At 30.9% G+C, this 142,524-nt stretch overlaps 16 protein-coding genes, 1 long non-coding RNA gene and 1 other non-coding gene across 19 annotated transcripts in view; 6 read left to right on the top strand and 12 right to left on the bottom strand.

Annotated features, from left to right (window-relative positions):
- The window catches only part of LOC124827507 (auxin-induced protein 22A), a 3,340-nt gene extending 609 nt beyond the window's left edge, over positions 1–2,731 (bottom strand). Inside the window, exons 1-2 of the mRNA XM_047300577.2 lie at positions 2,231–2,731; positions 1,152–1,245 (exon numbers count right to left, since the gene is read on the bottom strand). Coding sequence (XP_047156533.1) covers positions 1,152–1,245; positions 2,231–2,606 — 470 coding nt within the window. The 5' untranslated portion in view covers positions 2,607–2,731. The remainder of the gene's footprint in view (positions 1–1,151; positions 1,246–2,230) is intronic.
- A 7,247-nt stretch (positions 2,732–9,978) lies between these two features.
- Positions 9,979–25,360, bottom strand: LOC124827509 (N-terminal acetyltransferase A complex auxiliary subunit NAA15-like). The gene is made up of 26 exons (XM_088101858.1): positions 25,126–25,360; positions 24,004–24,082; positions 23,726–23,808; positions 23,485–23,634; positions 21,681–21,796; positions 20,595–20,700; positions 19,818–19,889; positions 19,614–19,729; positions 17,712–17,844; positions 17,166–17,243; positions 17,027–17,080; positions 16,817–16,887; positions 16,536–16,590; positions 16,370–16,465; positions 15,554–15,682; positions 15,369–15,451; positions 15,050–15,280; positions 14,568–14,700; positions 14,380–14,487; positions 13,584–13,715; positions 13,442–13,498; positions 12,898–12,995; positions 12,724–12,782; positions 12,527–12,638; positions 11,122–11,222; positions 9,979–10,714 (listed from the first exon to the last, which is right to left on the bottom strand). Exons 1-26 carry the CDS (start codon positions 25,174–25,176, stop codon positions 10,539–10,541), a joined length of 2,679 nt encoding a protein of 892 aa, XP_087957984.1. The 5' UTR covers positions 25,177–25,360; the 3' UTR covers positions 9,979–10,538.
- Positions 25,361–48,170: 22,810 nt separating this feature from the next.
- LOC124824085 (F-box/kelch-repeat protein At1g80440-like) lies at positions 48,171–49,648 on the top strand. The gene has a single exon (XM_047296452.2). The coding sequence runs from the start codon at positions 48,381–48,383 to the stop codon at positions 49,443–49,445; it is 1,065 nt and encodes a 354-aa protein (XP_047152408.2). The 5' UTR covers positions 48,171–48,380; the 3' UTR covers positions 49,446–49,648.
- Positions 49,649–51,945: 2,297 nt separating this feature from the next.
- Positions 51,946–55,617, bottom strand: LOC124824084 (uncharacterized). The gene is made up of 5 exons (XM_088101661.1): positions 54,264–55,617; positions 53,428–53,971; positions 53,126–53,345; positions 52,963–53,019; positions 51,946–52,318 (listed from the first exon to the last, which is right to left on the bottom strand). Exons 1-5 carry the CDS (start codon positions 55,231–55,233, stop codon positions 52,073–52,075), a joined length of 2,037 nt encoding a protein of 678 aa, XP_087957787.1. The 5' UTR covers positions 55,234–55,617; the 3' UTR covers positions 51,946–52,072.
- Positions 55,618–56,563: 946 nt separating this feature from the next.
- LOC124824083 (protein MLN51 homolog) lies at positions 56,564–61,542 on the bottom strand. The gene is made up of 12 exons (XM_047296449.2): positions 60,550–61,542; positions 59,985–60,087; positions 59,686–59,891; positions 58,755–59,593; positions 58,322–58,430; positions 57,915–58,028; positions 57,725–57,780; positions 57,591–57,636; positions 57,325–57,387; positions 57,158–57,236; positions 56,990–57,045; positions 56,564–56,834 (listed from the first exon to the last, which is right to left on the bottom strand). The coding sequence occupies exons 1-9, from the start codon at positions 61,038–61,040 to the stop codon at positions 57,360–57,362; spliced, it is 1,992 nt and encodes a 663-aa protein (XP_047152405.1). The 5' UTR covers positions 61,041–61,542; the 3' UTR covers positions 56,564–56,834; positions 56,990–57,045; positions 57,158–57,236; positions 57,325–57,359.
- Positions 61,543–63,155: 1,613 nt separating this feature from the next.
- On the bottom strand, positions 63,156–72,857 carry LOC124824078 (coatomer subunit beta'-2). Its single transcript, XM_047296444.2, has 24 exons — positions 72,673–72,857; positions 72,404–72,424; positions 72,178–72,239; positions 71,815–71,869; positions 70,584–70,620; positions 70,146–70,471; positions 69,902–70,033; positions 69,647–69,795; positions 69,131–69,199; positions 68,716–68,866; positions 68,558–68,623; positions 67,841–68,029; positions 67,343–67,483; positions 67,185–67,259; positions 66,859–67,035; positions 66,605–66,696; positions 66,405–66,521; positions 65,770–65,884; positions 65,564–65,635; positions 64,662–64,858; positions 64,463–64,556; positions 64,174–64,280; positions 63,918–64,050; positions 63,156–63,758 (listed from the first exon to the last, which is right to left on the bottom strand). The coding sequence occupies exons 1-24, from the start codon at positions 72,673–72,675 to the stop codon at positions 63,609–63,611; spliced, it is 2,730 nt and encodes a 909-aa protein (XP_047152400.1). The 5' UTR covers positions 72,676–72,857; the 3' UTR covers positions 63,156–63,608.
- Positions 72,858–74,697: 1,840 nt separating this feature from the next.
- Positions 74,698–76,825, bottom strand: LOC124824080 (protein TIC 20, chloroplastic-like). Its single transcript, XM_047296446.2, has 3 exons — positions 76,677–76,825; positions 76,324–76,517; positions 74,698–75,538 (listed from the first exon to the last, which is right to left on the bottom strand). The coding sequence occupies exons 2-3, from the start codon at positions 76,505–76,507 to the stop codon at positions 74,901–74,903; spliced, it is 822 nt and encodes a 273-aa protein (XP_047152402.1). The 5' UTR covers positions 76,508–76,517; positions 76,677–76,825; the 3' UTR covers positions 74,698–74,900.
- Positions 76,826–85,613: 8,788 nt separating this feature from the next.
- LOC124824079 (putative sulfate transporter 3.4) lies at positions 85,614–90,929 on the top strand. Its single transcript, XM_047296445.2, has 13 exons — positions 85,614–85,984; positions 86,320–86,368; positions 86,477–86,684; positions 86,829–87,000; positions 87,934–87,999; positions 88,105–88,218; positions 88,311–88,427; positions 88,570–88,696; positions 88,812–89,098; positions 89,203–89,393; positions 90,136–90,221; positions 90,311–90,387; positions 90,477–90,929. Exons 1-13 carry the CDS (start codon positions 85,637–85,639, stop codon positions 90,618–90,620), a joined length of 1,986 nt encoding a protein of 661 aa, XP_047152401.1. The 5' UTR covers positions 85,614–85,636; the 3' UTR covers positions 90,621–90,929.
- Positions 90,930–91,320: 391 nt separating this feature from the next.
- On the bottom strand, positions 91,321–95,773 carry LOC124824081 (structural molecules protein). Its single transcript, XM_047296448.2, has 4 exons — positions 95,613–95,773; positions 94,959–95,471; positions 94,107–94,333; positions 91,321–91,642 (listed from the first exon to the last, which is right to left on the bottom strand). The coding sequence occupies exons 2-4, from the start codon at positions 95,180–95,182 to the stop codon at positions 91,635–91,637; spliced, it is 459 nt and encodes a 152-aa protein (XP_047152404.1). The 5' UTR covers positions 95,183–95,471; positions 95,613–95,773; the 3' UTR covers positions 91,321–91,634.
- A 555-nt stretch (positions 95,774–96,328) lies between these two features.
- TRNAR-UCG (transfer RNA arginine (anticodon UCG)) lies at positions 96,329–96,402 on the top strand. The gene has a single exon. It is a non-coding gene; the product is annotated as a tRNA-Arg (tRNA).
- A 3,674-nt stretch (positions 96,403–100,076) lies between these two features.
- On the top strand, positions 100,077–103,249 carry LOC124824077 (putative inactive nicotinamidase At3g16190). The gene is made up of 6 exons (XM_047296443.2): positions 100,077–100,188; positions 100,271–100,415; positions 100,496–100,609; positions 102,045–102,279; positions 102,352–102,468; positions 103,035–103,249. Exons 1-6 carry the CDS (start codon positions 100,079–100,081, stop codon positions 103,106–103,108), a joined length of 795 nt encoding a protein of 264 aa, XP_047152399.2. The 5' UTR covers positions 100,077–100,078; the 3' UTR covers positions 103,109–103,249.
- A 1,663-nt stretch (positions 103,250–104,912) lies between these two features.
- Positions 104,913–110,277, bottom strand: LOC124824076 (heat shock 70 kDa protein 14-like). The gene is made up of 10 exons (XM_047296442.2): positions 110,177–110,277; positions 108,661–109,873; positions 108,103–108,330; positions 107,931–108,026; positions 107,582–107,806; positions 106,685–106,873; positions 106,448–106,594; positions 106,124–106,273; positions 105,907–106,037; positions 104,913–105,500 (listed from the first exon to the last, which is right to left on the bottom strand). The coding sequence occupies exons 2-10, from the start codon at positions 109,828–109,830 to the stop codon at positions 105,284–105,286; spliced, it is 2,553 nt and encodes an 850-aa protein (XP_047152398.2). The 5' UTR covers positions 109,831–109,873; positions 110,177–110,277; the 3' UTR covers positions 104,913–105,283.
- Positions 110,278–113,298: 3,021 nt separating this feature from the next.
- LOC124824086 (transcription repressor OFP14-like) lies at positions 113,299–114,436 on the bottom strand. Its single transcript, XM_047296453.2, has 2 exons — positions 113,871–114,436; positions 113,299–113,710 (listed from the first exon to the last, which is right to left on the bottom strand). Exons 1-2 carry the CDS (start codon positions 114,419–114,421, stop codon positions 113,458–113,460), a joined length of 804 nt encoding a protein of 267 aa, XP_047152409.2. The 5' UTR covers positions 114,422–114,436; the 3' UTR covers positions 113,299–113,457.
- A 4,752-nt stretch (positions 114,437–119,188) lies between these two features.
- Positions 119,189–121,216, top strand: LOC124824054 (uncharacterized). The gene is made up of 2 exons (XM_047296419.2): positions 119,189–119,541; positions 120,442–121,216. Exons 1-2 carry the CDS (start codon positions 119,268–119,270, stop codon positions 121,074–121,076), a joined length of 909 nt encoding a protein of 302 aa, XP_047152375.1. The 5' UTR covers positions 119,189–119,267; the 3' UTR covers positions 121,077–121,216.
- Positions 121,217–126,570: 5,354 nt separating this feature from the next.
- On the bottom strand, positions 126,571–126,939 carry LOC124824055 (uncharacterized). The gene has a single exon (XM_047296420.1). The coding sequence runs from the start codon at positions 126,937–126,939 to the stop codon at positions 126,571–126,573; it is 369 nt and encodes a 122-aa protein (XP_047152376.1).
- Positions 126,940–129,700: 2,761 nt separating this feature from the next.
- On the bottom strand, positions 129,701–131,686 carry LOC124824075 (uncharacterized). Its single transcript, XM_047296441.2, has 3 exons — positions 130,912–131,686; positions 130,029–130,100; positions 129,701–129,923 (listed from the first exon to the last, which is right to left on the bottom strand). The coding sequence occupies exons 1-3, from the start codon at positions 131,398–131,400 to the stop codon at positions 129,918–129,920; spliced, it is 567 nt and encodes a 188-aa protein (XP_047152397.1). The 5' UTR covers positions 131,401–131,686; the 3' UTR covers positions 129,701–129,917.
- A 141-nt stretch (positions 131,687–131,827) lies between these two features.
- On the bottom strand, positions 131,828–135,280 carry LOC124824074 (uncharacterized). Of its 2 annotated transcripts, XM_047296438.2 has the most exons (6): positions 134,315–135,280; positions 134,090–134,222; positions 133,828–133,931; positions 133,271–133,415; positions 133,004–133,144; positions 131,828–132,608 (listed from the first exon to the last, which is right to left on the bottom strand). In XM_047296438.2, the coding sequence occupies exons 1-6, from the start codon at positions 134,353–134,355 to the stop codon at positions 132,033–132,035; spliced, it is 1,140 nt and encodes a 379-aa protein (XP_047152394.1). In that variant the 5' UTR covers positions 134,356–135,280; the 3' UTR covers positions 131,828–132,032. The 2 variants fall into 2 exon arrangements, with proteins under 2 accessions (XP_047152394.1, XP_087958751.1); XM_088102625.1 differs by lacking the exon at positions 133,004–133,144.
- Positions 132,328–135,830, top strand: LOC148191546 (uncharacterized). Its single transcript, XR_015783116.1, has 2 exons — positions 132,328–132,465; positions 135,322–135,830. It is a non-coding gene; the product is annotated as an uncharacterized LOC148191546 (long non-coding RNA).
- Positions 135,831–142,524: the final 6,694 nt, after the last annotated feature.

The raw sequence follows: 142,524 nt of genomic DNA, 5'->3' as shown, positions 1-142,524 counted from the left end.
GACTTAAAATTCAGTTTTTAATATGATATTAAATAATCATAGTTTAAAATCTATTTTAACGATATTTGTGTTTGTTAACGTATAATTAACTTGTTATAAGATGTTATCGAATCACTCGTTAACGTGTAATTCTATTATATTTAAAGTTAACATCTTAATTGTTATCACCGTCATCACGAGACATTTAGATCATTCTTGGAAATGTTGCAAACCAAGAACCCTTTTTTTTTTCCTACCCTTTATTTTGATGTATCCCATAGCAATAATGGCTTTGCTCTTTTGAGGTAGGTCACATCTTTTCCCCTTCCTAATTTGATGCTCAACATTATAAGGAGGGGATTCACGCATGTCGGCTACATGGGGTCCAACATACATCATCAATATCACAGCAAAATAAAATTGTCGAATTTTTCACTTTCCTACATTAACTTTTACGAAATGCTGGTCTCACCGAAAATTACAACTTGTTCATGTGGAGTTTTCAATTTTAATAGCTCCTACAACACCTTGATTAAACGAATTTCACAAGCTTAGGTTTCAATCTTCTGGGGCAACTTGGTTTTCTGTATTGTTTAAATCTGTCTGTGGGACAACTTACACAGTAGTTTGAATTCATTTGGATTGTACACCGTTTATATTGCATGTATATATCTCTGGTAATTAGATCTCAGATTTATTCACAGTATATTGATAAACGAAATTTCCTTAGCATGCATAATTTTCAAAGATCGAATGATGGTTGGCTCAGAAAACACGCAAAAGCTGACTCCATGACAGTGTATAAAAGTATTTCTGGTTTTTCTTCTGGTTTACTTCAATAGTATGTTATACCATTACATGTTGTTGAACCTATTTTATGTACACGAATCATTTTTCTTCTCACTTTTTTCTCATAAAACATAATACATCGATGTTTTAGCACACAGAAAACCAAAACACAGTTGTTATGTGTTCTTTAAGTTAACCTACGTTTGATTAAAAAGTTGTATTCAGTGAAATCATACATATATAGATTTGTTAGATCTGATCATACCATTTTTATTCAAAATCAACACATAAAAATTCAATCAACTTAAAAAAAATAATTTTTCTCTGAAAAAAAGATATAAAAATGATAAAATAAAAGGTGGGTAAAGGCCAAAAGTACTTACTCCCATGGGACATCTCCAACAAGCATCCAGTCGCCATCTTTGTCCTCGTAAATGGGAACGTGTTCACCATTCTCCGCATTCTTCAATGCTTCCACTGTCAACACATTCCAGTAAATAAATATTAATTTTTTTTTGCTAATTGAGTGCTAATCATGATTAATTTATACATATTAAGTTTATTCTTCTTGATCAATTTTTGTTACATGAAAAGATCAGTTCAACTTTATGTATACACTAGCTGCACGCCATCACATAATAAGGCAGAATGTCTAATTATTATACACTGCTTGGTCTCCCACTTTGTCCTTCTGTCTCTTTGTTCCAAATTATTTTACTCTTGCCCATTCTTTCTAGGACAATTATTAAACTAAAAGATTCCTCATAATCCTTACGTTGTACACCATAATATTCACTGCTTAATTAAGTTGTTTAATTTTCAAAATAAGCATAATCTAATTATCATTAGATTCACCAAGATCCTATGCTGCTGCCGGTTAAACCTATCTCATCTATTACATGTTGGTAGTGACAAATAGTACTTGCAGAAGATCAAGATCGATGCCATGTTCAAACATCAAGATCAACAAAGAAACTCTAAGGATATGTTATGTTGGGGACTTTTAAAAAGTTCATTAGTTTAATAGTGAGTCTTTTTTTTCTATGTTTCAGCATGAAAAACCTTTTCATGATGGGATATAAAAAAAGCTTGTTTCTTTGGAGAAGGGGTGATTGGGATCTGAATTCATCTTCTCTTAAAAATTAGAACACCAACATTTAAAGCAGTATATACAATTCAATGAGTTATTTTTTTATTTTTTTGCAGAAAGTGAAGTTCAATGAAAACTACGACACTCTTTCTTTGTCAGTAAAATTTTCATAATCGTGTGTTAGGTTTTATGATGTTTTCCTACAGCATTGTACACAGTTTTATGCTTTTTGACAAAGTTCAAAAGACTGGTGTGTTAATATTTCCGTTTTGGTCTATATCATGTGTTATTCCTATGGTTTGAACCTTGATATATATATATAGGAAAAAATATGAAGAAAAGATTGAAATATGGTGTGCAAGAGAAACTGACCTATTCCATAGCAACCAAAGAGCTTCTCCAAAGCGAAGGCTAAATCGGAGTATCCTTTGTGCATACCCAGATCCATTTTACGCAAGAAAGGAGCACCATCCATGCTAACCTTAACGTACATTTTCGAAGCTTCGTTCACACTGTTCTTCTTCCTGTAGGAGCACACCGGAGGCCACCCCACCACTTGATTCTTGTTCTCCATTTTCCGGTCACCACGGCCGCCGGAGGAGCTGTTTTCATCTCCAACATCATCAATCTCCGAGAACATCCTCTTATTCTTCTTTTCACCGTTATTGTTAGCCACACTCACATGGTCAGCATCGGGTAGACCCAATCTCAGCTCGGTGATTTCAAGTCCAAGACCTTCTTTGGCCATATTAGGGTACAAAGTATGATAAGGTTGATTAGTTTCTCTCAGGGTGGGATGAGAATATTAGTGTATAATTCGATACAGTGAAGGGTTATGTATGTGTGAATGGTTTTTGGAATATGGGAGAAAAGGTTTAGTTAGAATGTGTATATATAGAAAGTGAATGAAAAAGGACGTATAGTGGGAGATAGCAATGACAGACAGGTCAAGTAAGAGAAGTGGTCGGTCACATGAGAAACAATTGTGGGGACAAGGTTGTCCCCTCGCTAATGAGGGCAACACCATAATTAGTTAGATATGGGACACATCCTACGACTCTTGCTGCTTTCTCATATTTGATCATGGCCGTTTGATTAGATGACTGCCGGGAACATGCCATGTGACCTGCTTCATTGAGCTGTACATGCAGCTAGCTATAGCTCTTTGCATTAAATTATATGTTCAGTGAAGGTTCATTTCATGAAGAAACTATCTGCATGATTATGCAGATTTACCATCCCATGTTTGCTGATATACCTAGGTTTAAATTTTCTCTTGTGTGTTTATGTGTGTGTTGTATGCAAGATTCCACATCCCAATGGAGACATATATATAATGCAAAATCAAAAGGGTATATAAATTCAATCTTGAAAATGAGCATGATTCATTCCATTTTCTCTGTCGGCAGGAATTACCGGTGCTATTATATGTATATGTATTATGTATATGTATGAGCATCATGTGATATGTATATTGATGATGATGCAAAGAGCAAGGGAGTGAAATGGTGAAGAAGGTGGGACCCTCTATGTAGACAATGTTACTGAAAGAACAAAGTTGATAATGCATTTTTAGAAGAAAGAAGAGAGAAAGAGAGAAAAAGATGTGTGGAATGTATAGTTACTTATTGTCTGTGGAATGAGAAGGATCTGAGAAATGATATCAGTCAAAGTGTAGTTAGGAACAAAAACACTTGGGACCTCTTCATCAAAGTAACAAACACCAGATTTACTACTTCATGTTTTCGTGAAATTCTAGTATTGCTGTTCTATATCTGTGTTCAAATTTGATCAAACCACATATTATAACAAAAACAATCTTACTTTTATATATTTTATAAATGAAGTGAATTTCAATTAGAGATATCAAATTTGATCTGATTTTGACCTATTATATTAATGCACGACTTCATATATGTGATATAATTTAGACTTGAAAATTTGTTGACTGTGATTAGTCCAAATTTTTATTGTTTCATTTTATATTTTTTATAGTTTACTTTTTTATAATTAGTAAAATTATAAATGATTATACTTAACACTATTTATTGTTAATGTCAATTTAAAATTAATGTATTGAGTTTTATTTTAAATTTTAGAATTTGTTACTACTGATAACCTTATTTTATCTACTTATTACTCTATATTACAAATCACAAATTTTTTTTTCTTTTATTTTAGTTTATAGAGAGCCAGGAAAAAATGGAACTAAACCTAAAGAAAGAAAAACAAAGAAAATGGAAATAGAAATATGAAGAAAACAAATGAACTTAAAAGGAAAATTATGGGTGACGAGGTTTAACTCTTAAATCCTTAATAATTATAATATATATGATTCTAATATTATTTATAGTATTTACTTATTTTGGTTATTAAAAAGAATGATGTAGGGTCACTTGAACTAATGTCTTCCTTAAAAATGTTGCTTAAAATATGGATGATCCTATGGATGAACTTTGTCTCATTAGGTAAGCATTTTACTTTATAGAGAATATATTTTAGGGTATTTTAATAAGATTATTAAAGATATGATGCATGATAAAATAAAATCTCTATATAATTAATTTATGCTATTTGAATCATGATCCATTAAATAGCTTGTAATGTATTTGTCAGCCATTTGGGAGCAGTGAGTATAAGAATTGGGATTCCATGTAGCTGAAGGAGTAGACAGAAAAGTATACAAAAAGATAAGTATACATGTATGAAAATTTTAATCTCATAAATATCATGTTTTCTTCAATTTTCAAACCTATAACCATAATTCAAACAAAAAACAAAGATCTTTAATGATTATAAACTTTTCTATTGAGCCCTATTGAAAGATTATATATGTGGGCAATTATGGATTCCAATACCATTTTTTATATATATGCAAAGAAGAATTATTATAAAAATTTTGGATTAGGTTATTTTAATAGATGAATAAGTGCTTGCTAACGGCTCCATTATCATGGAAGACAAATCTAACTTGTTTGTTTGGAACAAACAATGATATATTCCTTGCATTGCAAATCCCTACTTAATCAATTAATTAGCCATAATTTTTATTTCAAACATAATAATTTATGGATGATGTTACATGATTGATGTTTCCCCTATACAAACAATAAATCAAGCATATACTAATATAAATATGCCCACATGACATAATACCTCCATGAGGCAAGTGGATATAAATATAGATCTTAATTAATTAATTACCCCATATGCTTAACTGAGCAAATGTGTAAAATATTCATACATGGAATATTTAGTGTTTCATGAACAGAGGATAAATATTAGTTTTTATTTTTTATTTTTTGAAATGCATGTTTCAATGGTTAATTAATCCGTTTAAAAGAAATGTAATTTTTTGGGGAGCTCAACCACCCTTTCATGTTTTGGTTGAAGTGTTTGATAACTTCATTGTGTTAATAATCATAAAGGAAGACCCACTTTCCAAAGAAAAAATGCACATTTCCAACAAGTTTAATATATATAGTATATATGTGTATAGTTATTAGTCAACCTACATGATTTGCATAATCAAACAATGGGATTTGAGAAATTATAGCTTCTTCTTTAGTCAAGTTCACATGGCAATTTGAGTAAAAGTAATTATAATAGTCATCAATTGCATGACATTAAAAAATTAAGATAATTGAAAAAAAATCAATTTTAAGAATAAACAAGAAAATGATATTGAAAAGAAGTTTAATTAAGTTTGGGTATTTTTAAATAAGTTTCTATTAAGTTTTTTTTTATTTGTTAGATACTCTATTTTTAAATTTTTAATTTGAGTTACTAATGTTTGAGTTTTCCATTGATTAGGTGGTGTAATTGTTATTTTTGTTTTATTATTTTATTATATATATTTGTTTTCATGTATTGAGAAATCTGATATTATGTGGTTAGTATGAAAAAGATATTGTTGTTAATCTAAAATGATAAATGATTTTTACCTTTTTCATTGCAAACATATTACATAAAAATAATGATTTCATTAAAGGGAGTCATCTAAATAATCTATTAGTCTATGTAAAGAACTTTGTATAAGTTATTGAAAATATGACTATATTAACTATAATATAAATCATAATCATTTTATATTATCTATAATATCATTTTTATATTAACAATCTTATATTTCTTAATATACGGAGATATATAGAAAAAATGACAACATAAGATAAAATTCAAGTTATCCAGGCAAAGAGTCAATTAACAAATACAAATGATGTTACACTTTTTTGATAATTAAAATTTTATATATAATTTTGTTTCAAACAATACTTTAATTATATTTTATTTTATTTATCAATAAAGGTAAACTATTTTTGTCTAAAGTTAAAACAAATAGCATATTATTAAAATCATCATGACATAAAAAAAAAACTAATTTAGTCGTAAAAAATATATAAAAATTAAAAATTGAGAGAAAAAGACACTCATGGGTCTTGAAACATTAGAATATATACTATACTACTTAGAATAACGTTTCAAAAACACTAAAACAAATATTTGAGCTGATAAAATAACAAGGTTATAATTTCTTAATGAAAAGTATTGTAAGTAACTTGTATGTAATACAATCTGTTCAAAAGTTTGAATGTGAATCTGTAATTAATTTTAGAAATGTTTAGATCTTGTTCAGTGTTCATGGGACAAGTTGGAAAAAAAATTATCTTACTTATACTTTATTGAAAAACTCAATATAATTATTTATTTTTACTTGCAGTTGACTCAATAATCAACTGGTCCAACTTGTGGATATAATATATATAAATTCAAACTTGATTAATATAGATAAATTATAAATTTGAATATGTATAAATTAAAATTATATATACTGTATAATTTGTATTCTAAAATAAATAGTATAATATAATATCATATAAAAAATTATCTATTAAATAAAAGATTCTGATCATTAATTATAATACTGTTCAAAGAGATAACGTTTGCTTTGAAACATAAAACCTAGTACATTCAGAAAATAGAAGATTAATTCTTTTTCTTCCTTCTTTATCCAATTTCAGAAAAACCTTTCTTTTCCACTTTTCTAATCTTACAATTCTATTGTTTTCTAATTTCATAAGAGACATGATATCATGATGTAAATGTATTTATACATTGAAAAGTTATCATTGTTAAAAGGGAATTAATTATAAAAGTTTAATATAAATTAAATATGAGTTAAATTCATATAATATTGTTGTAAGTGACATCAATTGTTTAAGTAGATCGAATCATAGTCAAATAATATTTAAAATGTTATGTTTTAAAATAAAAAAGTTGTATTCTGATTAATAGTTATAGCTTTTGTCCACATCCAAACAATTGATATAAAACTCAAAATCATAATTTTGAAATAATAATGAATTTATAGTTTTTTGATATAAATCATTTAATTTTATTTATTTATTAACACGAGACCTAAACTCAGACTTCAAATTTTAATAGATATTAAATATAAAATTAATTTATTTTTGACTAAATTTAAACACATATTGTTTTCACCACTTTTATTGTTAATTTATATCTAAAACAAAAAAAAAAAACCTAATTTGAACAGTAAATTGTTACATTTGATTGTGCTAAAACTTGATAGAAATGTATGTAGCAAAAACATGTGTTGACGGAAGTTGTTTGGTGAACATGAGAAGACATATACATAACAAAAGAGCTTACAACTAAACTATGTAAATCCCACAGTTGTAAACTGTCTCTTCCCAACCGAGCATATGTTTCCCATTCATTCAACATTGCCATGAGATTCACACCATAGCCCCCACACGTCATGCCACGTATGCCCTACCATATCACATTACTTCATCTTCTTCTTACACCTTCTTTCTTAATTCAAAAATAATTAACATCTAATTCAATCAAAAATATTCTATCTAAACCTAAGAAAATCTCTAGGAACATTATGCTAAAACTTATTTTAACCTAAAATTTAAAGAAACCTATATAATATGTTAACTTCTTATATTTGTAATGAAGATAAAAAAAAAGATTAATGTTTTTTTAATTTGCACATGTGCTCATGCAAATAAAGAGTTACTTTTCATAGATCATCGTCAAAATCATAGTTATGAACAAATAAAATCAATTATCAAGAATCAACTCAATCTATATAGATTGATCTACCACAGGTTAAGTTAACATTGAATCGGTTGAATTCGATTTACCTTTTTTATGAGCAAAAATTTTGTAACCTGACTCCATTTATCATGAATTGATAGATTAGTAGGTTAGCTAATTTAAAAATATTTTGTTTTTTTAATTTATTTTATATATTTATTGTAGTACAGTCAAAAGGGATTATTCTCTACCATTTAATCAAAGTAATTATCAATTTCATAAAACAATATTATAAAAATAATATTTGAAAATTAAAGTCTCAACCCACGTAGCATGACAAAAAAAACTAAACATTTAGATTATTCAAATATTATTTAACATATTTTAAAAAATAAAATTTAAAGTAATGAATAATTTTAATAAAAAAATTTGAAAAATAGTAAAAAATTAATAAATAGTTGGTGGAGGTTAATCCACGTTCATTTTGACTGAATCCATTTAACCCATAGATTAAATGAAATGGACTCAATTGAACTAATATTTAAAAAAAATTGATTTTTGTTTTCAATCTAGGTTAAACCTTTACTAAGCCGAATTTAATCAGGATTCGTAACCATTTTGACATTTTTTTTTTCAATAATTCAGCTTATTAAATGATTTAACCGATATAATTTATTTTTAATCAACAAAGTAATCACCCACACTACACAACAAGGTAAAGAAAAATCCTTCTTTACACACCAAAAGAAATTCTTTAAAAAATAAAGTTTTCTCCTTTTTAATTGAGTTTAAACATTGACTTGGAAAAAGTGCAAATGGATGATAATTATCTGTTTCCTTCTTGTCTTACATAAGGACTTTAGTCACGGATATGATAAATAAATACTCTTACTGAAAATTGATTAAGGTGAGGGTGTTGATAACACTCTTAAAAAAAAGCACTTTTGACTTTCTTAATCAGTACTGTAATAATAACTGTTAGTATTCTCTCTCTTTTTCATAATGATAATTTTGCTTTTGTTAAAGTTTTTATGATTATAAATAAAAAGGCATTAGTAAATTCAAAATTAATGAAGGAATTCTTTTTTTTAAGGTTAGAGGTATAGATGCATACGTGTAGCAACATATTGACTAGCAATTAATTCAAATCAATGATTGAAGTAAAGTGGGAAGTGCATTTATATTTTCTTTTGTGATCTGCTTTGAAAATAAACAGAAGGGAAAACTGACTTAGCTACTATATGTTAAGCAATTTAAACTTCAAAATGACAGGTGTATGATTTTCACTTCATTGACACCAAATATTAGAAGTTATTATATTTATAATTAGAATTTGTCTAATTTAAATATCGTATTTGTAAATTAATTATTTACTGTGTTTATTTTTAACAATGGTAGGAACTTTTAGTTAATTTTAGGTGAAAGGATATTATCAATGAAAATATGATATTTTTGTCAAAAATCGAAATATAAAAATTGATAGATTGTTCAGTTAGAAACAACCAGTATGATATCATAGGTATGTAAAATTTAATGTGGACACTACAATTGATATATTCAAAGTTAGATTAATAGATTACACGCAAATATATAAATTATAGTTGTTATGAAATCTTAATGAATATATTTTTTTTATAATTATTTGACATTTATATAATTGATATTTGATACCCTATTTCATGGTTCATGCCATTATAATTTCTTCCTTGAAATTTGACACAATAAAAAAAGAAAAAAAAATGTTTCCTTTTCAGATTAAAATTTTAAAATTTTATAACTTCAGATTAAAAATTGCGTTTGGATGCGCTCGGTTACTAATGGACAATTGACATGAGATGTGTACAAAGTACCATACAAAATAAAGAGGTTCTTCGAATTCATCATGAGTTTGCATAATAAGATTCGATTATCGCAATAAAAAATTAGATATGATTTGAACACCAAAACACAGTATGTTTCCTTCTACATAGTCAAAACTTAATTCCTATATAGCAGTTTCTACGAACTCGAGTACTATAATAGGTACGGCAAATGCTGTTCACATACAACAGTTCTACCAACCGAAATTCTTTTACTGAATTCATCATCCAAAATTACGTCATTTTGGCATCCAGTTGCAAAACTTTGACATAATTTAATGGTTATACATGAATAGACCAATTAAATAGGAAAGATACAACATGCTCTCCCTATATGTATGTTGGCTGGATGCAGGACCGAAACCTAAATCATTCTGTAGCTCTCCCAACGACCAAAATGAAAATCCAAGACGATGGTAAAGGCCTATGGAGCCCCGTGTACCAGCTCTCAGAAGAAAAAAAGAAAAAAAAAAGTGAACAAATTGAAAAAGGCAATCCTAAGACATAATAATTGAGGTGAAATTATACACATTTGCAAACCAAATAAATATCACAGATGGGAGGGAGAAATCATGCAAAGAAAATACATGGAGTGTAGAGTTTGCCATAACCCGCACCAAAACTGTGACCTTTGTTGCTGCAAACTGCAACGCGGTCGTTTCTGGGAGTGTCAAATGCCGTTTGGTTCTAAGCATCCAAACTGGGTAACACGCATGTCTCTTAGCCTCATCTTATGGATGCATTCGACTTTATCAGATAGTGAGATCTTTAAATGCCTCTAGTTTCCCGTTTGATGTGATGTGGTTAACACTCTCATTTTCAGAGTTCTTACGTAACTGGTTGAAGGCCGAGTTGGGAGAGGCAGAGCTGTGCTTTCCCTCAAAGTACGTAGAATATGGAAAGTAATCCGCACATCGCACCTTCCATCCTGCAAGAGTACATAGAGTTAATCTTAATCTCTCCATGCTTTATTGCACTGTTAGAAATATAAATAAGAAAATGGAATTAAATATAAACCGAAACAACATTAAATGTGAGTAGAAAAAAGATTAAAATCACTAAATGTTTTAGCAAACAATCCTCGTCTCCTTTTGCCCCTTTTTCCTTAAGAATAGAAAACCATGCCAGCTTCAAAGCAATTAGTAATTTTAATCTTCAAGAGGGAAAAATCTCAGTGCAGGAAAAGGAATTCGGAACAGATTATTTTTGTAGAAATAATAAATATCATCTGCAGCGAATATCACGTGCTAAAATTACCATACGCACTGCTCCTTACGTCCAAGCCAACCGACAGAAAAATTAGTCAGGCGATCTAAAAGTTCAGGTTTTACTTACTCAATGCAGCATCCTGATCAGCAAGAACTGTTTCTAGAAGATTGTGAACTGCAATACAGTCTTTAAGTTTCCATTCCCTGATTGGTCCAAGTGCTCCATTTCTAGCATAAGATATGTATTGAAAGATTCATTAGTTTGATACCATTACTAAGATTTGATAGCTAAAAATGAATCTAGAAAGAAACAGAGAATAAGCTCATAAATCATATACAGAAACAAGAATGAACATCGACACGTCAGAGGCCATAAATCATAGGACAAAACACATACATAAGCACCTATTCATGCAATATATTTTAAAAGACAAACCAATGTCACTTTATTTTAAAATCCTCATTTTAAAAAATCCAGTATTTCTTTGTTCGTAATCTGCTATCACTTGGGCACCTCTTGACCTTTTTTCCATCCCTGGAATAAAGAAAAGGACTTGACCGCTTTTCAAAAACTAAATTAGAAACAAGACACGGGACTGTTTTATACAGAAATACCGTTTGGCATTTCGAAAAGAAACCCATTCATCTTCATCCAAAAAAAGCAGGATGGTTGTACTTGAATGTTAACCACTCACAATCTCAACTCTACGTGTGGGTGGCTTGTCCCCAACTCTTAATATCCTTTTCCTCTTCTCACTATGCCATTGATTACTCTCAAAACCAATCAGCTTAAGTCCTCTCAATTAATCAGCTCAGCAGGACCACAAGCAACCCCCCACCGCGAAAAACAGTGGGGGTGAGATTATGAATTCCAATAAGTTTTCACAGATCAAAGTATGTGCGCTGCGTGATATGATAAAGAAAATGATGTCTAACCCAACACACGACAGCAAATGCACGTGTCAGAAACACATTAGTTTTGGCAAAGCCTCATGGGGTTTCTCTCCTTAAAAGGAAATAATGTTTTAAACAAGTTTTATTAAAATTCTTAAAAAAATGAAGGCATAAATATGATTTTGGTTCTTGATAAATTTCCAAATTTTGTTTTTGGTCTCTAATAAAAAAAATGAAATTTTCCTGTCCCTAATAAATCGTATATTTTGTTTTTCATCCTAAATTTGTTTAGATAACACTTTGAACAGTAAAATAAAACGATTTAGACTTTTAACTATATTATGGACAAAAAAGTTGAAAAACATATTAGAAACCAGAACAAAATTTGAATTTAATAGGAAAATAAACAACTATATTTTATTTACAAATAAAAGGAAAAAGGGAACTATAAAAGACTAGGTCGAGGTTTTGGGGAAAAAAAAGAAAGAAAATACTAATTTCACTCAGTTTCCAAATCTATCTGTCTCCCTCCCAACCCACTATTTTTAAAATTCTTTATTTATTTATTTTACTTTAACTCCAAAAAGAATGTGTTGAATGAGCATGATAGCATCACTGAAAATGTTGTAAAGCGTTACCTGGGCACAGTGTTATTTGTTGTTTCTTCAATGAACTTAACAGCCTCGGATTTTCTGTTTGAATCCAAAATGTGCAAGATTTCTACAAAAGCTGCTCTATGCATCAAAGAATCTGCAAACAGAAACAAATTAAGAAACCTTCGTAAAGAAGCTTGATAGATATGAACTGCCGTGTTGATGATAAAGTTCACTATAACCTTTATGTTTTTCAAGGACAGAGTTGTTTGCCTCAAACAGGGATTTCTCATGCACCTGGCTGCAAAAAAGAAAATAGATAAAGTTATAATCAAATGCTAATCATAAAATGAATAAAAGAATTGTAGATACGAGTACTAAAGAAAACAAAAGAAGGAAAATTTTCAACTAAGAACCTAATATTTGGTCGCTCAGCCTCTAAGACTCTCCAAATCAGTTTCTCACTGTCAGTCACGGGAGCATTCATGGATCCCACTTTATGGAAGAATTTAATCTGCAACATATGGACCAAATAAATCCAAGTAGAAAGATTTATCCTCCTTTTGTGTGTTTGATGGAGAAAATAACAAAGAGGAAAATGAGAAAAAAGAAACTGAAAAACAGACTAGGATTAGCCAGTACCAAATCCTATGCTACATTTTTTTTTCTTTCGGTTCCGTAGGTGCCATGTATGCCTTTCATGCAATTCTTGATAAAGACAAGGATTAAAGTAAAGCAATTATAAAAACTGCTTTTTATTACTATTGTTATTATTATTATTATTATTATTATTATTATTATTATGTTATTATTCCTGCTACAATTACATAAAAAACATGGGTTAATGGGCGATTATGAGATTAAATTGTATTATTATTTAGTTTAATATGAAAATATTACAATAGTAAATTTTCTAATTCCAGTGACATGGAAATGTATTCCTCAATTGAGACACCATACCAGGCAACGATGAGAATCAGGGTGTTCAGGGTCCAATCTCAGTAACTGCTTCACAGCCTACAATCCCAAGGAGAAAGAATTGTAATTACTTAAATATGAAGAAAGTGATGCAAGATAAATTAAGTTACTGGACTACTCCTACCTGAAAGGCAAGCAAAGTCTTTTGCTTCCTTGTATATAATTCAAAAGAGAGCAAGTGTGTCTCCAATGAATCAGGGGAATTCTTCTGCAGCAACTTCAAGTATTTAGTAGCTTCTGACAGTGGATCTTCAACCTAAGTAGGGAAAAACACAAGAAAAGGGTGAATTTCTAAAATGAATATGTACAGAAACATTCTGACGTTGAAATCAGCAGTTTCATCCTGACAATTATGCTTTATTTATACAAATTTTAAATGTTCTTTAAACACGTAATGGACATAGTTTTTTAACATCCGAAGTATGTACTGTAGCTTTAACTTGTCAAACTTCATATAATTTTTTATTCTTACAAGAAATTTTATTTGTAAAAAAATATAATAACCCTATATAACCATCCACGCTATGCAAATATGTTTGCAACTCCATCCTGCTGAATCCTAATTAGCATAGTAGAAAAAAACTACTTGTATTATCTATTTCTAAAACCCTTTCATTTTTAATAACTCATGGTCTCCAACTACGCACATATTGTAACATACATTGATGATAAGACATTTACAGTTTTTCTACCTAGACCCAAAATGCAAAAATGCATGTCGACAATCAATCGAGGAGTAACATATAGCAAGTCATCCACATTAAGTCATGGAGAAATTTTTTATTCTCAGCGCTAAATGAAATTTCAAAACTGCCAAATAAGATATAATCTTAATATTCTCAACGTTACTCAGATATAATCTAGATATAATTAGATATTTTCATGTATTCTAATAGACATTGAACGCATTAAATTTAAACCTTTAACAACTTCTCCCCGTTTGGATCAGGATCAACAGGTTTTACATGCCGCTTCCCAGACTTCGATATCGCACTTGCACTCAACTCTTCATTCTTTTCTTCTGCCTCCTAAAAACAAGTGTAAACAACAGGATAAGTGCCTTTCCCACAGGCAGTTCAACAGAAACTATAAATATCGATTACAATACTTTTTTGGCTCTTGCTTCTGCCTTTCTCTGCTTTTGCCTCATTTTCTTCTTCTGAGAAGGAAGTAACTTCGCCATATCATCATCTTCCTCAGCTGTAGACTTTGGGGGAGAATCATGCAACTTAATATAGCATCTGAAACTCAGTGTTATGTTTATGAGATCATAAAAAATCATAACTCAGAAGTACATTGCGTTACTAGTATTAATTAAGCCGGAACAGATAACAGTCCATAAATTACCACCAAACTTGAAGAATGCAAAAAACAAAAAAAACAAAAAAAATCTTCTTGCTCTTGCATATAACAATAAAGAAACTTAAAAACAAAAAACACAAGTTTAGTTTCCCATATGCATATGCAGAGTACCTCAGCTTTTAACTCCCATGATATGACAACCCCATCAATCAAATTACCACACAATACTAGTAGATAAAACTCTTCAATTTAGCACAATACCAACAAAAGACAGCAAGGTATTCTCACCTGATAGCCCCTGCGGCTGCTTTGTGAAAATATGAATGTGAATGCAATTGGTCTTGAAATTTAAGCATTTCCACGTAAGATCGCAATGTCATTTTCCGTAAGCAGTAAGAATGAAAATCAAATTGGTCCTCCGTGATATCAGCATAATGCTTCTCCACGGCTAAAAATTTTTTTAGAGCCCGTCCAAGATCACCCTGGCGGAAATAGCTTTCACCAGACGCAAGCTCATACCTTCCAAAGTTAGATGTGACACATTAAGTAATTTAAACACAGTACTTCTTAGATAGTGCAGAATATTAAAACATCATGATATACCAACCACATGCACTGCATGTCATGAAGGTTATTGTGTTGATCCCCATCCTTTGTGAACAATACAGCAGTTTTTTCAGCCAAAGACACCTTTGTATCAAATGAACATATATGAATAAAGATCAGAAAATGGAAGTGGCAATGCCTGTGTACTTAAAATCCAAATATAACCAAAAAATGATAGACAAAAACCTGATCAGCCTGCAGCATCCGTTTAACACACTCACTGTTAACATAACGATCAGCAAGATCCATACACCTAGCTTCATCTGCAAATGCAGCAGCAGCAACCAAATCACCAGCATGCTTCAGTATCCGACTCTGTTTTACAGGGAGAAACAACAATCTTTCAATTTGGGTATATATTGAATTATGTATATCATAATTTGTATGAATCATACAATTTTGAGAAAATTAACAATCACTTCGACTATATCATAGAAGATATAGTGTTCGATGTAATAATTGAAGTAAAACTATATTAACTTTTACTCCATTATGAACATAGAAATAGATAAAACATCTTAACCATAAGTCTTATAAAACAATTATTAGTTATACATGTCTCTGTGTGTTTGTAAAGCCTATGTTTTAGAGAATGGAAACAAGTCAATAAATTAACCAAATAGTGCATGCATTGAATAAGTGGGTGACAAATAAAACAGTGGAATAATCAAATAGGATACGTCCATAAATGCTCCTTTAATTCCATTTCATCTAACAATTGAAGTATAATATGATTTTAACTTTTTCACAAAAGTTGGCAAAATTAAAGTAAAAAGTTAAAAAAAAATAATAACAATTCACTAAATCATGTGATTTATATTGATATAAAATTGCACAAATTCATTCTATTATCATAATACAAAAGTCATTTAAGATTCATCTTAACGTTCAAATCAAACAGGTAACGGAATTGTATTGAAGGATTGGATTTGAATTTTGAAAGTTTAACAATACAAAAAAAGAACTAGAAAGAAATGAGAAGAGTTTATAACTCCAACAAACCTTGACAGAATATAGATCAATGACTGTGGGTGTATGTTCTATAGCTTCATCAATTTTAGAAAGAGCAATTTCAAATTGACCCCGCCTGTCATAATGCTGCACTAGTACAAATTTTCTTAGTAAAAATGTGATAATTAATATAAAAATTAAAATAATAGCCACCAACCTGAGCCAATAAAAACAAAGTCCACATAAGAGTTGAAGGGGGTTCTTTGTTCGTCCTGTAAAAGAGAAGCATTGGTTAGCTATAAATACAAGAAACAAATGTTTCTAGGGTTTCATTTTGGTGATTTGCTTATGGTTGTTCCAAGGAAATTTTAAGTGAATGTTTTCGTCTTGAAGTTCTCTTCATGCAAAAGCTAACCAAGAAAAAGTTCTTAACATAGGCACTGTATGAACATTTTACTCCATTCATGTGTTACACACAAAAGTTAACAAATATTTTACCCTCCAGGATATTGGCCTGTCATCCTGATTGACTGCTCTAATTCAAGAATAAGTTGTTCCAAAATGTCTGCCTGTACAAAGTTTAAGGAAAAGGAAACAATCAAAACCCACAAAATCAACAATCTTCAGCCGCATAAATAAAGGGCACAAAAAAATAAGCATACGAAATCTCAAACGCCCAATAGTGTGAATATATGTGACAAGACTAACCTTCCCAGGGTGATTGTACAAGGATGATAGATCAGAGAACAGAGAGGGAACGCCCTAGAAACAACACCAAAAGAAATCCCAATCAACTATTAGACAACGAAGCTAGACATAATACAATATGAAAAGGAATTTTGTAAACCTTGGTTAAGAGAGGCCTAATATAATTGTCTGCTGCTTCTCGAAATTTGTCACCTTGTAGAAAATCTAGCGGTATTCTCTGGCAAATAAAAAGATAAAAAGGAATGTTTTTCATTAAATAAACCACACTCCAATAGTAACACTCATGTCGCTAAGAAATATAGAAGTGGAGCACCAAAAAAAGGATTCCTTGATCCGCGTACATCTTCTAAATTGTTATACAAGAGAAAAAAAACAAACACTATGCTCACACACTTTTTATACTAATAGATACTAAATCCAAGTTTTCTCAATATATAACATAAAGCAAGAAAACTTGAAAATCCCATGCCATAATAAATTAAATATAATGAAGCAATATTTGAATGGCTAACCTATTCTCAGAGAAAGGATGCAATTAATATATACAACTCATTGTGATACAAAGACAGACATATATTTTACACGGATAACATGGCAGAAATATTAGTTAAGTGATAACTGTAATACATGAGGCAGATGTTAAATAACAGGTAAAAACAACTGCAATAACAATACAAAGCATTACCTTAACAGCAGAAGACCACTTGTATTGTTGTACAAGTGTTTTGTACAAGGAATCTAACTGATCTATTTGATCAGGCGAGTACTGTCCATCTTCTAAATAAAGTCCAACACACTTTTGAAGTCCTTCATAGTATCTGAATAGTAACATGAATCATGAACTAAAATTCAGTTTCAACAAGCATAATAGACAAATAAGCAATATAACATACAAAAATACAGTGTACATAACTGTAAATAACATATCAAACCGACCAGAACCAAATTTAAAAGAAAAAACAAAGTTAAACCAATTCTGCAACTGAATCAAAATCATCCCTCATCCATTTACTGGAGAGTATTCAAAAACATTTTAATTTCTATTAAAATTAGGACAAGACATGCACTGCTTATCATATAAAAAAAATACAGTGTAGACAACGTATCAAACTGAATAGAACCAAGTTCAAAAGAAAAAACAAATTTAAAACTATTCTGCCATTGAATTAAAATCATCCCCCTTGGCCATTTATAATTTCCCTTAAAATTAGGACAAGACAACCACTGCTTATCCTAATCTAATTTCACACAAAACCCACCTTAAGACATCGGGTAAACAGTTTCCAGTACCAAACTGAGGCACTCAAAAAAATGAGAGAAAAAATAAAAAGAAAAAAGAAATATAACTATGAAGTGTAAGAAGTTTCAAAAAACCAGACAAGTTAGAATGTATTTCTTTCTAAATTAAGACAAGCTATCTTGAAACAGAATATTGAGCTCCAATTTTCCAATTATTTTTCTCTCCAAATGGGTTAATAATAGCGTCAAATAATAATTGCGTTCAGATATCAGTTTTAGCATGAACTATGGATTTTAACTATATAAGATAACTGCATAGCTGAACAGACACATAGAAAGCACATTCCGTATAGAACTCAATCGATCTGTCACAATAGAGTATAAGAGTAAAGTTTGATTCTATGTTTTGGAGAAAGAATCCTACAACAAACACCATAGATGATAAACCAGACTGATTCAACTCGGAAATTAGCGAATTCACCAGGTAACTTGTCTAAACGAACCCAAACATGGGTAAAGTAAACAGCCAGTTAAGAACTACTCAACACAAGTGGCAGATAACTTATTTGATACTACTAAATAGAGAATTTGAAATTCGTAATATTAAAAAATATATTTTATAAATTAAAGCCTTCATATGACGTCCAAATATGGATTGCTGCTAGCAACATTACTTAGCCCCTTATTAATTGTTTGATCTCTTACAGGACATGTAATGTGATCCTTCAGTGCTAATTTAATACTTGCCCTAACTTCTGTTTTATGTGATTTTGAACTATTTTATTACTAAAAATATTGTACCATATTTAAAATATATATTTAACAATCAGTAATCCAAACATAATTGAACCGGTACAATAACAGTTTTAAATTACAGGTCCAATTTTTAAAAATCAACAGAAACTATGCCATAAGTTTTTTGATTAAAAAACATTAGGAACTTTTATAACGTGAAAGACAAATTGCATCCCAACAACATAATATAATAATGAAAGAAATATATTTAAAAAAAAAAAGTATTCACAGCATATATACAATAAAGATAAAAAGCTATGAAAAGTTAAACAAAATATTATACATCATTTACATGCCTTGGGGTTGATGGTGGGGAAGTAAAAGTCAGTCATACTAAAAGTATAATTGAGCCATCACAGAAAACATGCAGTAATCTCAGTCTCACCGTTCGAAACATAATGAATAATTAAAATGGAGATTCTGTGTATAGAACAATTCTATTGAGAACTGAGGGTGCAAAAAAACTATTATGGACAAAAACACAAGAAAAACCTTAAAAGGACTAATCAACCGATACACTCAAACCTAAAGTATATGTGGCAACAAAGATCACCTATAATTATCAGGATTCATGGAAAGTAATGCCTGGTACAAAGCTTCGCCTTCTTGTAAGTGACCAAGCTTTACTAAAAGTGACACCTCCTGTTCTTTGTATTCAAGCTTATCAACCTAGGAAGGTATAATCAGAAGCAAGTTAGATATCATACAGTAGATACATTTATCAAATTACCCAGGTTAATTACTAAAACATACATACAATTTTAAATTCTTTTTTGTGCAACTCCTCAAGAGCTCTCTCGAGAAACCCACATTCCTCTAACAACGAGATCTGGACAAAAAGATTTGGTGCAGAGAAACACCACAGGGAAAAATAATATCAGTAGTCAACCCATATAAAGATTTCATATTCTTGAACATTCAACAATAGATTGACAGCAAAAATATTCATATTCAATACAATGTAATTTGACTAGAATCATATCAAAATCTTTAATTTTAGTTTCATCGAAGTAACAAAATAATTCATAAGATTTGTAAAGCCGTAGTGAATACCAGTCATCATTAACATATAAAAGGACATCACATAAAGCCAAAACACACTTCAATTAGACCAGCCCTACTAAGGGTCTGATGATTATCTAATTGACAGAAGCTTCAGTGTATAATGAACACCACCAAGGAAACAACCTTGGAATTCACAATGAGTATTTAGATTTCTCCACCTGTTGTCAGGCTAAGCGGATGAAATAACTGGAAGACAACCTTTTTCCTGTCATAATGCTTGGTATAAGTCACCAATACCAAGACTTACGACAATGACTACCATATCTGTTGGACTCGATTTTAAATAGGCCCTGTTTTGGACCAAGGGTTGACCAAATCAGGTGGCCAGTTCACTATATAGCCAATCTGGCAATACAATGAGACAAGGCAAAAATTCATAAATCCAAAGCACTGCATTTGACAGAGAAAATTACATCAAGCACTTAATATCTAAATAGTCATTGTGCATAAAAAAGAAACAACTGAAAACCTTGTACAAAAGCATTTCCCCATGCTCACACCGTTCATTTTCTGGAGGATAATCCTCTTCCAAAGTCCCTTCATACGCTTCCAAAATTTCAACTGCTTTTGATGCACTGGCACACATTCAAAAAGGTCAGTATTACAAACAACCATAAGAACAAAATTATGATCTTTCAACAGCAACCGTTTACAATAGCAAATCAAAAAGTAAGGCTTGATCCTAATGTTCAGATTATAAAGATCAGAAACCAAAGGAAATAAAAGACCCTTTGGGTAAATATACCATGTAATTGGTCCCTAAAAAATCTGTTGAAATATAATGTTCCTTATTATTATTATTTATGTAGGAAAATCCAACTATTATGTAACAATGACTTAAAAGAAAATAAACTACTTCTAAGCTCTTTAAGTAAATCAAATAGTCTCTAACAAAGTCTTCAAACCAAACTCAACAACATTTTTTTTGCATGTTTCTACTTTAATAAATTTGCCAACTCATTATTCATTGTCATTATTTATAAAAAATGACATCACAGAAAAAATGATCACCACATTTCAATGCCAGATTTAGAGAAATGCCAACAAATACATTTAGTGACAGATAACAATGTCAAAACTAATACTTGAGAATAATAAAAGCTTCAATATTTACATATCCACTAGGCACCAGGTTGAGAACCCAATAATAAAATATTTATGTATCTCTATGGATCCTCCTAGGATATAAGAGAAATAGCATCTGACAACAAGCTAATAGCTCACACGGAACTAGTCCTAGTCTTTCAAGATCATCGTATGCTTGATATTGAGTTTCATATCCCCATCTTATGGCCTAAAAGCCATCCATAAAACCTAAATATAACTTATAAAAAACACATCAAGCCACAAGGAGTCAGACAACACAACTGCCAGTTACAAATAACAGAAAAGGGGAAAAAGAGTAAAATAGGGATAAAATTATAAATCACATGCATTAATTATTTATATCAAAAACATAAACCTGCAAAAGAAGCACCCGCAAAATATAGATTTGAGGCCAACGACTATTATCACCATTTCAGAAAAAATAATTCAATACAAATCCAAATCTTACTTGGAGTTCAAATGATGGGCTACGGAAAATCCAATCCAATTCATGCGATGATTTGGCTTCAAAGTCAAAAGTTGTTGTCTTGTCTCAACAAAGCCTGATAAATCTCGCATTTGTGCCTGTGAGTGAAGTGTAAAAAACCATCATAATGAAATCATTAAAAAAAACACTGAAGATATATTCACATGCATATATATTTAATGAGAAGTAATAGATACAGAGTAAAATAGTACAGAGAGAAACATCTATCTATAGTAGTTCATGCCAAGGGAATATGATATTGTACCAATCTTGAAGAAACTTATATTTACAACAAAATAGGATGTTTCCAAGAGAAGTATTGGGATGTTAAAACAACCTCCAAGTCAATTTTAACACAGAAAGTTAACATTTTACTTATTTGTGGCATGTTTTGCTTCTTTGGTCATAATTTTATTTATGTGTCCGTTCCTGTTCCTTGATGATAGAAACTTTATCGATGAAGGGTTTGACACTAAATTGCATGGATCGTAAGTCTGAAGCATATGAACTTGTTCGTCAAGGATTAAAGGTTCGTCAATAACAGGCAGGGATGGAACTACTTAAAGGAGTTTGAGGACCAATGCTCCCACAAAAACACTTAAATTTTCATGATATAATATACAAGTATAATTACAAATTGCTCCCATGATATGAAATCCATATGCTTCAAAACAGAGTAGAGCAGCTGGTTCGACCAGGAACAGTCTCGTGTCAGGTATGGTTATGGTGCAAAATTAATATCAAAATGGTCACACCAATAAAAACCAGCCAAAATGGTAAAATATCGGATCGGGTCAACAAGAAGTAGTAATAAATTAGCGAGAGACCGGCATAATCTACAAAGTAGAACATACTCCCCATTAACAACACAATCCAGGAGATTGCTCCCTTGTAAATTTCTTCCTCAAGATCACCATAAAGGAAGGCACTTTTAATGTCAAGCTAGATTCCTTCTCCCAGTGGTCATGGAAACCATTACCAAGGAACCACAACACCACAGGCAGACCAAGACAACTGATTTTTTGGGTTGAGTTTTGCAGTTGTAATGAGGGAAGGAGAACATACAAAGGTCATTTCAAGGGCACGGAACAAACTATTTTTGGGACTGCGTGCCCAACAACTTCAAGTAGGTGAAAAATGAGAACCAATGGCAGAAATGTGCCCATATGAAGACAACAAAGTTACTAGAGGTAGTCAGACAAGAGTCTAACAAGCTGCATTGCCCAGACAGAGCATCAGAGAATACTGGTGCCTGGCACAGCATGCCTAAGTATTAGGCCACGCAACTTCTTGAGTTGAATTGCACTCCTTGAGCAGCACTTAACCTTGGGTTCGTCAAAGGAAAAGGCAACAAACGGTAGTAAAACCAAAAGCCAGACAGAGATGGTGGACAGTGGCAGACAGTGATGAACTGGTGAAAACAGAATATAAAAACTCAACGAGTATTCCCTCAGCTAATGTATTATGTGTATGAAAAAGGTAAGTACATAAACAACTATTCTCACAAACAACAAACAGTCATTTTGGTATGTTAATTTCTTAAATTTCAATGTCTGGACTGGAAGTTGAAAAAGTTGCGCCAACTTAGTAGCTACAATAAAAACTAAGCCAACCAAAGTTAATTGCAAAAGTTTGCAAATGGGAATGGTAGAAAATGCTTCCACTTGTTCAACGAGTAATATTATGATTTTCAAACTTAAGCACACGCCACCATAAAGACTTACATCCACGATAAACTTATTGATATGTAGAGAAAAAAAAAAGACAAATGGATTTAAGATGCTACCTGTAGGAGTGATAGGTCACGAAGAATTTCAATATTGTCAGGATCTATTTTCAGTGCATTTCGATAGCACTTGATCGCTTCCCTGTATTCTCTGTCTGATCGATAAAGGAGACCAAAAACATGCCAGCAAACATGACTTTTAAGGTCATTCTGTACCAAAATAAAATTCAAAGCTTGATCATCCGAGGAATAGCTATTGTATGATAGACAACTGGAGCAAAACCAAAGACAACAAACAAACCTTTAATCCTTGACGAACAAGTTCATATGCTTCAGACTTACGATCCATGCAATTTAGTGTCAAACCCTTCATCGATAAAGTTTCTATCATCAAGGAACAGGAACGGACACATAAATAAAATTATGACCAAAGAAGCAAAACATGCCACAAATAAGAAATAATAGATAGAAAAGGGGATGGGGATAAAATCGCATGACTTAAACAGTTAAGGGGGGAGATAAAATGAACCTTGGCAAAAAAAAGTAAAGCTCGGAAAATAATCACCAAAAAAAGTATACCTCCATGGTCTGGAAATTTTTTCAAAATGGTATCAGCAGCTTTGAGGCCCTTTTTATACTGTTTGGTTTCATATGATTTCTGCAGAAAAAAAAACAGTGACACGTATACTCACATCCTCAAAAACAATATTATCTCAGTTGCATAAATATCCTAATGATAAGAAAAACCAAATTTTAATTGCAAGAGCTAGTGAATGACCAATGATCTTTTTTCCCGTAGAGTAAAACCAACTACAAAGAACAAGAACAAAGCCAAACATATTCAAAGCATGGGAATCCCCTTCAACTACTGACGTCCTTTTTCAATTTAATTCCTTAAAGATGCAATAACTTTTTCCAAATTTTACTGTATTTATTATTCACAGCATAGTTAAATGATTAGTTAAGTAGCCTGCAAACACACATTGATGAAAAAAATAGTGATACATGGACGCAAATATTTTACAAACAATCTATCATTTTTCCCTATCCCCGCCGCCCCCGCCCCCTCTTCTTATCACACCTATAATCCCTACACTTCTCTCTCTTTGTCTCCCTGGGTGTAGTATAGCATGAAGCGGACCATGCAACATTTTCTTCTATAAGAACAACCATTGTCAGTCCTTTTAATATCAGGTCGAACTTCTAACATCCCATGTGCGGGAGATAAAGAAAAAAACTCAAACCCCGGAGTACCGAATTTCCAACCTGTCCCAATCCCACGAAAACCCGATACACCAGTGAGAACTTACAGATTAAAACAACTACAAAACAACACATATAATTTAACTGAACATCCCAAATTCCCTTTCATTAAACTTAAGTCCCAGATTTGCAGCACCGAAAGAAACTACTTCCTACAGAAAACAAAGAGCACAGTGAAGCCAGGCAACAAGCTCAAAGTCCAAAGTACGAAATGACCAATTCCCAAAGACATCAGAAAACAGAAGAACGAAATTCGGGCAAAGATCCCTAACTATCCTTCTATTCCTAGCGATTGTAAACGAGGGAATATAGCGTGAGAAGAGAATCTAGGGTTTTACGATGGAGAAGAAACACAGTGAGTAAAGCTGCGCGGAGCTTGGATGAGCAACAGAAAAGCAAAACGGAAAGAGCGAGAATGGAGAGCGAATCGAAACTTACGACGATGAGCTTGAAGAGGTTGGCCTCCTTGTTCGGCAGAGAAGCGCCCATTGTTGCAGAGAGTGTTGCAGAGAGAGAGTGTGAGAGAGAAAATCGATGGAATTAGGAATAGAATGAAAATAAATGATAGGGTCACGAGAGAAGGAAGAGAGAGAGAAGGGTGGCGTTTTGTGAGCTGCAAAGCAAAGGAAAACGAGGCTAAGCAACCCTACTGTGAACACGAACGAAGCAACCAAAGTCTTTTTGATGTGTGTGCGCATATATGTGTATATCACTTTCTCGCCTTGTACCATGAAATTACCATTTACTTTCTTCAATAAACCCACCGAATATCTATTTTTTTTTTATTTTAGGATTTCTAATTCCTTACTTATAATGAAAATAAAAATAAAAAAATTGTTCAATTATTTCTTAATTTTAAAAATGATTTAACTAATTTTTTAAGCTTTATTTATATTTTAAACATTTTTTTAAAAATAACATCTGAATTATTTAGATCGTTTGATATATTTTTATTTTAATATTAACTAATTATGCATTAATTTTTTGATATTAATTAAAAAACATATTCCAAAAATTAAATAAATCTAATAAAATTTAAAATTAATTTTCTTAATATATTTTTATTTTAATATATTTTTTTATTTTTTAAACTTATATATAAAATTAATAATAATTTTACTTTTATATATTTTACGTGGAATTTAAAAAATAAAAGTGTGTGAAATAATCAAATTTTAATTTTATCTTAAATTTATCATTAAAAATATATTTAATCCCTTTCTTACGAAGATTTATATGTAATTTTAACTAAATTATTATGAGACTAAATTAATTTTAAAAAATCCATTTTCACTAAAAATTATAAAACTAAAAATATATTTAATTTTTTTAATATATTTTTATTCTTTAAACTTATATATAAAATTAATAATAATTTTACTTCGATATATTTTACGTCAAATTTAAAAAAATTAATAAATAAAAGTGAGACATAATTAAATTTTAATTTCATCTTAAATTTATGGTTACAAATATTTTTAATCAATTTCTTATCACGATTTATATGTAATTTTGAAATAGTTATTTCGAAAAATTAAAGATTAAAACTAAAGTCGGTGATGGTATATTTAACTTTTTGTATTGATTTTTGAATATAAACTTTTTGGGTGTCCTTAGATAGGACGATGGGCTCAACACTGAGCTATAAGGAGCACTTGTGACCCATGTGTGTGTGGGAGCAGAAAATTTTTAACAAATAATATGGATGAACACGGATACCAATGGGTCAGGACCAACTAGGATAGTAATTATTCGTCATAGGTAAGGTATCTCTTTAAGAAATATTTGTAAGTATTCATAAATGGTTTTTTAAGGCTTAATACCCTGTTTTGTCTTCAATTTCGCTCGACAATATCAAATTAGTCCATCCTTTAAAATGTGCATCAATTACGTCCTTACTTAATAAAATTTATATCAATGAAATCTCTTCCGTCGGAAGAGATTTCATTGATATAAATTTTATTAACGAAAGAGATTTCATTAATATAAATTTTATTAAGTAGGGACGTAATTGATGCACGTTTTAAAAGATTAACTAATTTGACATTGTCGAGGGGACAAAATAGGGTATTAAGCCTTTTTTTTTAATTTCAAATAGTATTATTTAAATCATTTTATTTTATTTCTACAATATTTTAAACAAAACTTTATAAATAAAATCATTTTTTTCTAAATAATTAATTAATCACAATAAACATAAGTTTGAATAAAATTCAACCTTTTACAAATAACTTTAATTATATGAATATAAAATATAAATATATATTCATGATAGCTCAATCAAGAAAATAATTGACAGGAAGGAGTTGATAATCTAATTTCAACTTATTAAAATCTGAGAGTAAATCTTGAATTTCTGTCAAATATCTTATTTGTCGACATTCCATGAAATCTTATAATTAATTTGTTTGATATACAACTCAGTCATCTTATTCATTAACATGTTCTTATAGTCACATTTATGACTATTTTTGTAGCTTAAAATAACTATATTATTCCCCAAGAACTGTGAAAAAACTCGAATGACCAAGTGACTTTGAATAGTTGAAAACAACCCTCTTAAATTAAAAACCGTTGCCAAAAAGATAAATAATAAGAATACGGTAACAAACTATGGTTTATTCTTCGTAAATTATTTGTAAAGTGTTATCATAGGTTTTGTTAACTCGAATAACAAAAACTTATTTGAATATACTTTCGAGTTTTATTTAAAACTGTAGACACGTCAACCCAATTAAATTTCGAGGTCTGGTATGGGCTTCAGTTCAGGCTTCAAATAAGTATGTTTTAACTTGGGAAATTGCTTACTGCACCCCCATCAATTTCTTCATGCATCTATCATTTTTTTCTAATTTCATTTATATCCCTGCTTGTTTTATTTGAAATTGTCTCGTTCATGGAGACGCTGCCCTGGTCACATTTCGTTGGTTTCTCCATAAGCTCGGTGGAGGTGCTGCTAAGGTGAGGTGGTGATGATTTATGAAACTCAAACAACCTGCGATAGGTGATGATTCGGAATCTGGAATAAGCTTCCGCAAAATATGATCCGGAATAAGAGTTAGAGATATGAATTTGGCATTTGAACCGTTTTTTTCGGATGCATAATATATGATTTTTTTTTTCCGAATAGGTCAATGGTGTGAATGTAGCGTCCAACTTTATGTGATGTTGTTCATCTATTTTCTTCGTCGGTCGAACTAATAAATAATTTGTAAAGAGTATTCTGATTTTAAAATCATTGAAAATTCGACTGTTCAAGTATTAATAATATCTTAAATGCAATTACTTATCTCCTTACCTTATCCCTATATTTATAACTTGTAGGACGAACTTTTGATTAGCAGTAGCCTAATTATTCGAATTGGTGATGATCACACTTTATTTTAAATTATTCATAATTATAACTAATTTTTCGATCAATTGACCGATCAATCTTCTTCAGTTCATAACAAGATTGATGCCATACGATACCATTTTCAAAAAAAATTTTGTGTACTACATAAGACCAGTTTTAGAATTTCACATAACTAATTGGGTGCAGGATGAAACTTGAAACGATGCAGAAAGAAAAATGTCAAAGTTCGACTGTTCAAGTATTAACAGTGTCTTAAATTCAATCACTTACTTCTTTATCTTTATCCCTATATTTATAAATTTCAGAACGAATTTTTGATTAGCAATAATCTAATTATTCGAATGGATGATAATCATACTTTATCTTAAATTATTCAGAATCAAAGTTAATTTTTCGATGAACTAACCGTTCAATCTTCTTTAAGGACGGATATCATACGATATATTTTCAAAAAATTTCTCATATACCACATAAGGTCAGTTTTAGAATTTCACATAACTGATGGGGTGCAGGGCGAAACTTGAAGGGATGGAGAAAGCAATTCACCATTTCAACTTGAACAAAACATATTTTGAAAACATGGCTTCAGCTTGTTGGAGCTCAGTTGGGTCACTAGCGTGGACTTCTCGGCACAAAATTAGGGTATGATGTCTTGAAACTATTTCATTTGATTTCAATATTCGATCATTTCATCACCTACTAAAATGTTTAAGTTAGAAAATAATAGAAAGTGAGGTGATTTTTTAAATTATATACACACACATTAAAAAAAATATATTCCTAATAAAAAATAAAAATATGAGAAAATAAAATAATTATTACATCATAAGGACTGCACTTCCTTCTAAAGTAAGTTCAAAGCTTATGCTTATATTAGTAAATTTTAAATTTGACACTTAACTTCTCACACTCTACATAATCCAACTTATTAGGAAGAACAACTAATATTAGGTTAGGCAATATATTTAGTCAAAACCTAACAAAGATCCAAACAAGTATGTGTTGATTGTTAGTGTTAGTTGCTAGATTGATGTTCAGATGGATGCTGACAAAATTATAATTTCACTGTTTAGATATTTTAAAAAATCATAGATATAATGTTTTTAATTTAATGATATTAACTTTTTCTAAGTTTATGAAAAGGTGCTTCAGATTGATGTTTAAGTTTCAACGTATTAAACTGTATAAACCACTTAAATATTAACTTGATTGTATTTTACATGTAAAAAAGCTTTAATACATTATATTTACTTTTAAAATTTAAGTATTAAAATATGTCAAAAATTTGAAAAAGGGTGAATTCCAAATTTAAATATAAATACATAGACTAAAAATATATTTAATTCTTGACTAAATTGTTTTAAGTTAATTAAGATAACAAACATTTAAATATTTTAATTATAAATGCAAGTTTCTGTTAGAACTTGATATAATCTTTTTTTGTTTAATGTGCTTAAGCTTAAAACTGCTTTAAATCGTTTATTTAAAAATCATAAAAATTCTAATATGAAACCAAATTTGTATGAATTAAAATAGATTCTAACAATAGTGGCAGTGGGTTAGGACCCTTAAATTCAGTAGATAGTGGAGTGTAGGTGTCAATGAAAGAGTTTAGAAATTCAGAAAGTGGAAGACATGTGTGCAGCGCTGAGTGGTCGATCGGTTTAGTGACGGTAGTATTTAAAGGAATATTTCAAACTTCGTGCCACTCTTCCTACATGCACTCTTTTTCTCAAAAAATTTGAGTTTCAGCTTTTCTCCTCCTTCTCTCTAAGAATTCTCATTTCTTTCTTTTTTTGATCAATAATCAGACAGTGTCTGAGATCTCCTGGTGTCAAGAGCTTTCTATTGCACTGATCAAGTTGTGGTTTAAGCTGGTGAGTTACTCCTCTTCTTAGACCGTTTGTTTTCTGACACATGCAAGCCAAGTTTTGGTTGCATGAGTTTATCATTGCATTCTGATAGTAATTATGGTCTTGTATTTTGTTTAGTTTTTAAATCGGTGAACTCTAAGTGTATAAGACTGGTAGAGATGAACCATATCCTGCATTTGTGAGCGTTCGACTACGTTTAGAGGTAAAGGAAGCTTACATAATTTGATTATGATTCTTGATTTGAATGGTTGCATGTTTGTTGATCGTTGAATGAATATGAAGTATTGTTGTTACTATATGTTTGGTTGCATGAGTGTATGAGTTATAAATGATGAGAAACTGGATTGATATAGAGTTTTGATTTTAAGTCTGCAGTATTCTGCGTGATTTTGTGTTGACACCGAGAGTCATTATTGACCGTTCGGTCTATCCTTTGGTGTTCGGTCTGGACTGGATTCTTCTTCTGTGGAGAATTTCAGTTAATGACCGATCAGTTTTCTCTTAGTATACTTGTAAGTAAGCGTTCGGTCTAAGTATAGTTCTCCCTTTATGCTTCCTAATAAGTTTAGTTAATGTATTCTATAATACCTAAAGTCGTAGATATTATCTTTATCCTTCATTGAAAATAAGTGTTGTGTAATAGTATATATATATTCCTTCATCTTGATATAAGTACAATAGTGTTTGGTCTTGAACCAAGCGCTCGGTTTCAGCAGTGGTTGGTCTTAAACCAAGCGCTCGGTCTCAATAGTGATTGGTCTTAAACCAAGCGCTCGGTTTCAACAATGGTTGGTCTTAAACCAAGCGCTCAGTCTCAATAGTGATTGGTCTTTAATCAAGCGCTCGGTATTTTTATTATACTCCATTGTGTACTATATTTGAACTAAGAGTGTTAAGTCCAAGTCATAGTATTCGGTTAAATTTTGTAGGGTTCGATTTAAGTTCTCAGGTTCCATCAATAGTTATTATGATTTTCAATTAAGTCTAAATTGTATGTATTCTTTAGTATTCTGTACATTTTTAGGAGTTATGTCTAGTAAAATACTGTTCTGTAGTAACTGTTGGGTAACCAGTAAAACGTCCAAATATTATCACGAGTGTTCGGCTTATGATGAGTCTTATCTATAATGGACCGTTCGGTCCTGTTCTGTGTATAAGTGGAAGACTGCTCGGTCTTACACTAAGTGTTTAGTTGTGTTAGTCTAGAAAGTATTCAAATCGTTCGGTCTTGTCTCTGGGGTGAATGTTATTGTTCAGTTTTGGTTTCAGATGGGATCTGTTTGTATTGGTTCGGTTTGATCGCATTATGGTATATGAATGGAATAATATGGAAATGAAAGAGTATTCCTGGGAGGAATATCTCATGAGTGGTTATTGAATGGTAGAGTATGAATGTGGTTATGCTTAGCTGGCGGTTATCCTGATATTATGTGATTACTCATTCTCAAGTAGAGAGGAGTAAGTCATGTGTGAGAATGGCAGGAGGTCCTAGTCCATAAGGTGAACTTGGACGCAACGGACTAACCTCGGGTGGCAGCTGTTGAGGGCATCCCAGCTATTACATCACCCGGGTGCAAAAACGTAGTAGCTACACATAATTCATACAGTCCAAACAGTCAGAGTAAAGTGGTCGGTCATTGTATGCATTGACGTATAATTTTGGGTTGGAAATGTATGATTGGATGATTACATGATTGACTTTTTGATGTATATCATATTTATGTGAAATATATGTTTTACTGAATTAATTAAATTACATAAGCTTACCTTATTTTCTATCTTGTTTGTTTTGTCCGTTCGATCGTTTTCTGCTGCAATGATCATCCTATGGATATGAGCAAAAGGAGAAGAGTTGTTGGAAGAAGCTCTGGAAGAAGTAGAGGTTAAGGCTAAACCGTAAAATCGTTCGGCAAGGGAGTGTTCTTTCTTTTGGATAACCGATCGGTTAAGTTTCTTCTTGGAATCGTTCGGTCTAGTAATTAGTTTTGTAAATCTTAAATTCTGTACTATTTTTGTAAGGCCGTTCGGCCATGAACGTACCCCTTTACATTCAGAATTGAACTGTAATATTGTTAATATGTGAATATTCTATGATATAATTTATACTGTAATTTTAGGATGTTACACAGTGACACGATTCATTCTATTTTATATGAATTATTTAATCGATTATAATTCCAATATAACAAATTCAGGATATTATCAAAATCAATTCTAAATTTATTTATTTATTCAAAATCGACGTTCTATATACGAAACTCGTAAATACGATCAAATTAAAAACAAGTCATAATTTAGATATGAATAATAATATTTTGACAATATTTTTTTGACAATATTTTAATATCATTTACATTGATTCGATATTGATATTTATAATTATTATTATTGATTGTGGAATAATTTTAGACCCATCACAAAATGATATGTAGATATTAAAATATTGTCAAAAAAATATTGTGAATGTATCATTATCCTTTATATATCTCATAAAATCTTCAAAATTACACCTCACATATTTTTTACCTAATACGTGGATGGGTAAAATGTTCCTCCACCGTATTTGTTTCTTCAAATTGTCTCAAACCACCGTAACCAAACAATGCGTGAACTCCAAGAAAGAAACTGTACAATTCCTAAAATCAAACGGAACCGTAATGATGAACTTTATTCCAAAAAGGAAAATGTAAACTTTTGCAGTGCTCTTGACAATGCAGTAGGGTTGACATCTTTTTCCCGAATGCATGATTATCCGACCATGAAAATTATTTTGTTTGGTACGTTGTAATAGGATGATGATGTCTTATGTGTGTCCATAAATGCATACTTTTTTCTATAATTATAGAAATTAATGGGTGAAAGAAGCAAAAGACATTTTTAAGATAGATTTTAATTATGATTTCGATATCAGATTAGAAGGTTGGTTTAAGTCTAATTCAACCTTATAAAATCAACTTATAAAATAAGATTTGTACATTATTTATATATTATAATTTAATTTTATTTTTAGTTGATGTGAAATTTTGTGTTATTTAAAGTTTAGATTCTAAAAGTTGAGTTATAAAATAGATTTTCGTAATTTTGATTGAAATATATATTGAAATTTGAGTTTTGGGCAGTCGACTTTTAACTTGGTTTAAAATCAAAAAAAATCAATTTAGAATTCAGTTATCTTGAAAATCAAGTCAGAATTCCCCTGCTCAAAAACTAAATTTATATATATCAGTTAAAATTATGAAAATCTATTTTAAAACTTGATTTTTGGGAAATCGAATTTCAAATTATAACTCAATTAAATTTACGAAAATCCAAGTAAAAATTTAATTATCTAAAAACCGAATTTTAAGTTCTCCAAAACCATATTATCCATATAAATATTAATTATAATATTGTACTTTAAAAAATCCTGCTGCCAGCTAGGACTGATGTGTGCAACGTGGCTTTTTACCTGTGTAACGTGGCAGTTGACGTGGCAGTGGCAGTGATTAAAAAATTTTGAGTTAGGGTTTGAAGAGCAGGTGATGGGAACAGAGAGTATAATTTTGCCGTCGACGCTCTTTCTCTGCATTGCGACTAGGTTCTCCGGAAACAAGTTTCAGATCCCTGTTTTGCGATTCAATCAATGCATTAATAAATTGTACTAGCGATTGAGTGAAACCAAGAAAAAATGACCGTCTCCTGTTGTGCTCATGAATTTTTGTAATGATTCCACATATTGCTTCTTCCCATGTCTCAATCTCTTTGTTCTTTTCCACATTAGCCAATAAAGCAGACAACTCCCTCTGAATTGGGAAAGGAACATCAACCATCACATCATATGCTGTGGAGGGAATAAATGTGAAGATATTTTCTGTGAAACCATTGTAAACTTCATCTTTTCTTCTCCAGATACTTTTTGAAGAGGCTGATCACAGTGAAAGAAAGAAGGGTCATTAGGGTTTTGCAACTTCCTGGCCTTTACATCTAAAGAAATGGTTACTCTTTTGAACCATTGATCGTTGAGTCTTCATTATTTTTCTTTTCAAACCCAATTAATTTTATTTCCAATTTGATTTTCAATTACTTTTATTTTCAATTAACAATAACAATTTTATTTCCATAATTATAATAATAATTATTTTATAATTATTATTAATTAATGTTTTCCTTTTTCTCCCTTTTATAATTTATTTTTATTAATTAATATCATAAATTTTGAGTCCTAAAGCCCCAATTTGGTCCAGCCTAATTCAAGTCCAACCCAGTCAATCTGTCATCCCAAACCAAAAACCCAGAGACTCCACGGTCCACCACCGCAACATCCATGGCCGCACCGATCGGCACCTCCATTGCCGCCGCTCGTGCAACCACCAACAACAACCACGGAAACCCAGAACCACCACGTGATATCCAGAACAACAAGAAACATAATTTCAATAAACGAATCAGACTCACTGAGAACCTAACCCCCAAACACGAGATCAAAATTCTCAAAAAACAGAAGTCAGTCTAACACCTAAAACGAAAACGCGAAACCAAACGCAAGATCGAGGACTCCAAGCTCCCACCCCCAATCCTGTAAAAAAAACAAACCGAACAAATCCAAGAAGGAAACCCCAAATCGCGAGCCTCACGCGAGAACAGAAAACCCCTAAACCCCAATCGAAACCCTCGCTGCGAAGACACTGGCGAACGAGATCCTTGCGTCGCGACCCGCCGCGCCTGCCACGAAGAGACGCGGCCCTGAGCCGCCGCAATTGGTCCTTTCCTCCCCTGCAAGAAATCGCTAGAACCAGAAAAGAAGAGAGGGAAAAATGGTTCCCTATTGCATCGAGCCCTCAGCTGAGAAGATGAAGGGGAAGGACATTTCCCTGCGCGAAGAAGAACCCTCTAAGGTTAGGGATTCGTGAGCGAATCTGAAACAGTAATGGGGAGGAAGAAGGGTGTTCCCTCTAACAAGTCTCTGGAGCTGAGACCACTGAACCCTCAAGCAGGGTTCTGCCCGTGAAAAATAAAGAATCCGAGGAAGAAGAAGAAGCATGGAAAGATTTCTGATTATTAAGGTTGAATCAGATTTGGAAGATAATTAAGGTTAGGTGGATCTAATTGAATTACTCTATCAGAATTAGGAAAGTAATTAGAAATTACCATTACAGGAATTAACATTAATATTAGGCTTAATACGATGATAAATTCCAAATTACCAATTTCTCTTCAAGTCACTGCCACGTCAACTGCCACGTTACGCATGTAAAAAGCCACGTTGCACACATCAGTCCTAACTGGCAGCAGGATCGTTAAATATTTAACGCCGTGACCAAAAAGGATTAACTTGGACACTTTTTTCATAACGTGGGACCACATTGAACTTTTTGAAAAAGGTAGGACGAAAGTGAACATTTCCCTTAAAAAGAGGAACAAAAACAGGTATTAAGCCAAGAATAAAATATGCTATGTAACAGGAAAATTTGGAAGGAGGTTTTACTGGTATGGAAACTTGAATAGTTGTGAGCAATCAACATCAAACGAAGTGTGTATGATAAAAATGGGAAGAGTTGAATAATTGATTTAGGGTTTCTTCTAGAAGCAGTGGAATAAGAATATCTGATTTCCATCACAACAGTGAAGTGGACCACCATGTTCAGTTTTTGCAGTGGGTGATCCGTTAAGTCTTCTTCTCCTTTCACGTGCTCTTCTCACTTCCCAGTATCCTCTTTTCACGTTACGATATTCTTAATCTTTCATCACTCTTAACTAATCTCTCATATGATTGTTACTGTTTCAATCGTACACGATAATGCTTTACGTTGTACCATCTGCTACGCAATATGTCAATTCTTTATTCACACACCTTTTCTCATAACAGATCTTTCTTTTATATATATTTATATATATATATATATATATATATATATATATATAAATTTAATTGTGTTGTTTAAATGTTACGTAACATTTGATAATTAATTAAATAAAATAAAAAATAAACTTAATATTTAATAAAAATATTAATTTTAATAAAAATACTTGTTAAGATTTATATACAATTTAAATTTTGTTTGAATTTGAAGAGGGATAAAATTGATTAATTTTTAAAATTAGGACTAAATTGAGACTAAATAAAAATAAAGAGACAAAATAAAAATACAGAGACCAAACTCAGACTAGTACAATAACACGTGTCCTGACAATGACATGTGACACTATCAATGCCATGTCACACTATCATTATCACCACGTGACACAATATCAGTTTGACCTGTGACATTTTATTTTATTTTTCTAAAAAATTAAAAATAAATTAAAAATAAAAATAAAAATAATTATAAAATAATTAAAAATTGAAAAAAAATTAACGTGATACCTCGGGATGTTAGTACGAAAGTAACGACAATAACTTAATTGTTTTAATTTTTCAAAAATAGGACCTAATTGAGAAAAAAATAACTAAACCTAATTGAGACTTTTCAGAAAAATAGAACCTTGATTAAACCTATTTATATATATAAAAGATACAATGATATTTTATAAAAGAAATAATAAGAGTTTATATATATAAGATAGTTTTTTATAAAAGATCTTTTTTAATTATATCAAAAATAAATTTATGGAAACTTTGAATAATATCTTAAAAAAAAGCATGTGTTGAAGCTCTTTACAATTGGATCATTTTGTGTTATCCAATTAATCCATTTTGTCATACATGAAATTAGGTGAAAAATGATCTAAAAAAATTTAAATTTGCTATACCAGGTTATTGATAAAATTAACTCATAAATAAATGTAAAGTGTATCATTTAAATATAGTTTTATATGAATTATATTTTGAAGTCTTTATAACTTGATTATATTAATTATAAATAAATTACTTTACTTATATTATGTAGTTTTAATCATTATCTTAAAGTAGCTTCTAAAGTATAACTAAATAAATAACATACTTTCATTATATTGATTTATGTAAGCTATAATCAAATTTACTTTATTTAAAAAGGAAAAATACAGTTTTCTTTTTACTGAGATAGATTGCAAAGATTAGTTATTTGTGAGATATAAGTTGTTTATATAGAAAATCTAACCTAATTTTTTTATATAAAGCCTTAGTATTTGAGTATAAAGGTTTAAGTTCTTCCAAATAATTGAAGTATATATTCATGCAATCAGAATATAGACTTTAGTTTAATTTAGATTTAAAGTTTATATTTTGATAACTCAGAATAAAGTACTTTAAAACTGTCATTATATTTTTGAAATTATTTGTATAACTATCACTAGATCAAGGACTTGTATATTAATTATTTTGGAGATTATGCCACGGCTTTTTAATCGAAACTTCTTCTAGACGAAGTAAAAAATATATAATTTTAGGTTTCAGGTCATAATCAAAACTTATTTTTTATTTTATATTTTAGTTCTATTTTGAATCGAAGTCTATTTCTATATTAAAAAAATTTAATTTCTTTTCATTCTCAATTACTTTTCATTGTAGAATCACCATGCTCTCTATCAACAAATAGAGTCACTACTACTTTTCTCACTCCATGTTGAATAAAAGAGATTAAAAAAAGGAAAATGTTATTTGGACAACAAAAGTTTGACACAATTTTGACAACGGCGACGTGGCAGCTGTGCATTGGCTAGTGAATTGAAAACAAACCAGAAAAAACCCAAAATACCCCTCACCCCGGTTCACTGAGCCAATGCACAGCTGCCACGTCGCCGTTGTCAAAATTGTGTCAAACTTTTGTTGTCCAAATAACATTATATATATTTGTATTAGAAAAAAAATAATTATAAAACTGAAAAAAAATACAAAATGAAAGAATGAATTTCTTTCAGAGAAGAAAAGAGATGCTCGTATTGACAACACAATGACAAACTTCGCATTATCTACAAGGGAATGAAAGAGAGTGATAAAGACAAAAGTGATAACATAAGTTGCGTTTGACGACAAGAAAGAGAGCAAAGTTACTCTTAATAGAGATTGACAATACAAGGACGCAAATAATTTTTTTTTATGAAAGTATGATTTTAACCATAATAGACTAATAAACCTCGATTATTTAGCATATACTAATATATGTTTCAGTTATTTTAGACTCAAAGCCTCTAGTTATGCAAAAATATCAGTATTTAAAAATTTTTGTTATTCTTAAAATTAAAACATATTAAGCGATTTCAAAAGTCTTCTTTTTTTAATAATGTATACATTTCGATTCTAATAAGTTAAGCCTGTACTTTGACTTTATAGGTATAAGCTTCAATTAATTAAAAAAATTGAAATTTATACCTATGCAACCAGGTGTAGACTTCGATCATCTTGAAATCAAAACTTATAATTATATAAATAATCTAAAAAATATAAGTGGAAAAAACTAAGCCAAAATCTCAAATATAACGATTCTTTGTTCCGTGTATGATAACTAAACTAGAGACCATATTTTTTTAAATTATCTTTGGTAAACAAATCGTTATTAAAAATACAATCTATCTTTTCATAAACAGAAGTTAAAGTCTCCCATACTTCATGTCGGTTTGTCCTCGAAAAGGTATTAAAAAATATACACATTCAAGTGCAAGTGGCACTATTATATTCTTTAATGCAAACTTTAATCAAAGTCTAATTTTTTGAAAGAAATTGAAAGGTAGAAAGTAGGGGAATGTCTCTGATTGACCATTGGTTTAGCTTTAACGACAAATTCTAACAAGTCAAAACGCGATTACAACAATGTCAACTTCACTTTATATTTCTTTTTCTCGTAGTTTCACATGGAAAAAGTCACACTTTGATTTTCATTTAAGTTAAATAATTCTTCACACTTCAAACAAGACGTACCAATCAACCGATTTCAACTATAAATCTGAATCCGTACGTAGGGTTTTATCATATAATAAAAAATTAATCAAACTTAATTAATTATATGAGAAATGTTCTTTGTTCAACAAGCTTGAACTCCATAAAGGGTTGTGTACAATTCTGAATTTATCAAGTCAATGAATAATATTTCGAAAGCGATGATGAAAAGCAAAATTTATACGTCATGCATGGTGCAAATTGATTGAAATCAATGTTTTGGGTACCAAGAAAATGAATTTTCAAGTCTATAGCACAAGGATTGAATTCTGACTCTACTTTAAATCAGAAGCTTCTATCGATCATAAAAAAAATTCTTACGTAAAATACATTATATTAAATTATGAATTCAAGGGGTGGAAAATGTTCTGTTCATGTTTGAAACATTATCATTTTAAATAAAGAACAATTTTTTATATATTTTTTACTTTATCTGGTGAAAACATGACGAGACAAAAAAGTTTATCCAATAAATATAGAAATGTAGATGAATTTTGAATTTTTATTTTAAGATGGAGAAGGATAATGAAATCATCTCCCATTTTGATGTTATCCCTACAAATAAGTGATATTAAACATGTACATAAAAATTCACGTCACCGATAATGTAAAACTATAAAATAATGAATTTCTAAACATTTTTATTATATATTACTACATTTCTATTAATATTATTACTTACGTTATCTCTTTTCATCTTTTCCTAAACATATTTTATTCTGTATCTTTTTTAAATATCATAACAATACTTGTTTTTAGTTCTTTTTCTTGGTAATATATAACATTTGGAGTTCTTCAACCTAATACAAAAATACTGTGAAAGTTATCCATTTGATTTGTATGATATAGATGTACAAAGAGTTCTATTCATATATAATTCAAACTTTCTACTATATATCTTTTCATACCTAAATTTCTTGTATTCTTCTAAGCCCATGTGTCATTTATTTAACTTCTAAAAGATTTATCTATATAATTTGCTTAACTTCATACTTTTGGCCTGTTTCCCACCAATCTTCATTTCTTCCATATTAGATATCATTCTTAAAAAATCTCATTTCATTCCTGAAGCTCTTGTTATGTTCTTACCATTTAAGCATACATCCTACAAAACTTGTGGCTTAATAATATATCTCCTCATTATTTATCCTCCCAAAATTCTATTTTATTTCATTTTCCCACTATCCAAGCTACATTATTATCAAATATATTGTTTTTGTATGTATTTGTGTAGAATTAAGAGACTAACCTTTCCGCTTTTACCTTCTGACGTTCAAGTTAGTGACCGATGTAAGAATATTTATAATATTTAATAGAGATTGTATACTCAGAATTCTGTCAAACTTAGTATCTTTGTGGTTTAACCCTTTATTTATAAGCTATCTGATGGACCTTAAACTATCACAGATCCAATAAAACTAACTTACTTCTTCTCGGTCTGTTGCTTAGAAAGTGTTTCCTTATTCTGCAATCAATATCTTCAGTTATTATGTTATTATTTTGTTAACTGTTAGATTATCAGCCCAATAATACTAATTACTGGCCCATCAATCACAATTTAAGTGTTGACCCTGTTACGGTCCAATAACTTATACGCTGGCCCAATTTCGACCCATTATAAACAAAACCATTTACTCTGCCTAACTTGCGCTTGACGTATCAGATGGATCGAACGGTTCCACCATTAAACCGTTCGGTCAATAACACATACACGTATTATCTTTGTGCTCTTCTCCACATATTATTCACAAGTTACTCCATCACCACGATTCTTTCTTTAATTTTATATTAGTATCTTGGTTCTTCATGATTCATTCTTATATTATAATACTTTCAACCACAATTCTTGCATGATCGCCCTTATCTCCATTTTCATTTTACTAATAGTTAAACGTTTTTATATCTCTTATTTCAAGTCCTCCATCTTCATTTCATCACTTGACATGCACAAAATTTCTCATTTAATTCATGATATCTTCTTGTCTCTTATCTCCAAGAAATTTCTTTGTATTTTGTCAACAATTTACAAGTGGGATAAACAAAACAGTGATATGGCATAAATAACAAACTTTACTAAAAAGACAATAATCTACCTTTTCATTTAAACAACTTGTTATTGACTTTATATAGCACTTCATACCATAATTATTGTTTCCTTAAGTTGTTTTCCATACGATTCACAAGTATTTGAAAGGAATAAATATTACTAAAATTCAGAGTCATAAAGAAAGTTTTCATTACTTCTTTCTCTCTATTCGGACTTATAAAAATTAACCCTTAACCTAACACCATTATTAAATACTTTTTTTTAAGTTGTCTGTAACAGTGCTATATAAATAAAAGAAATTTACTTTTGTTTTTCAGTAAAAAAAAATATTTGGATGTTAAAGTGGATACTTTCAAACTCAAATCAACTTTCAATTTTTATTAAATATTATGTTAATGTATTTCGTTTGTTTTTTAAATTCTATTAAAAATAAAAATATTTTTATTTTCTTAAGACTGGTATAAAGTTTTTACATTACAACTTTTTTATACTGTTTGTTGTGCTTTGAATAAAGAAACCAAAAGTTTACCTACCTATATATATATATATATATATATATATATATATATATATATATATATATATATATATATATATATATATATATATATATATATATATATTATGCGACAAGCACATGAAATATCGGTTTAATAATTAGCATTTAAATTCACAACTAAGAGATAATACACAATAAAAGAAAATAAAAAGTGACAACTAAGAGATAATATAGAATAAAATAAAAATTATACAGTAAACTTATTTTAATGTGTAGAATGCGACATAACAGTTGACATTTATTTTGTTATTTTGGTGTATTTGAACAACTTGATTTACAAAGTCAACTTATTTTTTATTTTTTTATTAGACAAGACTTCCACTATTTTCTGAACTGTGCCTTCTTGGGTGTTATTTGCTGTAATTTTGACGTATATTGACTTCAGTTTTAAGAACCTTAGCAGATAATATATCCGATTAATTATAATTTAAAAAAAAATTATACTTCAAATAACTTTTTCCTTTCACATATCATGTCAATTCAATATATCCAAATTCTTTTATAAAATAATGACAATTTATAATCATATCAAAATTGAAACTCTCCATAATTCAACCAATAATATTAACATTCTGTCCCACAATATTTCCTCCATTAATATAAAATCAAAATAACATCATATACTCCATAAAATGTCTAACCTAAGATTTAGCCACGAAAAAAGAAATGGAATTTAAAATAGAAACTTAAAACTTAAACTGTTAAAAGAATCAATTAGATCTACTTCATACTTTTTCTAACGTATAAATGAAAGAGTATAAGCTAATTGAAAAAGAAAAAACGTAAAGAAAAAATAAATTTCAGACCGATAATGATTTATAAATTAAAAAAAATGAATTACTTTTAATATATGCTGTGAACTTTTTTTATGATAATAAAAATAATAAAATTATTTATTATAATTGTGAAAAAAAAAATACTTCTTTTATGCTTTGTTAAAATATCCATTTAAAATATATGTAGATAATTTAAAATTTAAGAAAACAGTGAATATGAACAAATATTTAAAAAACATATTTTATAAAAAAAATTAAAATAAATTATTAAACAAAGTATAAAATATAATATAAATTAAAATTTAATTTTATTAAATTTAACTAACAAAATATAAATTATTTTTAATTTTAATTACACTTAATTTAATAAAATATAAATTTTAATTTTTTATCAATAAATATTCTAATAATATCATATATATTTATTTATAAATAAATATTAAAATTCCTATTACTCACGTATTCAATATCCACCATAAATTTTATTTATAAATAGTCATGTACAAATATTTTTTCCATCCTATTTATAACATATAATAGAGAAGGTAGAATATAAGATTGTTTTAATTTTGTAATTTTAGGACTATGAATTTATTTGTTCATTAATTAAATTATGAACGGAAGAATAAACATTTATTAAAGTTTAGATAAAATAAAAAAATACATTCAATAATATCTTGTTATAAGATTGACCGACTCCGAATTTCTGGTCCCAAAGGTCATTGGAACCGCAATAGGGTTCTGGGGGGACTCATTCGCCCTGCTGCTGACCCAAACTCCACTCTCGTGCCTAAATTTCAACACCTTCTCTCCTACGTTCAGTTTATTAATTTTATTTTCTCTTCAATTTCTATATTAATTATATGTTTTTTTAATGAAATTTATAAAATAAAAAATATAGATAAATAATTAACTATTGTACTTGAATTAAACTTTTTAAATATATATATTTTTTAATTTTCTGAGATTTCTTTTAAAAACAAATTTTTAAATAAAAAATATATAAAATATATAATAATATTATTTTATCATAAGACAAAATATCACATTTTGTATATTAAAAATTTATTTTAGTAATTTTAATATAATATTGTTAAATTATTTCATTTTATAGAACTTAATCCTAAATTATATAAATTAGGATAAAAAAACTTAATAAAATTAAAAGTATTTTTATTAAAAAGTTTATATGTTAAATATTAGGTTGAAGTCTATTATTTTGAATGTACAGAGTCCATAATACAGATAGAATGACGTGTTGTAGAAGATACAATAAATGGTCCTTACACGTTGAAAACATATTTATAAAAGAGGCAGATATGAAGCAACTATTTCCAATTAGGTAACAATCTTCTTTCTAGCATCTTATCTTTATGTCTCTGTTTTTTTTCCATTTGACGTTAGTAATACTATTTATTATTCACATGGATTATTAACCATTACAATTTATAACCTCAAAGTGAAAAATAAAATAGTAAAGAAAAAAAAATCTTGCTTCTTTTTCATGTCATAAAAGATTGAAAACATGTCTCTGTAAAAAAATAGTTAAATTCAAAATGTTTTTGTTTCTTTAAAAGCCTTAAAATGAGGAAAACAAGAACACAATCACTTTAGATTTGTTTTCAAAAGTATTTTGTATTTTTCTGTGTAATATTTTGACTGTTCTTCTCTCTTTATATACTATATTGTATCAAATATACTATAACATAAAAAGATATACTTTTTAAAAATACTTTAGTAATTAAATAATTTTATTTTTTAAGTAATTAAAATAATTTCATTGTGTATGATCATATAAACAAGATAATATACTTTTTTCTAAAATTATTTCTGTATTATTTTTATATGATCTATGTTTAAAAGTAACTATCTTATTCTCTCTCTTTTCTCTCTCATATATATATATATATATATATATATATATATATATATATATATATATATATATCTTTTAATTCTTATCTTCACATTATACTTTTTAAAAATTATTCTTTGAATATATATATATATATATATATGAATAAAGTATATGAGATTCAGATTACTGTTATAAGATGATATATAAATCATTATTAAATATTTAAAACTTGTAATATTTATGATTGTTTCGGATGTGTAGGGCTGTGTTATCTTAAATCTTCAAGTCCTCCTATGTTTGGGCACCTGTCCCCAATCCTTTGTCATTGATCTTTGATTTCCCTTTTGATCCAGGAGGTAGAAGACCTGCAAAAGATTCTCCGATGCGAAAGTCAGTTGAGAGCAATGATTTTCTCTAACGAATAGCAATAAATGTACAATGAATGCAACCACCTTACCACTCAACCTGGATCTGTATTTATAGTTTTTGCTATGGGCTTGGGATTAGTGAAAAGTTAACCACGGCCCAATTCAGCCCAATAGCTTTTAATCCCTACTTACCTTAAGTCAAGTTGATTAGTGACATGGGCGGCCGTTCTCGCAGGACTTATCCTCTGGGTGGCCGGCTTCAGGCGGGTCATAATTTAGGGGACATGGGCGTCCGCCCTATCATGCTTAATCCTTCCCATCAATCAGTAGAAAGGTAGTTTCCCAGGTTTCTTGTGCTGATGTGGGCTTTGGACGACCGGCTTCAGGCAGGTCATAATTCAGGGGACAGGGGCGTTCGCCCTGTCATGCTCAATCCTTCCCATCAATCAGTAGAAAGGTAGTTTCCCAGGTTCATTATGTTGAAATGGACGGCCGGTCCGTTTGGTGGTTCGATGACGTGGACGTCACTCCGTAGGGCGTCCGGTCTCTGCTGGTAGAATGATATATATGTTACGATGGTAACGTAAACCTAGACTTGTATTAATTTAGGACCTAGAAAAGTAATAAAAATATTATTTATTATTCATGATTAATTATTCCCTCTTTGTATTAACTAAAGGTTTATTTATATATTTAATTTTTTGTATTTGTTGGATTAATTAAATTTTTTCCTGTTAATTTTACTCTGTATATTTTGAAAATAATATAATTTAATATTTTTATTAAATTGACATTAATATCGTGTGTCAAATTATAAGAATTTTAATTTTTTAATTTTTTAATTTAAAAACATAAATTATAACGTGTTAAGTTATAGTTGTATCACGTTGACAACGATTATTACGTATTAGTATTAACATATAATTGTGTTCTATTTAATCTTTATATTCAAACTTTTAATTCAATTTAGACACTATTTTTTTAAATGTAATGATTTAGTTCCTTTCCAATTTAAGATTAAATTAATAATTAAGTTAAATTATAAATTTTATAGAAATATTAAAATAATTTTGTTGAATGATACATTAAATAACTCCATCTAAATATTTTTTTACAAATGTAAAAAGTAATTAAATTTGATCTTAAATTGAAAAGAGATTAAATTATCCATTTTAAAAAATTAGATTAAACTAAAATTATAAATATAAAAACTAAATTAAATACCATGAAGTGATAATATTATCACTGTCATATAATACAATCATGACTTGGCACATAGTAGTTTATTTTTACAAAATTTTATAAAAAAAAGGAAAAAATTTAAAATAATTTTTTTTACGAATTTACTAGTAGTTTTACTTATCTGAATTCCTTTTCATTTCATGTATTAAGTGTGACATGGAAGTGTCTCACTAATCATTCATTAGAAAGTTATACATTAAATTAAAATTCCTAGTTTTTTAATAAATTTGACACGACGTGACAGACACAATTCATAGTAATATATTTTAAAATTAACTACATTGGTTGTAATTTAATATATTCAATGAAATTATTTACTTCTATGCAGAATTAAAATAAATGAAAACGGAACTATTAGAATCCATACCTATTTATGCTTTTAATTTTATAAACATATAAACTAGTATAAATAAAAAACAGTTTTTATGAATGATTTTAAAAAGTAAATTATTTATTTTCTATTTTTCAAATAGTATTTTGAAAACAATTCTCATAGAATACGTGAGATATTAAATTGATAGATATACTTAAAAAAAACGAGATTCCGATTAGTTTATTGCTTCAAACTAATTCACACTTTATTTAATAAACTTTACGTCAGAATATAATCTTCTCTTGATTTTTTCCAAAATTAATTGTATTTCATTTTACACCTCATAATAATAAAGAAAAAAAGAAAGATAAACATTAAAAAAACAAAAGTTTCTAGATGCATAGCTATAAAGTCAACGAGGAAACATTGACAGAGAAACATTAATTATTGCATATGGAAGAAAGTGAGATAAAATATATTGTATATGGAAAATGATACTTGAACAATATTTTTGACAACATTTAGACACGCGTACACGTGTTAAAATCTGAGTGGTCCAGTTGAAAAAATTAAATAAAAATGGACCACTCAGATTTTGACACGTGTGCGCGTGTCTAAATGTTGTCAAAAATGGTTGTTTTCATTGTATATACGTTTCATGGGAAACGAAGTTATCGGGAATAGTATTTTAACATACACATGTAACATACATATACAGTTCCTTAAATTTTCATTAGTTTCTTTTAAGTTTTCTAAATTAAAAAATATTTTGTTATATATATATATATTGCTGATGGTTTCAAGTTATCAATAAAATAATTTATTTCGATTTTATATTATTTTCATAAAATATTCGACTATATGATTAATTTTATTTTAATTGATTTGCTTAATAGTGTTTGTGCATGAGCCGTGTAGATTGATTAACGAAGTATTTTCCAAATGAAACAAATTTGGAAATCAAAATAAAACTTAAACAGATTTGAAAGGCTAATTTTCTAAACTTAAATACTTATAATAAATTAAGTTTTCAAATACATAAATTGTATAATAATTGAAATATTTAAAATTAATAAATATTTTATAATGAATAAATTATAATTAATTTTAATTTCTATTTAATAATAAATGTTTTAAAATAATGTTAAAATTAATTTTATGACACAGAAAAAAGATAAAATAAATAAGTAAATAATAAAACAAGGGAATAAAGGAGACCATGTGTCAAGAAAAAAACTATAGCTATACACTTTCAATTAATTGTTATATTTTATGAATAAATAAACTTACAAATTGTATTTCAGGTATAGAGAATCAAATATAATGAAGTGATGAACTGAAAACGGAGAAATCATATTCTATCATACAAGGTTATATATATAATTTATTATATTTAGATTGAATAAAATAAAAATACAATAAAAATAACAAAGCAAACATTTCCATTCATTATTGTGATAAAGATTATATAGATAGACAGGTTAAATGTGTTTTTATTATTAATTTTTGACATAAAATTAAATTCCGTCGTTTTAATGTTTCTAATTCAATGAAGTTAAATTTATTTAACATATCAAACAATTATTTATATAGTTATGATAAGATATGATTTAGATATTAATCTAAAACACTGTTTAACAAATATAAAAAATAATTATTAATTTAAAAAATTATATATATTTATTTTTAAGATTTAAAAACTAAATTATATCAAAATTTTAGAAAATAAAAATGAATTGTAATTTTACAAATAAAAAATATATTTAATAATAGATGTCTTCAAGGAAAAGTTATTAGTTAAATGAAAACAGTCTAAACCAAAATAATTAGGGAATAAATATCTGATTGTAATACAGTGATAGAGAAAGGTGGTCGCAGCATAAATCAGGAATTATAATAATTTATATATATATTTTATCTAACTTAGAATGTGGAGATAGATATTTGAAAAGATAAAGTAAAGAAGGTATGATATCATTTTAATAACTAACTAAAAAGCAACAGCTATTGCGCTGGCCAAAGGCCATGTAACCCAATTGCTGCCATTTGCATCATTCACCAAATTAAAAAACTAAAAATAAAAATGCATAGGATAGACCGTTACTTCATTTTGGATAAAATAAAAATAAATAATAAAAAAAGTCTTTTACCAAATTGTGCATGTCATAATCAAATCCTTCTAGAACACCGTCACCCTATTCACTCACATTTTACCCAAAACTATGTGTGCACACTAATTTCTCCTCTTTATAAATCCCAAACCCTCAAACTTTCGAACCCACGAAACAACCTAAATCCAAAGCAAAACAACACAAACTCATTTCTCTCTGTCTCTCAAAATTCCGTATACCCTCTTTCTCTTTTCTTCGCAAGATCCTTTATTTCGGCGATTCCGGTGTATGGGTCTTCGTTGATTCACTGATACATTGAAAAAACCGTTCTTTTCAATTTTATCGATTTCCGTTACCATGGAGTTGATTTCGGGTCTACCACAGGACGTAGCACGGGACTGTCTCATTCGGGTTTCGTACCAGCAGTTCCCCACGGTGGCTTCAGTGTGCAAGCTCTGGAAATCGGAGATTCTTTCGCCGGAGTACCACCGTCAACGGCGAAGCACGAAAAACGCGCAGAAGCTCATAGCGATGGTTCAGGCTCGACACCAACCCGGAACTGGTTCGACCAAGCGAGTGACGAACCCGGTTTACCGTCTCAGCGTGTTCGAACCGGAAACGGGTCACTGGAACGAGCTGCCACCACCGCCCGAGTTTTATTCTGGGTTACCCATGTTCTGTCAGTTAGTTAGTGTCGGGTACGATCTTGTCTTGTTGGGCGGGTTGGACCCGAATTCGTGGAAAGCTTCGAATTCTGTGTTTGTGTATAATTTCTTGTCGGCGGAGTGGCGCCGCGCTGCGGACATGCCGGGTGGGCCCCGCACGTTTTTCGCTTGCGCGTCGGATTCTAAGGGGACGGTTTTTGTTGCCGGTGGACACGACAACGAGAAGAACGCGCTGCGATCGGCGTTGGCCTACGAGGTTACCTCGGACCGGTGGGTTTCGCTTCCTGACATGGCGGCGGAGCGGGACGAGTGCAAGGGCGTTTTCCGTGGCGGGAAGTTCTTCGTCGTCGGGGGCTACCTGACGGAGAAGCAGGGAAGGTTCGAGAAGAGCGCGGAGGCGTTCGATCCTGCTACATGGAGCTGGGACGAAGTGAAAGAGGACTTCCTGGATTGCGCCACGTGTCCGAGAACGTTAGTGGACGGTGGTGATGACGAGGCGGTGTTTCTTTGCAGGGGCGGGGACTTGATCTCGCTTCGCGACAACACGTGGCAGAAGATATCGACGGTGCCGGGGGAGATACGCAACGTAGCGTACATTGGGGCGTTGGATGGGACGCTGGTTTTGATCGGATCTAGCGGCTACGGTGAAGCCCACGTGGCTTTTGCTTTCGATTTTGAGTGTTGCAACTGGAGGAAACTGGATTGCCTAGAAGGGTTCATGGATCATATCCAAACCGGTTGCGTTTTGGAAATTTAGAATTTTCCCTTTTTATTTTTCCATATAAAAGTTATATAAATTAAGAAGTCACAACATAAACCAATACAGGTTTTGTAAATATCTTCATCAGAACTTAATTGAAACTTAATATTTCACTCTTAAAAAGATGTCTTTGATTGAATTTTGGAAAGAGTGATGAATTGAATTTGAGAGAATTTAAAGATAAATTTTGTTGTTGTTTATTCGAAAGCAAGTGAGAATGGATTAAAATTAGTATAGAATTTGATTAACTTGATATATTAAAAAAATTATTTTCAAATTTATCCTTGTTTATTTTTAAATTCATTTAAATAAATAAAAAAAATTTAGGTTTAAAATCTCATATTTTCAAAAATCTCAAATTATTTAAGTGAAGAAATCTGTTTAAGTGAAGATAAGTGGTCATGCATGAAAGTATTGGCTTTAATTTCTACACATGAAAGTTCATTTTTCAATTTTCAATATAGCAAACATGAGAAGAATGACATCGTGGTGTGTATCCTTAATGTTCTGAAACATAGATGAGTGAATATTTTCAAAGAGAATTAGTGTAACTGTCTGCGGGAGCATGATTAAATTGAAAAGTAATGTATACATTTGGAAACTTTCATTTATTTTTTGCATTTTATCTGTTTGTGATAAGGCCTCAATGAATTGCAAGGGACCCGCAAAGCGACAAGTTTCAAGTTTTGTTCTAGAAGACCTCTTCCTTATTATTCCATTCATTGTGACCCTTTCTTTATCCAAACCTCCACTTGTCCAATTCTAATTATGCTCCAATCTGTTCATTCTTTTTATCAACTTACGTATACGCATCTTTCTTAAAACCAATTTCAAATAATTAAAAATTTCTTCCTTGTTTAAAATATAATTAATTAATATTGATAGTCTTGAATTAAGGAAGTAAACACTTATTAACATTTACCTGTTTTGGTCACAATTTTTCAAATATTGATGGGAACAAAATTGAGATAAGCACAGACATAATATCAGAAGCAGTTAAATGGCAGAAAGTAGAAAATATTAATGAATTTAAATGAAAGCAAATAAATGACAAAAAATTAAAGTACCACTGGAAAGTGCATGCATGAATTTTAAATGAAAACAATGAATGTATGAATGAATAGGAAGTTAATGAAAGGGTAAGAACAGTGCATGAATTTAAATGGATCGAGAAATTAGATTGTGAGAAAAGCAAGTGAATACAGTTAAACAACTTTGAAGGCAAAATCCTTTAATAAATGAAAAATTGGAAGCCAATGGTTGAAAAATAAAGTGTAAATACTTTGATGAGTGTAGATGTGTAGACATTTTTAAGTTTGAGTGATCATATTCCATATAAAACATACAATAGATTAAAGTGTATCAAACAAAAATATCTAGATATTTGAGTAGATTCTAAATTTTAAATTTTAAAATTAAGAATATTTGAATAATTTTTTATTTTTATTTTATTTTAAATTAAAAATTAAAAATATTAAAATACTTCCGTGTGTTTAAAGTATATATTTTTTATGTATATATTTTTTCTGAATAATAATTTTTTTGTCATTCACTTTTAAAACATAAGATAAGAAACCGCATATATATATTTATTAAATTTTGTTATAAGTTTTTCTTACTATTGATTCGGAAAATTCAATAATTTTTAGTACCAATGTTAAATGTAAATATATTCATTTACACTATCTATCGACCAATTGAAACTTCCTCCAATGTCATAAATAAATAAAAAATTCTAATTAGTAACAAGTAAAAACAAATTGTATTTCACATTATCTAATATTATTGGTTTACAAGAGTTCACATTTTTTTAAATCGAAAAATAACCTTAATCAATTTTAATAATTTAAAATTATTAAATGTTTTTAATATTACAATAGTATTAATTGAAATACTTTATTAAAATAAAAGAAATTATTAAATGTAAATGATCTGTTCGAGACAAACATTTAAAAGTAAAACTATTTAAAAATAAAATAACTCAAATCTATTAAATATAACATCCTAAAAAGGATCTCTTAACAAGCTTGTCTATCCTTCTACCTTTATAATTTGTTCTGATTTTATATCAACTTCTTACAAACTTAACTTTGGAAGATTGAAGAAAATGGATACTCTGCAATTGCAAGCCAATGAAGTCACTATTACTTTTTTTTTACCACACATAGAATAGGAATTAGAAATGGAAACCTTTGACTCGAAATAAGATGGTAGCATCTTGAAACATTTAGAAAATAGTAACTATAGGATAAGATAAAATACTTTGCATTCATTTAACACACACTTTGTGAAAATAAAATGGTTATAAAAGAACACATTTTTATGTTTTTAAAAAAGAAAAAAAAGATAATAATATGTTAACAGATTTTTTAACAATATTTTTGACAAAAACACGTCATTTTCTCATTAGATTTAGAATATGTCATTACATAATACAATAAAAAATAAATAATGAACAAGTGAAAAAATAATACGTATATTTGTGTTAAAATGTTGTAAAAAAATGTGTTAAAATATTGTTTTTCAGAAAAAAAAGAAAAAAAAAGATAATAAGTGGACACAAGAAATATCATTTTGAGTGACAACCATGTATGTGATTGAATCCAATGAAAGAATGTAAGCAGTTATTTGGTTGTCATGCACATGTCAAGAACCTCTGCAAATTTCTCATACATGTTCTGTTTCAAGAACATCCTCTGCACCTTTTTTCTTCCTTCTATCCCCATTTTCTCTCTTGCAAAGCTGTTTTCAAGTAAAAACCGGAGATGCTCTGCAAGAACATGGTTCCCTGTGCGACCAATAGGATGAAGGAGACCTGTCACATTATGTTCAACAATTTCTTGCGTTCCTCCAGCATCTGTTCCAAGCACCTACTCCATATTTTTAAGTGAAAACAATGAATGTCAACATTCATTTCTACTATTCAATAAACTTTCCACATAGATAGACACATCACACCTAGAGATAATCAAGTATCAACTACCTTAACCGAATCATAGAAATAAGCAAGGTATATATTGTCATTATGCAGTTTATAGTAATTTGAGATTGTTTTTTGGTTTCAAATCTCATAACCAAGTTCATCTAGATGGAGGAACTGATGAATTTTCGCCCGCAATTTAGATCGCAGGCGAAAAGAAAGGAACAGACAAGAAGCCATTCGGTAAAAACAATGAGACACGGTCCAAGGAACTAATCAGAGGACCGCGATTTCATCAATACACGTTGTTGAATGTTTTACGGTAGGTGCTAAAATGTTTCTTCAGGTCCAGTTGGTTCATACTATACACAATGCTATTGGCATTAAGTGAGACTAGTATGGACAACATAACTCTTTCTTTAAATATTGATACAAGGGCATATTCAAATGTAAAAGGTTGCTCTTTGACAACAGCAATATAAGGATAACTAATTTTCCATTTCTAAACTCAATCAATGAGCAATGTTTGAAAGGATAACAAAACTACCATAGTATGTGATTACAAGACAAGGGAAAGCATATTGGAAGCCATACCGGAAGACCAAATGCCATTGCTTCTATAGTCACCCTTCCAAATGTTTCTCCCAATCCCTTTTCACCATTTTGAAAAAGAAAAAAACTTAGTATGTTTTTCAAGCAATGTAATAAAAATAGATGCTATGCAGAGAATGTTTTATACAAATTAAACATGATTTACCTGAGAGTTTATGACATAAACATCTGCAGCAGAGTAAAGTGAGGCAACACGTGTAGTGGCTGAGGTCCACAGAACTGACTTTGACAAGTTTGAATGGTGTGCTAAAAATCTTAGCAGACCCTTAACATAATCCACTTTGTTGCTCTTAGATCCGACAGAACCAATGAGAATTTTGAGAGATTGTGCAGTTGTTGCATTGTTGTTGGACAACATTTCCTTGCTGTGAACACAAAAACATGCATCAATAGTCCAATAGATAAATATACTAGATAGACCACCCTATAGTTTTGAGATTTATGTACCTTTTTGTAAATGTGCTTGAGATATTGTTGAAGGCTACACTACTATTATCATGGTGTTCCCCATCATTAAATGACACTGGCCTTTTCTTATTATCATGGTGCAATGGTTCATCTTCTACAATTGTTCTTGCGGATTCAAGAAGAAATAGCTGACCCTTCCCACGGTTGATGCTACTCAGACTCATAACAAGCATATCATTATCATTCAATCCCATTTCTCTTCGAACTGAATCTCTCAACAACTTTCTTCTCTCATCCATTTTTGCAGCACTGAAGGATGCAGTATTGTGTGTAGAGGGAATGCCTGCTACAAAAGCTAGTTCATCATTGACAGACAATGGAACAAGTGCTGGCTGTAATCTCAATTTTATGCTTTCTTCTTCACACCATTTTTGCCATTGCTTAGATTGTGCTTCAGAGAGAAAAATCAATATTTTCACTCTCTGCAACATATCCTTTGCACGATCAAAATACTCTCTTCTGTTTTCCATAATCCACCAAGCAACTTTACTTGCTCCAACGGGAAAATGTTCAATGTATTGTTCTGGAAATATGTAACGGTGTTCAAGTAAGAGAAGATGTATACAACAAGTACATAGTAAGAAACAATTGTTCATATTATTATGAACCACCTCATGATATATAATTGAAGTTTTCAAAATAGGTATACTCAACCACTTTTGCTATCTTTCAATGCCAGAAGTCCTGTGCCATATTAGTTTTAGAATTAATATGAGGATTTTCAACTAAGGCTCTGATATTTTGGCAACTTTTATGCTGGTTCTGCATTATTTTCAGACACTGCATAAGGAAAAACTCAAGCAATGTGTTCATACCAATCCATGATGCACAGACAGCTGATCCAGCAATGACAAGATCTGCCTTGGCTGCAGTTTTGAAGCTGTGATATGCTTTGTCATCAAGCACCTTGATTTGTCTCCTAGCAAGTTCTTGCATCAAACCACCCTTCCTGCTAAGCACCACAGCATGAACAGAAGCCTCACAACTCAAGAGTTCAGTTGCCAACTCCATCATTGAAAGTGGAGCTCCAGTCATGGAAAGCTCATGAAATATCAGAACAAACCTTCTTGACCAAACAAGGCGCGCAAATTTCCCTTTGGTGTTACAGGTTTCATAACGCCCCTGAGGACTCCACTGCAGAATTCTATCCTCTAACGAACCAAATGGACCAACAAGGAATCCATAGGTGGAATTCCTTGGGGGAATCTCTGGCTCCAGCTCCTCCAAACCACCACTCTCAAGTTTATGTTTTCGCCTCCTCTTACCTCTCAAAACATGCATTGGTCGCCTTCTTCTTTTCCTTGTGCTAGCTTTAACCTCAGGTAGAACACCATATTCTTTCTTGGCCAAAGCCACATCTATTGGTTTGTTCACTACTTGTTCGATTTTAACAGATAAGGAAATGTTTTTGGCAATCAAATCATGATGCTGATTCTGTTCATCATAGGATTTTGTTGCATCCCTTTGTCTGCTTCTAAAGCCTGAAAATTCCTCCTCCTTTTCATCATGTGCCCACCTAGACTGTACAAAAAATCCAAGATAAGCCCAAAGGGTTATCAGAAGCAGCCATAACAGTATCCGGTTGCTGCCGTAGCACTGTGCAACACCCTTGCTTTCTCTTCTTGGTGTTAAGGTAGAATGTGGTCTCTGAAATGAAGGGGAATTTTGTGGAGTTGACCTTCCAGATGACGAAGATTTCAAACAGATACCTGATCTTGCTGAAGAGTTCTTCTGCTTTGTAAAATTTGCATGAACTTCTCCTTTGCTGCTGTTGCAGTCCTCCATTACCAGTATCGTTAACTATATCATTAAAGAAGCTTGAGACCCACTTGTAAATTCACTTCCTTTTCAGGATCAGTTCTTTCAGCATTGTTGCTTCTACCATATATAGGAAGTTCAAGTTTTACAAAGAAAGAAAGTGAAAGGAAAAATGGTAAAGAAAAGGTGTGTTACAGTTCTTGATGCATTTTGTGTTCTTCAATGGTTTAAAGATGTGATGGTACTCCAAGATTTCTGCTTTCAGGGTCAACGACTATTCTGGAATTGCTCCTTCATCCGAAAACGAGAGTTCAACAACTGAACAAACAAAAGGCTGAAGAGAAGAGACAGGGGTAGGAGTTTCACAGAGAACGAATGCACGTGCGTTGCACATGTATGGGGTTGGTCAACCATAACAAACTCAATTCTCTTTCTGACTAAAGCGTAAATAATCAATCCAAAAAACTTTTTATATCTCTAATTTATAATTCTTTTTATATATCTAACTTTTTTTTATCTTTTCCGTATGAAGAATATTTTAAAAAACTTGTATTGTCTCATTGAGATTTAAGAATAATTTTTCATAAATCATTGAATTAATTATTGGAGAGCTCGGAGGTCGCAACAACTTTCATGTGCATGTTCAGAGGTCACATCAGAGAGAAAATGATGATGAAAGGTTCTCTCAATTTATATTATAAAGTAATTTAATTATTATTCGGTGAATATTTTCATTGAATAATTAACAAAAAAGAGTAAAATTGTTCCAACTTAATAATAGCTGGTTAGAATAAAATTGTTTTAAATATGATATTGAATAAGGATGATATATAAACAGCTAAGTAGCGAATATTCACGTGCCATAATTGGCATAATAGTTGACCGACTTTATCTGTATTATACCTATAAATTCTTGTAAATAATGTAATGAAGCTAGTTTTCTTTAGTTAATTTGGAAAAATAAGAATTTAATCAAATATTCGACAGACATTGTATAAGTTTTCATGTCACTGATTTGCTCGAGACTTTTTTAATAGGTGTAAATGGGATATTTTCTTTTTACTATTCTGTTAAGGAGAAAATAAAAAAATATTCCAAGACAACAATAGTCTCAAAATTTGAAACTTTATGATATAATAGAAATATTGGACCCTCTTCAGTCGAATGATAAAATTGAAAGGACGAAAAAACTACATTTTTTTGTTCTTTAATAAATTAAAACCTTCAAAAAGAAAATTGAATAATATAGTTACAACATTAGATTGAAAAATATTTACAACTTATTTAAAAGAAGAATAAAAGTTTCTTATCAAAAGTTATAGATACTGTAGGAAACAAGCAAAACTGCATATTCAAGTAACTAAAACATCAACACTATGATAGCAAACAATTGAATTTTGTTTAGAAAAGGAACAAAACATTAAAATGTCTGATAAGCTTATATAGATGATATAAGCACATGGTCAAAACCAGATGAATACAAAAACCTTTACATGAGAAAAATTTCACCCACAATGTAATCAGCTGCTGCAAAATGATACCTATAGCCTTTCCTCTGTTCTTATAGTTCTAGAAGCCTGCGTGTGTTTCACACATGCTTCACTAAGAAACCAAGCTGCAGGAAGAACCTGGAAAGAACCCAGGAATTGTCAGTATTTTCTTGATCAAAAGGGTATAGAGATTTGACTCCTCAAATATGAGAGACTCACTTTAGAGAGGAAATTTACTCACTTTAGAAGAGTCAAATCCACCAACATTATAACTAGTAATTATTAATCCATACCTTCCAATTTAACAAGTACTTCTACGATGGGAACAGCAAGAGCAGGTGTTATATTGCTGTAGTGTAGAGAATAGGTAAGGGGTAGGAAAATGAAACAGATAAGTATTCGAAAATACCAACAAAAAAGTTGAATGATGAAAATTCAACTTATGGTAGCTACAAGGTTACCTGAAAATTCTGAAACTTATGGTAGCCCAAAGTGCTCCAGATGAAAAGCTAGAGAACTAAGGGCCAGGAGGAGAAAGGCCTGTCAAATAACAAAATTACCAAAACTCAGAATTTGAAGCAATAATGGTAATAACAACAACGAAGATCTTCACTGGGAAATAACAAACCTTTATCTGTTTACTTTAAACAAAGTGCACCATATTCACTGACCAAAATTCATCTCTGAGTATCTGCATAATAGAGCATAACCAACATTCATTATTAAATATCTGTACACAAACGGAATGAGCATTTTCCAGCTTCCCTACAAAGTGACTACACAGCACTTAAAGTAAAAATCAAGTAAAAGAAGCGGTAGTTGTGCAGTACCATTGCCATGTCCACAACAATAATAATTAAAAATACTTAAGATGGTTTTATCAATTCAACTTGCCTTCGGGGTTTATTCTGCCTCTGTCCAAACTCTTCACTTGCAAGCTCTACAGAAAACGAATAAAAAATTATAATGTTGTTAGTAACCAAGGGCAATTGATAGCGTATAAGAGGAAATGGAACTTGAATATTTACCAGATTTCTGAGGTGGCTTCAATTCATTATTAGCTTTGTTAACACTATGGTCCTTGCTGCACAGGTTGGATAACAAAAGAAAATAATAAATCAAGCCTCTAGCAATATGATTTAAGAACATTGAAAAGGAAACGGTGGTAAGTACTAAGTGATATGAAAATATATCCCAATGCTACAAAACTTGGACAACCTTGAGGTACCCATTGCAGAGGCCTGTCCAGATTGGTGACTGCTTGCACCATCAACAGCAAGGTATGGGTATGTAGCCCCTAAAGCTCCTGCAGTACCAGCCAAGACTGGTAGCCTAAACCAAAGGAGGATGGAAATATTATTATGGGTTCCAATAGAGAGGGAACAAAAAGGAATCAGAACGTTTATCCATTTTAAGTAAAAAAGGAACTATTTAACACAAATGAGCAAGATGTTCTTGTGTGATCCTCTTCTAAAATATCTGCTATCATGGTTTGTTGTCATTGATATACACTATTCTTATAGCAAGTAGAGACAGATTAAGACCATGACAAAAGGCACTAAAACATGTGAATTGCCAACTCCTAAAAACATTACTCCACATTAAAATTGGAGATTTACCCATACCATGTCATTTCTGATTTTCCCAGTTGAGGCTGAGCAACATATCCAGGGAATGCCATGCCAACAGCAGGAACTCCTATACCCCCAGGATGCTGGCCCCCAAATTGCATAACTGCATTCCATCAAAATCTAGTCAAAATCAGAAAATCCGTAACAAACAAATTAACAGAAAATGATAACTGCTGGTCTTGTTCAGAAAGGACTACAAGCAAACTAAAAGAAACATGGGTGTTAACACCAGAGCCTTTGTGGTAATGTTTCCCTTTTAACAATAAATAGAAGAATTACTTAGTTTTCTACACAGCATAGCTCTATAACTTACAACTAATTTCGCATGAGAAATAAGGAATTGCATTCCAACATCAGATGTTTTAATAACAAATAATAGGTAGATTGAATATAAAGTTTCCACAAGGTCAGTAATGTAGGTACAAACCCGGCAAGAAAGCAGGGAAGTTTGGATCTCCATGGCTAACACCCACATTTCCAGCGGTGCCTATTACTTGTGCCCCACCATAAACAAAAGCTCCCTGTCCTGCGCCATGGGAAGCTCCCCTCCCCTTCCCAACCAAAGCCCCTTTGCCTTTACCAGATTCTGACCCTGAATCCAATTCTCCAGAATCATGTGAATTAATTGGTGTGGCTGTTTTGGAGGGTGATGACAATGGAGACCCACTGCCAGGTCTTTGGCCCAACTGTGGGGCAGTAGCTTGCACAGAAGTTGAATTCCTACCTGGAACAGAACTTGTCTGAATAGCCTGGAATTCTGATGGAGAAATTTTATTATGTGAGGAAGAACGCTGAAAATTTGTATGTACTGGGATTGATACTCCCCTCCCAGTCCCAGAAGCCCTTGGGTGAGGAGATTGAGAAGCATTGACTACAGAAGAACCAGGTCGTGCCATACGCACATTGTTCAAAGGCTTTCCAACAGATCGAGGGGTGGATTCATTTATATACAACTTTGACATGCTGATGGAATCAACAACATTCTTTCCCTGAATCAGAGCATTCTTTTGTTGAACTGGAAAACCCTCATCCACAGCAACAGGACCAACATTCCTGCTACTGCCACCTGTTTTCACCTCCCTTTTTTGTGCCAAATTAATATCATTGCTGGAAGAGCCTGAGGGGTAATATGGTGGGGAAGCTGAATTCAAATTTGATGCCAGCACTTGATTTTTAGAAGGCACAGGGTCAGATTCTGCATGGGAAGAAGGTGTCGAAGTCCTCTCCAAACTAACATTTGAATTTCTCTCACGAGATTTCCCAGATCTAGGAAAACAAAATAATTCGTATCAGAATGTCACTTGAGGCTATAGGTCTCCAGTTTCCAGCAAATTTTATAAAATGAAGCTTGTACTTACTGTTTATTTTGCACTTGGGAAGATGGACCATTGATTTTGTTGCTACGTTCATACTTTTGGGGGCCTCTCCCTCTCACAACACTCTTAGGCATCTGATTTTGATTGCTACTGCTATTATAGCCTTTCTTACTTCCTCGTACGTACCCTCTATAATCAGTGCCTCGACCATTACCACGGCCATGATAATTACCCTTAGAAGGTCTCCTCTAAATTTTAGACAGAAAGCATTAGAAAAGGAGCGCTATAAAAATGACAATAGAACTAAACGATTGACCATAAAGCACTTTAAAGATCATTACCTCCTCATAATGCTTTTCATGCAAAATTTGCTCAAATTTATCATGACCCCATTTTTTGTCATCTTTGGATTCCCACAGTCTCCTTCCTCCACCATGTATCCGTCTAAAGAGATAAAAAAACAAGACATAATTAAAATACAAGGACAATATTTACATTGTCATCCAATCATATCATAAATTGCCAAGACAGTAAAATTGTTGAATTTTCTAAGAACTATTTTAAAAATAACATCTAAGGTGATTCCAAACTGGTTGAAACTAGAGAGTATTCACTATCAGCGTATCAAAGACAATGCATTCTGACTAAGTTGAGCACATTTTCTTTAACATAGATCACAAGAAAAAGTAATGCACAAGCCGAGTTGGACCACACAGGGTGACAAAGCTGAATATCCAGCACTAAAACTGAGACCATGATTAAGCTGAAACTACCATACAACAGGAGTCCTAGCCAGCTCAACAATGACATTCCAAGTTAGGTATTAATGAATCATTACATTGTATGCACATATTCCAGAGGTTATGTTTGGCATAATGAAAAGAATTAGAAGTAAACATCACATACCTGTTGCGGGTACCAGCATTGTCCCCAAATCGGTCATCGTGCATGTAAAAAGCTCCGGCTGTGGGAACCGCAAATGGATCAGACTCCTTTTTCTCCTCAGAATGGTCCTCGGCAAAATCTTCCAAAGGGGGTCTGACATCATCATCAGATTCCTTAGCCACAATCACTGGACCCTCAACCTCAACCCCCCCACTTGCACCCTTCTCCTCGTACACTTCTTCAACTTCCTCCTCCTCCTCTTCTTCTTCTTGCAATTCTTTTTCTCCTTCTTCAACATCATCACCATCATTAGCATAATCTTCAACACCTCCTTCATCATCTAAGTTATCAGAACGAACCTCTATTCTACCAACTTCCCTCTTATCAGTGACTTCTTCCCCTTCGGCTTCTTCGTCATCGCTGGCTTCGCGCCTCCGCATTGTTAACAGTCTCTTTGCATCTTCGGGATCACTATCATACTCAACGTTGTTTTCTTCAACCACGGTAGCCATCAGCACGGAAAGAGCAACACCCGATAAACCCCGACCAAAACCTAGAAATTTCCTAACAGAAGCCCCCACAAAGCGGAAACTTTACAAAAACACAAATTTCAACAAATACCAAACGCCAAAACCCCAAAGTGGTAAAATAAGTAATCAAATCCGGAATTTTCCCCTCAATAATCGAAACCCTACATGAGAAGTTTCTTCAGTGAAATCGGAAAAGCCCAAAAGTTGAGAGATTACGAGAAGATATAAACGGCAAAGGCAAGTGTGAATCTAAGAAAGTTGAAGCGGAAAAAAGAGTGGATTTTGACGGGTTGGGCTGCGTTGTGTTGTAAGAAAACGTAGTAGAAGGATTTGAGTGTGAGAAGAAAGAATTGTAAAGAGAAGAGAGGAGTTAAGAACTTAAAATAGGTGACACTGTTGGGAAGAATGATTTATGTGATAATATTTTTGGGGAACACTGCCTTTATTTCAGATTTGGAATCTCATGAACCCTGAACTTCTAACACTGAGATCATCAAAATATAAAATAAGATCATTTGAAAAAATTGGAGTAATCCAAGTGCTGAACAATAAAGAAGAAAAGACCCATTACAATTCATCACTTGTTTTATGATTTAAAAAACATTATATTAGACAGGATTATTCCTACATATTAATTTGATCGGATTTTATTTTGACTTGTAACTAAAAGATTGATATTTTTTTTCTCAATGATTTCAAGCTGCTTTAGTTATATTTCAATTGTATTTTCATGCAATATTTTTGTCTCTATGTATGAAAAACAATAAGATCCTTTAAGTACGGTTAAGATTCATGATCATGTGTATGAAAAACGAACTAGTGTATTATGTATCATTGGATAATCAATAATAAAATGACACATTATTAAAAAAATTGAACAAAGATAAAGAAATAATTATTTATCCAGTTTGGTTATAATCTATTTTAGTTTTACTTTTCAAAAGTTAAGACACAGTGAAGTATAAAGAAAAACAACTAATAAGCTTTGGGTCCTCAATTTCTTTATTCGGTTCTTCTTTTGAAGACTTTGATTATATATTTTGATTGTTTTTACTTTTAAATTAGTGTATTTGAATCCATTAGTCTTAATTTATATATGGGTTAACTATCTGTAGCACAAATTAATGTTTTGTACATGAAAAGTGATATCATTGATTGCATGTTTTATCTTGAGCTGTGGATGTTGTTATTTGTTTGATTAAATGTAGCCATGAATATATGTTGGGTCTATAAAAAAAAGAGATTAATTTGATGTGATACAAATAATCATAAAATATGAATTCAATTATATTAGAGATTATTTTTTATTTAAAATCTTACGATAATAAATTAATAGATTAATAAGTCTTTTATTTTTATATAATAATACTTTAGTTTCTTATTTTTATTCAACGTGAGAATTAGATTCACGTTTTATTCGTAACAAGATAATATGTGATTTAGCATGTCATGGGATTTGTATAAGTTTTTCTGGAAAAGTTTTAAGTCATGTAGATCATTTGATTCCAGGCAGTGATGATGCATTCGAAAAGACAAATATGCAAAATGTCTAATATTTACTACTACTTTTGCATTTTAAGTAAAATATTTTACCACTCAAGTTTCAAGTAATAATGATCATGAATCTTAAAAAGAAAAGTATTAAATGTTGACTGGTAAGAGATTTTAAGTAGCCTATTATAAATTTCAACTTATTTTGTCCTTAAATAAGTTAATCTTAGAGTATTATGATAAAATAATATATTGTTAGGATTTCTATTTATTTTTTAATTAATAAAAAAAAGTTCTATTAGGTAAAGAAAAAGCGAAAACAATATGGATACTAGATAATTATAATCCTTAATCTATTTTATGAAATTATCTAGTTTTATACAAATACTAGATTTTACAAATTATTTAATTAAAAATGTGACCCTTTAAAGGTATCCAATTTAAACATCAACTGCAACCATTATAATACACTTTTAGAGATATTCATAATTGTGTCTAACGCATTAGTGGACAAACTTGCGTAGCATAAGTTTGTACTGAATATTGAAGGTAGACCTCTTGCATGAGATAAAACAGTGTTATTGTTTCTTTGAAAAGTTTAAGACGGAAAATAAAATATACCTAGCATTCGTTGTTATCTTGACCTCATCCATCCCTTACACAACAAAAAGTTTACAGGAAAAGTTTAGCATGGATTATACCATGATTGCTCAAGCAACAAAATGTTACAAAATCCCAAGCCAAATTGCCGTACAAAATTATGGAAAAATTGGTGATGTGTTCTGAGATTTGGTCACCGTCTACTGAAAATGGACATAATTTTATAATTTCCTCTCTATTTCCCAAAATATACAGCCTAATTGTAATAAAGTGTATGATACATTAAAAAGAACAAAAATAGATTGCAGGTACTCAGGTGATAGTAATGATGGTAAAAGCAGCTAGTTGTCAAAATGGGAGTTAGGAATGGAACTTGAGAAGCAATCACCCGAGATAAAGCTTCAATTTTCGCACAGCTCCAACCCAATGCTTAGACTGTCGGGTTCCATTATTTTTACCTTACTCTTCGTCCGCCTCATTACCGTTGATGAGGATTGCACCATCCGTAGAATCGGCATCCACTACAACTGCCTCCTCTTGGCTTCCTTCCTCTCCATTTTGTTCCTCATGCTCATCTGGATAGTGCTCTTCCCCGTTATGTTCAGTCAACTGGGACAAAAGAACATAAAAACAACATAAACACACTAACACCACTGACAAATCCAATTGGGGTTATAGGCTATCCTTTCTGTTGCAGCAAAAGGACACTATCACTTTAGGAGAAAATGTTGAGAACTTATGCACAGTGTTAGCTATACTTTATTTTACCTCGTGGATAGAGTCCCCATTCTCAAGAGGTTGATCCCCTTCTTCTACCTGCATGTTTCTGAAAGCTTCCACAAGGGTGATATATGATTTATCAGCCTGATTCACATACTCTGATGCAGGAGGGTAAACACCTCTATAATAAAAGGAAAAGTTAGTACAAAACATCTGTTAGAAGTTTAGCACACCATACAGAGTAATACAGAAATGACCAAAGTTGCAAGATACTTGTAAAAAAAGTACGCATTTCCCCACTGACCTTGTTTCTGCAGCTTTAGATTCAACAGCAAGCGCAACTTGCCAATCATCAAACAAATTAGGATACTCCTCAGGATCAGCCAATGATTCTGCGGCTTTTGAATTAACCTGTGCGTGCACATTAACGAATAGATATAAGAATTTGTATTTCTAATACACATTAAACCTGCCAATATGATAAGAACCCAGAACATGGAAATGGACTGTGAAGTTCCTACCTAATATCACGAGAACAGCATAAATTTTAGACTGTTCAGTTATAATTAAATCTGATATATATAACAAATTACCTTACTGAGATCTTTTCTCCAAATTGCCACTATCTCTGGGACCTTGCTCGGGAGATAGGATCGAGCCATTAAAGCAGCCTCTGGAATCCGATTGCTGTCAAAATTATAACACAGCTACATCAAACTGCAGTCTAACTTAACCCTTTCTCTCTCAGTACAGCAATATCATAAACAAGAGATTACAACCGTAAAATATTACCTTTCCACCAACAACTGAAGACAGTCCTCAAGTTTACCCAACGTGAATAAGCAAAGGAATGCAACATTATTTTTCCCTTGCTCTTTAGCAAGAGTTGCAAGTTTTGATATTCCTTCAGCATCCCCTAAAGAAGAATATAGCAGCAATAATCCACTCAAATCCATAGCGAATTTTAAACACTCTTCAGCCATTTCTAACTGCAAGAACAAATAATACAGTGAGCTGCATAAGACCAAGAACGATACCCAATACCAATCAACATCAAGTGTCCGGAATCATTACCAATTACAACAAGAATAAAATAAATATTCAACTTCCTAATCATGCATCAGAATCAGCACTGAGCTCTGGTACAATTGGAACTTTTGAAGGAGATGGAATGCAGTGTTCATAATGAATTGCCTTAGGATTGAGCAATAAATTAATGATGCTTTACTTTGTGGAAATTTTAATGAAGAAATGGAAGAGTGCACAGTATTAATTGGGATCCTATTGTAATGTTTGATAATTTGATAATTTCCTTCTTTTATCCCATTGTAATATTTTCCATCACTGAAACATCATATCTAACAAATATCAGATGATGAATAACTCATAAAACATAGGCATTTTCGATCTGAACAGCATCACAAACACATCATTCAATACTTTTTTGCTAAGAAAATGGGTGCACGCTTCCCGCATATCCATCTAAGCACATAGTACAAGACTCAACAAGTATTGGTGTAATGTAAAATAACATACTATAACAACGCTGTTAATTCTGGAGAACTTAGGGTTCATAGTTTGGCACAAATCAAATCTCTGAATCCTCTTAAGCATGGTCTTATTGAGCACTATATTTAGGAATGTAATTCAGCCAAACGTTAAATCATAGAAACTCATTTGATAGAGAAAAACACCTTTCCAGTAGACATAGCTAATTCTCCCAATTGCTTCCATTTAGACTCACTCTGCACTTCAGTGGCTATACCCTGCAAAAGAATAATGAAAATATAACCACACAAGTTAGACTGATGCACATGAGAATGCAAAAAACTCGAAACCCAAGTTTTCATTTTCAGAAGATAATATATACTCGTTGGAAAATATGTACTTGTGCATTTACCTTAGCAACCTCTAATCTTCCAAGCTGAATGGCTAGATCAAACCTGTAGTCAGGGTCAGTAGCTACTTCAAGAGCATCCTCTATCATTCCTCGTGATTCCAGGAAACGAGCCACACTAGTGAAGAAAACAAATAAACAATTGCAATTACGGTGGATGTCACATCTGAACATCAAACATTGAAACTGTAGTCCAAGTGAACACCATACACAGAAAATTATTCTAAGTCAAGGACACCAGGAAAAAAATGCAGCATATATTCATTTCTTAAAGAAAGCAACCAATGATAAATAATGAACAAGCAAGACTAGTGAGTCCAGAATATATCACAGTAAGGTATCATCATTAACAAGCACAAAAAAAACTTGAACACGAGTCAGATTATCCACTCCAATTTATAAGCTGGTTGGTATTTTACTCACGGAATCAGGCCAGAACCTTAATTGCAAAAAACAAAGGGCAAGTAGTGCATGAAAATTATTGGAATTGTTAATTGTTTTTGGTAAGTAAATTTCCATAATTTTATAACACAATGCAATACAAAAAGAAAAGCTTTTCACAAAACATATCAAACATAATTTCTAAATAATGAAAGTAAAAGTCATTTTGTAACAAAGTAACAAAAAATATCTACTACCTGTTATGATGTTCTTTAGGAATTGATGGTAGAATTTCATTGGCTCTTTCTAAGTCACCACGCATGACAAGTGTCTTGTACTCAATCAAGCTTAAAAGTAGTGTGTATCCCATAACACTGAGTAAAATAGACAAAAGAAGAAAAAATAAGGATTACCGCATTGAGTGGTTTTGAATGATGCATACCACTGATTCACTTACTTGAACTCCTTGTCTATCAAATAGACCCTACTTTGGCTGGCAAGATATCCCAACAAGTACATAGGACGGTCCAAATGAAACATTGTAGTTACCTAAATTCATAATGAAATGCATCATCAGGAATTGTAGGATCCTTGTTGTTCAATAAATACACATACGATAAAAGAGATTCATCAAGACAAAGCAAAAAATATCACAGCAAGTACAAAAAATAAGTATGCATTTTTTAATCTAAAAGGGAAAAGAGATAATACCTCGCCACCAACACAATAGTTAAGCCTCCAAGAAGAATTGTTGTAGATAAAGCAATCCCCAACCCAGATCCCTGTCCTGACGCGTTCACTCGTTTCATGGAGGAGCTCAAAGGCATCTTCAACACCTTGCTCATCTGCAGGGCTTCCACTATCTAAATATGATGCTACAACATCACGCTACAACAATGGAAGTTAAAATGTTTACAATACTTCACCAGTAAAGTGCCATTAGATATTCGTTTAACCAAAGCATAAAGGTAAAAACAACGCTATCTCATAGAAAGTCAAGAATTGTAAAAAATGAATCAAGTTTGTAGAATCCTCACATTGTACTTCAAGATGTAGAATGATGTATCACTAGCAATTGTCACTAGATCACCACTGTCAGCCCAGTAGAGGTTCTGACACAAGAAAATTTAACAAAATTAACAAGACAGAAAGAAATAAAAGCAGAATGCTAATGCAACCTCATGGAAGCACTTACTTTAACATTAACATCAATACGACGAATCAACCTGCATTCAGTCCAATCGTAAAAGCAGATGAAATCATTTGAGCACATTGCCAATACAGTGCCACCAAATATTCTTTCAGCTGAAAAAGTTGGTCGGATACTCTTCTTTTCCTGAAATATATAAATTTTGTTCCCAATTAAAACTTAGACAACTGATTTCATTTGGAAGACATCCTAAATGATGGTAACTTTTTGTGTGAACCAAGTTAGACAATAAAAATAGAAATCAATAATCTCTTATTACTAGCAGCAATGGAAGCACTTTTCCCAAATGTTAGTCAGATGCAATGGTCAAGGAAAATTAACTGATACCATAGTTTTATTACATGGTCCCTTTTATAACAGTAAATCATTGGCAGGAACCAGTTTGGCCATCCTTTTAACAAAATTATTTAGTTTGGTGGTCATCATTTTTGTGTTTTTCAGACAAAGAATAAAAAGAAAAAGTAACTAAAAGTGAAGCACAACCTGGAAATTTTTGCTGAAAATTTTGACTTTCGATGTGCTTTCTCTTACAGCGTATTCCCCATCTGAAGACCAAGCAAACTCCAAGGCAGAACCAAATGATCTGTTTCTCCATGCCAAAGCAGTGTATATAATGTATTCCCCATCTCCACAAACAACAACAAACCTCCCATTTGGATTGTGCCTTAGACTCTGAATATGAAAGTAAACCAAGTGTCAGACACCAATCAACATGCATGAAAAATTAAATTAGTGGTCATAACTAAACCTAAGGGGCAGACTATTATTTTGAAGCTCACTTTTTTGAAAAGGGATTGAATATAAGAAAAGCATAGTCTGAGATACCAACTAGTTCTCGTCATTAACATCTGAGTTTGAATGCCTAACATTACACAGTAAAACCTATATTTATTTAAATAAATACTCATCTATACACAGATTACATAAAACAATGGCAAACTTTATGCATACAAATACAATATAGAGGCAAAAAGAATCAATCAGAATTAAAAAAATGTAAGAAAAAAAAGGCACGAATCACCATAATACAAAAGTCAGAACCAGAATTGAAATACCAAAATGTCAGAATTGCTAAATAATGTAATACACTTGCTTCTTGTATTCTTTAAGAGTTGCTTAATATGAGCCTAATCAATAAAAGTAGAGAAGTAATGCAAAAAAAATGAGACTTAATATCAAAGAAAAGGGATGCTCGCTCACTTGTGGATAGAGATCACAGGTGCCCAACTCCTTAACAGCCAATGGTAACCTTTCTCCATCAGCAATCTAAAATACATAGTACTTGTGTCACTAAAGCAAGTTTCAACTTTTTTCTCATGTATATTATATGGACAAGAAAGGTTAAAAAGAGCCCATACCTCCACATCTGCTCCTATACTCCTTATATTGACAGTTTGAATTTCATTGTGCTTAGCCCAAATTATTTTTCCACTGTTATCCATGCTGGCTACAGGTTCTTCTCGACCAAGTTTGACCATAATAGTACCTTCATCATAGCCTATCACAACCCTTCAAAGAAAGATTTTTGTAATTTAGATAATGCACGACAAATGATCACGAGAAGAAAAAAGTAAGAAAAATGTTCTGCTTTCAGTTAAAGCAAACAAGATCCCATGACACAAGGAGAATAAAACTTTGCTAATCAGTAATCTAATCAGGAGCGAGTATTTCATTACCAAGTCTCATATCCTACACCTCCACCCAACATGATTCGGAGGGACTGCAGATAGGAGACTTGGTAATTACTTTCACAATTTAATCCAAAAAACTCACCGACGTGAACCCTTCAGGTATCCAACAGCCCAAACTCTTTCAAGGCCATAGTTCAATGTGTTCTCCAGCCTGCAGGCAGATTATACCACCATTAAACTTTAAAAATAACTGGAATATATCCATAAACTCAAATATACTTCAAACTAATCTTGGTATAAAATCTTCAGACAGTGTAACATGGAGCAAGGCCACATACAATATATAATATATAAGAATCTAGCACCACGATCCACTCTTCCTGACCAAATTTCAGCAATATCTAAATTCTCAACTGAACATCAAATTTAGGCATACATGTCATAAAAAAATGGGTTAAGCAACAGGTGGAAAACAATATCATAAAATTTGAAAAACAAGTCATGATTTCATTATGTGATAAAAAATTTAAACCAAAATCAAATTATTCAAGTTCCTATGATAGAATGATGATGACAAAAATGGCAGGAACAACACACCAAATTAAATAACAAAAAATAAGACTCTCAACTCAGTAATCTGTAAACAACATAAAATTACCTATAAGTTGTTGAATGCCAAATGCGCACTGTGCCATCCTCAGATCCAGTAATTATTATAGGTAGTTCAGGATGAAAACATACAGCAGATACATTGTGTGTGTGACCCTCAAGAGTCTGGACACAACTTTTGGTTTGATAATCCCATACCTGTTTTAAAGGTTTTATTGGCATGATAATTCCTATCCATATATACATATTGGAAAACAAATTAAACGGAAGATGACAAAGAACAAACAGAAAATAGAAAACAAACCTTGGCAGTGTGATCATCAGATCCAGTAATTAGATAAGGTTTGTCACCGCCAGTAAAGTAATCAACACAATTCACTCCTTTTTGATGGGCATCCAATGTAAAATTGGGGTCAGGGGAGCCAAGATTCCAAATCTGCAATTGAAGATAGCAGTATTAATACATTAATTTTAATATTTACCATAGGTGTATGGAAATAAAATAAAGAAAATGGACGAAACAACTAGCAAGAAAAAAACATGTTTACCTTTATGGTGCGATCAAGAGATGCACTGGCAAAGGTGTTTGTGTCTTTAGGATTAAATGTCACTTGCATGACATAATGAGAATGCCCCTCAAATATCTGGGTACAGATCCAGCCCTTTTCCCAATCCCAAAGCTTTATGAGCATATCATCAGATGATGACAACACATAAGGAAGGGTAGGATGAACTGCAACACACCTAATGTAATCTGTATGTGCCTCAAATACTTTAACTTTATCCATTGTGTTGTAATTATATACACGAATAAACATATCATCTGCCCCTGCCACAACCCACTGTCTGCGAGCAATAAACTTAGCTGACCTAACTGCAAAACCAAGCTGTATATGAGAGACCCGCAAAATATATAAAGAGAATGAAATAAAATTAATCAAGAGGAAGATATACAAACAACGAAACAGACTAAAAAATGCACACACCTGGTAACTCAGTAACCTCAAAAGACTTGGCCATGGTCTGAAATAAAATGATAAAATATTAAACTAATTGCACAGACAAATCTCCAAAGAAATTACTGAGGAATATCCATTTGAATAAAGTCTGGAAAAAATTCCAAATATATGAACAGGTGGTAGAAGTTGTCTTTAAATACCAACCTAAAATCTATAAATACAGTGCATATAGAATGTTCAGTCTTTAAGTGATTGCAGAAAGGCCATGAAGTCATCATCGAACACGCAAGAAGGATATGTCTCATTCAATATCACCAGAACACAAACAAAATAAACCATACAGAATGTACAAAACTAAGTACAGGAGCACTTTTCTTCTTGGTTTTTCCCCGTATTTGACAAAAAAAGAAGACTATAATTCTTCAAAAACATTGATGATATCTTATTTTGTGTAAAGAGGAGGAAAAAAAAGCCATAGACAATGCTGATAATAAATCTACAAAAGCACACACATCATCAGATAGCCTGACTATCAAGAGTGAAAGGACATCAATAATATCCAAAAGGAAGGAAATGCACCAAAAATAGCCTTCGCTCATATGGGATATCTAAACTATCAATTTCTGTGTAGAGTAGGAGTAGCTACTAGCATTTTATCAACATTTTTCTTATTACAAAGGATGACTGTGACCATGTGCAGATAAGAAGACAATAGGCTAAAGTGGAAGCAACTCAACCTGGTTGGGATTTGAAAGCTAAACTGCTAAAGTTTAATTTTTCTACTGTCTGTGTAGGTAAAACACCTTAATTAAAAACTTTTCAATAAGCTCTTGTCGCATAAAAATTGTCATGAATTAGACCATACAATTATTTGAAACAAACAATCAAAAACTTAATTTAAGAAGCTTCGCCAAAAAGTAGCGAAAATTATAGAAACCCAAAACTGTTCCAAGCGGCCCCATGCATGGTAGCTTAAGATATATAATCCTAATATTTCAGTAGAACGCCAACATTTAATAAACATTGCTGTCAACTAATATACAATCATAAAGCAGTTGGTTAACAAAGGGAATAAATTATGCAACTGCTTTGAATTTTGAAGAAGACATAATATATAGACCCTTTATTTGTGGATCAGCACATCACTGTACATAAGCACCATGCAAAAGATGGTGTGTCTGACTCAGGTCCCAACATGCACGAATTCTACGTTACATTTTCAATTCAATATAAAAACCAAATAGAAAAATCTACAAACCTGAGATTGGTAGTTCCAGATACAGACAGTTCCAGAGTATAAACTTGCCAGAATCCTGTATTAATTATAGCAACATCACACATTCAGTGAAACATCCAAGTATCCACTATTTACCTATCTTTCGAATTTCTACAGTAAATCATAGAGTAACAGTAGTGCCACAAAACAGCTAATAATAACAAATGTTCACAAACTATCCCTAACTCCTTGTAGAGATCATGCTTGAGAAAAACCAAATGATGGAGTCACATCCAGTAATTCATGGTGAGTAACATATTACAATGCTGGTTACCAATTTAGCTACATATGATAAAATAATTCTAGAGTAAAATCACAACAACACAACCAAGGACAAGGCATTACCATGGTTCTGTAGGATGTAGATCCACAGACTTCACTCTCTCTGATCTTTGTGCAAGTTTTCGCTGTTCAAATATAACAAAACCACACAAGTTTAAGCAGTCAGAAAGTAATACACTCCGCTACCCCGTTGCAGAGAAGTCCAAATCACAGAAATACTCAGTACCAAACTTATCAGACATTCCTCCCAAAATAAACCTCAATACGAAAGACAAAAAAAAAAGAGTACCTTAATTTCGAGTCGGAGAGGCTGCAAAAGCAAGCAAAAAACAAAGAGACAAACAAAAAGTAGTCAATGCACAATTCCACAATAGATCCCGTGGTAACTGAAATCTGAAAACTAAATTAGGAGGCTCGCGTTTGAAGTCACGGATACACAATCAATTGAAATTCAAATAGGAGGGGGCGTAATAAAAAAACATCAAATTGAAGCGAGACCGTTCCAGATCTAGGATTGCTGAGAACGGTGAAGCGTTAGGGATAAGAGAGGAAGCTCACCATTTTCGAAGATTGCAGGAACTAACAAGTTTTTATCGCGATAACTCGTCGGAGATCAAGCGGATTCGAAGAGACCGCTAGATCGAGCTCGAAGATGGATAGAGAAAGTGGAGCGCCACAAGTGGTTTGCTTCGCAGTGCTGAGTTAAAGAGTGCAAATATTATGATCGATGGGGAACAAAGGGAAACGAAACGCTGTTTTGCAGTTAATGCAGGGATTTACGAGAATGCCACTGCGCTCTGAACTGTAGAATGGCAAATACGTCGTCGTTCTGTCTACCTGATAGGGTGTAGGTATCTATCTACTAAGACTGTGAAACAAACGGAGTGGATCAAAGGTACCCATGATTCACTTTGTTTATTTCTGCAATAAAATTATGGGAATTTCTTGCAAATTAGTCCCTGTGATATTTTAGTCCTTGCAATTTATTTAATTCGTTTAAGGACAGTTTTGATATTGTAGGTTGTTTCCAGACAATAATTTCTGTCCAGATCAAACTCCCCTAGTAAGTATTTGCAAAGTCAATTTGTAAATTTCAAGAGATTCAAACACCTTAAATTTAAATTTTATTTTTTAATTTTAGATATTTTATTAAAATAAAAACAATTCAAATTGGTTCATTTTATTTTTTTCCGTAAAGGATTTTAATTATTAGCAATACAACATTTAGGTTAATACCATACAGCGTTTTATAATTGAAAATGGTTAGATTTTTTCAACCAGTTTTTTTTTTTTTTTACTAATGGTCTATTGAAAAATTTCCCAAATTGATTTTTGTCTAAAAATAATAAGTTGGTAGAAAGTTTTCTTAAATATATACAGGGAAGAAGGGCAAAAAATAATAATAAACCAAATATATTTATCTCTTTTTCTTCAACTTTATAGAGGACAGCACTTTCTCTCCTCTTTCTTTCTCTATGTGAACAATATAACTTCTTCCTCTGCCCTTTTGTTTTTTTCCAGTACATCTATGAATCTAAAAACAGCATAAAAGTATTAAAATTCGTTTGAAATTTTAGTTTTTATCCCTACATATTTCTCTTATAACAAGTATTAAAAATGAAGCTTTTAGTTGCACTTATAAGAAATAAGATTAGTTATAATTTATATTTTATTATCATAATCATGTTGATAACCAAGATAAATGTTTCAAAAAAGCAACATCGTCTAACCTTTTCATTTCTACCATCTACCCTTGACAAATCTTAGTAACTGGTGAGAAAAGCCAGAGCCCCCAAATTATATATATATATATATATATATATATATATATATATATATATATATATATATTATATTTTTAATTTTAATATATTTTATATATTTGATTCTTCCAAAGTTTTTTGTATGCTTTTAAGACATTCCAAAAATATTTGTTGAAAAACTGAATATTTGGGCACAATATTGAATGGCATTTCCCATGTTCGTATTATGATAAATTCACAAGTGATTTTGATAGAAAAAAAAAACAGTGAACTGTAATTAGATAAAATTAATTTTGCCACTCAAATTGACCAGAAGTAATAAAAAATCTTACATTAGATTAACAAAATTACACTTAATATCAAACTTGCTTTATACACTCAATTTCACTTTTGCATATTTAGAAATTTGTGTAAAAGGAATTGAAAGAGTAACATGCAATATGGGGCAAGAATGATGGCTGAGGCATAATCTACAATGTTATTCCAAAGAAAATTCTGTCCAAATTGACCACTCCCATCCGTAATCTTCAAAGAAAAAAATGTTCAAACAGTTAAAATGATGCTTAGTAACAAAACTTAGAAATCTTGAATCACACCAAGAGTACATAGAGATTTAATACCCTTAATTGATACCCTCATATCAATCTCCCATTTCACAGTAATTTTGTAGACTAAAACAAGTTCATACGTATGCTTAAAATTGCTATGTTACACAAGGGCCTACTATCTAGAAGATAATGTGTATTTGTAATAGAAATAGACTGAAGAGAATGTCAAAGGGAAGAGAAAAAGAGAGGGATTAAACCCCTGAGACTACATATAAAGTCAAGGGAAGAGGAAAAGAGAGGGATTAAACCCCTGAGTGCATATAAAATCAATACAAATACGTACGAAATCTCATACATATTTTTTTCACAAAAATAATCATTAACGGACTACTTGTTTTTCAATGCTGTTCAAGAAAAACTCTGATACAACAAAAAAGTGATATAGAAGGGTAAACTTCTTTACATATATTCCTTGTTAATCGTATGGAATTTGGATATATGCTGCATCACAGATGAAAGGAATGTCAGCATACATACCAACAAGAGCACACCTTATGCACTCCAAAACAGTAAAGAGATAACCAAATGATACGGCAGTCCAGAAATGCATTCCCATTTTGCCCCAGTAGAGTGATAATGGCATCCAGCGGCTCACAGTTCCTATAACCTGCAGGGCAATCTCCAATAACATTCCCATCACGACATGAAATCTGAAGAAATGTGGCCATTCTTTTCTCCTCACAATTCCAAGATATGCAACAAAGAAGTATGCCATGAGAAACCAGCTAGGTAGGCTCCCAATTGCCATAAGAAAAGGGTACGTGTAGAATTCAAAACATTCCAAAAATGGATGAAGATTATATGCTGTCTCAGCATACATCCATGTCTCATGGAGAGGCATAAGGTAAGGTAGGCATGCTAATGATCTCCACCACCATTGCGGTTTTTTGGTCATTGGAGGGTAACGGAAGCTAGTTGGGACATCCTTTGATGCTCTAGTGACCATATTGGACTTCGCTAATTTGGGTAACCCAGGGAAAGAGCGAAAGAGAAGATTTTGACCCTCACTTAAACGCAAGCTTGATGCAGCAAACACGTTTGAAAATGCCATTCCTACCACAGAGATTATATGAACATTTTAGTTAGAAAATAGAATCATCAAGGAAGCCTATTGCAAAGAGAATGTAGAACAAAGTGCAACCTGACTAACAAATTTCTATACATTATGTCGGTACCCCTAATCAAGTGTTACTTAAAAGTACAACATTTAATAATGATCATGATCCACCAAGGCCATAGAAACGCTTTTTTATACCAAATATATTATAAACCTATAGTCTCTGCATTGACATTACACAGATTTTACATTGTCATTTAATCTCAAACTGCTATGCAAGACAAGTTTCTTACCTTTCACTCTAACCACCTTGAAATAATCTCAAATACAGTTCCGAGTAAGAAAATTCTAAACATTATATTCACACCCTCAATCAGCTGTTATCTAAAAGAACCACATTCAATCATAATACACCATTAAAGCCCTTTTCCTACAGAACAGAATATACTTCTAGAGTAAATAGTGCACACACTAACTGCGTCAGGAGATTTTACGCCGTTATCCAATCATAAAATTTTATGTGTAGTAATTTCGCATTTCGCTAAATTATTGCAATAAATACCTTGAAAAGCATCCCTATGATGAATTCTGCTTGTCTGACAGTGTAAAATCCTTTTATACTGTCCGTGCACAGATTTTAAGCTCATACTTTTAAATGTTTTGTCATTTGCAGAGAAGGCGGGTCAAATAATATTCTCACAAGTCATAAGCTCCTCAAAAATTCAAAGCATAACCAATGCAAAAGTCAACAAGTTAACAGATAAGTACAGCATGAACGAACCTCCTGGAAACGGGGATTTACATTCTAAATTATGTCGCGAAAAGCTCCGGATGTTTGAAACGGCAACCTTAGCAGACATTCCAGAAGCACATCGAACCACAGAGCTGCTGGGTACGACATGATTGCGTGACCTAGAATTCACAGGGGCATACCCTTGGGATATAATGCAACCATTCTGTATCATGGTTGGTCAACTGATTGAAGAAGGAAAATCACGAAAAAATCAAATTACGATTAAATTAAAAATTTACAGCTGAAAAATGACTACCGAATCAGATAATACACAACTAATTAAAAATGAAAAAAAAAACATAACATTATAATCACATCACATAACATTATAGAAAGCTAACCTGAGTCCCAGAATCAATTTCCAGCGACTCCTGCTTAGCGACTCCAGTGTTGAGGGAATTTTCGAGGTTCGTGTGTTAGGTTTATCTGCTAGCGTCTCTGCACATCAATTTTCACAGACCAAAGAGATAAAGAAATTGCGTGTGCCTCGAGTGGGCTGGATAATATTTCTAGAGTTCGAAATGCGCCAAGCCCAAGACCAAAATAAATTATTTTATTTTACCTTGATGGATTTTTCTTTCTGCACCCCCTATTACTAACTACACACCTCTATTAATTAAAAGACTGAAATACCCTTACTTTTGTACTTTCCCCTGCTGTCATTACTGCTGCACTTCGTTCTTTGCTATAAAGAAAGAAGAGAGAAATCTTGTTTTAAAACGCATTTTCTGTGTTTAAGAAAACTTTTTCTAAAAATTGGTTTAAGAAAATATCATTTATATTTTAGAAAGGTACTTTAAAACACGTATGCATTTTCTTTTGTTCCGAAAATATTATTCAAAAAAGGCAATTATATTAGAAATATTGGTTTGAAAAAATCATGTTCTAAAAATTTTGAAAAGCTTATTCTAAAAGATTTTTAAAATAAATAACGGGAAACTCGTCTTTGGGACGGGTAAATGTTGTTTTGAGAATTATGAAGATGCACCTAGAAATTAAGGAGTGCAGGAAGAAAAAGTCTGACCTAATTTTCATATTCCATTTGTGTTGAAAAATAATAGAAATTAATTTTTATTTTATAGAGTAGCATAGTTAAAAAATCTTTATATTGCCATAATATCTAAAAAAGCCTAAACATAAGAAGAACCACATGTTGAAAGAAACGCTTATTTAGGGGTCAACGCTAAATAGTTGTACAGTAAAAAATAATTGATAGTGAGACATAATATATTATTAAACAAGTTTTCCCATATATATATATATATATATATATATATATATATATATAAATTGCATCATATATAAGGTATCTTTATACACAAAGATTATTCTTATTATCAGTGTACCTAATAATCCAATATCGTGTAGAAGTAAAAGTTTAAGTTAGTTTAAATATTTATTTTTTATTTTTGAAATATTTTTTAAAAATAAAACTATGACAAAGCTTTAGTTTTCAAAATTCTTTTGTTATTTTTGTCATTACATTTGTTGTTATCAGTAATAACATTATTTATTACGACTAACAGTTATTTATTATTGTTGTTTATTGTATTTATTATTAGAATTTAAGGTCTAATAGAAGATCAAACAATTTTGATCGTCTCAGTATGATTATGTTAGAATAATATTTTAAATAATTAACTTTAACTATATCATTTGATGAAATTTTGATGAGTACAAGTGCATAAACATGTATTAGAAGCATAAGGCATATTCCAAGAATAAACTTCTCCACTTTCCAATTTTCTCAAGGTTTCTGTATTTTTTTCAATTTTCTCAAAGTTTCTGTATCTCTTTTCAATTTTCTCAAAGTTTCTGTATCTCTTCTCCTTTGTTCACTTAAATGGATTTGAGAGAGAGTGATTCAGTAGATTTGAAAGGATTTGAAGATAAATTGTTGTTGGTGTATATTTGAGTGAATTTGAAGACAAATGAGAATAAATTTAGAAGCAACGTTTATGAGAATTAGTGTAGAATTTGATTGATGTCACATATTAAAAAAATTTACTTCCAAATCCACTATCACCTACCTCCAAATCCACTCAAATAAACAACAACAAAAATTATTTTTAAATCCTCTCAAATTCATTCAATCACTCTCCCACAAATTCATTCAAGTGAACAAAACATTTATGTTCATGACCCTAGAGAATCTCTCAAACAACCTAGCCAGTTTTCTTATGCTAAAATTCCAATATTGAAAATAGCTAATATTTAAAATGCCATGAATCTCTAATAATGTTATTTCAATAAATTTGATATTCTTATAATCATTATTAGCTTGGTGATTTCTATCAAACCCTATTTTATTTGTAAGTTGAGATGTCGTTGATCGGAAGCCATAACATTGTTTATTTTTTTTATTAGTAAGAGGAGAACCTTTGAACATGGGGTTGAACAGAAAGGTTTAGTGCTTCTGGTCCACCATGTTCTTCTCCTTTTCAATTTCCAACTTATCTCATCCATCAATTGTGGTCGTTGATACCTTATAAATCTTCCTTAACAAATTTTTCTTATATTCTACAATTATTTTCTAAGAAGCAATCAAACATTGCTCCCTGTCGCCGCGTATGTAACCTTTTGTCTCTTTTCTCAAGGATTTTAATTTCAGTCGCCAAAACCATTTGCTCCATACTGTCCATCCAATGTCAAAATATCTACTTTGTTTGGTAATTGGTTTATTAATCAGACAACATCATTCAGCTTCGATTTCAGTACTTAATCTTAAACAAATGCTTAGGATGGAAACGGTCGGACACAACTAATATCTACTTATAATCAATCTGGAAAAAAAAATTTGTTCGTTATTCATGGATATCTACTTAAAAAATATCTACGAGTAAATACTCACAAATATTTAGAAAAATATATTTTTATAAATTATTAAAATAAAATTTAAATAAAATTACAAAAAATATAATATAAATTAAATTTAACTTTAGTTAAATTTAATTTTATAAAATATAAACTAATGTTAAATTTAATTAAATTTAATTTAAAAAATATAAACTAAAAACTATAAATTAAAATTTTTTTTTTATTTTTTTCAAATAGTGGATATTTAATATAATATCCTACCCAACCTGTTTATGAATAAATATTAAAATATTTACTATCCGTAATGTGGAAAGTAAATATTTGCGAATACTAATTCTTAAATCACTAGTTTTATCCGCAGATTTACGTGAAATTTTTCATCCTATAAGTACTAATAAACTTTTTCCATATATTTGTTCTAAAAAAATTTATGCTGTGAACCTTTATTGTGCGGAAATTAAAAATAAGTTATTTTTATTAAAAGTTTCACGTTAACTAAAAGTAAAATCAAATTACACAATATATTAAATAAGTATAAATTTTATTTTATATGTTAATTTTGTTTTATATGTTAATTTTGTAATATTAAATTAAATTAAAATTTATTAACATATATCATAGGTTAGAATTTATTTTGGTGAAATTTCTTATTTATTAGATTTACTGCATGGGTTGGATCCATCTAAACTTTATGTTAAAGTTGTGTTAAGCATATTTAAAATTTATTGTTATGTCTATTGTTTGACTTATGTATCAATAATAAGATTAAATAAAATATCCAAAAAGTATAAAGCATCATATTTCCACTTTATAATATATAACATATTCTGTTTCATATTTCCTGTCAGTTAATATTTTACGTATGTGCAGAAATAATAATATATGTTGATTAATGGTAGGTCTAAATTTGTTATATCCAACTTAGTCATTCAATGAGAGTTAATTCTTAAAAATCAAGCATCATTCTCATTATAAGTTTATATGTAGTTTTGTTAAGTTCTTAATTATTTTTAAAAAAATATTTTAGGATCTGAGTTAAATAAGACTGCGTTTTTAATATTTTGTTTCTTCAAATATCTTTTATCAACCTTTTTTTTTTCTCACACTTTCTTGATAATTTAGTGTGAAAAAACCTTATAAATTAATCAGATACAAAACCACAAAATTTTTTTATAAACCAAAATCCATCAAATTAATTTTTATTGTATTTTACTATAACTTCTCATAATAAAAAAAAATTATATTTTATTGAATCAAATTTAAATCTATCGGAACTCACGTAATTAAATGAATTCAGTCCATTGAGAGTTATATCTCAACTTTTTTGCAAATAAGTAAAACCAGAAATGAGAGAGTTAATTATTAGAATAATGATATTTGACAATATTTATTAAAATATTATAAAAAAATATTATCAAAATATTATTATTTTACTTATTATGTTTAAACGACATATATACGTTGGAAGTGAATGTCAATAAAAAAATAACAGAACCTTCTCTTGAATCTTAAATAACATCCGTAGAATTTGGAGAATTTGTTCTTGGTTTGTATATAACCGCATAATTGGATTCTAAAGTAATGTTGTGGCTACATTTCCTTACATGCACTTGTCTTATTATGAGAGCCAAAAGGAAGCTGGTTTTAGCGTTAGTTGCTTCTTCAGTGCATCCAAGGGTTCACAATTAATTAAAAACCTTTTATTTGTATAAAGTTTAAACCCTAATTACCAAAAATAACAACAAAAGATTATTGTTCTTCGTATGAGAAAACGTATAGCATTATTATAAGTAGAGATATCAAAATTAGTTAAAACTTGCAAATTAACTTTCAATTTACTACAAGTTTAAGTTGGATTAAATTAAAAGAATTATAAATTTCGACACGAAAAAAAAATAAATTCACTTCATTAAGAATTTCACTTATTCAGGTTAAACTCGTTTAGAGTTAAATTGCTTCACCAATCCATCATAAACTTTAAATATTAAATTTTATTAAAAAAACAAAAACCCTAAATGCTCTTGTCTCTAAATTTATTTGATTTGTATTGTATTTTTGTGATTTTAGATTGTATTTGAAATTTAATATAATTTTAGATCATATTTAAATTAAACTTTTTTTCATATTTTAATTAGAAATGTATCTTGAGATTGAAGAAAAAAAAAATTGTAACTAAATCAACAATGAGAATCATTAGATGTAAGATAGGTGTGAGTATGTCTTAATATAATTTTTAATATAAAAAATAAACAATACACTGATTTATGCAAGAAAACGATTTAATAGTAAAGATTTGTTTGTAACTAATAAAGAAAATAAATATTAAATTACTTTATTATATAATAATGTGATACATTATTTTCGACATATATAACTATAAATACGTAAAAAGTAATTTTAGTTATAAACTTTTTATTAGGAATAATTTTAATCAATTTTTCACAAATCAATAAAATATATTACCGTTCTTACTAGTTATATAAGCAGAACTTATATTACAAATTTATTTTGTAAGATTAATTATTAAACTTTAACCCATTTTTTAATATATGATCAGAGTTTATTCAAGCTTATTAGATATACAAATATTTAATCTCATACACAAAATATACGTATTTAAACATTGAGTTAAACTTAATGCAATTATTTATAACAATGTGTTTTATATAATTGAAATAATCTCTAAAATATTTTAAATTTGTGCATGTAACGGAATTATTTTATTAAAATTTATTTAAAAAAAGTAAAAATTATTTTATACGATTAAAAATAATTTAAGTGTAAGTACAAGTCTTATATTAATTAGAAATTATATATAAAAAAGACACATAAATCTAATATTTTGTGATTTTTTTATTAAAAATAGTGTTAATTTAAATTTTTTTTATTACAAGTAATGTTAATTTGTTATGTAAATCGAACTTTATATATATATATATATATATATATATATATATATATATATATGTATATATATCATATACTTTAAAAAGAATAAAATATTCTTATATTTTGGTTTCAATAAAAAGTTTTTTCATGTCAAACGTTCCTTCAAATTATTAATTTTTATTCTTTTTTGGATTGATTCTTGTTTATTTCATTATATTTAAAAAAACATGAGATGTATTAGGTTAAAGTTATATATATTAAGTTAAATATACCTCTAGTTTTTTAGAACAGAGTGATTTCCATGTCTAGGGTTTCTTTATCTTCTTTACTTGGTAATCTGTCTCTCTTTTCTGTGCTGTCTTTCTCTGGTCCCTTCAATTTACTTCTATACCTTCTTAATTTAAGTGCTTTCTCACTAACACCAAAAAGCTTCTTTAACCTCGTTTTTCACTCTAGCTATGTTTGCCCATCACACCAACCAACTTGCCAACACCATTGCTTTTTAAGAATTTCCAAACATGGTTAAACCAACATTTTCATAGGTAATAAGTTGATTGTTCCAGTCCATCAAAGGTGGTCGTGATGATGATGATGAGTGACCATTTCAAGTTTTTATATTTCAAGTATTAAAACACTTGATAGCGTCACTTCCTCATTTTAGTATATTTTATTTTCGTTTTGTATACAAGTTTGGCTCTTTCATTGTGTTATATCACTACTAATACATTTTTTATTCTTAAATTTATGCATGAGATTAATCTGTATATGCATTTCTATAGTCACCTAAAAAACTTTATAACTATTTGAAATTGTTTAGCTGAAATTTTATAACTTGATTAACAAAATTAATTTTGGTACTCCATTTTTTTTAAATAAAGAAAAATAACATTAATGAACCATACATATTCTACATTAAATATTATATCACTATGTTTACTAAATATAAACCTGCAGTTAACCTAATTTAATAAATAAGTTGAAGTTATGGTAACAAATTAATTTATTTTTGAAAAACAAACGAATAAGTTATAATTGGTGACTAAATTTGGAGCAGAAATCGAGAGAATATTAATTAGGCTAACATTTTTCATTCTTCGTCCATGTTTATTTGGTATGCTAATCTGGTAGATTCTTTAAACTCTATTCACGGTAATAAAAGCTTACATTTTTATAATTTTTATTCGCACTTCAATTTTTTACATTATAAACTTTTTTAGTTATTAGGTGTTGTTCTTAATACTTAAGATCTTACATAAAATCAAAATTTTTAATTTTAATGTTTTTATAAGACTTAGGTTTCAAAATTAAGATCTTTGACTTTCAAGATGTTCTTACAAATTTTTAATTATAAAAAAATAAACAAAAACTTACCTATCTTTCTCAAAAATATAGAAGAGTGGAAATTATTAGTTTTGTTTGGATAATAAAACCAACGTCCTTATATTTCATCTCATTTCGTCTATAAATTAAACAGAAATGGAAATATTATTGGTGTGAAAGTTAAGAGACTAGCTGCACACCAACTTCAAAATTTATGATAATGGTACTTGGTAAGTGGCCTGTATTTAAGAGAACGTTTATATTAGACACTAAAATAAAATAAATGAAAATTGTTGATTAGGTTCTTTAAGTTCAAGCATTATCTATGTATAGTTGCATCCAAACAAATTGGAATCGATATTTTCATACAAAGTTTTGAATTTAATTAAGAGAAAAAGGTTTTCTGAATTAAAAGTTATTGTTCTAACATTAAGTATGTTGAATTAGTATTATTAAACTTAATCATTGCATCAAAAATAGTTTTCACATTAAGTTTCATCACAATTTAACTTTAAAAACGATATTAAGAGATTTGTATTTGACGCTGACTTCTAAAAGATTTAAAATTATTAAATGTATTAGAACAAGTTTCAATAAAGTCTAAATAGAATTAAAGTTCATTTTTGAACTCACTTTTCCATTTTCTTCACTCAAGGTTGAAGGAGCAAATGTTCATATTTGAAACCTCTTTTTCATTTTCATAGACGACACTAATATTGAGACCTGAGTCTAGTAAAATATCATTATTAGAGTCAATCACCACCTAGAAGATATTGTCCTTTTTGAAACTTATATGACCTCATCTTATACATTATCTTCTTTAGAGTATGAAACTTTGTCACAATTTTATTTTTAAAAGAAATCTTAAAAAGTTAAAGAAGGAATGAAAAGTAATTACAAAGACCTTTCATTCCTCATAGATCTTGAGCGAAAGTTTGTTACAATGTACACAGCTTAAAAATTGACACAAAAAAAAGTAAAAATACATTTTTCTCTCTTACCTTTTTATATGCCTTTTAATTACAAAATTATGATGAAACTAACTATGTTATCTCAACTAACTTAAAATCGAAAATAAAAAAGGTGTGAAAAATGAATTCTAATTTTCCTTAATTATTCTATTAGGTAAACCATAACAATTACAATATTTTGACGTAAAATCATCGTAATAAGATATATCTTGTACTTAACACTTATATAGAAAAAACTAAAACATTTTAAAATTGTTTCAGTAAGGTTGAGATCCTTAACCCAAAGCATTCAAAGTTGTCCGCTCCATCATCCAGTTGCGCTATTCTCTCTTTTCTCCTTGTCCTAGCCGCGGGGAGAGTGTATGCAGAAGACACTCTAACGCTCAAGTGAGTGATTTACTCTATAAATTTTATAATAAGAATGAGTAATCAGAGTTAAAATTACCTGCGTTTTTTCATAAGAGATATATTTATAAATATTTTAATAAGCTTATCATTAGGTTTGACTCATTAATCATCAATAAATTGCTATTATTTTCCTTAACTGCCTAGGTATTATTGTCCAGATTAATTACCAGTTAATGACTCTTATGGATTGGTAGGTTCCCTACTAGATGGTCGACCACTCGATCCACGATCATACAGTACAAAATTGTTTTAAAATTACTATACAACATTGTCATATTCATTAAATACAAAATATTCAATACATTAATATTTCAAAAGTGTTGACTTTGTCAATAACATATAAGCAATTAATTTTTATTCAATACTTCTATAAATATGTAATTAAAATTTTAGTAATTTCAGAGTTTATAGTATAATCTCACATGTATAAATGAATTAACATGAAGCTGATTAATTAGTGCTTTAAATTTATACACTAAGTACGTAAATTCTAAATGCATGTTTTAAAGTCTGCATATACACATACTTTCTGCATAATGAAAATAACCGAAACAATGCCATTTTTTTTATGAATTTCCAGAGAGACTACAGATAAAAGAAACATTTCCTCCATAATGATTTACCACACTAAGCATTTAATGGAAGAATAATGCAGAATTTTTTATGTTATTGGAGTGTGATTATATTTTTAACAGAAGATAAAAGCATGGTAAAAAAGTGTATTACTAGTTATTCTTTGTTGTATGAGAAGTGGTTGAAGAAGAGAAATCAGCATATTCCAATAGCGGGAATTTGGATAACGACAGATACCCTATGGTGAGTTGATGCCATGGTTTCTCTGCCTCTATAAATTCATAGCTTCTCTGTGTTTTTTGCTAAGAGAAAACTGAGCAATAATGGGTGTAAACTTTAACAGAGTAGAGGACATAGCATGCAACAATGGCTGCAGCATGAAGATCCAAAGTGATACAGAAATGGCAATGCCAGTGCCAGCCATGGAAATCCACAAGGTTCAGCTGCCACCAGAACGAACCACCTTGCAGAAACTGAGACACAGACTCTCTGAGATCTTCTTCCCAGATGACCCTCTTCACAGGTTCAAGAACCAAACTTGCTTCATGAAACTTCTCCTTGCTCTCCAATACCTCTTCCCCATTTTCCAATGGGCCCCTCTCTACAACCTTTCTCTTCTCCGCTCTGACATGATCTCAGGTCTCACCATTGCAAGCCTCGCCATTCCTCAGGTCTCACTTTTTTTCTATCTAGCAGTATTCAAAAGTTATTACATGATCAAAAGTCAAACAGGGTTGGACGAGTTTTCTGAATGGAAAACTTTGTTTCATGTCAGAGTTTATACAGACCATGTAGTCTGGAACTGAATTACCTGACAAACAATCTTCACGCAACATGTAACCGAGTTTTATTAAATTTTGTCTTGAAAATTGAAAAGCTCTGTGGAGTGTCATGTGAAGAGTTTCTGAGATCATTGATAAGGGGCTATTTTGGATTGTGTAATGATTCATAATACTTGGTGCATGTTTCTTAGAAGTATGTTTAAGTTTGAGTTTTTTGTGTGCAGGGTATCAGCTATGCTAAGCTAGCAAACTTGCCACCCATTCTTGGATTATGTCAGTACCCTTTGTTTGTGCATGTCATTGAGTTCTTGTGGTAGTAGATGTGTATATGATCAATGATGATGTGTGAGTAATGTTTCAAGTGGTGTGAATATTGTGCAGATTCTAGTTTTGTGCCTCCGTTGATATATTCCTTGCTTGGGAGTTCTAGACATCTGGGTGTTGGTCCAGTTTCAATTGCATCTTTAGTCATGGGATCAATGTTAACAGAGACAATATCTTATACTCAAGATCCTATTCTCTATCTCAAAATGGCTTTCACTGCCACTTTTTTTGCTGGTTTGTTCCAATCTTCTCTGGGTATATTAAGGTATTAAATCATGGTTTAGCTTTTAATTGTGGATTTTTTCACTTAAATTTAATATATCAACTTCAAGGGATATATGGCTTATGGTGAATGATATTTGGCTAGCAGTATTTTATGACTGATAAAAGCCTTTGATGATCCTTTCAGGTTAGGCTTTGTGATTGATTTTCTCTCAAAGGCAACTCTGGTAGGTTTCATGGCTGGTGCAGCGATTATTGTGTCACTGCAGCAGCTGAAAGGGTTGCTTGGAATAGTTCATTTCACCAACAAGATGCAAATAACGCCTGTGCTTATCTCTGTTTTCAAGCAAAGAGAAGAGGTAAAGTTGGATACTGATACTTTATTCTAGTTTTACTCCGATTTTGTAATAATATAAGTTCAAATGGAAATACTATTTTTTAAAAGGACGGCCACAAGTTTTTTTTTTTATATATATATTGCAGTTACTGTTTTTCATATTTTAAATGGTTGGCAAAGTAAAGCAGCTTTGAAACAAAACAAAATAAAATCCCCACCGTAAAGCATTCTGATAGCACTGATTCTGTTTTAAGAAATAAGCATTGACACTATCATTGAATTGAGATTGGTAATTGAAAACCAGTTATTCGTGTGTGTATATATATATAAATATATGTATATATATTCTCTTCTTTGACTTTTATATTAAGGATTAGATTCCAACTATTTATTAAACTAAAACTTTCTTCCTTCTAATCATATCATGAAAGGAAAAATGGAATGAATAGCTAGGCAATTAAGGGATTCGATTCAAGGAATTGAGGTTAAGTTTATTTCTCCAAACTGTTTCTAAATTCTTCTTGGGTTAAGGTTCTTTCTTCATTTCACGTTAGTGTGAAATTCGGTCGAACGGAGATGCTACATGCAGAAAACATTCTCGTACTAAAGTTAGCACATGCCGATGATATTAACAATAAATGTGAAATCAACGTAACCAATTATTAGAATATCACAAACGTTTACTTATAGAATTTGGGATGAACTTCTGATCAGTACTGACTTAATTACGGCTCAAACAGTAATAGTCTAGCTTAAGATTAATATAATTATCCTTAACACTAATTCTATTTTAGTTGACCGGCTGACATGAGACCATAGGCTGGTTGATTGCCTGGTTTTTGGACTGATCGGACCGTTATACTGTACAAGTTCTAAATGAAAATTAAATTTCATATTGGTCCCAGTAAGTGTGATTATGTATATGCTCACTGAATTTTTTGAGCAACTTGTGCAGTGGTCATGGCAAAACCTTCTGCTGGGATTCAGTTTCCTGCTATTCCTGTTGACAACAAGGCACATTGTAAGATTCTATATCTCGAATGCACATATACATAGATGACTACTCTTTGTTCTAAGACAATTCAGCTACTTTTTGGGATCTGAAAATTCATAATGATTGCAACAGAGCTTGAGGAAGCCAAAATTATTCTGGGTTTCAGCAGCTGCCCCGTTGATATCAGTCATTCTGTCAACCATTTTAGTATTTCTTCTGAGAAATAAGGCCCATAAAATTGCCATTGTAAGAAAGCATACTTCTCCTTCTATTTTTTTGAACAAACATGCTCAAATGTTATTTTCGTTCCTAATAATGTTCATCCTTTTCTCTGTCAGATCGGTGAATTGCCAAAAGGACTGAATCCACCATCATCAAACATGTTATACTTCAATGGTCCTTATTTGGCTCTTGCTCTCAAAACAGGACTTGTCACTGGGATTTTGTCTCTCACTGTAAGTTGTCCCAAACTGAGAAACATAATGGCCACAGAAAATATTAAGGAAATTGCAAATTGCATGTTGTAAACAACATGGTCCTCTCCTTACACACAAACAATACACCATATAACTAAACTGCTATTATCTTCTGTTTCAGGAAGGAATTGCAGTGGGAAGAACATTTGCTGCACTGAAGAACTACCAGGTGGATGGAAACAAAGAAATGATGGCCATTGGTCTTATGAACATAGCTGGTTCTTGTTCTTCATGCTATGTCACAACAGGTAATGATTCTTCTGTCATTTGACCACGTCACTGACAACTTACCAGTAGTTAAGTTATTGAAGAGGTGGAATTTTTTGAGAAAACGTCCATTCTGACATTAAAATAAATTTGCAGGGTCATTTTCTCGATCAGCTGTTAACTTCAATGCTGGGGCAGAGACAGCAGTATCAAATATAATCATGGCATCGGCTGTTCTTGTGACCCTTTTGTTTCTGATGCCGCTGTTCTATTACACACCGAATGTAGTCTTAGGAGCCATTATAATCACTGCTGTTGTAGGGCTAATAGATTATCAAGCTGCATATAAATTGTGGAAGGTTGACAAGCTTGACTTCTTGGCCTGCTTGTGCTCCTTTTTCGGTGTTCTGTTCATTTCAGTGCCTCTTGGCCTTGGAATAGCGGTAAGCTAGGAATACTTTAATCTGTTTCTTGTTATTAGAAACCTAAAATACATGTTGTGTTGATGCTATGTGATTAATATAACTGGGTTGGCCAAAATCTTTAGGTGGGAATATCAGTCTTCAAGATCTTGCTTCATGTCTCTAGGCCAAACACACTGGTTTTGGGGAATATACCGGGGACGCCAATATTCCACAACCTAAACCAATATAGAGAAGCTTTGAGGATTCCTTCGTTTATCATTTTGGCTGTTGAGTCTCCCATCTACTTTGCTAATTCAACGTACCTGCAAGAAAGGTTAGATAAAGCGACATATGGATTGTCAGATTTTTTTTTTAAATGATTCTTTCACACACATAAATTTTCTACATTCATTTCACACTGCTTTTTCTTGTTTTACTTTCTTCTTTTTCGAAAAAGGGCAATGGTTACACTCATTTGACATGATTTTTATAGAATAAACATTCTGTTGACACACCTAAATATTTTACATGCATTTGATCCTATCTTTACTTATTTTTTATTCTCTTCTTTCTTGAGACAATACAAAAATTTACACTTTTTTAACCATTTTACTCTTATAACCTGTGTCAAATAAATGTAAAAATTTGTCATAGTATCATTACTCATTTTTATAATAGAAAAATAAGAAATAATGTGTCAAATGAGTGTAGAAGTGTGTCAAAGTATATTTTCTCTTCGAAAAAATATAAAACTTTACACTATTATGATCATTTTAACTTTTCATTACATGTCAAATGAATGTAAAAGTGTGTCATGGTACATTACACTCTTTTTAGAGGCAATTTCTAAGGAGTAAAGATTCTTTGACACATCTAAATATTTTACATTCATTTGACACTACTCTTATTCAATTTTTATTCTCTTCTTTCTTGAAACAATACAAAAGTTTACACTTTTTTGACTATTTTACCATTGTAACCTGTGTCAAAATAAAAGTAAAAGTATGTCATAGTATCATTACTCATTTCTGTGTGATCCTGAGATTCCAACCACTTGAGTGCTTTTCCTGCACTAGGATACTGAGATGGGTTCGAGAAGAGGAAGAACGAGTAAAAGCAAACAATGAAAGTACATTGAAGTGTATAATTTTGGACATGACGGGTATGCATTTCATCTGACTTGAAGTTTTTTTATTCAAGTTTTGAGATACTTTTGACTGAAAACAATAATTTCTTACTTTCTTTCTCCAGCTGTTACAGCCATAGACACAAGTGGAATCGATACTCTATGTGAACTTAGGAAGGTGCTGGACAAAAGATCACTTCAGGTATAGATACGGATCGCACCATATTACAAGGCCATAAAGACTCCATCAGTTTTATTTTAAATACTTATTTTCATAATTCGTTGGTGCAGCTTGTGTTGGCAAATCCTGTTGGGAATGTGATGGAAAAGTTGCATCAGTCAAATATTTTGGATTCCTTTGGGTTGAAAGGTGTCTATCTCACTGTTGGAGAAGCTGTGGCTGACATTTCATCTTCATGGAAAGCTCAGCCTTGAATTCCATAGATGAATTTCAGTCACAAAAGGAGAAAAAAAAAACGAGGCTCCTAACTTCTTTCAGAAACTCTCTTAACATCAAATGTTATTTTGCCTCCAAAATGGTTTACTTGGTTTTAGCAGAAACCTTGACAAACCAAGGCTTTCTGCTGTTTCAGAATAGCATCCAAGCAAAATATAGAGATGACTTTATTCCGTAGACATTGATAAATATGATAGATATTTTGAGATGAAAGAAAGAATAAAGGACGAGCATTCCAGTCTTCTCCTTTTTCCTGATATGACTATATTCTTTTTCCTTTTTCTTAACACGAATGTTAAGTTTACCCAACTCGCACTAACAAAAGAGAAAGCGATTGTTAACGGAGCCAGTGCTTCCAATGGCAACGTATAAACAAAGTAATCCGTTTTGTAAATTACTTTAACAAGCTTCACTACCACGACAAGGGATGATTACAAATTGTTTACTTTTCTTTCCTTTAATAAGGAATTACATGGACAATGTAACATTAACAATTAAACTATGTCGAGGAAGATTGAACAAAACTGTGGTGCAAATTTATCAATCAATAAAGAATTAAAAAAAACTGACGAAGAGGTTCAATCTGCTAGCTGATATATAACAACCTCAAAGTAGCGGGACAGAAAGAAGTAACATAATTCCATGACTGTAAAAAGAACCGAAAACTCACAAAAAGGGTAAAAAGAAGAGAAATTTTATCAACTAATGCATCACCTTAACCAACAACACCAAAGGGTTGGAAAATCAAAATAGAATATAAATAAATTACATTAAGACTTCCAGTAATTCCTGAAAATTATGTACCTAAACTCGTCTGGTTATATATGTTTCATTTCTATTGCAACTAAAGAATTAAATGGAAATGTAGGTCTTTCAACGGCAGAATAGAACTATTCACTTCTTGGGCTGCATCTCGTAAATGATCCAATATATAGAAGCAAAAGTGGTTACCATCCTGCAGCACTTCTTTTTTGAAAAATGTATTCAGCCAATCAAACATCTGCAAGGAAGTAAGACAGTATTAATCTTTTAGACAGTATACAAAACGGACTGCTCTCTAACACGCCATTATCTACAAACGACAATCTATATTTATACTAAATATAAAATGATTACAAGGTTTGGAGTACACATTTTTGTGCCTTGTTATACCCCCAAAAAACCACTTTGGTAAACCACTATTTATTTCCCACTATTCTATTCTTTATCTCTCTCTGTCTTGTTTTATTTCCACTCTTTAAAAATATAGAAGGTATGAAGGGCCTCTAATTCTCTAGTCTATAATAAATTAATAATCTTCTTCTATAATCTATAATAAGGAGAATACCCTCATTTGGTATGCATATTTTGTTAGACTACTGTATCCTTCAACTGCACCCAAAACATCTACCACACTTTTTGAGACTCCCACATCAAATTAAACATATTAAACTGATAAAAGAAATTAAATTTGATAATTTATGCAAAAAATAAAAAATGGGCAGATAGGCAAAACATTGTCTTTCGCTAGTGTCTATATAATGAAAATTCCTAGTTCCGGAGGGGTGTTTACTCAGAAAGAATGCAAATTTTAAAAGTGTGCAATAGGATACCCCCCACACTCCAACCTACAATTAGAGTATGGATCTATTTCTTTCTAGTAAAATATAAATTAATAAATTTTAAAAGATTTACAAGTTAACATAATTTTCAGAAAAATGTCTACGTAAACAGACCTTATATTTACTAAATATTAAAATATATCGGCTCCTCTTTACCCAAAAGAGGTTAAAAGGATGAAGCATTTCTTATTGTTGCATGGGCTAATCTTCACGTGTATGTCTCTTTTCCAGTTATTCCCTCTGCATGGGAACCCACAAATTAGATCTCTTTCTTTGCCCTCTACTACCTCACTGCCAGTGTCATGTCCAACCCCACCTCTGTCCACCCTTATTGCTCAATTTTGGTGAAAAATTTGCACAAAACATTCATTATTATAATTATTATTTATTGAACTAGAATTAAATGTGTGATTTTGATCATACACATTTGTTGTTTTGTTAACTTGAGTTCAGATTTTAGATAAAGCTGTGTTTTTCGGTTTTTATTCTTGCTGGATTTTGGATTTGCAACGGTGTGGGGTTTACTTGCTTCTCTCTGCCTTCACTGTTTGCCGCTGAGCTGGGTAGAGAACAACGCTGCCTAGATGGCTGGGTTTCAATTTGAAAGTTTGATGCTTGAGGAGCTGACATGGCAGTCGGCAGGGTCAGGTGGTGGCTCCATGGTGTTGGCCAGAATTGGAGGTGTTGGTTTAGAGCACGATCTGGAGGCTTGGTGCAAACAAAGAGGCACTTGTTTGGTTTTGACCTACCTATCTCAAACTCCAACGGCCTCAAAGGAGACAGTGAAAGGGGGAGGTGGAGAAGTTGCAGGCGAATTTCAGAGGGAGGTTTGGGTGAAGGATCTTTCAATAATATCAAAAATAGTTCTGTTGTGACCGTTTTCAAGCAAGGGGAAGCTCCCGAAAGATTAAGGTTTCTTCTCCCCCTTCTTTCACTACTAAAAGTACTATCTATGGCTACAGGGAATTCTTACACCTGTGGTGGATCATGAGCCAAGAGGCTGTCACATTGCCCATTACAAAACAGGATGAAAAGGGAATGTAACAACAAAATATAAATTGGCAGTATCCTAATAGAATATAAATATTCTAGAATTTGACATGTGTCATATGGTGGTGACTCAGAAACTATAGAGTTTTATTGAATTGTCATTTGGTAATATGTACCATACTATTCATCAAGGGTCTTTCATCAATTTAAAATTCTATCACCAGATTTTCACAACTTTTTATTTCAGCCTTAAATCAGATTGGAGAATAGATGCTCTAATTCAAATTGGTATTGAAGAGAGCTCTGATTATTTTGGGAGGGAGAGTGGGTCTGACAAGGATCTTCCATCGAAGGCAATCCTCCTCAAACAACGGTCAGCTACTAAATGTAAAAGACTAGCCTCTTACACTATATCCAACTCCTTTTGTTTTTAAGAAGACAGGGAGCATACTGCTATTAATCAAACTCCACTGCTCTCCCTAGGTGTCCCCAGCTCTAGATCATGCGAGCTACTCACAAAGAGCATAGCATAAAACCTAAAAACTAATGCAACATGATACGCAAACAGAAATGAGAACATAAAACCTAATGCATAGATTAAGGTTTTGCCTTCCAAACATAATTTTCCAAAGGACAAAAGGTAAGAAGAGAAAGAAAATAAGAACTTCCTAAACAACATACATATAGAATTTAAATGCTCACCTAACACAAATTCAGTTTGACAGCCTCAACATATATTCAGGTTTCTAAAAAAATTAAGCACAAAATAGAAGAAAGATGGGGCACAACATACAAAATATAACATCAGAAAACAAATCTTTAAACAATACATGTCCAGTTAGCCAGCTAAGCATAGCAGGAGGAAATTCTTACTTGAACGAAATCGTGTTAATGATATCTCTTGGAGTTCCCGCTTCATGCACAGACGTTCACCAAGCAAGGCCATCACTGCAATTCCAGAACCATTCACAATCCACCACGTTATAGAGGAGGGCCAACCACCATACACAATGCATATAAAGAGATGGACAATGTAGAGTGTGGCCGAAAAATCCAAACACTTTCGTGATCTTTCAATCAAATAAAACATATATATCGACCTGCATAAAAAAAAAACAGTGGGATAAGTACGATGGCTAAAACATTATTGCAGCAAATAATACATTGAAGCCGTAACCAAACAGCTAAGAATGCCTCCTTTGTTCAATCCTTCCACTACAAATAATAAACAGAAACACAACATTGGACAGAATTTCTAAATATAAAACAGTTAACTCACTAGATTTAGAAAAAAAAAACAAATTATCTTATTTTGTAAGATTCCAAACAGGGTCTAATTTACAAATCAATCTCGCCTTTTAACATTCTAAAAGCATTGAAAGAAAAAGAACTTAAAATTTCAAATTAAAGACACATCTATCTCAAAGGTCCCAACCTTAATTTTTGTTTCTTTCCTTACTCTAGAATACAGCACAACCAGTTCAACACACGGAAAACAAGCATTAGAACGGCTTTAAGAATGAACATTCATTTATAAGCTTAGAGGCATAACAGAAAATAATGAAAGAAAGAGGAATATATGCTAGATGCATGGCTACAAAATGCTAAAGGTTCATTCAGAAACTTCAAAGAAGCAATCAAATGAATAAATACATAATGAATACAATCTTGTAACCAGTAAGTTAAAAAACACGAAACACTACTAAGGTGAAAAAGAACAATTACCCTGCAACTGAGCTTAGCAAAAATGAAGCAATAACACACCAACCAGTAACGGTAGAGGTGGTAATCGCAACATAGTCAAAGAAATACACGAGACTCATCCGAGACACACGCGTGCCAACAAGTATCGACAAGAGCAACCCCAGGGTGATATAGTACAAACATTGAAGACACACAATTTGAGCAACAATAAGCCAAGGGTCCCATACCACCGCACCATAGAACATGATGCCGACCCGACAAACTCCTTCACGAAAACCTAGTCCTCCCAGACAACTTCCTCAAACAAATCGAAACCAATTGTCAAACTTCCTCCACTACAGCAGCAACCCAGTCATCCAAATCTCCGCAATTGAAGCCACACCAGTCGTCATTCGACAAAAGGTACAGATTTTTGGGACCCCAGTTTCCTTAAAGCACTTCAAAACCCAAATCAATGTTATCCAAATGCAAACGATGGTTCTTGCACACTCAGATCTGGATTCTTGAAGTGGTAACTTTTGACGGGAAAATCGACTGAAAAATAAGATCAGCGTGAGAACAACAAATCAATACAAGTACGTGATCCATGTATCTTACGAGAAATTGAAGAGAAAGGAGATTCCAACTTTCTAGTAACAGTGAGATGAATATAGAAATAGAGTAAAGGGAAATTACAGATTGGTAGCAGACGCCGAAAATTGAGAAGGGAAGAACGAATTGTTGTTGGAGAGAAAATTCGAATGTTCTCCAACGAGGATGGCGAGAGATGAAGATTTTGGGAGAAGAATTGCACGCAAATTCACTAAGCATGAAGTTGAAACTCCCAAGTGTCGTTTTTGCTTTCTGATTTGTCGTTTTTGTGCTAAATTACCAATCATACGTATTTATTAAAATATAAAAATGAATTTATTATATATATAATTCATTTTCATAGGAGATCATATTCAATCAAATTCGTTTTTCTCAAGCAAATAATAAAGATCGTGTTAAAAGTTCATTGTTAACGTTTATTATTACAAAATAAGAAAATATATCAATTTCAAACTTACATTTTGTATAAGTTTGGATTAAGAACTCACAAATAAATAAATAAAAATCTTATAAATAAAATATGAAAAGTTCAAGTGTTAAAAAGTTCATTGTTAACATTTATTATTACAAAATAAGGAAATATATTAACTTCAAATTTACATATAAGTTTGGATTAAAAACTCACAAATAAATAAAAAAAAGTCTTATAAATAAAATATGAAAAGTTCAGTTGTCAGTTATAAACATATATTATCTCTGCTTAGGCTAGTCTGTAATTTAATAGCTTTGTTATTTAGTGTGCTTTTTTATGAAACATATTTTATAGATTTAATATTGAGTACAGTAACTTTAATATAATTGACCGCATAGCGCAGTGGATTAGCGCGTTTGACTTCGGATCAAAAGGTCGTGGGTTCGACTCCCACTGTGGTCGAATTTTTCTTTTTTCGATTTAATCAATACGAAAAAGAATAACATGTTAATTTTTTTTAGTATATTTAAACAAAATACGTAATATATATGCATAAATATATTTATGTATATATAGTATTTTAGAGATTCTGAATAAACCCAAAAATATGATAAGAAAAATCAAATACATTGTTATACATAAAAATAAAAATTTTAATAATTTTGATTATCTTATTATTTATTTTTTTAAATAATTCTTAAATTTTTAAACTAAAATGATTATATTACCATTTTATCTTTTTAATATGTATTTTGAGGTCACTCTTAATAATTAATAATAATTATAATGATCTACACTGTTGCCACTAAAACAAAGGAGAGTTTTTAATCTGTAAATGAAAAAAAAAAGTTTATTTTAGACAGGTGTCAAGTTCTCGTGCATAAGTAAAATGAGAATTTATAGCCTTTATTATTATTATTTTTTTACAACTTTATAAATATTTATAATGCAAAATGATAGTAAACTTAACTAACTTTATTATTTTGCTAAATATTTAAACTTTGAAAAATTTTAAAATTTATATACAAGATGGAAATTTTATTTTTATTTAAGGATTAAATATATTTTTTTTCTTTAATTTATAGTGAAAGTTGAAAATAGTTTTTTTTTTATAATTTTAGTTCAATTTAAATTTTTAATTTTAAAAATATGTGAAATTATTATTGTTAATTAAATTTTATTAATTTTATTTGATGTTTTAAACATGTTTTATAATAATGTTGAAATTGTTTATTATAACATCCCAGATTATATAAAATTATATAATTTATAGTTCACATTTTAATATAATAAAACAGTTAGAAAAGACTTGTAGATAAAATCTTAAGATTACAGTAATTCCAAAATGACTATAATTTAAAATTTCAAACACAAAAGAGTATTTCAAAAATACACAAAACGTCTATGAATCCTAACTAGGCTAAGCAGTGATGTCATCTTCCTCCAAGGCCTGCTCCAGAGACACTTTACCTACCTCTGCTCACATCCATTTGGATGATCATTGCAAAAAGGACACACCACACACAAGCAGACAAAAACAAACAGAAATGTGAGCTAGATATACAAAAATCATGTTATAACAATCACACACAACATACAAGTTTAATTCCAACTTACTGGATCACATAACATAACTTGTTACACTTTAAAACTTGACTCGTCCGGACTTAAAATGATTGTCGAGCTATGACGGGTCATGCACTCGTGGTGGCTTCTATTGCTTTGCAAAGTCATTGCCAATGAGTTTCACCCTACCACACTCAGGAGGTTAGTCTGTACCATGCCTTGGAACATACTGGAAGCCTCAAAGACTAAGACCTCATGATATTCCTCACGACATAGATCGATCCTCTCTAAGGCCTTGTTCACTTGAGTGGATTTGAGGGAGAGTAATTGAGGGGATTTGAGAGGATTTGAAAATAATTTTTTTTGTTGTTTATTTGAGTTAATTTGGAGGTAAGTGAGAATAAATTTGGAAGTAAAATTTGTGAGAATTAGTCTAGGATTTGATTGACGTGACAGATTAAAAAAATTTACTTCCAAATCCAATCTCATTTACCTCCAAATTCACTCAAATAATCAACAAAAAAATTTATTTTCAAATCCTCTCAAATCCCTTCAATTACTCTCCCTCAAATCCACTCAAGTGAACAAGGCCTAAGTGAGAAGAAAGACTATTGGAGCTTCAGGATAACCCCCAAGACTGAGCTTCCATGCACATCATTCTAAACATACCAAGGGCACCACCATGGATCCTCTCCTTGAGAATCATGGAATTACTTCCATTAACCACACTTTCACTTTAAACCATATACATCACTCTTATATTCATACACTTTCACTTTAACCATATACATCAATTACACTTTACATCTCAAACAACATTGTATTAAAACCAAACCAAGATTAGGAACTAAGAAGCACATACAACTCAGATGATTCGCTCAACGCACCTGATTGGCAAGGCGAGACAGGAGTTGCTCGCACAACGACACCTCTCGCTATGCGAATTAACTCGCAGAATGCACCATACTTCAAACCTCTTACATAGCGCACTCAGGTCGCTATGCGAGAGCCTAGACAAAGACCAACCCCCTAAAACCCCTCGCTATGCGCCCAATTCGCTTTTCGAATTAAACTGGCAAAGGCTCCAGGCCACCACCAGTCGCACAACGACCAGATTCGCTATGCGAATCACCAAACAGAGAGCAGCACCCTTCATTCATTCGCACAGCGAACCAGCTCACACAGCGAATGACTCAAACAGAGAGCACCCCCTACAGGGACTCGCTATGCGAGACCATTCGCATAGCGAGTCTGCATAATTTGCAGAACGCAAATTCTGCAGAATTATGCAACTCACACACCCTTTACCATTTCTAGTCATTTTTTCCCAACTTCTAACACCCCTAATTCGTGTTTTATACTTAATTAAACTTATCTAGATGATCCCAACCCTCCTTACTAGCAATCTAGAGTGATTAAGACTCAAATTTAACTCTAAAACACCAATTTCCACAACTTAGGGACCCAAATCCAATTCTACTACTATGAATTTGTTTTTGACCATTTTAATGACTCATACAAGTCACAAAGAACCTCCCTATATTGACCCAACAGGCTACAAGAGCCCTAGACTCCTAACTCTCAATTTCCCTATCTCACTTCCTCCAAAGTAACTTGAAACACTCCCAAAACTCCAAATTTTCTATCTAACCAAAGTTATAGCAGATTCCACACTTCAATTACTTCCAATTTAATCAATTATAACAATTCAAACTCATCCAAATCAATTCACACAGTTTCATACATTTCAGATTCAGCACATACCAAACCATATACTTAAGACCTAAAATACCACTCCAAAACAGCACACCAAGTTAAATTTCAGCATACATACATATCATACCACAAATTTAATGAAGTATTCTAACTCCCCTTACCTCAAAGTTGAACTGCCCAGCTCACAAAGACTCCTCAACAGTACCTTGAGTGGTGAGAAACCTAAACAACACCCTACAAACCACCATTGGGTGACAAGAACAACTCTTAGAGCTAGAGTTTGTCAGCAAAGTAGATAAATTGTTTCTAGTTACATGCAACTAGCAGAACCGCATGTTCTAGGTTCCAAAAACAGCGGAGGAAACATGAAGAACTACTTACCAGTCAGAATGAAGAAATTGATCAGTCAAATACAAAGCCCTCTACGTTGCGGATACTTGGGCACCACCTGATCGAAAATCAAATGGCTCATAGAGGAGGAATGGTAGAGAGAATATGAGGAACAGAGTTCTAGAGAGATATAAAATGCTTAAACTAATGGACCAGAATGTTTGGAAAATCTATTTAAAGTCTCGTTCCATTAACGTAATACACATTTTTACTCTTTTAGCTCTATTTTTCAGGTTCTCACATTTATTCTATTAGTCACATTTTTGTTTACTTTGAAATTGATAAATATATTTGAAATATTGAATAAATTTAATAAAATTTGATTAAAGAAAATAAATTTAAACTATTTTAAAGATAAAAATTTAAATTAGTCTAAAATTTTGAAAGTTAAGAAAATCAAATCATATTTAATATTTTATTTAATAAAATAAAAAAGTAAGTTAAATAAAAAGAAAACAAAATATGGATGATCCATGTTAATGTGAGTGTGGAGGCCAATATGGCTAAGTCTGCACAGTTCAATCTCTCACCTCTTCCATTTCAGAAGCACAGCAAAACACCCAATATCAGCTTTAGGTAATTTCTTCTTCTTTCTCTTCAATTTCGTTTTTTCTCCTTACTCTTTTGGGGTTTGTCTTTCACGTTGCTGTGTGTGCAGTGGAACCAATATCCTACATAATAAGAGACCCAATTGGCCAAAGCCTTTGTCACTGCGCTCAAAATCTGCACTTGCTCGAGCTCACTCTTTGGAAACAATGGCAGATGATTCCAGTCGCTCGGCCCTTCTCGTGATCGACATGCAGGTACTTACTTGTTTACTTTCCGATGTTGTTCCTCGTCAGAACCTGTTCGGAGAAATTAAGGTTTCTATCTGTGTCTGTAGAAAGATTTTATAGAAGGTGTGGGTCCCTTTCTTGTCAAAGGAGGGAAAGAAATTGTCCCTAATGTGATTAAAGCTGTGGATGTTGCTAGGCAGCGTGGAATTCTCATTATCTGGGTAATAACATTCTTTCTCTGTTTTCCTCCTGGATAATTAAAGGTGGGAATAATGTTTCAAATGTAAATCAATGTTTTTCTTTCAATGAATTGAAATAAATGTTAGTATGAAAGATTGTAAAAGTAGAGTTTAATGAACATGTAGCATTGTTATTCATAAATGAAGAATCATTTTCGGTATGACATTTAAGATATTGTGTTGTTGTCCTCTGTGATTGCATATATTATTTATTCATAGAAGCATTGTTCATTATTAGGGAAAAAATATGAAACTGTACACAAGTAAGTGTTTTTTATTTTTATGTTTCGTTTAGTAGACGAAGGAAGTTTTGAGGGAATGGAAGAGAAGAAAAAGGAAAAGAAAGAAGAAGAAAAGAGTGAAAAAATAAGATGCTTTTTACTCATTAGTTTTTATATTATCTTTTAATTATTTTATTAAGAAAACAAAAAAAAAACAATTGATTAGGGGTGTCTCATAATCAATTATATATACCAAATACACTCTAAACAAGTTATTGCACCATGTTTCTTCTTTTATATTAAGTGACTGACAAGTACAATAATATCAGTTTTTTCAAAGAATGAAGTTATATCAAGTAATTATGCAAGACTTTGTTCATAATCTCCTGTACAGTATAAAGACATTCATGTTACAATGGTCATATCATAGGAAGTCTACTTAAGAGGAGGAAGAACACAAAAGAAAAACTAGCACAAGTTCCTACAAGCCTATCATATTCTTATTCATTTTCCAAACCTTGAGTTACTAGTACTAGATTGAGATAGAAGTCTTTGTAGTACCTTTGTTGGAAGCGTCTTTTTATTTACCTTGTAGAGTTTTTCCTTGGCTTGACCTTCTTATCTTTTGCTCTTGGAGTTAGAAGCGGTAGGTGATAGAGAAATGATACTTTGATGCATAAATTTTTTTACTTTAATTTTTTTTTTCTTTCTTAAAAACACAAAGTTTATTCTTTTATGATCATTTTATCCTTATAATGTGTGTCAAATGAACATAAATGTGACCGTACCATTACTTAAAGAAGAGTGGTCATATTTGTAAACTTTAGATTTAGGAGAAGTTAAGATAGGACAGCTAGGAGTAGTTTTATGTAGCAGAAGTGATTTGGTGTACTTGTATTGTAATCGTTATTATCACTAGTGGAATCCTTTAAGTTTATCTTGAAGGAGTACTGGACCTAATCCAAAGCTTAGGATTGACCAGAATAAAACACGTTTCCTTCTTATACCTATGGATGATCAAGCACCAGATGGACTATTGTTTCTATGAAAAGTGTTGGACTCTATTCAACCCATGTTCTAGAGCTAAAGTGTTACTTCAGTACAATCATTCTTATTCACTATCCAGAGATCTTGAACTGTTGGTATCAAGAAATAGCTATCTAACTGTTGAATTATATTTCTAAACACGTTTCCAGGTAGTACGGGAACATGATCCCTTAGGAAGAGATGTTGAACTCTTTCGTCGCCATCTATATGGTGCAGGGAAAGTTGGTCCAGTCAGTAAAGGAAGTGAAGGTCTAGAATTAGTTGATGGACTGGTTATCAAAGAAGGGGATTATAAACTTGTGAAAACCCGTTTCAGTGCATTCTTTGATACACACCTTCATTCAGTCCTTCAAGGAGCAGGAATTAACAGTCTGGTGATCACTGGTGAGTAATAGTTTTTGTAATACACATTGTCAACTTACTAAGAGTTATATGTTTGTGTATTGACTCATGTAGGTGTTCAAACTCCCAACTGTATTAGGCAAACTGTCTATGATGCTGTAGCATTGGACTATCAACCAGTAACTGTTATTGTTGATGCTACAGCAGCAGCCACACCTGATATTCATCTCGGTAATGGTCTTCACCTTTGCAATGTCTTTGTTTTTTAATTTTTCTTTGTTCTCCCTGGAATTGTATCTGTTGGTTGCACACGCATTATTCACTCATGTTTCTATCACATCCAATAGTTTCACTTCGCTTAGGAATGAAGTGTAAGACAGTTTAAATACTTCATTCTCCTTTCATGCTCTGAAGCGTTTTTCTAAAAACAAAACTATGACGAAGTTTCACGCATCAAAACGGACAATACCTCAGATGATATATAAAACTAAAACTGTGTGGCAATTAGTTAAGTTGGCGTATGAGTCTGCTCACTTCACAAGTTGCACAACTATTAGAGATTACAAGTTATCTGACTGTTCAAAGTCCTAATGAAGTGAACAACACCTTTGAATACATCCTTATTGATTTTCTGGAGAGGATTCCTTATGAAACTGTATTTCTTTGGATGCAATTTATCAATTTCTGAGAGGACATGTTTGAGGAGTTAAGTGCATAGAATTGCAAAACTAACCTTCTCTTGTTTTTTCAAAATCTTATTAAAGTTAAATTGATGAGCAATGTTTGGGTGGTTTCAGCTAATTTGTTTGACATGAAAAATATTGGAGTTGCAACTCCAACATTAGAAGAATGGAGCAAGCCCAAAGCTTGATCTATATGAACCATGCTACTTCTGCAACCTGTGCCGTTCAATTCCAACACACGAGGTTTTGGTGTCTTTGGCAGTGTATAGTTAAGCGAACCTTTGTGTGCTGTTAATAAAATAATTTACATGACCATATTTATTTTAGTATTTACTTGTGTCCATTATTAACACGTTTTTCTTCTTCAATGCACTCCAATATTTAAATGACAATTGTTACAAAATCAACCAAAATGCAAGATCAATTATTTACAAAATAATATCGAACATTTCTTACCTTACATATTTTTCTTTTTCTTTTTCTTGTCAATTGTATTTTATGTTAAAAGATTAAATTGGATTAAAATTTCAAAAAATAACTCATTTTAATTTTTAATAAAAATTACATGATTAAAAACATATTTAATTGTAAAAATAATTATAATATAAATATAAATATAACTATAATAATAATAATTATTATTATTAATCATGATCTAGTAATTCGATTTTAAATACAAGATAACTTATTAACATTATGCTATGTGCATTAAATTAAATATAAGACTTGTCCGGATAGAATTTTCTTAAGTGCTTATAAAAAAAAAGTATGAAATAATTTCCCATACTAAAAAAGTTCAAACACAATAAATATAAAAACAAATAAATTTGTATGGAAATTTTTTTACAAATTGACTTATGAATAAACTAATTTTAACTTGTAGAAAAATCATTCAAACAAGAAATATTAAAATTTTGTACATTTTATCGTATGACTTTCTTAGTTATTCTTATAACTTAATACATTCATACCACAAACCTTGTATTTACTTCCATACATAGTCATAACGAACAAATTAAGCAATACTTATAAGCTAAAATACACCACATGAGGAAACTAAATTAATAACACAACAATCAAACTATAAAACTTAATCAACATAGTGTGTTCAAGTGTCACTAGTCAAATAAGTAAATCACCTGCACTAAAAAAACAAAAAATAATCATATCCTGTAAATTTTATAATGTAATGGGACCAATCGAATTATATTATCACTAGTTGTTCATCCAATCATTGTAGTCTGAATCATTGTTTTATTATTGAGGGAGCTATAAAAGAACTAATAGATTATAAGGATACTATCAAAGGAATGAAAATAAAATAGTAGAAAAATAAAGGGACTTCTTCTTCTTGCACCTCCATAGCTCAAGTGAAAAAGACCTCCCACATTCCATGCAGTGTCCCTTCTCCCACTTTTCATCATTTTACTTATTATACAATCTACAATATATATTTTTATTTTATATTATATAATTTGAAATGTATTTTTTATTTTTGTATTTTAAATTATACAATATCAAATCATACAATTATTTTAAATTTTATAATTCAAAATATAAAATATATATTTCAAATTTTGGAAGATTTTTTTATTTTACATTTTCAATTATATAATCCAAAATACAATAAAATTAGCAAATTAATGTGTATGGAAATGCAAAAAGAAATTATGGAGGTGCAGAAAGAAAGTCTCCATCATAAATCATGCATGGGTAATTGTCTTTGGGGAGGATAGACTTAAAGAATAAATGAGCAGAAAGGATAAGTGGTAAGGATTAAGAAATAAAATTTAAATCTAATACAATTCTATAAAATCAATTTATAAAGTGAAATTTAATCCAATTATATAGTCTAAATTGATTTTCTATTTACAAAAGGAAATCTTCGCGATATCAAATTAATACCTGTGAGAAAATGGAAATCCATTGTGACATTGATAAAACGACAAGAAAAAGCAGAATAAAGGCAAAGAAACATAACAACAGTTATGAAGTTAACTAAAAGAACTTACTTATTAAAGGGTAAACAACATTATAAATAACTATTCATCTTCTAAAAAACTAATACAAAAATAATCTATAAATCTAGAGAAAGTAACTTTGGCCAATTCCCACCACATTGTCGTATTTTCTATAAAATTCTTTTCGTGAAAAAAGTATGTATTCTGAAGTAACACCATAATATTAATTAAAACTTACGATACCAACTAGCCGAGAGGGTTATACTTACTCCAAACGTTAGAGTCATTCACAGTGAACCTTTGAAAGGTCGTTTTTCCCAGGCCCAATGCTTACTCAAATGCTTGCACAAAGGTATATAGATTAGTCTGAGCATGAACTTGAGTGCAAACCAACAACAAAAATTATGCAGAGCCTGCGTTCTCAGAGTTATCAGTCTCCATTGGTTCAGGAGAAGCTGATGCAGCCTGGCTACTTCTATCCCCAGTATTTTCGTTACTGCTGGCATTAGCATTCCCTCGAGGGTGTTGCTTCTCATCACCGTGAGGAGATGGGGCTCCTGATCCAGTGGAAGAAGTTGGTTTGGTTGGCCTTGGTTTTGTCATAATTGGCTTGCAGAATCTATTATAAGAATAAATAATTTTTCAATAGAAAGTAAAATGAACAATTAACATAGAGAAAAGAAATATTGATAACTCTAAAAGTTTAAAACTGACAACTAATCCTTTCCCAACTGGACTAAGTACATAAAGCAATGGCACGATAATGGACTAGTAACAATGTCTAAGATAAAGTTTTTTAAATCACTATAAAAATAATTAATAATTTAATATGACTGGATGCAATACCTGTTGGCAGAAAATGGTTATAAGAACAAATTTAAAAAATTAAAGTTTAAGTGAATCAAAACCATAAAAAAAGGGTGCAAAGATTACTAAAATCAAATTAAGTGACAGAGAATAAAAAAATACTAAAGCCAAATGATTTCCAAATAACCCAAATACTACATAAGATTCTAAACAGATACCTATCAACAATCTCAGCTTTCTTTCTAATTTCAGCTGACAAGAGTACAGGGTTGATATATTTTGGAAGTGAGCTTTGTAGTTGTTGCTTCTCCATAAACCATTTCTCAGCTTCAACACATTCATTTACGACCTACACAACATTAAAAAGAAATCAATTTCAAATTTATTCACAACCATTTAAAGAAGCGTGAGAAAGAAAGTTTGAGAAGTCATTACCTTCTGTTTCTCGTTAATGTCAATGTGATCAAATTTGGGGTCCTTCGACTTTGCAGCTTCTCTATAACTATTTATACAATACATGAATTGCTCAATTATATTACCCCTCTCCATGTATTCTCTGTAACGTCCTTCAATTGGATCACCTTGCTGCAATCACATAAATAACCACCCATTAAGATTCCTTATGTTAAAAACTAATATTATGTTTGTCCATAAATAACGTAGGGTAACAATAACAGGGGCTGCAATCCCTTTTCTTTTTACAACTTTTTAGTTAAACGGAGGGATGGGAGGAAGGGAAGGAATCACCCAGCTTTATACCTTTTTTAGTTGTTCAAGCTTAGCAATATATACACCTTTAGCTTCATCTTCACCCTCATCATAAAGCCAATCTTCCACTTCCTGGAGTTGGGCAGTAAAATCTTCTCTCTCTGAAGCAATGACAAACTCTTGGTATTTGTCATTAAGCTGAAATGATGATGGACAAAAACAATTTGATGATAGGCAATTTTAGTTTATATCATACCATGAATAAGAGAGGAAAGAATTAACACACACCTTGTTTCTCATGTCATAAACATAAGCCTCAACTGCATTTTTCTTGTCCTTCGTTTCCTCCATCACACGATCTTGCAAAGCCATTTCAAACTCCTTCTCTATTGCCTTTTGGACATCCAAAGAGACCATTGCTCCATAAACTAACTCTGATACAACAATGCTTGTTTTTTTAACCTTTTTCTTTGGAGCCTGAACCCATAACATTGAAAAGTTCAGTCAGCCAAAAGTAGAAAATATCACCAACCATGTTGAACAACTCTAGTTGAGATACACAAACCTACAAGCATAGAACACAATACGTATGCCTTATTGTACATGACTGTAGAAAGACACGAGGTCTTTACATTAAGGAAAAAAAATATTTTTATTTGTTGATTTTACAAATAATTACATAAATTGCAATGTCCTCACTTTGTTTTCTGTTTTCAAATTTTTGTATGGTAAAGAAATGTTTTCCCTATCTTTTTACAAATCTTTATAAACTAAATAACAAAACAAAAAAGTACTTATTTTAATTAAAAATAAAAACAAAAAAATGGAAAATGATTTCTCAAGTCAACCATCCCTAAGATTTACATTTAATCTGAAGTGAAAAATCAAGCAAGTTAAATAAACTATAGGATGATTCAAACACTTGAAATTCCACATTAAACTCAACAAGTGCTATATTGTGAAATTCTTCTAAAAACTTTTCTTCTAAATGGTTTAAACAACTTAAACTATAGCACTATCATATTACTTACCATAACACCATAAAATAAAATAAAATAAAAACATAAAAGGATAAAAGAATCAAAATAAAATAATACAAATATTGCTATAAAATCGATATTGACATAAAGAAATGAAAAGAAAATGGCGAGCAACTGCTTAAATATTTTTTTCAACATTACTCGCCTTGGTATCAGTATTTGTTTGCAGAGGCTTATCTTCATTCTGAGGAACACCATTTTCACCCCCCGAAGCATCAGTGCTAACCTTTGCATCTTGCACATTTTCACTAGTGTCATTGGAGGTTGGAGGTGTAGCAGCCTCAATTGGGGCTTCGTTGATGTTTGGCTTAGTATTTTCCCCTGCTGATTCTTTGGTAATCGGAACCTCAACTTCGTTTTCTTCCAGGAGCTAAAAAAAACAACTAAAAGTTGTTAAATCACAAGAACAAATGCTCTCTGTTAACTATCATAAGCTCACAACGGAGGTTATTGTAGTTGAGGGGAGAAGGACCTATAAAGCCAAAAAAACTTACCATGGCGGACTCTAGAGATACAATTCCATGAATATTCAAACGAACTTTCACTTTCACTTTTGTCCTTTCACTATTTGCAGTTTGGAACGGACCAATCTGCTTACACTCAAAGAGTAACAACACTGCCAAAAGAAATGTAGCATAGAAAGAAGAAAGTTGGACATTGGCTTACAGTATATGTGCTAATCTTGGTAGGTGTTTGCAGCTCACTTACATCGCCGTAATGTACATCAATAGAAAATGTTCCTGACCTGTAGAATGTTAGAGCTTTGATACTTGGTATGGGATTACCCTTGGGAAAAACAAGGGAACTCTGCTGATTTTGTGGTGCATTCTCCTGTGCATCCGGACCAGTACCTTTCCATGCAAGGGAAATCGAGAAAGGAAGGCTTTCATTGACCTTCACGTTATGAAAAGGAAAAAAAATAGTAACATCATACCACATGCAAAGCTTAATATATCAGCAGTTCACAGGACCGACAATTTTGAAAATCAATGTAAAAATAAGAATAGAAACCGATGAGTGAATTTCTAAGGGCCTAAACATAGGTAGACATCATAGATATGTAATTAAAGTAATGTCATAAATTATAATTCCCAAAGATCTGTACAATTTTGCAACAAGTAAAAGACAACAACACAAACAAGCTTAAAAAACCAACAATGGCCCAAAGGGTCCTTCTGAATTGAAAAGAAACAGAAAATAATCCAACATAAAAAAAAACTTTACCTGAAATTCTCGTACTTTAAACGTGGGACTAAGAATTGCACATTTCAAAGCACAACCCTTGGCAACACACTCACTAGCATTCATTGTTCGCCTAGGCTCTTTCTTGAAAAACTCTGTCAATATTTTGGTTATGGCGGGTACACGAGAACCTGAACCAACCACCTCAACCATATGCACATTTTCAATGGTAAGATTTGCTTCAGCAAGTGCCTTATCCAAAGGTCCCCTGACACGTTCCAAAATTGGAAGACTTAATTGCTCAAAATCATCTCGCTTCATGAAGCCACGAACATCCTTCTCATCCATCAAACACTCAATGTTGAGAGGTGCCTCACTATTTGCACTAAGCATCTTCTTCATCTTCTCACAGGCAGCCCTCAACCTTAAGCAAGCCCTAGCATTCTGGAAAACATCAATCTTATACTCCTCCTTGAACTTAGTAGCAAAGTGATGGAACAAAACCTCGTCAAAATCCTTACCACCTAAAGACCTATCATACGAATGAGCCAACACTTTCAACTGCCCCTTCTTGAATCCAGCAATACAGACTTGCATGCTAGCATGCCCAACATCAACAAAAGCAACATTCAGTTGATCGTTTTCTGGAAGGTCCGTTTTATAAATCCCATACGCCAAGGCAGTGGCAGTCATTTCATGAATCAATTGAAGCGGGTGTAGACCAACAATCGTGGCCGCATCCAACACCGCCCGTCTCTGCAAATCAGTAAAATAAACCGGAATTCCAATGCAACAATCAACAACAGCCGTAATGAGGTTGTTCTCTGCAATTTCCTTAAGATTCGACAACATCATACCAAACACTTGTGTAGGTGTAAATTTCTTAGCCTCACCCAAGTATTGCACGTGAATCAACGGGTACCCATCATTCCCCTCGGTAACAAGAAATGGCAGTGACTTAAGATCCCGTTGCAATTCAGGATCAGAGAATTTTCTGCCAATGAGTCTCTTAAACTCTGATATTGAATTCTTAGGGTTCATCAGACGGCAGGCAGCACCAGCAGTGCCAATGAAACGTTGCTTCTCACCAAAACACACAATAGCAGGCGTTTCACGTTTGGACTCATCATTAAGCACAACGTCAATCCCTCTTTGCCTCGCAACTGCAACAACGCAGCTCTCATTACCGAAATCAAAACCCACCACACTCATCTTCCTCAACAAAAACTCAGCTCAAAACAGAATAAAATCAAATCTGAAAAAAAAAAAAAAAACTCTCGTCGTTACACTATTCATTTCCACATTAAACATAAACACTACAAACTAATCAACTTGCACGAACAATAACTTAATAACTTGGATAATAGATTAAGCAAATTCAACATTTAAAAAACGATAATTAACAAAGGAAGCAGCGTTCCATCATGCATGAATAAAAGATAAGCAGCGGAAATTGAACGAAACAAGTTGGATCAAAATTGAAAGAGAGAACAAAGAATTTTGTTATGAATGAGAACGTAGCAAAATCGTACGAGTCTAAGGAGTTTGTAATATGTACCCAAAACACAGAAAGGGAGAAGAGAAGAGATTTTGTCGAATTTTGGAGTTTTGATTTTAAATTTCAGTGACGACCTTTTCCATTTCCAATTGTTGTTAAACTTCTAAAACAGGCTTGTTACCCGCGCAACGCACGGAAACATTGTAATTAACATTGTAATTAGTATTGTAATTAACATTGTAATTAATTAATCTACGTATATGTATGTTCTTATTAAAATTAAAATTTGTTATGCACTTGCCTAATGTTAAATTGTACTAATACTGTAGCTGGATAATATAGTTATTATATAAACATATTCATTGTAAACTCAATTAATTTTAAAATATATATTAAAGAATTTGCCAGATGAAAATTAATTTATCTAAATTTGGAAAATTGAAATTCGTTGACCCTATGATAATTCTGCTATGTTGTGTATATAATATATAAATCCCTTCTTACAGATACAACATATTAATTCTTACAAATAAAGATAAAATAAGAAAAAAAAACTAATTATACCTCGTAACTAAAACACATTATGATATATCATGTAAAAAATTCGAAAAAAAAAACGAAATTTTTTTCTCCTTTTGTTAGAAGTCAATGTCTAGAGATAAAATCAATTCATAATTATACCTCAACGTCTACTAGAGATAAAAAAACTAAATTTTTTTCTCCTTTTGTTATAAGTCGGTTTTATGGATTGAGTTAGGTTTAAAGTCCACATTTCACCCCACCCATTAATGTTTAGTTCCACACTCGAGATGTATATACCTCAACGTGAAGGAGTGTTAAAAGTCTTACATCGACTAGAATACGGCCAAACTTCTTAACACTTTTACTTTGAAACTTTAGACAGTCAAAAAAATAATTTTAAAATATATAAAATGATAACTCAATATTTAAAAAATAATTCTGAACCACCACCGTAAAGTGTTAGATAACACACTAAGAATTAAATAATATTAATATTAATACAATACATTTAATACATTTATATCGTAAAGATTTTCTCCATCTCCTTCAATGACTTATTGTAGCACGAATAAATATTATTAATTTCAATAAAAATACTTATGTATGTATAGTAAAATTAAATATTAATATAATACGTGTGTGATGTAAAAGTTTTCTCATTTCTCTATCATTATATACTTTAATGAAAAGTTTCATGCAGTAAAGATTTTCTCATTTTCTTTAATAAGTGAAAATACATGCGTCTTTAATATTTCTTTTTCAAGATAATTTTTTTTTTATCACATAATGTTTTTCTATTAGAGATTACTAATTGAAACAACATTTATAATAGGATTGTAAGAGGAGAATCTTTATTAGACAACATTATGAGTTATAACAAAAATATTATAATATAAAAATAAATATAAATATCTTTTAATTTAATTTAATTGTAAATAGTTTTTATTTATTCTGTTATAATTTTTTATTTATTTAATTTTAGGAAATTGTTAAGTTTAAAATAAAAACAGTTAAATAGAAAAATAATCATTTGAAAAGTAAAAGTGAAAAAAAAATGTGGAACTTTTATATAATATAAATCACCATAAACATATTCATGTGTGTGAGTATTTTTAAATATTATGTTATTGTAATTTTCCAACTTCAGTTTAATTTGATTTGATTCATAATAAAATAAGATCTAAAATTGTTTAAAAATAATAAATAATAAATAAAATTATTAGAAAAAAAATCAAATTTTTGGAATTACAAAATTACTAAAACATAAAATAGAAAATGTAGATTAAAAATCTTAAATTAGAAGAAGTAACTAAATTATAAATTAAAAAATGTGAGTCGCATAAATATTATGAAATAAAGTATAAATAACTTTTAGTAAAAAATTTAATCTAAATTTGAAAGTACCACAAACAAATAAAATATAAGTATATTTTTAGTAAAATTTTTAATCTAAATTTGAAAGTATAATAAATCACAAGTATTATCAAATAAAATATAAATAATTTTTAGTAAAGAATTTAATCCAAATTTAAAAAATAAAATTGAAATTGGTTATATATAATTTTATACAATTATCCTTAACAAATAAATCATTAAGAATAAAATAGAAAAGATAAAAGTCTATATCAAATAGATGTATCCTCATATAGGTATAGATAATTGTATAAATTATTGATTATTTACTTTAATATGTTAAAACAATGTTTATTTTTGTGAAGTAATTAAACTAATTAAAATACACTGTATATACATTGAAAATATGTTAAAAACTCTTCACGCTTAACATTAAATTTATTGTATTTGTACACACATACATAATTGATTATTATATTTATTAAACATAAATTATATTAATAAAAATAACTCAAATAAATACCATATATATTTATATGAATATGTCTCTATATGTTAAAAATCAGCTATTAAATAAAAAAGTTATTAAAAATTAATACTTTTATTTTATTAAATGAATAATTAAAATCACAGATGTAATAACTTATGGATACGCACGGTTACACAGACGTAGACAGGATTATTAGTGAATATTTTCATATTCAATCTTTATAGTAAAGTTGGCTTCTTCTATCTAGTTTGAGTACACGTTTAATAGAAATTCATCATCTTCCCCACTTCATATTACAACAACGAGGATAAAATATATTTTTTAAATTGTTATAAAAATTACATATTATCTTTAAATTAAATTATAAAATATTTAATCTTTACATTTTATAAAAAAGTTATGTAAAATATTATTCCCAATAAATGTTCTATAAAATGCTTTTATAGAACATATAAACAAAAATTCATATAAATTATAATATTACCTATGACGATAATATTTTACACTAATTTGATTGATAAAGTAACAAATGATATATTTTAAAATAATGATACTTTGATAATATTTTTTTTATAACATTTTAACATTATTTACCTGTGTTATTATGTAATTGATCCAAAATTACTTCACAATCAATAATAATAATAATAATATTCATAAACATTAATATAAACCAATCACAGAATGACACGTAATGTTAAAATGTTGTTAAAAAAATGTTGTCATATCATTATTGTATATTTTATAATTTAGTTTAAAAAAAATTATAGTTTAAAAAACATATATATTTAATCCTAAAATAAAATTCTATTCCATATGCATTTTAAAAAGTTTAATATGCTTATTTTGTTAGCTGAATAAAGAAAAAGTTTAACAGTTACTACAGTCTACATTAATAAATCAGAAAATCAAAGTTCATTCCATGTTTTCTTATTATGACAGATACCAGGAGATTGAACCTCGTAATAGAGGTAATTTAGGGTGACCCAAATTCCAAGGTGATTGCTTCCTTTGTCTTCTTCCTCACTTCTCTTCCGATTCTAACAGTCCGAACGCTCCGCGGCGGCTGGGGGTTCGCCGGAGAAATCTCCGGTGTCTGGCGGAGGGTGGTGGCGATATCCACGAAGGCGCTGAGAATGAACTTGTGCCACTTCTTCTGGTTCAGATTCATGTGACAGAACAAAAGCTCCTGCATGAAGCCCCAATCTACCTTTTCACTCTTCTTCAATCTACCACAAAAATCAACGTTAAATTTAATTATTTTCTAAGAAATCGTCTCCAAAAAAAGTTGATATCAGACAATATATAAGAAACAAAAACTAAAAGACTGAAATTTCACACGGCAAAAACATGAAAATATTCCACTGATTCATGGTTGTTTCAGCGTACCTTGCTTCAACCATGCCCTCCATGGACCGACGGAAATCCTCGGTGGGTCTGGCGGAGTTGGCCAAAACCACCACGCAATTACTCAGAACGGTGGTTTGTTCCTCCGTGCTCTCGGGCTCAGACATGGTCAAACTGGATAGTCCTGCTTCGGTTGTTGTGTCTGTGTAGAGGTTCAGTGGCGAATCATCGAACCTTAGAGAAGAGTCAAATCTGACAGAGTCTAGTTTGGGAGAATTTTGTTCTTTGGATTCATTGTTGGTGGTGGTTTCTTCACGATCGAGGAATAGGTTCTTGAAATTCTCGATGAGAAAGCGATCAATGTCTGCTAACATGGCTTCGTCGTCCTTGGCGTTGGTGGTGTTTTTTTTGGTGATGTTTTTGTTGCTGTCCATGTCGATAGAAGAAGTCCTAGGATGCTTGCAACCTTTGGGGACCCATTTCTTAGAGGATAATTGAACCATGGAACGTTGGGGTTTGATTTTGATGAGATAATCTCTCAGGGATTTCGAGATTTTCTTTGACATTTTTGGTTTAAGAATGTTTTTGCTCATTGAGATTCCAGGGACGACTTTGAAGAGAATATGAAGAGTGTAATTTATAGATGAATAAATCAGTAGCTTTGGAAAGGATCATGGAGAAAATTTTTCATGAATTAATAAGGTGTGTTTTATTATTTATTATTATTATTATTTGTATTTGGTAAAAAGAAAAAATGGTTCTTGTTGAAAGTTATGATCCTAGTATATCATGTCATATTCAAAGGAATAATTCAATTTAAAGGTTGTTTATTTTTCTATAAATCGTGATTATGTGCCATTTGTGTGAATTTCGAAGAGTAAATGAGATATTTTTTTCTCTTTTTGTAGAGATTTTATACTACTTTTGTGTAGTGTTTTTACTATGTTATTAGTTTCCTTACAAAATTGGTCAAAATTTGTTTTATGTGTACATAACTTTCTTTTTTAAATGTAACTTTTGTTTGGAAAATGGTATGAAGAGGATAAGAAGACGATTAATAAATGACATTTGAATGCGTGCTTTCTTTGAAATCCATGATAACAATTAATTGCAAAGAAAGAATAATATAAACTTCGGGTTATTTTAATGATTTTATTTAATAAGGAAACAATCGAGTTATTTAATATCAATTTATGATTTAATACCCAATATAGACGATTAATATTAATAGTTAGAAGTTATTTTTACCTTATCCAACCATGGTTTAAAGGCAGTTTAAATATATTCTTTTTAAGATGATTTTTGAATATAATTTTACACACCTAAATGAATAGAGTAAAATTTTTTTATACACCTAAATATTTTACATTCATTTGATATTATCTTTACTTACTTTTTCATTCTTTTCTTTTCTGAAACAATAAAAAAGTTTACATTTTTTTGATTATTTTACCCTTATAATTCGTGTCAAATGTAAAAACATGTCATGGTATCATTACTCAAATTAATAATACATCATCATAAAAATCAAATATATGATAGTAAGTCATCCAAATTGAAAATTAAATTTTAATAAGTTTGACTTTTAAAATGGATCCCAATACATTTTGAAGATACATTTCGTAGTCCATCATGACGTTTAATGTTTTTCTTTAAATGTATATTTTAAATAAATGTACTCATGTATAATAAGATTTTTAATTTCACTATTAATATTTAAACAAATATTTATACTATTACTGGTTAAAATTTTATTTTGTGCTGTTGAAGAGATTATGATAATAATAAAGAAAACTTTTATTGATATATGAAGTTAATTATAGGACTTCCAAATTAATTATAAAAATCTTGATATTTAATTTAACTTTTTTTGCAAAGTTTTTTAACGAAATTAATATAAATAACTTATTTAAGGCATAACGCATTGTAACTTCCTTTATTAAATATCTAAAGCCTTAAAATATTTATAAAACATTAAAACAATTGTATACTTTTTAAATATAAACGTCCCATTTATTTAAAATATTTTGTATACAATTACTGATATAATGTGAAATATTTAACGGTTGAATAATTAAATTTTAATATATAGAGAGTTGTTAATAACTCAATATTAAAGTATAAATTTTCTAACTCTTTTTGTGGGGTTTTTATATTTTAAACTTTAAATGAACGTTGACATTTTTATTATTAAAATGTATTGAATATTATTCTTAGGAAATGTTTACTTAATTGTAGTTTGATTTATATGTCATCATTTTTTACGAATACCAAGTTTTTTTAACATTTCATTTTTCTTTTTAAGAAATTAAACATAACAGTTCATTACAAACTAATTAATTATTCTGACATTAAATCATTCTGATTATTTCTGATAAGAAAATCATCCTGATTAACAACATCATTAAAGGAAAGAGAGTCACATTGGTTTTACAAGTATTTGTCATTTTTTAACTGCTTCTTGACTTCAGCAACTTAGTTTTTATAATTTACATCTACCAACCAGTCAAACCCAATTTACAAAGTCAGCTTCAAGTTAATAATATCAATTATTTGACTGTTTTTAACATGTAATGTTTTCTAAAAACATTTTAGAAATTAAAAAAATAAAACATTCGATCTGTATAGAAAGTTGAATAGTTTAAAATAAACTATAACCATAACCTAATATATATATATATATATATATATATATATATATAATATATATATATATAAAACTTTAGGACATGCACTTTGCTATGTTTATGCACAAAGAATAACTATAAGGGTAAACTAAAAACAATATCATAATTCAATAACAATATCATAAAACTCATAATTCCACCAAATCTATCATGCATTTCATCAAATATTAAATTTTACGCTTAATTATGTAGACTTGAAAATTGTGAGGTCATAAAATTTAACCATTCTTTGAATTTGAATTTGTGTGAAATAACAAGCAAACTCAATAAAGAAGGGTTTGAATGGAATTTGAAAAAAAACATCACAATGACGTAGTTTACAGGTGTCAGACCGTTTAGACAGTATTTAACACTTAAGAATCTTTTAAAGTGTTTACACACAGGTACAAAAAATAGTAGAAAAAAATATCATTTTTATACTTGTTCACTTTAACTAAGCTACATTCAGTTTTCCTTTAAATTCTCTTGAAAGGTCCACACCACTAATTTTAAAAGTTATCAGTTTCACAATTCCTGATATTATGAGTTTCATCACTCCTTTTTATACTAGCCTAACTGGCTAAAACTGTTTAAATCCTCTTAAGTTAAACAACCAAATGTTTTAAATCACTTTTTATTATCCAAAATAAGCAAAGTGTTTTTCAAACAAGTACATATGAAAGCTCTCTTATACAGAATATTGATTAATACAAAATATATCTTAAAATACTTGTTGCAAGAAAATTTCTCAAAGCTAAACGATATAATAACAAGAGAATTTTGACAGCATAATATGTGCAAATATAACTGTTGTAATTTCTATTCTTCGTGCAGTCTTCTATATATAGACAACTTCGAGAAAGATATGTTACTTTGCAGCATTGACTTTGGTATATGTGTTGTGGCCTTTTGTACAATGTAAGATGTTACTTTGCTTGTGCAAAAAAACTATGTTGTTATACGAATTGGTTAGACAAAAGGTATTGAAGTAACATTCCTAGAATGTCTTTGTTTTTCTCACGTTCTTATGAATCATCGCAAAACTTTAAATAAAGCATTGTCCTTGAAGGATATGCATAGATAAAGAGAAACAACGCAACAAACAAAAAGTATTATTAGTACATTGCATTTAAAACGTTAGACGTTTATCTTAACATTTATTGTAGTCCAATTTAATGCAACGTTTAAGCTAGTCTATTCTTTTTAGTGTTAGAATAGGTATTACATTTAGGATATAGTTTAAACATATATTGCATCTAGCGCGTTATCCTAAATGGTCCATTTGGTAAACAATATTTCGTTAAATGTTTTTGTTAAATTTGAAAATAAAAGGTTCTTAGACAATCTTGTTTTAACACTGTGTTAAGTATTGAAACATATGAATGAGATTCCTAACTTTATCAATAGTCTCACTCGTATATAAACTAATACATTAGATGGTGCGTAGCTTAAGGAAAGTTCATTCTAAATTTTGGATGTCTTATACATATCATGTACCCATGAAGCAAAAGTATACTAGCGAAAAATGGTGATATTAAAACAAGATATATGATCGATTGTAGCGAAACAAATTTAGTTCAAAATGCAGTGACAATTTTGTAAATACTGAAAAATATATTTTAAACCGATTATAGGGGAAATCGATCTAATATGTACATATTGTATTAGTTATTAAAAAAACCCATCTAATATGTAAATATATTAAATCGGTTAAAACATCAACCAATCTAATATGTCTTGTTCACTTCAATGCTCGAAAACCCTTTTCATTTTTCGAATTTCCTCTCCTCTTGCGCCTCCATTGTTTCTTCTTCTATTCCCTGCAAAAAAACAATGAAGCTTTCTTCTCTTCCAAACCACTCACAATTGTCATTGTCGTGTCTTACCGCTATCATATCGTGTTTTAACAAGCTTATTATTCTCATCTTTTCTATATCTAAAAACATGATTATTTATTTACTTTCAATTTTCATCTTTATAGTTATATCCAAGAGTTGAGACAATGATTGGAAAACCAAATCCTAAATTTCAAATAGGCTATATTCTCTCTTTCGTCAAATTTCAATTTCAATTTCTCAATCGTTTTCTCTACGCTCATCACCTTTTCCATTTTCTCGAATGTAGTGGATTCAATGCATGTTTTACCATTTCTTGCTCTTTAATTAGGGTTTTTGTTATGTTACTAAAATGTTAAAATGATCTTTAAATAGAATATCAGGAATTGTGATAAAATCAACTCATAAACTTTTGGTAAAAAGAACTAAGAATATAATTTGGTGATTTAAATTTAAGCGTTAACTTTCTTTACACTTAAAAATATGTTTGAGTTTGAATTATATACACAATTTAACACATTTCAATTTAAATATTATTTTAAAACACCGTTTAACACAAAAAAAATATATTCATTCAATTTTTAAGTTTAGGTTTAAAATATGTCTAAGTTTTGAAACATTAATAAATTTTATTTTTCATTGAAACTTAATAATTAAAAATATATTTAACCTAAAAATAATAATATTTTTTTAATAAAAGATATAATTATATTTTATGCATGACGTAACATCGGAAATAAATATTACCGTGGAAATAATTACAGGAATACGTGGCTCATCGTTTGTGAAAATAAATAACCTTGTCAAACGGCGTCGTTTCCGGAAACTGTTCCTGCGAAACTCTAAACTTCTCGTAACGGTAATACCAGAAACACAATTTCAGAAGTGCGGGGAGAGAGGAAGAAGAGAGAGAGAGAGAGAGAGAGAGAGAGAGAGAAATGGCGAGCAGCAATGAAGAGAGGGAAGAAAGAAGAAGGAGAATTGCAGAAAGAGGTTCGGATCGCATGGCCCTAATAACGGGTCGAATCAACGCGCTTCCTCCCACGCCACCTTCTTCCGGCTCCTCTCCGTCGCATCGCAACGCCCGCCACGTGATGTCCATGTCCGTCGCTGGCGGCTTCGATTCCCATTCAGAAGAACAAAATACCTCCTCTCGCCACCAGCGTCCTCAATCATTGTCTGCAGTCGACGGTTACCACGAAAATCTCTCTGGTTCGTCTTGTTACCTATTCTGTGTTTCTCTTCTCTTTTTAATCTCGTTGCTTCATTGGGCAATGTTACTTTTATAAAGGGTGTGGTAAATTTTTTGGAAATTTTAGGTTTTCGAGGTGTTTGATAAAAATGTAATTTTTATTTCCAGTTTGCTTTCCATTTCCTTGAGATTGCTTCACTATGATACTCGATTCCATTGTGTATTGTTGCTTAAATTTAATTAGGATGCATAGACCATGCATTTTCGTTCAAATATATTTGGAAATTCAATTATTGTAGTATTTATCGTGTTTCTATTCACGCTGATTGAGAATGTGACAACTTTTATATTAACAATGTATCAAAATTAATTTTTTGTTCTTTTGCAATCTACAAGAAGTCTGTAGCAGAACATAAGTAAACATGGATATCTGATTGATGCCAAATCTAATGGAGTAAAAAATAAATGGGAAAAGGAACAATAATAAGTTGCAATAAAGTGGAAGAAGGAAAATTTGAATAAATGTACAACTTGATGTGAGAAAAATGAAGGTCTTCACTTCGAAAAATGTAAATCTATGGTTTTGGAATAGTAAAACACGTAGGAGAATCTATTTTGGCAATGATCATAACACAAACCTTGCTCATGAAGCGGTTTTAAGAGTTTTAGCAGTATCTTTAAGGAATCCAACTCTGCAACTCAGTAACTTGTGAATTGCAATATTGTTTATCCGTGATTATTTTAGCATAACCAGTTCACCTGACAGAAAATATATATTTTTCCGTTGATATTCTTCTCTTACATAAATTATCTTTGTTAACGCTGCCATTTTCTTGCAGTTACATTGTTCTAGTGTGAGCAAAAATTTTATGCTGGAATAGACACTCTGTTCATTTAATTGGATCTGTTGGAATTTGCAGGCGGTTCTGCAGATAAACGTAGAGCCGGCTTTTCTTCATCAAGGCTAAAACATCAAGGAGGTTTTAGGTATTCACACTTGGATAGATTCCAGTTCCAAACTGAAGAGGAACCTGCCAAAGAGAACTCTAATCCTATTACAGAAGCAAATAACAAAGTGTCAGATGATAGTGCCAAAGTTGAACCATCTCCTGTTCCATCAGAACCTAAAAGTTCAGTACAAAAGACACAACAAGTGAAGCAACCTCCCAGACATAAGGCTACATTTTTCTCTTCAAGAGAACTGAACTACTGCATTTTAGCTTCTGAGTCCACACGTGCCCTCAGTTCTCTGATAATAGCATCGGTGGTAGTTTTCCATTACTTGATTTCAAAGAGTGTTTTAGCCTCAAGGCCTCTTTACATCCTTTTGTTAACTGATGTTACGATTGTGCTTGCTCGCCTATACGGTGGAAAGACAATTGCCGTGGAAGAAAATGAGGGAGAAAAAGGCAAAACTCCCGGAGATGGACACAGTTGGGGAGATGCTGTAAAGCTTTTGGAGAGAGGTTTGGTCGCTTACCAGGCCCTTAGAGGTGCTTTCATAGATTGCAGTATTTATCTTGTGGTTGTTGTTTGTGGCACCTCCTTCGTGTAGCTCTGTCTGCTTCTGTTTGAATAGTAGCAATATCCCCTTCTGGGCAAGTATCTGCTTCCAAATAATTTTGTTGTAAATTCTTATTTGCTATTGTTCCTTTTGAATACTATCATTTAATTTGAATTCAGAGTCCATGGAAAGTAGTGTCAAGGTCTTTTAACTTTGAGTATCGAGTATCTCATGGGTCTAGAGGAGAATTAACTGGGGGAGACTGAGACGAAGAAATTATATCAATAAGACACTAGTTCAAATCACATCAAACATTGATATATCTTTTAATCTAAAATCTTAAGATAATAAATTTATGGGATTTCATCATTGTATTGTATAGTACTTAATTTTTTCATTTTTATCTGATATAAAACTTAAATTTCTACTTGAATTCCTAACTAATTTCTCTTTCAAGAAGGTGAGTTCCTTCTATATTGATTTACTCTCTTTCGTACATAAGTATTTTCAATCATAAATATCTCTTACTGAGTTTTGTTGTTCATACTGGATTCGTACGACTCAATTCAAATTGATCGATTTTATAATCTATTCTAATAAAAAAATTCCAATACAGTCTACTGAGTACTACCTTAACATATTTGACAGATTTTATGAATGTTTCAGCAGAACCAAAAGACTTATATTAATTTGATGTCCGAATGGTGCAACCACAGAGCATAATGGAAGTCTAACATGAAAATCATTTATACTGAATATGAGGTTTGTTTGAAATTTGAACTTGAAAATGTTCTCAAATCTTTTATATAAACAATTCCACAGTGCATGGGCATATATTATGTTAAAAGGTGACGGTTAACTCAGATGACACCTTTATGAGTAAAACTAATGATAAATAAGGTGTAAAGTTAGTTTTCACAAATTACAAACCGTAACATATAATTAATTTACTGATTTTTATAAGATTTTTTTTAATTATATCAAGAATGTGTTTTTATTAGTTGAAAGAGAAAAAATAATTATATTAGCATTGCATACCCTACTAAACTAGACTCTAACTTTATTTTATGATACCTTTGAGTATGACACAGATTATGACTTGTTTGGGGAATAATTGCGCTCAATTTTTGGTAATGGTAACAAAGAACCCTGCAATACACTGAAAAGTTATACTGTGTCAATAGACAATGATATTTTCACAATGGGATTTCCTTTATATAAAAGTTAATCCTTAAAAAACGAAGGGTGAATAATATAAAACAATTCTACTTTGCTTATTTGAAAAATAAAAACGGTGTATTTTTATTGAACAAGTTTTTTTTGAAAATAATGCATTTTCGGACAAAGTATTTTTACTCAATATTTCGAAGTGTAAGGTTGATGTTAACGTTCAACATTCAAGGAGTCATCTAAGAGGTATAAAAACGGTTTTGTTCTCCAAGTCTTTCGTAGTCATTCATCTAAATCATTCTGAAGATACATGTAAAAGACACTCTGATCTTAAAGTCACAACAATTTAGATATTAATCACGTAATTAAATGCAATCACTTATCTCCTTACCTCAAATCTATATTTATAAGTTTTGAAATGGACAATTTGTTAACAACTACCTAATTATGTTCTAATTATTGCTAATCATAATTTATTTTAAATTATTTGACATTAAAGTTAATTATCTTAACAGTTGATCGATTCGTTAGACTCTATAACCTTTATATTCCAGTGATATTGTGTCTTATTAAAAGTTAACAATTCCGTCATACCATAAACTCATGATAGTGCATGTAAATTTTGGTTCTAATGTTTGAACATATTGGTATATTTGAATTATAATATGTACCAAATTACAATATATGAAAATGTATTGAATACTGAAAACAAAAGCACAGGAATGAAGTTGTCTGGAGTAGCTTTGAAAAAGTTATTCCGAATAAATGCATTAGAGATAGTAGAAAATGACACATGAGAGCCCTATTGGAAGTACGTTAAACATCATAAATATTCCACCAAATATTTAAATAATTCAAATTTAACTAAATATAAAATTCAACAATTTATCTATTCGTTATTTGATCTACGTCAATCTTATTCGGATTTTTAACTCTATTGATTGCTTCTACGAGATCTTGTTAGAGATTTTACGGTTCATAGACAAAACAGTGTATAAAAATTCTTTTAATGAATATATAGTTTTTTTGTTTACATAATAATATATTTTACAATAGTAAACAAATAACATAATTTTATTAAATATTTAAAATATATAACACATATTTTATTCATGTGTTCTTAGGTTGATTTCGTAATAAGTAGAAATTTATATCTAATTTATTTTCACAAATGACACTATGAGATTAAATATTTACAAGCCTGATAACAGTGTTACATAATTTCAAAGAAATTGTTAAAATGATTATGATATTATCGAGTGAATATTACTTTTACAACATGAATTTTTAAATCTAACACATCAATAAAAGTAAACAACAAGATACACTTTAACCATGCCACTTATAATTTTAAAAATTTGAAAAATAAAACAATATATTAGTAAAAAGTTAAAAATAATACAAAAAAAATTGTTACATATCCGTACAAAATAATATATAATTGATTGAAGTTTCTTTACAAATTACACATATTTCTTGAGTGAAATTTCATTTAGAATAAACTTTTTAAAAATGTGAACATTTCAAAATTATATATATATATGTAACTTATTAAGTTATGAAACATAGAATTAGAAATGAATAGAGTTATTAATTTATGAAAGTTTTGTGAGATGATATTGAGGGTATAAAGTTTCTCTGGAATGGAGAGAATCGAAAAAGAAAAAGCATGTATTTTAGAGACATCACAATCAAGCATGGCACAATCAATGACCAAAGTGAGTGATTCCATCAGAAGAGGGTAAGTGGGGCTTAGAGTAGATGTCCCAAATTTCATCCTTCCCCAATCAATCAATAATCATATTCATGGTAACTTTCGTAGATATATCTGCAAATTACTAACACTGTTTCTTTTTCTGTTGCATTTATTGAGCAACCATTCGGTTGAGTGCTTTTGCACCTTCCACCTAATGCTATTACACGATCAATGCCACTCTCTGACTTAGAGAGACATACTGCACGGCTATTCTTGAAAATAATTCATCAATCTAAATGTTAAATTAGATAGGCATGAAATATAAATGATAAAGTTAAACATTATATATAAAAAAATAATAAAATTAATGTTTTGAAGTTTTTGATTTAAAATGGTTAAAAGTGGTGTATAGTATCATCGTCCAATCAGCTTAGAATGGGATGGTCTATTCAGTCAGAAACATTCAATAAACAATCCAAAGATCGGTTGGTCAACATAGACGGAATGATCGTCTTTAAACAACGATTCAGATTGATTATTAACTTAAACCAAAACGAGATCATTGTTAGTTAGGTCGTGATTAGACTGACGCTAATCTGAAACTCATTTCGAAATCAAGTTTGAGAGAGTGAGGTAGGTTGGTTGAATTTATTATGCATTTATTGTTGAGTTTATCGAATTTTTGCTGACTTTGATATTTGAGTATCTTCTGCATGAAATTTTATCCAATGAAATGAAGGATAAACACTAAGACCAACAAGCAGAAAACTTGTAAAACTTATCACTTACCCCTTATAACCAAACAAGTAGTACTAACCTATGATATGTGAGTTGAATTGAAATCACATTTATATAATTTCTTTAATGAACTCTTTGGAAAAAAAATCCAATCTCTAAAATTAGAGATTTTAGAACTAATGATTTATTTTGGTAACCGGTTTAATTCCAACAACAACATCATCAGAATAACAGCTGTATAATTAAACCTTGAGGGGAATCATGCCAATGGATTCATGAGATTTTGGGTTAGAAAAAAAGATATTACATACCATTATTGGGTTTTGATGTCTTTGAAAGGGTCACTTGAATCTAAATTATGTTTTGAATTTATGAAAAAAGTACAGTGAGGAGGGTTTGTCTCCAAATTTGGAAGGCCCTTGTTCACCTACTTGATGGGTGAGGAAAAACATTTGGGGTTAGACAGTTTGGTCCAAAGGGTATGGGAAGGTATGGTTGCTGAAGGACAGGCATTAAATTTCATGTGCCCCACTGCAGCAGTCTGAGATGCATCAGAGGTGGGTAAGATAAAAGGGTTAACGAATTAGGATGCAAGAAAATGGCTCCTGTAGCTTTTACTATTCAAGTTTTTTATCCTTTTCTCCATGGATTACTTTCTCACATTAAATGGAAGACTCAGATTCGGTTGAAAAAGAAGCTCAAGAGAAAGAAAACAGATAGGTTGGAAGAAAGAGGAAATAAATTCCAAGAGGGACAAGTGAATGAAGGTTGGATAGCACTTGCACATCATCTTCACAGAGCACATGCTTGGTTGCAGTAATTACTTTTTTTTTTCTCTTCTGTATATGCACATATCTTGGTCCCAGAATACCAGGAGCTGCTGGACCACCATTCAAGTTGGTTAATGATTTTGTTGGATGATCATCACTGGAGGAATTTTTTTCATAGAGAAATAATGATATCCTATTTTGTCACCATCTTGTAATGTTATAGAACATACACAAGTAACAAGAACACTAGTGCTCAAACTTAAGCATATACCATCCTAACCAGAAAAAAAAAAAGCATTCCCAGATCACTGTCAGGTTACAAGTGTGAATATAATGTTAATATTAAGAACTGAATTTTAAATTTAATTTAAATCTAGAAAACCATACTGATAAGATATTGTGTGAGTCAAATCTTCACAAATTTATCTTTTGTACTATTCCAAAAAAAATCATTCATAGATCACTGTTATGAACAGAAAATTAATGTTAAAAAGTAAACTTTAAATATAAAAAACCACACTGATATGATATTTTCTGTTTTTATCACGTCTTTATGTATTTGCTTTTGTACCATTTTAAAAGATCTCTTACGAACGTAGATATCTTGTGTTTCAAAATATACATAATAATTCTGAGAAAAGTGGATGATGGTTTGAGATCAGAATGGTTTTATGAATAGAATAATACATATGGGAAGAGAAATTATATATCCTTAATTAGCACTTCACTTCAGAAACAATTAATCTCAAAACTTTCGGCTATAAAGATACGTGTTTTCCAGAAAGAAAGAAAGAAAAAAGTGTGTTTTAAGCATTTTGGAACAAATGCTTGTGCTCTGGTTATAATGTGCAGCTTCTTTATTGTTATAGTGAAAGTTGTTTTTGTACATATGAATTGACAGGACCCTGACTCCAAAGCTTTTGCTAACGAGTCAAAAGGTTCATCCAAATTCACCATGGAAAGAAAAAGAAACTCTATATCAGCAACACCTATTTCATCTATGATGAATATGATGAAGATGGACAGAAGAAAGAAATGGAAAGATGAGAGAGAATTTAACTTCCATAGCTTCTAACAGTCAAAGAGATTAACTAATATAACCAGAGCTCTCACCGTTTGTACAATGCATCACAGTTCATCTGAGAAAAAAATGAAAACGAGTTCATCAAGACTACATGATGTTACTTTTATGGTTTATCTCCAAATCTTCATGACCCATTTGAATTTTGGCAAGGATCTTGGAGGGTGCTGCAAATCTAGCTGAGAATGAGCGAGAAACGTTATCTGGGTCGGTGGAATAGCCATCATCGAAGTTGTGTAAGTAGGAGGTAGGATCATACTGAACATGGAACACCGGTGAAGGTCTAAAGAATCTTCTTCTCTCTCTCTTTATCTTCCTCCACAAAGCTTTCCAGCTTCCCATCTTCAATCTGGTCACGAATTCGTTCGCACACACAATGGGATCGTAGCCAATTCTCTCATAGCTTTGCCAACTGCTGTTGCTTATGGTGCTTAGACAGTGACAGTTTTCAAGGTTCATGGTGTACAGAACCAGTAGCACAGACAGAGAAGAGAACCTTGGGAGCACAAAATGGTTTAGGGGACCAAGGTGTTTGAAGTGCATGCACTGAGGCTATTTATATAATCACAACATCACTCCCTTCTTTTTATCAACTCATCACCACCACCTCAGCACACCATGTACTTACAACAGGATAGGATCAGAAAAAGAGAGTCAAAAGTACTGTCAATTATAGAGATAAATATGTGTAATTCCTATGTATTAAAAGGCGTTTCTGACTAACATATAAATTAAAAAGTGTTAAATAATGTAAATAGTTCGTGTTTTAATTATTGAATGGTATATTTGAAACGGATCAATCACATGTTCTTGTAAAAAAATTATGAAAACATTTTTCCTATTTTTAACTTTATTTTACTTATTCCGTGAATCAGCGGAGTGTTTTTTCTTTTTTTGATCCCAAGATCAACTTTGGTCGATCGATCCGAACGAAAGACTTTATTAAATGGAGAGTTTGATTGAGATAACACATATTAAAAGATAACGTAGATATCTTAAAATTAAAAGATAATCCAGATATCCTAAAATTAAAAGATAAGGCAAATATCTTAAAATAAGCTCAAGTAGAATAAAAATCTCGTATGAAACAAAAAGATAAAAACAAGTTTAATTCGATTGACACATAAGAAAACTTAATACAATTAATTTAAAAAGATTATATTAATTCGTTTTCATGAAACTAAAATATAACAAAAGTTTAAAACAGAAAAAAATTACAATTAGTACTAAATTATAATCCCAACAGTGTTAATATTTCTTTGTGATGTCACGAATTACATCACTTTTTGAAATTGTTTCATGGCTATGTTTCTATGTTGTCCCATGGGCCAGGGGGTATAGTTTGTTCAGTAAGTCACATTGGAGCAACATAAACAATAAACAAAACAAAGAGATAATTATTTTATGCAGAGAAACTGCTGATTCAAACACCTAAGTCCTATCCTATGAATTTGATGTGCCAGAATGTCATAAACAATACGGTTATGCTATAATAGCTTTTTTGTGTTTTCGGGTTCACATGGAGTTCTAAACAAAAGGTAACCCTTGTAATAAGCAACGATTTGAGGAATTTTTTATGTCTTTTTGATGCACAAGTTTTCTGGTTCAGTGTAAGACCATAAGACCACCCTATAAATAAAGGTTGGTCGGTGCTTAAGTGTTTGAGTTTAGGATTTAATTAATGATTTCAAATTTTTAAATGTGTTTAAGTCCTTATAATATGGTCCTTTGGTTTGTACAAGTGTTGGTTTCAATTTCACTTGCTTTTGAATCAATGTGAAAAAGTTACTGTGTGCTAATCCGATGTTGTTTTGTTGGCCCACTTTATATTCCCTCGTTACCCTTTTCTTAGACCATTTTTTTTATGTCACTGCCCAATGGTGCTTCTTTCTAAAGGTATTTTATTATTGTTTGAAAATAGCTTAAAAGGGGGAACAAATGAAGTTGAAGAAAAAAGTAAAATTGAAATTATTCATGCACAAAAAAGAGGTATCTCATATTGCTCTCAAATGTTTGCTGGACATTAAATGGAAAAGAAAGTAAAGAGGATAAAAAGGGAAAAAGATTAAAGAAAGAAGAGAAAAGGAGAAAACAAAAGACAATCTATGAGAAATGTTGTTTGTAAATATTACATGTTACTTTGTGGTTTTATGTCATTTTCTCCATTTACATTTTCCTTTTTTATTAAATGTCAAGTAAAAATCTTTAATTTCTTCAAATTATCACATGTTTAACTTGGGCATCGGAGTACCTTTTGCAGGTATCTTCTTCCTCCTGGAGCACGAAGGTAACCATCAGCCAAGACCGACATGATTGAACGGTCCAGACTGAAAAAAGGCAAACAGCCCAGGCGATCCAAACGTTCGGAGACGAGAAAGACACGTCAACAGGTTCGTCTTTCGGTCCCAAAAATATCTTGGTATGTTTTATTATGTGTTTGTGAAATTATAAAAATGAAAAAGTATTATAATTTCTTTATTTCTTCATATCCCAATTTTAATCATATTTATTTTTTTTCAGCATTGCCAAACAAATCCTTCATGAGAGAGAAATAATCTGTGGTTGCAATTTTGATTGAAGACAAAGTTTGATCAATCTGAATAGCCATCACTTCATGTCTTACGTATCTAATTTCAAAGCAAAATTACTAGCTTGTTTGGAAATAAAGCAGGACTAAGAAGTTGATGAAGAAAAAGGTGAGACTGATTTATACTCACAAAAAAGGGAAAAAGTTATCATACGATGCTCGCAAAAGTTAAGTGGACCATTAATTGGGAAGGAAAAAAAAAGGTTAAACAAAAAAGGAGAGAGATGATCTCTCAGTTTTGTATCTTTCTCTCCATCATCATTTTTCTTATTTTAAAATTAAATATGACTTGATGACAGAAAATTATACAAAAATGGGATCTGATAAATAAAGGGTTAAATATGCTTTTAGTCCCTAAACTATTGGTCGTTTCTGGTTTTGGTCCTTCTTCAAAAAAGATACAATTTGGTCTTCATTCTTTTCGAAACCTTAGTTTTAGTTCTCGAAACTTTGGTTTTAGTCTTCGAAAACTAACCTCGAAAACTACCAAATTTTTAACGGTGTTAGTTTTCGATGACTAAAACCAAAGTTTCGAAAAGAACGAAGACCAAATTGTATATTCTGAAAGAGGGACGAAAACCAGAAACGGCCAATAGTTTAGGGACTAAAAACATATTTAACCCATAAATAAAATAAATAAAAAAAATAAAAAACTTAGTTATTTTGATGATTGAAATGTTACAATAATGATGGTGAAAATACAATCATTGGAAGCAGATCCTAATATCATTAACCATATTACAGTATGTGGCCATTGATTCTTCCAAACTTGAATGATGTCATTTACACAAGTATGCATGCTGCATGTGGTGGAAGACAGAGATGTTTTGAGGCTTCACCATGTTTGTTCTCAGTCCTTCGGTTCATAATTGAAATGAAAAACAGAGTCAGTAAAGCGAAGAAAATAGTGACATAGTGTATTACGACCCCACTAAGCAAATTAATGCCATCAAAAGCTTACCTTGTAAATACAGTGTTGAAGAATAATTGCATGGCTTTTTGTATTCACCAAAACCTCACATGCCAGTATTATCTGTTGGGATTTTCACATACACAACATCACCACATTCAGAACATCAGGAACAAAGATCATGTTTCAGATCCCATATGGAATCATAATCTAATAATAACAATAATAATAATAATAATATATAATTGAATGAAAACTTGGAATTAGCTTAAAGTTTATATCGAAGAACGTATTATATGACCATTCGATCAATCATGTACGGAGTGGTTGACCATTTAGCAATGATAAGACTAATAAATTAATTAGACCACAAATAAAATTAATTATTGAAAATAATTAGATTAATCCTAAATTAAATTATTGGTGTATGGACCGTAATTAAACTCGTCATAATAAAAATTTTATAACAAAAGTCTATAAATTCAAGTTTAATATTTAGGTAATTGATTATTTTTATTATGTATTTATTGTCTAATTGTTCTGACGAACACTAACTTAAGTGTCACTGTATACAGAATGATACAAATAGAATTGATGACTGACAACTTAAACTTATAGTCAGAAAATAATTTATGTAAAGAGACTCAACCTCTTTCCCCGAAACATAGAGTTTATTAAAAAAAAAGTGTGTGGTCAGTCATATGTAGTATTTGATTTCATGTTATGTAGTATTTGATTTCATGTTGGATATGTCTAGTTTTTGCATCTTCTAAAAATATAATAAAATTAAGATAAATAGTAGTGAAATTCAATAAGTAATGATATTTTATTTTCAGTATAATGAAAAAACAAATACAATTTTAGTAAAAAATATAGATTTAAATTTTTTAACAGTTTATTCAAGATTAATTATTAAATACTTCAATTTTATTACCTTAAACGTAAGAGGGATGGGAATGCTGAGAAAGCCGAATTCGCCAGCGACCTCAATAACGGTATGAAAGTAGACTTCACCCTTCGCCATGTCCTCCAGCAAATGGGCCACCTCGTTAGACGGAAGCCCACTAAACTCCAGATCACCGTCCACGTTCGTTGAGGCCCAACCTCGCACGTGCCACCCCTCCGATTCCACGTGACCCATCTTCTTTCCCCGATACTTCACCCCGACGTCCACGTCCGCCAGGTCCAGCCAGTACATGCCGCGGTTCTTCACCACCACCGACAGCGTTATCCACACGTCCGCGCCCACCGGCGGCAGCGGGTGCACCCTCACGCGCTTCACGCTCATCCGTTCTATCTTCAGCTCCGGACTCCACGGCCACAACACCAGCGACCCCGCCGCACAAACCACCATCGCCACCGTCCACTTCAAAAAGCAAAAACGTCTTAAAACGACGCAGTTCGACGGAGATGCCTTCGCCATTGCTTCAGTTTAACTCACATGAACTTCGCTAAGTAACTATATACTCACTACTTCGGCGTAGATGAAGGGTTTCACTTACGCTCATGTTTTGTTTCATCTTAGAATGCTTGTCTTGTCGCCGTGCGCGAAATTGTGCTCCGCTTTCTCTTTTGTTTTACTTACGTATGCCACTGTTTCTTTGCTACTAAAGTATGTTTAAATGGAAATTTCCTGTTTTCTTTCAATATTAGAGGATAGTTCATCTCTATTTATTCATTTTTCATAGGCACAACAAAAAAAAATGGAGGAAAGGAAAGAAGTAGCAAACAAATTTTCTTGCAATAAAGACTTCGTTAATCCTAAAATTCTGATGTATGTTTATAATCTGACATCATTAGAGTTTTACATACAACAACGATGTGATTTGAATCCTAAACATATAAGGAGGTAGAAATAATAGAGCTTGAATAATGAATCAAATAAACTATGTTATATGTCCATAGATGCTGAGACAGGACACGACATAAATGTCCCAGAATAGATCAGATGAAATCGTGTCACTGCCAGCATTAAAGAATGAACAAACCAACTAAAACAATAAAGAGAAAGAGAAAGAGAATGTTTTCTCTGGTGCTGGTGTGGCTGCATTTTTCTTATCTCTGTCGAAGAGCTAAAAGACGAGCTCTCAAATCATCATAATCCGGTAGATTCGGATGCACATGCCTTGCACCACCCTGCATTCCAGATTCTAAGGAAATTGTTCGTATATGCCCTTTTGATGTTTCCACAGCAGTGTTGGGTTCAGAAGGAAGAGATTTTCCTCTGACATGTGGGCTTCTACGCCTTCTGGTTTGCTCAGTATCATGTTCTGGTTGTTGAGAAGGATAACGTTTTTTTCTGTCTGAGTTCATTCCACCTGAATCTGGTGTTGTTGCAGTGTCAGAATGTGTTGTTTTCTTTGAATCACTTTTGTTGGTCTTTTGTTTGATGTAGGGAGGTGGAATGCGCCAAAAGGAAGAAATTGGCCTGTTGGTTTCAGCTTTTTCAACTTCATCCTCAGATATGCTTCCCAATGAACTTGAACCGGTACCCTTTCTACCATCATTAGATGACAGACTTGTTTCATCATCACTGCTACTGCTTTGATGAATCCATGAGTCATCATTCAAATCCTTCCTTCCTACTCTTTCCTTTTCTTTTGATCCATTGAAATCTTCCCCAGGCTTCCCCTGAAACCATAACCATTATAAATTTCTCTTATGTTGAAAGGACTAAAATATAGGATTAATCATGTTTTTTTTTCTCTAAACTATAAAAGGATTTTGGTTTTCATCTCTCTAAGTTGGACGCAGTCTACAAGTTTTCCTCTTGTCAACATCTTAAAGGTTAACACTCTTGAATGAGAAAGATTGTATTCATGCATTTTTTAATATAGGATCAAGATCAAAGTTTGAGATACAAATGAAAACCAAAATCACATGTTATAGTTTACTTACCAAAGAGATACTTAACCCTAAAATATATGATCTCTCTTGTCTTGAAGGGTTAAAATACACTTGATCTAATTACCAATTCAAATTCATGTTTTGGCTGAAACATATGCTTATTGACTACATAGACTTACTTCACGTACTGACGACTGTGTATAAAGTCTTTCTCTAAGAGACTTGTCATCCCATTCTATGGAGAACTCATGTGCTATATCATATAATAGTCCAATCTTCAGTTCTCTTGTAGGTGGAACTTGCCTCAGCCTCTCAACAAACTGAGGAAAGTAATTGTTTACGTTTTAAGAACAAAAAGATGTCACGAAGAAAATTCAGTAATCTATCCAAGTAATGAACATGTATTTATGAATGTGCGTGTTATAAGGGTGAAGTCATTGATTTACCTCTTTGTTTATGTAAGGTTCAAGAGAATTCCCATATTTTTCGGTAAATAATGTTCTGAGCTCAAGCAATTCTGGCAGATCACCAAATCTTGCAGCAGCATATATCAATGATGGAACAGCTTCCTTGCATTCATCAGGGCAATCACTGTTCAAGGAGATTAAAAGATTATCAACACAAACTCTCGTTAATGTATTGTGGCTATAGAAGAGAAAGAGTAAAATATAAATGACTGAAACACAAAAATCAACTTGAAATTCAATGTTGTTTCATGTTCAGTTCATAATGTTAACTCTATCAAGTAGGAGGTTCACTAGAAGATACAATATCAATGATACTTAAGTCCAACCATACAAGAGATTGACACCACTTTTTACCTAAAATTTTAAAAGGTCTTCATTTTTACATGTTACTTCACTTTTTCATTTCTATCTGATATAAAACTTGAACTCATGTTTGGATTCTCAACACACAAGCCCCTCATTATCATTACTTTTGTGCATGTATGGGAAGTGAAGAAAACACAACAATATTCCAGTGCATATGAAGAGAAACATACTTGTACTTAGCCAGGTATTCAACATGAGGTAATATGCACCCAACAAAGTTTTCAACGAGTTCATAGCAGGATAACATTTTCTGCTCTAACAGAAGTCCATTAGCCTGCTTCAAACACAGAGTCAAAACTGGTGTAACTTTAACAGCATACAACATCGCATGCACAAAATGGATCAATACAAGACTTATACCAATCTCTTTTTTGAGTCTTAGTTGAAAAGTGATTGCATATTCAAAATTGAAAACTATTATGCAAATTGTACCCTTGTATATGCATCGTATTCGAGGCCAAGCCTTAGAAGCTCTGCGATGTCACTCTTCAAAAACTTCAGCACTGCTTTCTTCCTATTCTGTATTCTCTCCAGCCGAATTTTCAAAGCCTTCACGTAAGACAAGCTGGTTTTTTTTTAAGTAAAACACAACCAAAAATCAGTAAGAAAAGAAAAATGTTCCTATAAAAGGTTGAGAGGAAAAGTAGCAGAGTGTACCATTTTGAATAGAACCTGGGCTTCAATAGCCACCGAAACATTTTGTGTCGTAGAATCTGAAAAGACCAAGTTTGCTGAAAATGGAAAATGACTTTTGTTGGGTATCTTAGATGCTGTGTTCTTGTTAAATAACTAAAAGTATAGAATCTAAAGATCAAGTTACGCAAGAATCAGCATTGAGGAGGCCTCAAAGAAAAGAAACGGAGAGGCTAATCACTAGGGGTAAAATAAAAAACCACACTAAGAAAGAGACCTCAACAAATTATCCTAAGAGCTAGGAAATCTAGAGAGAAAAAGGGCATCTTAAGTCTGCAAGATTAACCAATAAAAAGGTTGAACAGCTGAGGGAACATATATATATAGAGAGAGAAATCTAAGTTATGACTATAAGAGTTATATATTCAGTACGATGTGGCCAACAAAGGATGTTCCAAGCTTGTCCACCAAGGAACAAAAAATTGAGGCCAAAAAGACAGTAGCAGATTGGTGAAAAAAAGGGTCTTAACTTGAAGCTTGCATGACAGTTAGATGGAGGACGAGAGAAAAAAGAAACAGTTATGAAATTAGCTGTCAGTTTGGTACTCTGAGAAATTGCATGTGCATAAGAAAAGGGGAAAGGAAAAACAACTTCTGTAAAGTAGTACTTTTCTTTTATGTACGTGTGACAGTTACCAGTGTTGAAAATGATTTACCAGTACAGTTAATAAACATCATCAATTAGGATTAACATGGTTCCAATCTATGTTTGTTCTAGTAATAAGCATCTACTTATACTTATAACAGTGAATTATAGGACTATCGGGTGTATCAGAACTGAACCAAAAGCATTGACTGACATTACAAGAATGAAATTGAGATGTTACTCTGATAAATGAAAGAATAGTGATCAAAACTAAACTTTTTTTTTTTTATTTTTGCCATCATTTTAGTTAAAAGGGTGATTCTTATTTTGTGTTATGTAAAAGATTATGACCTCCTTTAACATGATCATGGCTTGCTGTCAACAGGGATTCAGAAAGTGATGTATAATGAAAGATGTCACAAGCAATGACAAGTTAAAGTTGGCGTAAATTTGAGGCCAGGGACAGGTAGGGTATGTTCATGCATTGAATCAAATATTGTTTATTTCTTGTTCAGTAATTCATCAATATAGTAATAGAAAGCATGGAAAAAAAGAAGCTACAAAGTCACAATGAATGAGTTTCTTTTTGCGTGCTCCTTTTTCTTACTGAGAAATTGGAGTCAACTTGCGTGACCCTTGACTTGATCCTTGTTCTTTATTCTAAAACTATGCTTATTAGATTCCTTTTTTAATGTTCACTTGATCACTTTGCTTGGTGACCAAGAATACTCAGGCTTTTCTCACACATGAGGATCATAACTGATGCAAAAACTCAAAAGGGTGCAAGCTTTTTTGCATGATCTGAGGGTACGTTGTTCTGAGGTTCTGTTGCGGTAAACATGCTAAATGATGGCTTTAATTGTGTGTCACATGAATGAGTATATGCTTTTAATATCTAGAGGTGAACTTTAACATTATTCCAATATTTTTATAAAATAAAGTTTACACTCATTTATATACTATAAAATCGTCTATCACGAAAAACTAATGGAACAACTTCTCTGTAAAAATGACTCACTTTAATAATACAAATTTGGAGACCAAATTCAGTTCAAACAATCTTATGCTACTAAAAGGAAAAAAATTGTTAATAATTTCTCACATAATCGATTTGTAAAATAAAATTTACATTTATTTATATAATATATGAAATCGTCTTATATTTAAAGAAGACTATTAGCATTTAATCGACCAAACTTCTACTAATAACTCTCATGTTAATAACAAAATTTGGAGGTCAAATTCAATTTAAACAATCTTATGCTACCGTAATTTTTAGTTATTTTAATGAACGAAATAATATTATGATAAGCTTTTTATATATAATTATTTATATAATAATAATAATAATAATAAATAATGCTATTTTTACAAATGGTTAAGTAATTGTAAACTGATTATATAATTAATATTAATTGTTAATATTTTAAGGTATTTCATAGAGTTTATTAAAATTGAAGAATGTTTCAATTTGGATAATTAGTAAATAAGGAGAACTCTAATAGTTTATTAGTTTGATTGAGAAAAAACTATTATTGAAAATCCTTACATAAAATTTATTGAAATAAAGAGTATTATGTTATTTTTACTATAAAAAATTGTTATCGTATTACGTGATTTAATAAAAATAATGTACATTTTTCGACAAAAATTAGATTCTCATTTTTTTTCCAGCCATAATAATGTTTTTATGAGAAACTTTATTAAAATTCATTATTAGGTAAGGCCGAAAAAGACAGCGAAGCCGAGGAATGTTTGTAGCTTTTGGCAAGTTGTAAATTTATAATGTGAATGCTTAGTAACAAATGTCAATATGGCTACGGAACACTGAATGATGTGCTTGTCTGAATTCTGTTTCATCAGTCAACTTATGACTCCTTGGAGTGCAAGGAGCTTCCAAAATTATCAGCATATGTTTCGACCACTTCTGATAATCCTCAGTGTCTTACTTATACTTAGTTAGAGACTTTCTTAATTAATTGTAAATTATTTTTATTTTTAAATTGTGTTGGAAGTCGCACGTCGATTATAGATAAAGTTAATTTAAGATATATGGATGCAAACTTTACAAATTGATTTTATAGGATGAGTTAAACTATCAGATCATCTATTAATGTTTAGTCTTATCTACAAAATGTATATATCTCAAAATGAAAAGATATGTTGAAAGTTCTACGTCAATTAAAGATAAACCAATTTAAAATAGGGTTAAATATGTTTTTAGTCCCTAAACTATTGACCGTTTCTGATTTTCGTCCCTCTTTTAAAATAAGGTACAATTTGGTCCTCATTCTTTTCGAAACGTTTGTTTTAGTCCTCAAAAACTAACACCGTTAAAAATTTGATCCTCATTTAATCAACAAAACTAGACTAAAACCAAAGTTTCGAGCACTAAAACAAACGTTTCGAAAAGAATGAGGACCAAACTGTACCTTATTTTGAAAGATGGACGAAAACCAGAAACGGTCAAAAGTTTAAGGACTAAAAACATATTTAACCCTTTAAAATATATATTAATGTGAATTTCATTTTATAAATTAATTTACTGTGCTTAAATTTAATTCACGTACCTACCAAAATATCTACTTCGGGAGAGCTATTTTGGAAAGTATTTCATATATTTTGGAAAGTTTTTTCTATAAATATTCTAAAACATGTATTCTGAAAGTCAATTTTACAAAGGTAAAATGCTCATTTTGAAAATTTGAGTGGGTGAGTGAAGAAATTATGGAGGTGCAGAGTGAAAGGTTTGTCATGTGATAATTGAGCCCAATCAGTCTTGTTCTTTCTGCACCAAATAAAAGCTCAACTTTTATATTTATAACAATTATATATGAATTATTTCATTTGTTCTATAAAAAATAAATTCTTATTTTACTTATATCTTTGAAGGTTATATGCGTTGAGTTTTAATGGGATTTATAAAGTTGTATTCTTTCTATATGAGTTAAGTGTTGAATTTTGAAAAATGAGAACTATGGTGAGTGTGACTTAATGTGATCCACATATATGATCTGTATTTTTACTAATTTTTAAATATAAAAAAGTTTGTATTTAAAATAGTATAAAACTAAAACGAATGTTCACAATAAAAATTAAAGCATGATAAAATAGTATGATAAAAAACACAAACACATAAGTGCCACAATGCCTATATCTTTCTCAAGTAATAAACAAACAAAATTTTCAATTCAAACATAATATACTTTAGACATTTTAAATTATTTTACTTTTTAATTAAATTTATTAAGTAGTAACCTATGATGGAAAATAAAAAATACAAACACATAAGAACCACAGTATCTATATTTTTTTCATGACTAATAAACAAAATAAAGAATTCAATTCAAATAGACATTCTTAATTATTTTGCTTTTAATTAATTATATTAGTAGTAAAGTATTAATAGGCGTAAAATTTTAAATGCACATATACTTAAAACTTGTAGAAATCTTTTAATTTGTATAATTACTATTTTCTTGATATGAAACTTAAAGTACATATATGGTTTAAAGGAACAATAGTAGAGTCACAAAAATTATATTTTGATACACACAAATCTTTTATATTTATTTAATATTATTTTTTATTAAAAATATAAAAATTTATCTTTTTATAATTATTTTATTCTAATGAAGGTAAGTATGTGTAATATTAGGAATTTTTGCAGAAACCGTATTAAAAACTTATAATTTTATATATATATATATATATATATATATATATATATATATATATATATACTTTCTTACATTTATTTAACATTATATTTTTTATTATTTTTTACTCTTTTATTTCTTTAAAAGTATATATAAAAAATTATCTTTTTATAATCATTTTATTTTTATAAGGTGTATTAAATAAATATAAAAGGAATAAAAATAATTAATATGTCACTATTTAACATACTTAACAAAGACAAAATAGTTTTAAAAAAAAAGTTAATTTTTGTAATTTTTTTTAAAAAAATAGTGTGAAATTAATATAAAAAAATTATGTGAAAAAGTATTATTTTTCATATAAAAAAGTATTACACCTACAGCATGCTTGAATCTTTAACTCAACATCCAAATCTATTGCTACTTTTCCCAAGATGAATCAACTTGGTGTAAGAGATAACAGATGAATCTGTGAAAGAAAATGCTACCTAAAAAAGTTCTGCATTTGAGACATGTTCTAGCCACCACATGGAGTGTCTCCAAAAGTATAAAAATGGTTCCTTCAAATTGAAACACCTGAACCCGACACATTCATTGTCGGTATGGTATCTACCAGACAAACCTCAGCACAGTGATGAGAAAATGGAAGAAATGGTTTTCTCGATGAAGAAACTCACGTCGCACAAATCGATCCAAGTTAAGGTTGCGGGGAAGCAAATTGGCGGAGTGCAAAATCGTTGTCAAAGTTGGTGTAGGTTGACGCAGCAGTGCTGTTCCCAGCTTCACCAATGACCACAATGAACACAGCTTCAGAGGCATCAGAATCTGCAAAAGAACCGCATTCTCTCGTTATACCATTGCCAACAACGTTAATGTTGTCGATATCAGAAAACCATACAACAGATCGGTGTGTTTGTGAGCATGCAAGAGAGAAGGATCGTAAATACCATGTGAATTTTTATGTCGTAAAAGAAAGCAGAAAATGATTCAGATGCAGTTAAGCAGTGATCTCATCGGAGAAAAAACTGTGAAAACTGCAAATGGTTGATGTGATGAGATTGAGATACGTTGAAAATATAAAGAGAGAAAGAAACAGGCTCGGTTGAAACAACCGCCACCAACTACTGGGCATTGTTTCTTCCAACATCGGGTTTATCGACACCCAACCCTTCCACACAAAAATATATAGATTTTTTTATTGCTAAATTATACTTATTTTTTATACATTAATTAGAACATAATTCAGTGGGTGAAGTTTTCACTTTTTGAATTTCTTTAACACAGTTTATCTACATGTCTCTTTTAATTGGTCAAAAACAATAACAATTATCACACACATTACCAAAATAAAATAAAGTAAATTTTTTTTATTTAAAAACAATTAGAATAATGATGGGATCACAGGTTAGATTCATTTGACACAAAGTAAAATAATTATAAAAATATAAATTTTCTGATTAAAAAATATATATATACAAGAGAAAAGATTGTGTCAAATTAGTGTAAAATAATTTGTTGAATTTATTAAAAAAAAATTAATTAAAGAGATACAAGTGGTTCACCCATTACATCAGCCACTTGTTTTTCTCTGTCTCGTGTGTGTTTGTACTTTTATTGCACTTTTAACTATAAAACAAAAACAAAATAATACTAACGTAATTACTTTTAGTCTATAAAACGAAAATAAAATTATAATATTAACACAATGACCCCCATATGATAAATTTCATAAACATCTGGTTAGAAATTGATGAATGAAATTTAAGTTTAAATTTATTAAAAATCCAAGTACAAATTTAGCTATTACATTCAGTAAAAACCATAAGGTTGAGCAATAAATTTGAATTTTGAATAAAATATATTATTAATTTCTTATTCCGAAATTAGATTTTCTCTATGTCCAAATTTTTAATACATTTGTTTCTCCAAATGATAAAAATGAATTAATATAGTAATTTTTTTATGTGTTAAATGATATTTTAATTATTGTTTGAGTTAGAATTTGCTAAATGATATAAAGAGGTTGAATGTTAGTCGAAAATATTATTTAATATCTAAAAAAAGTTTATGTATGTTGAATTAAAATATCATTTAATATCTAAAGTAAAGTAAAGAATATGGTTAAACAATATACAAAATAAAAGTGGTAAAATGGGTATGAAATTTTAATTGTTTGATATACTTAGCAAAACGGTGGGTGCATAGCATTGGTTGTTAGAATTGGAGATTGAGATTTGGGGAAAAAGACTGAAAAGGCATGTTTTTGTGATTTGCTTTTGTTCATGTTTTAAACCACTGTCTATGAGCGCCCATTGCTTTTAAAATCTATGCGCCAATGGAAAACTATTACTACCACATGCTCTGTTTTTACCTAGGTGGATTTCTTTCACTTTTTCAAAGTTAAGGAGTAAAATTTAAGTATAATTCAATCTCACGACTTATATTTAAAAAAATTATTTTTTAAGATAGTATCAACTAAAACTTATTTTACCAAGTGAATATATTGTTTTACTGGTTATTAGATTACTATCGAACTATTAATTAATATTTAGTTTCATGTTCGAGATGTATACATCTCGGTATGAGAGGTGCGTTGGAAAATCGACTAGATATAAGACCAATTTATAATATATAAGTGAATGCAAATATAATCTGTTTTGTTGAGTTGTGTTAGGTTCAAATGTATATGGCTAAATAACTAAAGGTTTATAATTTTATAAGATGATTGTTTTTATCACTTTTCCACATATATATTAATTACAAATTGAATGTATATGTTATTGTATTGTAAAAATATTTTGTGGCTTAAATGATAACTTAATAAATTTATTAATTTTTTTGTGATAATTATTTAAAAAAGTTATACTTATAGTTTTTTTTTAAATAATAATGTAAAAATATTCTATTAGGAAAATGGGTTAAAAGTTATAGCTTTGGTATTATGTCTTTAAATATTGAATGTGGAGTGATAAAATGAAAAAAAAAGAGGCTGTAGGAATAGTATACACGAGAGAGAATTAATTAGAAAGTATAAAGCATAAAAATATAATTTATAATTCGTATTTTTTTAATGGTAAGAAAAATCTAATTAAATATGAAAGAAAATAGAAAATAAGTATATTAAAAATTTTCATAAGACTACTAATAAATAATAACTCTAATATATTTTTCCAGAAAACTTTACTATTTTTCACGTTTATGTCAAAGTGATATGTAATAAAACTGCTTTTCAATTAAGAAAATTACATTTTCTTATAAGATTAAAATAGTTGAACTGTTAGTTTTTTTTCCTTACATAATATTTTAACTCTTAGTTAAATTTGTATCTGTACATCTTTTATACTATATACAGTCATTAGAGCATTGTGAAGAATATTTGATAAATAAAACTAAATTACATTGTATAAGTTGAAATCTCCTAAAAAAATAGTTTTATAAGAATGAATTGGATTTTAACTTATTTTTAATACGATATTTATTATTTATAACAATATTATTACTTAAAAATTAAATATTTATCCAAATTACATGCAAACATTTTTATAATAATAATAATAATAATATATCCATCATATTTTTATTTGTTTTAGAAACTATTTATCAAGTGTTTTTTCAACGTTTGAAATAATATGTATACCTTCTATAAGAAATGTATTAGAAAATTATATAATAAAGTTGATTATATTATCTTTCTCAATATGTTATTTTTTATTTATTTCACTTTATATTACATTAGAAATCGATGACAAGATATAATAATTCCTTTTTTTTTCTCATATTCTTATATTGGACTATTTATCTTGTCAACTAATGGGTTGTGAACTAATAAAATCTACTTATATTTTAAATATTTCTATCATACTATAAATTAAGTTATACGAAAATAATATTATTTAGTTCTTAAACGTGCCTGAAAAATATTAAAACTT

This window comes from Vigna umbellata, chromosome 11 (genome assembly GCF_029865625.1).
Source record: "Vigna umbellata cultivar VRB3 chromosome 11, Vumbellata_1.0, whole genome shotgun sequence".
NCBI classification, from domain to species: Eukaryota; Viridiplantae; Streptophyta; class Magnoliopsida; order Fabales; family Fabaceae; genus Vigna; species Vigna umbellata.
Note: the sequence above shows the minus strand (reverse complement) of the source record. Positions and strands in the feature narration are given on the sequence as shown.

What these genes read in the sequence shown, in the direction of transcription:
- LOC124824081 (XM_047296448.2), bottom strand. Translation starts at nt 95,182, where the DNA reads ATGTTCTATGGTGCGGTGGTATGGGACCCTTGGCTTATTGTTGCTCAA. An exon ending in TTGCTAAGCTCAGTTGCAGG is followed by an intron (nt 94,334 to 94,958) that starts GTAATTGTTCTT and finishes TTTTTTATGCAG; the next exon opens with GTCGATATATATGTTTTATT.
- LOC124824085 (XM_047296452.2), top strand. Translation starts at nt 48,381, where the DNA reads ATGGAGTTGATTTCGGGTCTACCACAGGACGTAGCACGGGACTGTCTC.
- LOC124824055 (XM_047296420.1), bottom strand. Translation starts at nt 126,939, where the DNA reads ATGAACCTTGAAAACTGTCACTGTCTAAGCACCATAAGCAACAGCAGT.
- LOC124824075 (XM_047296441.2), bottom strand. Translation starts at nt 131,400, where the DNA reads ATGGCGAAGGCATCTCCGTCGAACTGCGTCGTTTTAAGACGTTTTTGC. An exon ending in CCATCCCTCTTACGTTTAAG is followed by an intron (nt 130,101 to 130,911) that starts GTAATAAAATTG and finishes AAATCCCAACAG; the next exon opens with ATAATACTGGCATGTGAGGT.
- LOC124824080 (XM_047296446.2), bottom strand. Translation starts at nt 76,507, where the DNA reads ATGATACAGAATGGTTGCATTATATCCCAAGGGTATGCCCCTGTGAAT. An exon ending in TAAATCCCCGTTTCCAGGAG is followed by an intron (nt 75,539 to 76,323) that starts GTTCGTTCATGC and finishes TCTCTGTGGTAG; the next exon opens with GAATGGCATTTTCAAACGTG.
- LOC124824076 (XM_047296442.2), bottom strand. Translation starts at nt 109,830, where the DNA reads ATGAGTGTGGTGGGTTTTGATTTCGGTAATGAGAGCTGCGTTGTTGCA. An exon ending in CCAAGATTAGCACATATACT is followed by an intron (nt 108,027 to 108,102) that starts GTAAGCCAATGT and finishes GAGTGTAAGCAG; the next exon opens with ATTGGTCCGTTCCAAACTGC. An exon ending in ACATTAACGAGAAACAGAAG is followed by an intron (nt 106,038 to 106,123) that starts GTAATGACTTCT and finishes AATGTTGTGTAG; the next exon opens with GTCGTAAATGAATGTGTTGA.
- LOC124824079 (XM_047296445.2), top strand. Translation starts at nt 85,637, where the DNA reads ATGGGTGTAAACTTTAACAGAGTAGAGGACATAGCATGCAACAATGGC. An exon ending in TCTTCTCTGGGTATATTAAG is followed by an intron (nt 86,685 to 86,828) that starts GTATTAAATCAT and finishes TGATCCTTTCAG; the next exon opens with GTTAGGCTTTGTGATTGATT. An exon ending in TATAATTTTGGACATGACGG is followed by an intron (nt 90,222 to 90,310) that starts GTATGCATTTCA and finishes TTCTTTCTCCAG; the next exon opens with CTGTTACAGCCATAGACACA.
- LOC124824077 (XM_047296443.2), top strand. Translation starts at nt 100,079, where the DNA reads ATGATCCATGTTAATGTGAGTGTGGAGGCCAATATGGCTAAGTCTGCA. An exon ending in TTCTCGTGATCGACATGCAG is followed by an intron (nt 100,416 to 100,495) that starts GTACTTACTTGT and finishes CTGTGTCTGTAG; the next exon opens with AAAGATTTTATAGAAGGTGT. An exon ending in TAACAGTCTGGTGATCACTG is followed by an intron (nt 102,280 to 102,351) that starts GTGAGTAATAGT and finishes TGACTCATGTAG; the next exon opens with GTGTTCAAACTCCCAACTGT.
- LOC124824074 (XM_047296438.2), bottom strand. Translation starts at nt 134,355, where the DNA reads ATGTTTCGGTGGCTATTGAAGCCCAGGTTCTATTCAAAATG. An exon ending in AATACGATGCATATACAAGG is followed by an intron (nt 133,932 to 134,089) that starts GTACAATTTGCA and finishes TGTTTGAAGCAG; the next exon opens with GCTAATGGACTTCTGTTAGA. An exon ending in CACAGTCGTCAGTACGTGAA is followed by an intron (nt 132,609 to 133,003) that starts GTAAGTCTATGT and finishes TTATGGTTTCAG; the next exon opens with GGGAAGCCTGGGGAAGATTT.
- LOC124824054 (XM_047296419.2), top strand. Translation starts at nt 119,268, where the DNA reads ATGGCGAGCAGCAATGAAGAGAGGGAAGAAAGAAGAAGGAGAATTGCA. An exon ending in TTACCACGAAAATCTCTCTG is followed by an intron (nt 119,542 to 120,441) that starts GTTCGTCTTGTT and finishes TGGAATTTGCAG; the next exon opens with GCGGTTCTGCAGATAAACGT.
- LOC124824086 (XM_047296453.2), bottom strand. Translation starts at nt 114,421, where the DNA reads ATGAGCAAAAACATTCTTAAACCAAAAATGTCAAAGAAAATCTCGAAA. An exon ending in GAGGGCATGGTTGAAGCAAG is followed by an intron (nt 113,711 to 113,870) that starts GTACGCTGAAAC and finishes TTTTTGTGGTAG; the next exon opens with ATTGAAGAAGAGTGAAAAGG.
- LOC124827509 (XM_088101858.1), bottom strand. Translation starts at nt 25,176, where the DNA reads ATGGGCGCTTCTCTGCCGAACAAGGAGGCCAACCTCTTCAAGCTCATC. An exon ending in CTGATTCTCATCGTTGCCTG is followed by an intron (nt 12,996 to 13,441) that starts GTATGGTGTCTC and finishes CATATGTTGCAG; the next exon opens with ATTAAATTCTTCCATAAAGT. An exon ending in GCTGAGCGACCAAATATTAG is followed by an intron (nt 12,783 to 12,897) that starts GTTCTTAGTTGA and finishes TCTTTTTTGCAG; the next exon opens with CCAGGTGCATGAGAAATCCC.
- LOC124824084 (XM_088101661.1), bottom strand. Translation starts at nt 55,233, where the DNA reads ATGGAGGACTGCAACAGCAGCAAAGGAGAAGTTCATGCAAATTTTACA. An exon ending in TGTCTGTGCATCATGGATTG is followed by an intron (nt 53,972 to 54,263) that starts GTATGAACACAT and finishes ACATATTTCCAG; the next exon opens with AACAATACATTGAACATTTT. An exon ending in CAATGGCATTTGGTCTTCCG is followed by an intron (nt 52,319 to 52,962) that starts GTATGGCTTCCA and finishes AATATGGAGTAG; the next exon opens with GTGCTTGGAACAGATGCTGG.
- LOC124824078 (XM_047296444.2), bottom strand. An exon ending in CTACATCCTACAGAACCATG is followed by an intron (nt 71,870 to 72,177) that starts GTAATGCCTTGT and finishes TAATTAATACAG; the next exon opens with GATTCTGGCAAGTTTATACT. An exon ending in CTTCAGTTGTTGGTGGAAAG is followed by an intron (nt 64,557 to 64,661) that starts GTAATATTTTAC and finishes TAATTTTGACAG; the next exon opens with CAATCGGATTCCAGAGGCTG.
- LOC124824083 (XM_047296449.2), bottom strand. Translation starts at nt 61,040, where the DNA reads ATGGCTACCGTGGTTGAAGAAAACAACGTTGAGTATGATAGTGATCCC. An exon ending in AATGCTGGTACCCGCAACAG is followed by an intron (nt 60,088 to 60,549) that starts GTATGTGATGTT and finishes TTATCTCTTTAG; the next exon opens with ACGGATACATGGTGGAGGAA. An exon ending in CTTCCCTGCTTTCTTGCCGG is followed by an intron (nt 58,431 to 58,754) that starts GTTTGTACCTAC and finishes GATGGAATGCAG; the next exon opens with TTATGCAATTTGGGGGCCAG.